This window comes from Diadema antillarum, unplaced genomic scaffold (genome assembly GCF_040938485.1).
Source record: "Diadema antillarum isolate AM-2024a unplaced genomic scaffold, OU_Dant_1.0 seq00000316_RagTag, whole genome shotgun sequence".
Lineage (NCBI taxonomy): Eukaryota > Metazoa > Echinodermata > Echinoidea > Diadematoida > Diadematidae > Diadema > Diadema antillarum.
Window position 1 is genome coordinate 454380 of NW_027271336.1, and position 129722 is coordinate 584101.

Sequence of the window (129722 nt, forward strand, 5' to 3'; positions counted from 1 at the left end):
ATAGTACAAAATAATACCTTTGCATATTGGTCACTACATATATAAAGGTACATTTTTGAATTTATGGTGAAAAGAAGCAGAAATTTCCTTATTACTCTCTTCGTTGTTCTTGACCTTTAATCGCAAATATCTCCATTTGGCAAATTAATATGGACTTATTTATTCGGTTTTTGCGAAAAAACTCTTCTTGTTTTCACACATCCCTGTGTATGTACCTTTATGTACTGCTCATGTTTCATAAGAAGGGACAGCGAATAGTAATTACCATCATAAAGACATTATCTTCCATTGAGAGTGACGAGTCACAATGCAACGCCACATGAATCAATTGTCTTCGTATCTGTGAGGCAGCTCCAGTTTAGCACATACTTCAAATATTTCTTAGTGGCGGCATCAAACAACACAGTTGTTACTCCATCTCTTGAACCTCCTTGGTTCCACCGAGATGTCATGTTTCACCACAATGACTGTCCTGTCCAGTCCAGCAACAGTTTTTGGTTCCCTTGAAATAAATATTAAAGCACGCTAAATAAGCCAAACATGAATGCTACACTCAGGGTCGGTGGAGCGTTTTTTAAAGTGTGTGTGTGGGGGGGGGGGGGCACCTCCGGGTTTCATGAGCTAACAAGAAAAAAAAAAAGGTCTTCATCGCAACTTCTTATCTGGTGCCACTTCCGGGTTTCTTCAGTTGACAAGCAAAAAAAAAAAAAAAAAAACTCCAGCGCAAAATCTGCGCTCACTCTTCAAGGTCTCTATAATCTTTCTAGTGCCACTTACTCTCTAAAAAATTTCGAGTGAATAATTCACTCCTCGGAAGGAGTGAATAAAATTTCACTCAATTAAGAGTGACTTTCACTCGTTGTCGAGTGAATTTCACTCTTGTAACGAGTGAAATTTGTGTGAAACCCATTCGCCGAGTGAATTCCGAGTGAAAATTAAGCCGAGTGAATTCAGAGTGAATACATAATTAAACGCATTTGGCTAGGCCAATAGAAATTGAGAATTCCCCTGTCATGTGTTTACTCTAAGCCAATCACCAGCCGCAATTTCCCCTGGCTTGGGCGCGAGCAGGTTTACCTGAACAGCGACGCGTCGCCTGTGCGTGGACTGTGTGCAATTGCGTGCTGTGTGCTAGCTGTGCGTGTATTATGCATAGGATCACAAATTTACGTGCGTGTAAGTGCAATCGTGAGAATCTGAGCCTGGATGTCGTGATGGACGTGAGAAAATGTCTGTCTTCAAATTGAGTGAGGCGGAGATGTTATTCACATTTTTGGAGGTAAGCAAACCATAGATCGATCTAATTATAACTTGTTGAGTTTTTTTTTTTTTTTTTCAGCATTACGGGCTAGTCTAACGTTATACCTCTCCGTAAACGACCATAAGTAAGTTACCTTTAGGGTTCTATACGAATAACCCCAAGCCGCCCGTAGCACAGTTAGCTATATGGGGCTGGTCATACCATAGAACACCTTACGAACAGCTAGAATCCGGGGCCGTACCTCAACTGGTACACACTAGGTGTTGGGATCTAATAATACGTTGAGTCTTTAGACTAGAGTTTAATTGTACACGTTGGGATCTAGGGCTTGAACTATTCAACAACAAAAAAAGAGTGATGATTGAAACGTTGGTCGTTAGCCATTGAATTGACATTCGTAAGCATAATATCATCACATAACTAAACACAGCCCAGTCGCTGTACGTAGGTACGTCTTAATGTACAGCGACTGGGCTGTATCACACAGAGATTACTGTGGTCGAGTGTAGAGATCGAACTTTAACTGTTACTAAGCTGTGCTATAATTAAAGCAATAGATTAGAAGCGCCTAGCGCCAGACACGTACTCTACATTGCTATTGTTGAGTTGACAGCCGAATCACTGACACGACCTGGTCTGTGTTGCCAGATGAGATGGTGATCTCGATCACTACGGTAATAAAGAATGGTGAAATTTGGTGATTTATGATTATTGTTCATTATATACACTGTATGTAGTAAAAAGGACTTTTATTTGCCGCTACATTCGAGCATCCAAACAGCTGGGAGAATACCACGTACACTAGCTCCCACGTCATGTGTCGTGATCATCTACTACTGTACTAGGTAAGAAGTATGATGCGTGTACTGTTCGTGTTAAGTGTTGGTCCACTGTGACATCACACATCATGGAGATCGATCCCCCTTGTAGCAGACGATGACTGGTACTATTTTCAACATTGTTTTTTTTATGAAAGTTACAGGTGACCTTAGGTACCGGTATTGAAATTTGGCAGAGATCATCTTTGGGTCTTTAATTCTAACATTAAATATGGTGATGTAGCTAAAAAAGTAATTAGGCCTACTACCTTTTGTATTGGTGCTCACTTAGTATTTGTGTGGACAAAACAACTGCATAATTATTGTCTTGTGGAAATGAGTTCTAAATCCATTTCTGAACCTTGTGTTTTCATACTTTCCTCCAGATAAAGACGTAGACATGACAGGTCTTTGGGAGTGATGGTGATTTAAAGGAACTCGGTGTAGGGGTCATCATTTGGAGAACAAAGACAGATATTGATAGCTGTACAGTCTCTGTCACACGAAGAGGGTGCAGATCACCAGATTGCAAAGTACCAGATGTGGTCAACGACTAGCCATTGAATTCAGGGTTGACGAATGCTGGAAACACCGGGCCAACATCAGCGAAGGAGCCTCTGAGATATGGACTTCCATTGCATTAACCCTGCTGTAAGCTATTCTGTTGTTTTCCACTATGATTAATGAAGGGAGACTAGTTTGAAATTGATTTATATTTATTTTACATTCTGGAGTCTTAGTAATTACATAAGAGGCTACATTTAGAGACTGAATGCTTGGTTGGTTTTATTTTGTTTGAAGAAATGATTTTCAAGATAACTTCATGGAGCAGTTTTGGAGCTGTCCGTCCCTCTGAAAATGAATGTCTTGACAGGTTAGTACTTGTATTTAAGAAAAATGTGTACCGTGTACTTGCCGTATCGACAGAAGTGAAAACCATGTTATAGTCAGTCTTGAGTTGTGTAAGTAGAGCTGTTGCTTATGTCAAATATGTATGTTAAATGATTTTGCTCTTCAAGTTTATAATGTAAACTGGAGGAACCTACTATCCTCATGCCATTTGTATTATTCATAAAACCATTAAATTTTACTTATTTGCCCAGGAATTCAACACACACATCACTTCAAGGGGGAAGAGATACTTCAAAAGCTGAGGGAAGGAGTTCTGACTGTTCCGAGGAGACATCTGCACACCCAGATCAATGCAGCATATTTGTTGTTGAAAATGGAAGCAGAAAACTGTACAGCGTAAGTTCAATTATTTAAAATATTATCATTATTCGTATATTATATTATCATAATTATTGAAAATTGGTCTGGAATACCAGTTTCCCATTGTCATGTCTTGTACTACATTTCCATCCAATATATAACCATGTAATTTGCCTGTTCATTTTTTTTTTTTTTTTGGTCTTCTTAAGTATAGAGAAAAGCAGACTAAAATTTGCCCCCCCCCCCCCAAAAAAAAAAAAAAAAAAAGAAAGAAAGAAAGAAAGAAAGAAAGTAGAAGGGACCGGTAAGTATAACATTGTTAATGAAGTGATGGTTATAGATTTAAAAACAAAGACTGGTATACTTGTATGAGACATGTAAACAGAGTGTACGTACAAGAATCCACGCTGACTTATTTTCTTGGTAGCCCAATCAGGCCACATGTATATTGATTTGATAATAGTCCTAATACTTATGATTTAATCATCACAATGATTAATAACAAAGTGGGAGTTGATGTGCCATGAAGTTCAATGGATAATCACATCTTGTATAAATTTTTCTACTAACTGTGCACATTCACACTTAACCTATCTGCATGAAATTTTCATATGTATTAACTGATATCTGGCTCAAGTAGCAATAAATGTACTTGAAACAGTGGTACTGAATAGCAATAGAAATTAATGCCAAGAAAAAAAAAACATAAAAATAGTTCAGCCCCTTAAAAGATTAAAATGAGGGCCAAATTTTTGATGTTATATATTTGCGTCCTAGAATATGATTAACATTCTTCTTGCTTTCTTTTTAAATTCAGATACCAAGTAGTGAGCAAAGGATGTTGTAGCCAAGGCTGTTGCGATGCAGTACCCCACTTTGTGAGACACCACACAAGGTGCAAAAGGACATGTAAGTTTATACTCGTAAGGTTATGTGATCTACAACTTTTTTTAGCCCTCTTTAGCAGAAAGCTTAAGTGACATACCTTGTAACATGATATCTTATTCATCTAGCTTGCAAAAACTTCAACATTTTCAACTTTTCTCAAGAGCTACTGGACAGAATTAAGCAACCAAACGAGGAGTTGATCATCCTTGTTTAGTTAGGGGGCAAGGACCCAAAGTTTTTCAGGTTATGGGCATGACCCCCCCCCCCCCAAAAAAAAAAAAAAATGGCCTTTACAGGGAAATTGCATCTATTTCTTAATTAACTCATTGTGCAAATATACAGGCAATGTGGGGACTTTTTATAATCTTTGATGTACCTTCTCATAGATGTCTAATAAAGTTGTGTGCAGATTGGCCTGATTCCATGACTTAGGTTCGATAAACGTTAACTTCAACGTAACGTAATGTAACTTTAAGTTCCAACATGCCAGTTGCGCCGTTCATTTATAATAAACCTATTCTCGTTTTCTTCCATAAGAATGCCACTACATGTATTTCTACTGCTATCAGATCTTCATCAGTTATAGTCAACTTTGTGCCAAAGTCAAATTTGTTGAGACTCAAGAAAAAGCTTTGACTTACAATGCATTCTTATATTTCAGGAGTATACCTGTATGGCAAGGATCATGGATTCATTGAGTATCGTTTGAAGACCTTGAGGAGCTATGACACCACTCATCACCTCAGGCAGAGAGAGAGAGAGTAGTTGCAGCTCCCACCAAGCCCCTGACCGAGCACCATTCCATCGTTAGATTAGAAGCCCAATGAGAAGAGACAGCTACCATCGGTGTATAGGTCTAAATACCCTTGTTTTTTCCTCTTTTGAGATACAGTATATGCTCCTCTGACGTTGGAACTTGCATTCTTGTTGAAGAGTCAGCCTCATCAGGCTCAGCGGTAGTTTAGCATGAAGCTGTTACCAGGATGTAGTGCAGCACTTCAACATTAAAAGTAGAACAGGGCTCGCCGATGAAAAGAGTTTGTTGCATAGAATGTGTGATTGTTAATGCTTTGAATTGTTGATTGTTGTATATACTAGTGACTGAAAATAGTTTTGACTTATATAGTCAAGAAAAAATCTCCTCTTCATGGCCACATGTTAATCAATACATTCATCTGTAAGGTGTTCCAAGCATATGAAAGAATGTTTGGCCACACACAGCTTGGCATTCCGCATGATACGAATCTGGCTGCGCTCATGATTAAGCACCCCCTTCTCTCCAGGCAATTCTGACTTGCTTTAATAAAACCTTTTTATGGTCTAATATTCAAGAGAGAAAACTGTTGACAGACACTTGTATGTATTTTTTTTCTTTCCCTCATTTTGTTTTGTTTTTGTTTTGTTTTGGTTTGTTTTTTTTTTGGGGGGGGGGGAATGCTACAAATAGCAGCTAAATAGTAGAATCTTCCAATGGTCATCCATGCTCTTGGGATGAAGATCATGTCTCCATGTTGTGATTAAGTTACCACATACATTTGTCACCCCTTTGATTAACAGTGATGCAGTACAATATGCATGTGCTCAAGTTTATTGCATCCATCTTCTTTGGAGTAGAGGGAAAAATCTTTAAAAAAAAATAAAACAAGATTGATGGGAATCATTGATCCCTAGGGTTACGGGACCCAGAGTTATTGTGTACATTTTCACCTTTATGTAATTGATGTACTGTACTTTGAAAAACTTGTGGGTAGAAGCTCAATTGGTTCAACGTCTTTTTCCATGAAACATCTGCAGCCCATCATTGATAAATCCACGGCATTAGAGTAGATGGAGCCAAATAGATTAGTTCACTATTGTGCCAAGTCAAACTTATGGATAATTCTTCCCTTGACCTCATAACAAATTATTAAGATAACCTGCAACTGACAATCATATTTTGTTATAGAGTGTTAGCAGTGATGTCACAATTGCCCACCATAAGGCTGCGTTCACATAGAAGTATACTATTTGGGTATTCGGGGCTCGTTTTCGAGGGCACGCGAATAGCTTGAATCGAACGATAGGATTTCCTAACACCGGTTCACATAAGAGGGCACTATTTGAATGTACCGAGTAGCATAGAATAGTGTAGCAAAGTGGGAATCGAGCTTGTTCGATTTTCCTGCAGCGTATACCGTCTCACGTTTATGAAATAATGACAATTTTGATCTGGATTTGCCCTTTAGCAAAAATAAGCATGTAGACTGACATTCTGATGCAGTTTAGAAATTGTTAATAAGATTTGCTGGGATGTAGGAGGAAGAAATCCTCACTGCATGGGATGGCAAGTTGACGGTGAGGGTGATGGTGTACTGGGTGCCCGAATAGCGAATACCGTATACCGTATACTTCTATGTGAACGCAGCCTAATGAAGTCAATTGCCTAAACTGACTAGAAATCAAGACTGCATACAAAAGCTGCAGCAATGTTTACTTCAGGGAAACCTAAGGCAAAAGAACACCTTTGTTAGAGAGGCATGCATGAATGAATATTGATCGCCTTTGCTATGGAAGCCACCATTATGGTGGCCAACATGACGTCACATGAAATCACTCTATAAGAAATTCAGTTTGCATGCATTAGTTGTTGCTACATGTGGCAAAACTCGGAAGGATTACAAGTGTTCAATATTGTACAATGATGCCTTATTTAGGTGAAGAAGATCAATGATATGATACATGTGTCAACTGTATTGATTGCAATTCCTTTTCCATAAATAGTAGGCCCGGTTGAGGGGGGGGGGGGGGGGCTACGAGCCCTCCTCCCCTTTGACATTCCATGCCAAATTTCATGAAGGCATGATTATTTTGGGGGGTTATTGATTGTAATCAATAACATAAATATTTTCATGCTGGACGTGTCGCTGACAAATTTCATTGAAAAGGCAATGAAAAACAAAAAGTAATAAACAAAGAAATACATGAGTAAATAGAAAAAAATAGATACTTCAGAATTTTTTGATGGCACAGTTTTTTTCTCTTTCATTTGCTATGGACGCTAGAAAGAATATTTACACAAAAAACAAAAAATGTGCCTTTTTGGAACTTTAGTTATGGCAAATGGTCTGATTTCATGCTCAAATTAGCATAATTTAGCCAAGTGACTTTTGTTGTCGTTGAAAATCAGCATTACCGTTTTATAGATTATGTCACAGGCAATTTGTGTGTGGATTTTGTAATGATCGCACGGTTGATGGCCGAGGTCTGGGGGGTTTCAGGGAGGCCCCCCTCTGGCTCTATCATCTACATAAATACCCCACCTAAAGCCTACTTAAAGTCAAGACCATGCTTCTCTGATCGAGTATGTTTAGGTATTTGTGCAATGTACTTGTAGAGCATCACTGTGTTACATGACAGAGGATCCAAACTTGATTAACCATGCAGTATTGAAAATTTCTATATTTTTGTCAATTTTTCAAAGCAATCACAATTCCTGGTACATGTGTAATTGTTTTTGTATTATGATATAGATAATGGTGACTATACTTTGCAAGTCTTTTGTAGCTTATCATTGAACATGCAATAATTATATTCAATTGTAGTCGAAAATTAAACATGTTCAGGAAGGGTACTTGTAAAATTTTTCACTTTTGCACAAACTTTATGAATTTGGCATACTGTATTTTCGGGGAAATGTGTGATGCTAATATTTGAAGAGTTTGTTCGCAAAAACCGATATGTCCATTCTTGAAGATTTTGAAGTACGTTCTCTGTCATAAAGTACAAAATAATACCTTTTGAATTATATATTGGTCACTACATATAAAGGTACATTTTTGAAGTTATGATCAAAAGAAGCAAACATTTTCTTATTATTCTTTGTATTTTTCTTGACCTTTAATCGCAAATATCTCCATTTGGCACATATGGACTTATCAGTTTTTGCAAACAAACTCTTCATTTGTAGAGCTTTGGGAATGACAGCTAGAATAGCATATTTACAAGGACCTTGTGATGATTATGGTGACAGTTGTTCTTAAATGATAAAAATATGTATAATTATTATTGGCCACATAATTCATGGAAAACCAGATACTCAGCACATGAAGACTGTTTGTAATGGTGTACTGCTCTGTAGTTGAAGTTTAGATATTTAAACAGGTATATTCCTTCTTTTTTTTTCATTTCAGGTGATCCAGTGGACATCACACATTTATTTAATATAGAGAATCAGCTCATAAAAAAAAAAAAACATATCATGCGTAGCATTTAGTACATTATCTTCTTATATCCCCCTCAATGCTACTTAAAGAAAGAATAAATTAATAAGAAAGAATGAAACAACAGCCAATTGGATTACTAGCTTATATTTATTCAGTTTCATGTATTGATCCAGCTCGGGTAGGAATGACTTTCAAAACTGGAACACAAAGTTGGCAATGCACTGGGCTACCAGTGGTGGATCGTTGGCTTCAAAATACATGCATTAATATTAACAAATATCTATATTATGAACGTTGCTTGCTGTTTTTGTTTGTATTAGTTTGATTGGTATTCATTATTCCAGAAATGGCTCCAGACCACCTAGATTATTCCCAAATTCATCACCATTGTCACTTTTTCTTCCAGGGTTGAATAACTATTGCACTGAGTGCTGTGATAGAGATGTGTGCTCATGTAGAGTGTAATTCCGTTTGGGATTGAAAAAAGATCGAAAAAGGATTGAAAAAAGATTGAAAAAGGAGTGAAAAACCTCCGGAGTTAAAGAAGAGTGAAATAAATAGGAGTGAATTGAGAGTGAGAAAGGAGTGAAAAACGACTGACAAAAGAGTGAAATACGTCAGGAGTGAATTTAGAGTGAGAAAGGAGTGAACATCCCACCAAAAACATTTCCGTCTTTTTTCACTCTCTTTTGGAGTGAAGTTTCTGTTCACTCGAAATTCACTCCACTTCTAGTGATCCTTGACGTCACTACCAAGGGGAGTGAAAATCGAGTGAAAATTCACTCTTTCTTTTTTAGAGAGTACGCACTTCCGGGGTAAAAGAAAGTGGGGGCCCAAAGTGGTGACACCTTATATGTATTCCTTTGTATGAAGCAAAAAAAAAAAAAGTGGAGGGCCCGACCCCCCCCCCCCCCCCCCCCCCCCGTTTCGCCGGCCATGACACTGTCCTATTAACACTCATAACCCTAACCCCTAATCCTTATCATCGCGCCAAACTAAACATAAAACCATAACAAAACCCTAACCCTTACCTCCAAGTCCCTGGAGAAAATAACACCAGAGCAACTGTGGCAATAGTGTAGACAAAATTAATCTTTCACCATTATTGTTGACTGGTGGAGCATTGCTGTACAGTTTTAGTTTTTGCTCTTGTTGTGTATGGCTTTCTCTTTTACCCTACCCCCCTTATTAAGTTTTGGAAGAGGAGCGCTAGAGAAGTCAAAGGACAATTCAACTAATGTTCAAGTTTAAAATCAGAGTAACGAAATCATTAGGGGCTCCCTGAAAAACTCCGTCATCAAAAGGAAGTCTTGAATAAATGCAAGATTTTACAAAAAAAAGGTGACATTGACTACAGGTCGTTGATCCGAAGGTTCGTAATATTACGAAAACGATATAAGGTTCGTAATTCCGAAGGTTAATCCGAATTTATGATAAATTTCGCTAATCCATATGGTCATCAATGGGAAAACGAAATTAAGATTATGTTCGTCATTACGGAGGTTTGTTGGAATGCCCATTTTTGTCATTTTCGGATTAACGATCGCTTGGAATAAAAAACATTACATATAAAATCTCAGACGGTCTAGGAAAGACTTTCATTTCTCCGGCCCAGAAATTTTAAAACGAAGAAAATCAATGACTGTTAATTGACTTTATTTCAATCTCTTCGAGAAAAACACGATCATAATTTCTTTTGTTTCATTTTCTAAATTAAATGGCTTATAAGACAATTAAAATGCCCTTATAGGCTTATTGATATTAGCAAATAGGCATTGTTGAATCTGTATGACTGGAGTTTATTTGGAAAATTACCGAGAGAACAATTTCGTGACTCATCCGAGTCATACTCCCTTCAGCAGCTCTGTCTGGTCTCATATATAATATATATATATATATATATATATATATATATATATATATATATATATAGATATATATATATGAAGAGTTTGTTCGTAAAAACCGGTAAGTCCAAATTTGCCAAATGGAGATATTTGTGATTAAAGGTCAAGAAAAATAGATAGAATAATAATAAAATGTTTGCTTCTTTTGACCGTAACTTCAAAAATGTACCTTTATATGCATTACCCAATATATCATTTAAAAGGTATTATTTTGTTCTTTATGACAGAGACAGTACTACAAAATCTTCAAAAATGGACTTATCGGTTTTTGCGAACAAACTCTTCATTATATATATATATATATATATAGCCATATATATTATCATTATTATCATGCACATTTAATGTATTTATATATACATAAAGTGGTAATGCATTTTTTTTTTGCCAGTAAAGAATAAGTTAAATGCATCACCAGTTTATTTCTCCATTTCTTCGTGGAGCCAATATGTGAATTCTCAACGCGAAGAAATAAACTGGTGATGCATTTAACATTGGCAAAAAAAAAATGCATTACCAGTTTATGTATATAACATATAATACAAATACAATATAGATTTCAAAGATTTACGTGCTATCATCATACTACCTGGACGAATCAAAACCTACTCAGATTTGTTCAAAAGATTAATTTCGTACTATCCTTTTAAAATATGGGAAGTAATAATACTAATAATCATGGTTTTCATTACCGGATTTGTATTATCGTCCTTATCTCTTTTAATCTGTCTCTGTCAGGAAATCTCTTCTGTCTTTCAGCCTCTCTTTCTGCTCTTTCCCACACTCTCTTTCATTTAACAATGTTTTCATTTTTTTAAATCTTCTTTAAAAAAATCTATTCATTCTAATATATTTCTCTTTCAATCTTTCTAAGGTTTCTAACCATACCACCTTTCTTCTAGTTTACTATAATCTGTTTACTGTCAATGTATTATTATCTTATGCCTATATATACACATACACATTATCATATACGGTATCATTATGTGTATATGTATGTATATATATATATATATATATATATATATATGTGTGTGTGTGTGTGTGTGTGTGTGTGTACTTTTATCATTATCATTACAATGAACTATCTCGGCTATGATTAGTTTCGTTATCAATTTGTCGTACTATTAGATATAAAAAGAAATTTTCACGTTTATGAATAGATATCATGTAAGAGAGGAATAAGCCCTGCTTATTTTTTGGATTGATCGAAATTGGACCAACATTATAACGACCTGGTGATGAGCTACTGTCTGATTGCCGACTCTTAAGGACATAATCAATACGGTCTTTCAATAAGGTGGAATAAATCGCGAAAATGATATAATAATGTAAAACTGTGTCAAATTAGAATCATCAGTCAGATTGAGTTTCCAGTAAACTAAGCTAAGGTAACAGTACAACATATGGATAACTGAAGTATATTTTCGTAACTGATTGCGACCCGAGAGTGATGAAACAAAATTACGGCCCCAACAAGCATCAACAATGATTGAAAGTGTACACTACTTTTATCATTCATACAGATTATCCAATTTATTTCGATTGACGTATCATGCAGCTGCTTTACTCCCGTAATTTTACAAAACGTAAATCACCTGGCCTCTGAATTGAATTAATCAAATCCAAGCATGAGATTTGATGCAAATACACTTTCTGAATAACAATATGTGATGAATTAAATGACAGGTTGCATCAATGTTCCTTGCAACATAATCAAGACTGTCAGGAGATCACAAAATTAATGTAAATAGATTTACCCTAATTGAGTATAGAATTGTTGTCACGAAGTTTGCCTTTACAATAATCTACTATTCTTCTTTCTTTTTTTTTCTTTCTGTAGGAATTTTCGTTTGTTGCTGCTGTTGTGCTCATTATTTATTGCACTTCATCCTTCCATCCCAGGGAAATCTGACGTTATTACACCAGATAGATCCACTTTCCTCGCTCTGACAACCCGATATCTATATATATTTGAATTTGATGAAATCTTTGAAGGCTTCCGTCGCGAGAATTGGGACAAACCCCATGAAGCCCCACTACCCTATTAAGGTTTTTTCCGGGAATTTGAAACTAACCCCGAATTGAAAAAGAAAAGAAAGAGTGAGATATTCTATTTTGAAAAATAAACACGAGTTACTATCGCACTAGCAATCAGCGACCATAGCATGGTAAGGAAATAATGAAAATTAATTACAACATCCTGTTTTTGAATTAGATGAACAGAGTAATCTAGAATAGGATAACCATACAGCATAATACTAATTGGTCATCATTATGCACATATGCGTACAGATCACAACTGTCAATTTGACAGTAGATGTGCCAAATGCACCAATATTTCTAAATATCACAATAAGATTCAACGTTTCCTTTATACATAATATACATATGTATAACAAATATATGCATAAATATGCGTGAATTATGTACATAAAATATTCTGAATGAAATCAAGAAACAGGTTGGGATACAGGCTGAGTTGTGTTTCTGTCTGTCATCGGCGATTCTGACAGGTCTAACTGTTCGGATTGCACCAACACACTTCCATCCGAAGGGGGCGCTGCTAAGTTTCGTGAGTCATGTTGGGATCTGTTCTGCAGAGACACAGTTTCTCCCGGAAGAACGGAATCCTCTTGTCTACTCTGCGACAGACGAGAATTGCTTGCAGCTTGCGGAGGTCTTCCAACAGCAGCTACAGACCCTTCAGCTTGCTGTGATCGTACTGACTGCCTGCTTTGCCCCGTTTGTAGGACGGATGCTGTACCGAGTGCTGTACGAGCTACAGACCCTTCAGCTTGCTGTGATCGCACCGACTGCCTGCTTTGGCCCGTTTGCAGGACGGATGCTGTGCCGAGTGCTGTACGAGCTACAGGACCTTCAGCCGGTTGCGATTGTGCAGACTGTTCTCCTTGGCTCTTTGGCAGGATAGAAGCTGTGCCTTGTGCTGTACCAGCTAGAGAACTTTCGGCTGGCTGTGATTGTGCAGACTGCCTGCTTTGGCTCTTTCGCTGGATAGATGCTTCGCCGAGTGCTGTACCAGCTGCAGATCCTTCAGGTGGCTGTGATCGTGTCGACTGTCTGCTCTGGCTCGTTTTCAGGATAGATTCAGTCTCCCCTTTCATCGCGGAGGCCGTACCAGCAGGATTGACAGACTGCTTGGATGGAGCGCGTGACATTTCTCTGGCCACGCTGGCTGACTTCTCGCCCGGTGCAACGCTGGACTGGTTGATCGGGCTTTGAGCCGCGGGTTCATTACCTTGCCGAGAAAGTCCACTCTTCTTTGCTCTCGACGATGCACCACTGCCTGCTACTTGCCTGAGCTGTTCTGCTGAGGGCTCTTTACTTTTCGAAAAGGTTGTCTCAGTCCTTGATGCCGAAGCCCTCTGCATAGCATCTTCGGGTTTATCAAGTGTGCTCTGGGATTGAGGTTGTGTCGGTGACGCAAACGCTTGTCGAGACGCAGAACGTTGCCTCGAGATGTGGCTTGTTTCCTGCGCTTCCGATAAATGCGATGTTTGTGGTCCATTCAACGACTGTCTGTTAACGTTTTGGTTCTCCGGAGCAGATTTGCTCCTGAAGGCGTCAATGTCTTTTGTAGACAAATCCGCTATCATACTGGGAGGAACGCTTTTACTTCCTGCGTTCTTTGCTTCCCTATCTGGCTGCTCAGGGGGAGATCCTTTCCCAGCATCCTGAGATGGAGGTACATTCTGTTTCTGCGCGCTGCTGGCTCCCTCTCGTCCATCCGTCCATGTAGGAGTCCTGGAGTCATTGAGTGATGACATACCCAAAGTTTGATTCTCCGGAGCAGATTTGCTTCTGGCTGCGTCGTTATCTGTAGCTGGGGAATCCGATATTTTTCCGGGAGGAACACTTTTACTTCCGGCATTCTTCATATTGTCCGAAGGTCGTTCGCCGCTAGATTGCTCATTTTGGGTACTGCTCGCTCCTTCTCTATCACCAATGCGAGACGGAGTCGTGGATCCCCGGGATGACAGTGATAATGATAGTGGCCTATCAGCATTCTGGTTCCCTGGAGCAGTTTTTCTCCTGGAAACATCTTTGTCCAAAGCTGATATGGTCGACAAACTGCGAGGAGGAACGCTTTTGCTCCCTACATTTGTAGAATCATCTGCACTGTGTTTGCGCTGAGATTTTCTCTTGACAAACTGCATGCCTGGTGCAGTTTTGCTCCTAGTCGTACTTTGAGTTTTAGCCGGCTCCGTCGAACGTCGCCCGAGGGGAACACTTTTGCTTCCTTGCTTGATACCTTGGGCAGATTCGGTTGCTTTTTCACGAGAAGGGTTGCTGCCGCTTCCCGCTTTCTGTGCATCTCCACTAACAATATCTCCGGATTTCCTGGAATGGGAAGTGGGTACAGCTTCTGTCGCTGCCTTTCCATCTCCATTACCCGATTCAGGACTCTCTTCAGAGGGATCGAAGTCATCAATGGGACCACCTTCCCTGATCAGCTGACGCAAGAGTTTGTTAAAGGGTTCATGGCGAGTCATCTCGAAGGGATCGGGGTCTCTCCTCTTGGTCCCTTGGAAAACCAATTCCATCAGGGCACCCATGCTTGATGCCTGCATCTTCCTCAGTCGCTTCTGCTCCCGTATCCAAGTTTTCCTTGCCTTCAGCTCAAGTTCAACATGGTCTTTACCCTTCCGGACCTTCCTCTTTCTCGCCATATAATATTCGTCATCAATTTCGATATCACTCAATACGGGTTCTTCATCAGGTGGTTGTGGGTTTTCTGGTCTAGGATCAAGGACTGGAATCTTTTTACCTCCTGGTTCTGGATTTTCCGGCCTCTCGTCAGTATCACATGCTTCGTCAAAGTCCTTGCTATAGAAGAATTTTCCTTCCGAGTCTCTCTCGTCTTCATCTTCTTCCGAAGGTGTCGACGATTTTTGTAACCGGCGAGATCCAGCCCTTGATGCACCGGCGGGCTTCTCCTCCTCTGTTTCCTTTGTGGCTTTTTCTACTTCCTCTCCTTCAGCAGCATCTTCTGCTGCTACTTCATCAGCTTTGAGATTCTCACTTCCTTTATCTTCAGTCTTGGCTTCTGTATCACCCGGAGTTTTTGGTGCCTTCTCGTCAGCCTCTGTTTTATTATGGGAGTCAACATCTTTCGTTTCGTCTGTATCTGGTTTCTTTGTGGGGGTCTCCGGGGTTCCGGCTTCTGAAACACTCTCTTTCTTTTCATCTGTTTCCTTTGGCTCATCAACATTTTCTGGATCTGCTGCATCTACAATGTCTCCTTCAGATTTAGCAGGTTCAGATTCATCCCCCGGCTGCGATGGCGTTTGAGCAGGAGGTGTAACATCTGATACCAGGACCTGCGTTTGGTCATCATCTACATCCTCCTGAGTATCCTGTGACGGTTCCTCCGTCTTCGTTGCATCGGCCTCTGCTTGAGCTTTCTTCTTTTCTGCCGCCGTGTTCTTCGCCTTTAACATTCTGGCCACAAACCCCCCAACTTTCGCAAATTTTTTGCTCTTCGGTGGTGCCTTGGTCTGTTCGGAGGCTGCAGCGTCATCATCCTGTTTATCAGTTTTCTCATCTTCCTTCTTTGCGGCTGCCTCCGTCGGTGTATCTAAAGGCTCCTTTGCTAGAGGAGTTTGTATTTGTTTACCCGGTGTTGGGGGCTTACCATACTGAGAAGTTCGGCTCCATGCTTGGCGAGAGTTTCGCGCACTCTCCTGTTCTTCTTGAATTGCTTCCATCGACGGCTCCTTTGCAAGCGCGCCAACTCGCCTCGAACCTCTGCCTAGTGATGGCTTCTGCGGTGGTTCTCTTGGTGGCGGTGGTGGACCTCTTCCTCTGCCTCTTCCTCTGCCTCGGCCACCACGCCCTCTGCCACGTCCTCTTCCTCGACCGGGGCCACCTCGACCGCGACCACGCCCCCGTCCTCTGTCAGCGAAGTTTGGGGGAGGACGTCTCCCTCCTGCTCCGTCTTCTTTCACACCATCCTCCTCACCTTCCTCCTCGTCAATTCTTTCCATCTCTGCACGCCGCTGTCTCTCTCGCTCCGCCCTCTCCTCCTCTTCCCTCCTCTTCTTCTCCTCCTCCTCCCGCTTCTTCGCCGCCTCTTCTTCCTCTTTCCTCCTGGCCTCTTCTCTTAGCTTGCCCTCTTTTTTCTTCTTCTTTTTCTGTGACGTAAAGAGTTCCCACTTCCGGAGCGATTCCTCGCGTCTCCGACGCTCCTCCGCCATCTCCTCATCCTCGTCATCTTCTGGTTGTTCTCCACCATCTTTCTTCTTCTTTTTCTTTGCCTTATTGACAGTGTATGTGAAATTCACAAGCTGCACTTTGCTGCTCATTTTTAAGTCACAGCATTCAAGGTTCACAAGTATGCAGTACTCTTTCGCTTTCCGTCAGTTGATACCTGGAAGGGATGAAACAAAACGATAAAGCATAATCGTCAACCAATGAAGTTGCATACATGTTCATAAGCAGCAAGCAGTCAGGGTGCGAAACAAGACACACAATCATTACTATAAAGGGCGTTCATGACAGAGAGGTTGAAAGAGTTAATCTAAATGAAGCAGCCAAATATAACCACGTACTGCGGGATACCGACTATAGCTTGCAGACAAAGGCTGAACATCTCAAGTATTCAAATGGATTATGAAGAATACGTTTCGTATAGTTATGAAAGCTCGATACTACCTGAGTCAGAAACTCCAAAGTGCAGCTGCATTACCACTTCATTTTGCTATACCTTTATGATGTATACATTCATGTCTACAAACGCAAGATATTGATAATGTGCATGATTTTGACATGCTTCAATTTGTCGGGATACTGTGCTATTTCTAACGACACCGTGACTTCATTTTACTACTCCGATAGTTATAATTATGAATATCGGCATATAAGAGAGAAATTTTAAAGTGATTTTGAGGGTGAAAAAGCAAAGCCCTTCAAATAATGGGAAATTGATTTCATACAATGCTGTGATTCATAATATATTAGTATTGTCGCTTTTGGATAACGTTTGTCGAATAAAAAAAATTAAAAAATACAACAAACAAAACAAAATGCCGAAACACAAATAAAGCCATCCTCTACTAGATTTAGAAACCTCCATAAACTTTGTATACCGGTAGGTGCTGCCTACTAGTCCTGTAGTTCAGGGGAACGGGTTAAGTAGCGGTAAAATGTGTCAATCAAATATCGAATGCAACAAAGAAGAAAATACGGCAGAAGAAAATAAGGTGTCAGAGATTAGGAAATACAACTGTATTCACAGAATCAGTAGCAACAAAAGTGCTATAATAAAAGGAGACTAATATCGTGGACCGATTAAAGAAAGTATATAGTCAGAATACCTCCAACAGTAGTTAAGTTGCTGAAGTTAGGAATAACTCGATGTTCACTTGAATTGAGGCGTTTGGGACTACGTACATGCACATTACGCATGTTGTCATAAGGTCTTTTTTTTCTGTTTTGTCTTTGGGGGTTTCATGAGGGTGGGGAGGGCATAGTTAATAACGTCATAGTGGTCGATAGCCGAATGGAAATTGCCAAAAAATTGATATTAGAGAAATTGCACATGACTTGCATCTGTTTGCATTTTCGTTGCATTACCTAGCATTTAAATTTCAGCAATCATCAATTGCATTTGCCAACGATCTGTTGACGATGGATAATATTATAGAGAGCTAAAATGTGAATATCTCCAGCGGTTCTAGGACATTAACCTCAGACACTTCCCCTGACTCTAACCCTAATCAAATTCTTGAGCCTATTCCTATAACCCCTAACCAAGATTTTAACCCTGAACCTAACTCTAACCCTAATCTTTACTTTAATCATATCACTATCCGGTATTTTGCCATTGTATTCCTATAGGCACAAGCTTAGGGGTGGAGGGGGGGGGAGGGGGAGTAATTATCCTGATAAGTCTTCAGCATTAATCTGTTGCCAAGTATAGCTTTACATGTCTGGTTGTACACTGTTGTATGCTTTTCTTAGGTTTACCTGTCTATCTATGACTCTAGGTATGTGTCTATGATATCAATATCTCTATTTTCATGACATGTCTGTCTGTTCTATTATGCCTGCCAGGGGTGGATTTGCAAGATTGCTGTCATAGGCAGCTGTGTTAGATTAACCATCGAACTGTGTCTATTTTTCAATTATTATGTCTATCTATCTAACCATCTTTGATTTTTTTTCTCTGCTTGCAAGGAAGGATGAGAATGATTTTTTCACGTGAAGATTGCAGATTACAGGTTGCTTTTGAATTTGTCATCGTAATGTCTTTTTATCTGTCCTATCTATCACGGAGGGAATATGATCATCGTTTCCAGATTGACATAACAGACTGCTATATTAATTGCTAGATTTGTCTAAGTATATTACATTCGTTATCTATTTATGATAACATAAATCTACAAACTAATGTACCGATCTATCTATTCATTCATGTTTGCAAGGAGAAACGCAGATATCGTTTCACAAATTGATGTAATACTGACAAAGCAACCAATTTTCCTCTGTCATTAGTCATTGTTATTATAGGCAGGTATGTGGATGCAATGTCAATTGTATAATGAGCTGGCGGTCCTGGAACGGATAAAACCTACAACTACATGCAATGTCAAAAGATTGTGAGACTTTATGGTCTTTTAATTTTATCGAATAGCCTGAAATCTATAACTACTAATACATTTACGCTGTACTGTGAGGCTTATAGTACTTTAATTTTGCAATTCATATCATATAGGGCCTATCAATGCGCATTACATACCTGTACTAATGAGTTAAAGTGCAGTTGTCAGAACATCAATCCATAGCAATAGGCCCGGAGAGAATTCACTCTAATAATTCTTGTATTATCATCACAACTCACAGATTACTTTTCACCCTTTCATTTATGAACTTTGAACATAGAAAATCAACTTACTTGAGTGAACATGCATCTTAAATATACCAGACGTCAAAATTTTCTATGTGGCTTGAAATTTGCAATTAGTGAATTCTTATCAAGTCATCATGCTCTACGCTCCCTCCCAAAAGAATGTCGTCGTATTAATTGAGTCATAGTAGTCATACTATGACTAATAGTCTATACTATTGTAGTAATACAGTTTTGATAAAAGTAATGAGACGAGAAACGAGTGCATAGTAATGATATAGTGTTATGAATATGATTCATACTTACTGCGCTCGATTGTAAATGGTCATGTTAGTACGAGAAGATGCAGGAATAACAAAGAGCAGACAACGGCAGATTAGCAGTTTACTATGTCATTATGGTATATTTTGTTTTGTCCCACACTGAAGTTTTAATCTTTTAATGACTCGTTCAAGAACAAATACATTAATGCGGACTAGTGAGATGTGTGGGGTTGTATTATAGGCCCTATCATTTGACTCACCAATCAATTATACGCGCCACCTTATCACAGCCAGATCTTTCATTACATTTTCCCAATTTCAATAACGCTAACTACAATTACAAGGACGGCATTAAGATAAATAACCTTTATTGTACTAGTCCAGCATCTAAATCCATGTGCAGAGCAACTTACCCTTTGAAATATTTGTATTTCCTCTTCAAATGACACTCGACAATCCCTGGACCGGCGCGATGGTCACATCTACAAGTCTACGTCCTTCGGATGACAAAATTGCCAATAAAGTTAAAGCTGCTCTTGTACGGCATGTTCCCTGTTGGGTGTTACACCACCTCGGTACATGCTTGTAGCACACATCGCAAGTCTACCTCTAATCGATATCGAGCCTTTGTTATCGGTTGCTAAAAAGCGATTGTGGTCAATATCGATTGGATGTTCGTGGGTAGTGTAACACTGGGGCGACTTCTTAAGTCATGTAAGTTGTTCGCTTTAAAGTGTGTGAACGTGGGAAGACTGGAATGACATTTTAGTTATGACGTTTGGAAGTTATATTGAGTGCTAGATAGGTAAAGACGAAATGAGGATTTTGGAATAATCCATGGTGAATGTTAAGGATAGAAATAAGATGAATCCGCTATGATATAAAGAAGAGAATTCTCATGAGGCAGCTCACGTGGGCAACGGTAATGGGAACACGTCTCAGCACACAATCTTAAAAAGATGTTTCTGTATTGAGATGTGCCTGGCGTTGGAGGACAACAAAATGAATATGGTATTCTGAAAGCTATTAGATAGTTGAAATGAAAATCCAGAAAAGTGTCCCCACAAAACTTCACAGATTTGAAATAGATAAAATGGTGTGTAACCATCTCGTAACTCTTAATGTTGAGATGCTATCAACATGATAAAGGAAATAAAAAGATTCTTCATTTTTTGTCCAAAATCATTAATTCTCGATGGTGAAGCTCGAGAAAGAAAACTTTATAGGCTGGATAAGCTACAAACGGTTACATTTTTTTCTTTTTATAATTGCTTTAATTCAGTAAAATCTAAAATAGAATTTTGATTCAGTCTGACGTAATTTTAATTTACATGTTGTGATTGAGTGCCGACTGGTACAGATTAAGTTGATTCTCAACGGTCTTCTCTGTGACACTTTTCTCCAGTTCTGTCAGTTTGTTCACCCCATTTTTTCAAAGCCAATTGACGCGTACATAATAGGTGCAGTTTTCCTGTAAGGACTCCAACGTCAAAGTGTGATGCAAAATGATTACATTTTGCACCTCACGTTTTTGTTTAGTCACAGATTGATTTTACCGCCTGGGAACAAACGTGAGGAACATTATTTTGCTGTGACAGCTCTTCGTTTTGTTTTGTTTTTGTCTTCAATGAAGTATTCTTAAAGCCTTATACATTATTATGCATGGCTCTGAACTTCAAAATGACATAGATAACGCACAGCTGCAACTTGTATGAAACCAAAGAAATGGTTTTAAAAGCTCGACTTGCAGAAGTTGTCAATAGGACAGCTAGGAGAAAATGCGGAGTGTATTGCATGGTTTATCAAAAATGGAGCTTGCTATTTACCCCTAGGAAGATAACATCGGCATTGAAGAAGCTTTCAGGAAAGACATACACTAATTTTAGATACCGTAATCAATATTTTTTTTATCCCCATCCCCTTGTTCTGCCTTCTATCAGATGTGAGTTAGTGTACAATGCTTCATATTATTCTTCAAGAAGGCAAATGAAATGGAAAAGGAATAAACAAAGCAAACAGCACATACAACAATACGTACAAATGGGTCGATTTACACCAAGGAGAAAGCTATGACTGTAAACAAAATCTGTTCAATCAATGCAACACATAAAATCAAGATTGCATAAGCGCCGTTACAGCGATCAAAGAGTTCAATTCTAGTTTCAGTTTGAGGTTATTTCTGTATTTTTCCATGAAATACTATGCTTAACAAAATACACACATTCGAACAAAAGGTTGGAAAATGAAAAAGTAATATAATGGAAAATCACAAAAACTTTCAAAATCTTTGAACAAATACAATAAAACCAAAAAATTAAACTATAAGATTAGGTCCTATTTAAGAGCAACAGAGAAAAACAAAATGTGGTAATCTGTCATATTCAAGCAGGTGCTTGGTAATCGATGGCTAATTAAGTTTTCAGAATACTACCTACTATGTTGCTTTTTTTTTCTGTTTTCTCTGTATGGGAACTCGTTTGTCTGTAAATCTATTTACATTATTTGTCTGTCTGAGGGGAGACGTCGCACTCGTTTCGGGTCTGTCCGGAGATTGGGAAGTAGGACTACGCCCTCTGTTGGAATAATCGCTACAATCGTAATTGAAAGACACAAAAGTGGACTGTTGTTCGTACCATTGATTTTCATGCTCCCCATCAACGCATTTAAGCGAATATATTCAGCTTGCGCCTTGCAATATCACATTATATACTACTTCTTCTTGTTCATGTGTAGTCATATAGCAAACTTAAGGCAATTAATTGTTATCGCGATGTGGCAGGACAGTCTGCACTGATACATTGCACAATGCAAACAAAGTCCCATGTTTACAAATGTAGAAAATTGGGAGGACATCTCTTTCGCACAAAATAATGCAGCGAGCAGTCAACTCGCCAATGTATCATCCTGTCTTTATCTTGCTTTTTTTTTTTTGGGGGGGGGGGTCGCATTTAACTTCTTCATTTCCCTCACCATGCACCCTTGCATCATAAACTGGTCTTTTTTTTTCTTTTTCTTTTTTTTTTTGCTGCTGGGAACAAGAAATGATTGGTGTCACAAAGTTGTAATAGCTTCGTATACTCTTTACCATTGAAAGGATGGCCTTCTTTGATTATTCTCAATTTCAAAGAGGCATTTTTTTTCTTTTCTTTTCTTTTTTTGCCGCTCACACTTCTTTTCTCAGACATCGTGATAGGATTATTCGTGTAACTTTTTCTGACACAAATAAAATACATAACATTATAACTGCAATGTCTTAAGCTCATTTACCGTTAATATTACCGTGAATGGTATTTTGCCCAAATAAAGCATATAGTAATATACAGTACATATACACTCAGCAAAAAAAAAAGAAAGTAAACACTTTTTCGAGTTCATATTTTTCATAGAAGATTTTGATGAAAATCAATGTATCATATACCATATTAAAGGTAATTTAATTGCCTATCAAGCTAGTAGGGTAATACAAAAGGAAATGGGTCATGGGTGAACACATTCGCTTTTGTCCTCCAAAGCACAAAAGTAAAAATTGCAAGAATTGAACTGTTACCTTTCATTTGCAAATGCCCTTCACGATAACAATGACAACAAAAGACCAGTTTAACACAATGAGAGACATGAATAAAATAGCAAAAATAAGGTTTTGTTCTCTTTATCTCTTTCTCCAACAAAAACAAAGTGGGAAAGTAAAGGGGGAAAATAAGAACTTTCTGTCAACTCAAACTTCAAATGACATAGGGAGTAATATGCATAAACATGGTTAAATGAACAGATTTTCTTTTATTTCATTTTTTTAAAGAATTCATGACACAAATTCAAGAACTAATCATTATTGATAATTTTCTAATTTGAAAAAAGAAACAATTAAAATTTCTGCCATTTTTGTTAATTATTGCTTCTTTTCTTATTTCATTTGAATTTAGTTGACAGAAGATTTTTCATTTTCCTCCATTGTTTTTAGCCTTCATTGATCTTTTGGGCTATAAAGATATCCTAGAGATCATAAGTTTATTTTTGCAAGTTAATTCATGTTGCTTTTTGTATGAATTTTTTTGTTTGTTCTCATTGTTATATGGAAGAGCGCCTACGCATGAATGACAACTTACTCAGTTTTGCAATTTTTACTTTTGTGCCCTGGAAGAGAAAAACAAAGGTGTTCACGCATGCGTAAAGTTTTCCTTTTTGTTGACCTACCGGGTTGATAGCCAATTAAAATATCTTTAATATGGTGTATAATACATTAACTTTTAGCCAAATATTATATGAGAAATATAATCTCGAAAAAGTGTTTACTTTCTTTTTTTGCTGAGTGTATTAATAATAATGTATATACACGCATACACAAAAAGAGTTATAGATCGCAAAATTAGTAAAGCACCATTTTTGTAAACACTTTAAAGGGCTCCTATAGTTTTGGTTGAGACCTAACTTCAGGTTTTTAACATTTTTGGGTGAGATAATGAGAAACATCTTAAGAAATATGAAAGAGCATGTAATTCAAAGAGGAATTCAACGTTTATTTGATAAAAATTGGTTATGAAATGGCTGAGATACCCAAAACAAAGCAATACTAATAAAATGTGGGACCCACATTTTATTACGATCGCTTTGTTTTACTTTGTTTTTGGATGTCTCAGTCATTCCAAAACTGATTTTTATCAAATAAACTTTTAATTCCTCTTAGAATGGCGTACTCTGTAATATTTCATAAGTGGTTTCTTGGTATCTCGCAAAAAGTTTAAAGCCAAATCCTCAGCTCCACCAATACTGTACCATCCCTTTAAAGTTAGTCCATCATCGGATAGAACAAAATAAAACTTTTCCAGTGATATCTCGATTGTTACATAACAAAAATATGTTCGAAGTCATGATTAAGATAAAGCATATTTTCTTATCATTTTCTTTGTTTCAAATCAGCATAAATGGAGTTAACTATGATCATTTTGCCGTCAAACTTTTCATATACACGGTGTAATATCATAATCGGAAATCATGTGTGTGTGTGTGTGTGTGCGTAAGTGTGAATGTTATGTGTGCATGCTCATAGATTCGTAAATCATCACCGAAAATATTATGTTGTACAGATATTATCAATTTTCACGTCATTATTGAAGTAGAAACGCACAGAGATGGGGACAGAGAGAGAGAGACAGACAGACAGACAGACAAACAGACAGACAGATAGACAGAGAGAGAGAGAGAGAGAGAGAGAGAGAGAGAGAGGAGAAAAAATAACACCATAAAACAGAGGCTTTATATTTTCGATGCAGTTTACGATGAGTATACACTGAGGGTACAAAGTCGAAGTGGCTGTAGTTTCGATTTACTTGTCTTGTACGTACGCACCAGGAAAATATAAAAACACAACCGCCTCAAGGTAATATAAAATGAAACGTCCCCACTCCTGCTACGGCAGCTCTGTGTAACCATTCCGCTGTAAATAATAGACACTTCAATCATAGTGGTTACATTAATGACCAACGTACCATGCATACCGTCATTCGATGACTGTGTAGAATTGCGAAGAAGGAAGGAAGTTTGGGTTAATAAGATTGGCCGTCAATTATCTTTCACACCTTCGATCTGTGCCTCACTTTTGTGACGGAATATCCCCATGACAGGTGAGTATTAAAGAGTATATTATATTATTATAGCAACATCTTCTTTTTCTCTCATTCCGTTTCATTGGTTAGGACACGGTGGAAAGAGAAAGAGAGAGGGAAAAGTCAGGGTCATCTCATTCTCGGTTGTACTACACGACTCTCGAGTGATGAGCTAGACAGGTACATGTAAACTCCGTGACCGCATTGTTTCTATAAATCATTTTGTCTGCGGATCCTAACTTCTGAGAAGTTCGTAAAGAGGGCATGCGTAACTTCAAAGGCAACGATATATGACAATCTTCTCACTACCTTTTCAAGTACTAGTATTATTTTAATTGATACGCTAAAACTTGGTTGTTATTTTATCTCAGATTGGTCATTGGTTTCCCTTTATATGAGTCAAGCCTGTCTGTGTATACTAATGTGCACAAGTTCACTTGGAAATACAATGCTCCTTCGTAAGCTGTTTTTGTTGGTTTTCTCCCTTTGTTTTGACTTTGAAGGCACTGTATACTCTAATTATGAGTTTTCTTTGTCTTTCTTTTACATAATATAATTTTTTTTTATACATAATCATGTTTTATGTGTCTGTGGGTTTATAAAATCAGGAATTTCGATTTGTGTTCACGTATTTCGTCGTTAGTATCCTATAGAAATCATTTAAACGTAATAAGACTAAGTTTAACATACTACTCTACTGAAATCAATATGATTATATATTGCGGAGGAGTTAACCCCATCCCCATCAATTGGATTGTGACGCGCACATTCGATAAAGGATATCACACAATGACGTGGCTATCATAGCGTAAGACTTTTCATCCTCTGATGCCATCAGTAAACATATGACGCCACGTCAGAATAGCGTCTGATCCACATGATAAAGTTTTACATTTTATATATTTTTTTTATCGGTTCTTTTCCAATCCCCCACAAATTTTAATTGGCCTCGGCGATTGTTGTTTTGTATTCCACCGGCCTGACTCAGTACGCTGTCCTTTTTGCTTTGAGAAAATATCCTGTAATGCAACCGTGTCCAGTCTATAATGTTTTGACTTAACTCGCTGGTGGTGCTACCAACAATTCTGCCTCAGATGGTATCGTCTGCGATATTTCAGTGGCGCGCGCGGGAAAAAAGAATAATAATCTGCAGGAAACACTGCTTGTACTGCACGAGTACAATCGGCAGTTATCACATTCGTTCTTTCATTTCACTCTTCTTGTTTTTTCCGTTAACGAATTCGGGGATTCCCCACTTCGCTCCACTTTCTGGAGATACGTACAACAGTGATAATATAATACGTAAACTTTCAAGTGTCATTTGTCATGATTTAAATGGGGGATTTTTAAGAACCGATAAGACAAAAAGGGAGATAAAGACATTGCAATATCTCCGGTATGAGTTAAGTGTGCGCGAGTACAATTAGGCAGCGGAAGAAACATGAGAGGAGTTTAGATTCTAAACCTGTCCCCGGATGTGACTCTTGAATTCCGTCGATTATTCGGGGAAATCCAAGATTTTACTCTACACTTTACAGGATTTAGGGAGATTAGAGATCATGTGTTGCAGCACACACTAGATCAGACTCGACATTCATACAACTCTGTGTGGTCTTTGGTTTTTTAGTTGATATTCTGCGCATTTACTTTTTTGTAGGAGTCAAATGTGAACAAATTCAACACACAAGCCATGCGGTTATGTTTCCAGCCACAACAAAAATGACACACATCTAAAGTAAACTAAAACACTCTGTCTTTGCACTGGTCGCATAACCTTGTTTTATCCTCTACCGTGTCTACAATATATAATTTTGACACAAGAACGTCTATCATTGTTTTCCCCCTTGTATTATTGTCAGAAACACTTTGTTCTCGCATGCAGGGACATCTTATTGAAGCTGTGAAGGTTGCCTTTTTAGTTCGACAATCTTCTTCTCTGCTCATTCCGGTTCTTTACATAGCTTCTTAACATAAATCTCTCTGTTCGAAAGTTCACTTGTGTTGATAGGTTGTATATAATTTGTTTCTTTTCTGCCTATGCATAACGCCAGTTTATGTGTTTATTTTTACTATAGTACCCTAGTTTAGTGCTTCTCTTGTAGGGTTCCCACCATCATAAATTACTCCATCTGATCGGGTTTATGATGATCTGTATGATGCTCCTAAGTTTCTATTAATAAATGTGTCTTTGAATCCTTTCATGTTATATTATACACGATTATTAGTAGACCTGTAAGGGAACTGTACTGTATTGAATTTGTAGACACAAAGCACATAAGGCTTGGCTTGACCAAAGTTTATACTTCAGTTTTGTTTTCAGCAAAAAATAACGACGAAATAGATCTTGTTGGAGAATTGGTGACTATGTATTTACTTTGAACTACATCCAGGATCAACCGAAAGCACAGATTTCTGCCAAAGCACATCGGAAGACATGAAGGAAGAGAAGTTATTACCAAAGTATTCTGAGCGGGGATATATATGAGGCCTACATCATAATTAACATTGAATTCTCTCGAGCCAAGTTGGCAGAGCACTGTGGGCGTGAGTGATTGATAGGACGGCGTGACATTAAAATGACTCCTGGCAAGAATAGAGACAGAAAGAGAAATAGAGAGCAAGAGAACACGCAGAGAGACAGACAGATATATACAACGTAAGAGAGAGAGTTATATATAGATGGATATATATATATATATATATATATATATATATATATATATATACATATATATATATATATATATATATATATATATATATATATTCATATATTATTCTCTTCTCCTTATTCTTCTCTTTGTGACCCATAACCACACTGTAACGCCACTCCTACCCCGTGTAGCAGACGATCTAAAAAACCGGGACAGCTGGAATATGTCGGGGAAAAACAAGTTGCTATAGTGTTAAAATATTCAGAATTAACTGTAACATTCTATCATTTTTTTTTTTTTTAGTTGGAAGCTAAATATTTTCTGTTTTTTTTTTTTTTTTTTTTTTTTTTTTTTTTTTTAATATCGACTGTCATTACGAAGCTTATTGCTGTGGTGTTTTGAACGTAATATTATGAGTTTGAATATACCCATTCTCCCAAACCTGACGGCTCGGTGTCTTGTTGTTTCTGCCTGTCTGTTTGTTTGTTTGTTTGTTTGTCTGTTTGTTTGTTTGTTTGTTTGTTTGTCTGTTTGTTTGTTTGTTTGTTTGTTTGTTTGTGTTGCATGAGGTGGGACGAAGTGTAAGTTAATTGAAGAGTTTCTAGTCTGATAGTGAAAGATAGATACATTATTGACGTTTCACATTTTGAATTGTGTCGGCCTGTACAATCAGAAAAAAAAAAAATGCTTGCGCCTTGTCTGAGAATATGAGTTGCTGACGATAGTCATTGAAAATGCATAGTACAATTGTAGTAACATTCTTTGTTATCTATGTGTTCACATTACAGTGGCTCGTGAACGGAGTTGGAGGTCAAATCTTACGCACCGGTAACCATCCATTATCCCGGAAGAGGAGTACGCGCGGAAGTCGTAGGGCTGTACATCTACCGCGAACAACAACAGTATCGGATGAACCAGGCCGGGCTGCGCGTTCTAATCAAGAGCGACATTGGTTGTCATGCAAAACAACTTCACTGTTCCAATCGTCTGAACGAGTTTTCCTTGGCATCCATGTACTCCTCGTGTTGGTTGACACCAAACGATCTGCTTTCGTCATTCACATCCACTTGGAATGTCTTGCATCTCCATCAAGTGTAACAGTGATAAACCTATCAGGAGCTTGACGCATCGTTCGTCGTCCCAGAGTTGAGTCGCAGTGACGACACCGGTAGTGTTGCCGGCGACCAAGCTCCAAGAGCCAAGCAGTAAATCGGTTGTGTCAGCGACATCATTGACGACGAAGGTGCAAGTGGAAACATTATCCCTTCCCTCCTCCCTCCTATTATACCCCCGCCTCTCTCCCAACATTCGCCATGGATAAGCCACAGTCGCAATTCAACATGCTTGCACGCAAAGTGCTGATAGCCGCCGAATCCGGGGAAGCCCAGAAGTTCAAGGGTCTCTTCACGGGTCGCCAGCCCGACGAAATACAGGAGGCACTGACGGACCTCTCGCAGGAGCGCTTCAACGACGTACTGGGAAACGTGAGTGGAAGATTCAGGGCTACGTATGCCCTTCTTGGTATGCCTAGATCGCTTTTGTTTGATCTTCTATTTGTTTATATTTTCCCCCTGTTTGTTTGGCTGTTTTTGTTTGTTTCATCTATTTATATCAAATAATGATGAGTTTATAGACACTGCAATTGAAATGATTTTATAGCTATTGTTGTTGACGCAAATTGTAGTTATGCTGATATGAGATAGATGAGCTAATAATGCTACTGTTCACTCATCCTTACTCAGCAATAGGCGATCGCCACATTAATATAATTATGTTTCTCCCATGCATCCGGGGTTTCCACGAAAAGACGTTATTGTTATAAATCCTGAACATAAAATGTTAAATAACCACCAAAACGTTTCACCCGTCATTATATAACAGCCGAATGAATTGATGACGGCTTACATTTTCTCTCTCTCTCTCTCTCTCTCTCTCTCTCCCTCTATGTTTGTTTTATATTGTATATTTTATGGTCCTCCAGTGTGTTTTGTTATTCCTTGATAAGTGTGTAGTTAACCCTTTTGTGTGCCACATTATTTACCTGTCAATAGGTTCGTATGTGAATTTTGTGCACATTTGACTCATTGGCAAAGAGAGAGTTAAAATACAAAGGCGGGGGGGGGGATGAAAGGAGCTAAGTGGGTGTTGACCTCAAGTGGATTAGGACTGCAAAGATGTGCCTCTGTGGATCATTCGTTTAAGCAAGGAGGTATACTTCTTAAAAGTATAATTTGGGCGTCGCAACTGTCACAGTTGTTTCGAAATTTTAATAGCAGTTCTGTGTATTAAGCTTTACCTGCGTGAACGGCGACTTTCGACCATATTACACATTTTTGATCCGAAGGTCAGGCGGAAGTGACGCTTATTGGCTTGGTTTGATAGGATGGAGTCGACTATTCATTGTCTGCCCACATCCTTGCAAAGTGTAGTAGAGGTCACCAGCTCTATTCATCGACTGTTCCCAAAAAAAGAGGAAGAAACACATCATCCAGATAATGATACAGTGAATATGGGCTATTGCGATATATGTGTGACGAAACACATACAGAGTCAAATAGAGTTCCCTTTGTGGTTGCTTTGCTATTTCGCACGCCCTTGCGACGGATGAATAACACAAAGGGTGGGTATATCGTGTTGTTTTCGGGAAGGAAGAAGGTACATCCCCTTGTGTGTGCATTCAGGGTTTCAGTTGGTGCGAGTGTGCATCAGTGCACCGATATTCTGTGTGTAAAATAATGGATGTTAGCATTCATAATATGTTAATATACTATGTGCATGACCTGAATGTCCCCGTGTATATGCTATGCAGAGCCCTGATATGTTACTACCGTTCACAAACATATCTCCGTCTACTTATTCGCATCTTACCCCCTTTTTTCGTTTCCTTCTTTTCCTATCGTTTGGGGTTTTTTTTGTGTGTGTGTCTTTGTCCCTTTTTCATTTTGATTTGACGTTCCCTTCTACTTCCGCTTCTTCGTCTCCCTCTTCTCAGCCATCTCCCTCGATCTATACCCCTCATTTTCTTTCTCTTTTCCTCTCTCTCTTCTACCTTGCATTTACTTTCCTTACTTCCGCTTCCAATTCTTCGCTTACTCTATAACAACTTCCCAACACCTCTTTCCTCAAACTTTGAAACTTTGAAACTTTCATTTTCACTCCTTTCAACGGAATGTACAGAAATACGTAAATTTCTCCGCCTTCACTATTTTCATTTTCGTTTTTCTACTTCCCCGTTTCAATAGAGATCCCAAATCTTGGAAACACGCAAACCCCCTCCCCCCCCCCACACACACACACGCAATTACACTGCATTCTAAGGCAACACTTACACACACACACACACACACACACACACACACACACACAGAGATGAGAGAGAGAGAGAGAGAGAGAGAGAGAGAGAGAGAGAGAGACCCTAGTTGATTTATACGTGAACTGTGTCACATACATTACATTAATGGTCTAGAAGCAATAAGTTGAATGCACAGATGTTACGTTTCTTGACACTTAATTACGCGGTATAATTTCCTGTAAACATTAGGCCTACTTTCTTCTTCTTCTTCTTCTTCTTCCTCTTCTTCTTTTTCCTACTCGAATAACAACAGTGGATAAAGTGTTAATGGATCGTTTCGACGAGACCAGAAATAAAAGTGCCCCAATCAATTATGTATAGCTGAGTTATGGGTTGTCAATAAACGCTCTTTATAGTGTTTATGAGCACTCACGCGCGTGCGTGCGAAAAAACAATACCACGGTAGATGATAGGCCTACTTCTCGTTCCGTGAAGCATGTAATGGAAGTCAGTGCATATCATGCCATAGTACGGAACGGCGTCTGCGTGCAAGATGAAGAAGAAAGCCATTTGACGCCATAAAGGACCAAAATATAATAGAGACAATGCCCATTATCCGACAGAGTGCGATATATACCTTTAAACATGGTACAGTGCTCGTTGGAGTGCAGAGCAAACAATCTAAGCTTGCCTAGTACCTCCTTGGTATAGCGGATTGATATCAATAGCAACACTGGTATTCGGCCAAAGGTCTTTGCGAACTCTCGCAACACTTGATATTTATGCGGATGTTGAGACTCATCCGTTAGACACACGCTCTGGCAGCAAAGATTACATGATTAAAGTATCTAGTCGCACCTTCGTAAAGGTGTCACAATAGAGTGAGACTAGTCAAAGCACGCCGTTTGCGTTTTGTATTACAGGATACACGTGTACAGCGGATTTGGGAGAGGAATGCTTGTTTTCAATCAAAAGGAAAAATACTTAGCAGCTTCACAGGAAAAAAAAAAAGAGAGACGACGTGAATACTTGCTTATATGGGCGGACAGAAACAGGGTAATAGTAGGAATAGTTGCATGTATGTGCTGGCATGCGAAGACGAAAAAACTCGTGGCACCAAAACACAAAATTTAGAGGTTATGAATATATTGCATTGAATTCAATTTAGATTTCAGTTTAATCTCAATCTTCATTTTCCATTTGGAAATTCTTTTCTGTTCTAATCTTACATATAAATGCATACAACATTAAAAAAAAACAACCAACAAATTCAATTCAATTCATTTCAATTCATTTTATTTCCATACTTCTCATTTATGGACATTATAACAGAAATCAAACAAGTTCTTTCACCTTGTAAACAATGTGCAAAACACAACAATATACATGGTGATAACACAGTAATTATATGTAATAACTGGTCAAATTCGAAATCGAGATGGGGTTGATCAAAGAAAAGTATGGCGGGACCTACATGAAAGCAAGCTTGTTTGGCTGTAAGCCCCGAGTAATCAGTGTTTGTGAAAAAGAAACGGAGAACGGATAGTAGATAAGACCAGATGATGTAAGGGTGCCAAATAACAAAAAAAAAATACTAAAATGTGAACCATTACTGTGACCGAGCTATCATTGGTTTCAGGAGTACAACATGATTTGCATAATCATAAAGGCTACTTTGGTATATACACTATAAACTGTACACACTATAAACATAAAAAATTACGGGACATGCTAAACATAGTTTTCTTCACTTATCTGGTCAAAATAGTGATAATGATACATATTGCTTAGATATTGTGACTATTTAGTTTACTTCAAATTATTTTTGCCGTTTGGTGTAACCTCATACTGAAGACGAAAAATATATCATCAACACTAAGGAAACCGTTAAAGTAATGTTGCCATCATAAAATGATAATTAAGGCAATGACAATAGATGAATGTTTCCTTGTTAGCACAGACCTGATATAATGGATGATCATGAAATTGTAAAGGGATGGTGTAGTATTGGTTGAAGTGATCATTCAGCTTTTAATTTTTTGCGAGATACTTAGAAACCACTTCATGAAAATGCTCGGAGGCATACAATTCTAAGAGATATTCAAACTTGATTTGATGAGAATCGGTTTTGAAATATCCGAGATATCCAAAATAAGTAAAACAAAGTGATCCTAATGAAAGATGGTTCCAACCTTTTATTAGGATTGCTTTGATTTGGATCACCGTGTATCTCTGCTATTTCAAAACCAATTTTCATCAAATAAACCTTGAATTCCTCGTAGAATTATGCATTTCATGAAGTGGTTTCTAAGTATCTAAAAAAAAAAAGTCATATAAAAAAATGTTGGAAACTTGATGCCCCATTTCAACAAAAACTGAATCACCCCTTTAATGTCATTCTCATCACTCGCATCATCGCTATCACTTACGTCGCTCCATTTCCGTTCTGACACTTCTTTCTTTCTTTCTTTCTTTCTTTCTTTCTTTCTTTTTTTGTATAGGTGTGGTTTACCCCATTCATAGCTGGAGCTTGGCATGGGCACCAGGAAGTCTTAGACACATTGATAGCTGACTACAAGGTATATGCTCTTCTTCCGCTGTCATTATTGTTATGCTTAAAGGACAAGTCCACATTCATATCAACATGCCGATTGAGTGAACGCAGCAATATTATAGTAAAACACATGCTGCACAGTGAAACTTTGGGAGAAATCGGACAATCCATTCAAAAGTTATGAATCTTTGAAGTTTCTGCTCCGTCACTGCTGGATGAGATGACTACTACAGCTTGTGATGTCACGTGTACAACAATACAACGAAAAATTAATATAAAGAAAATTCAACATATTTTCACTTTTCTCGCATAATGAAAGAATGCTTAACTCGTCTCTTTCAGAAGGCAAGGGGAATTATATTGTGGAGGTATTATGATATTATATTTGTGAAAGTGGACTTGTCCTTTAACTATAATCTTTTAAAGTAATGTATGTAGGCCTACAACTTCTTTTAAGTGTCAATGATGCATGGCATACAAGTTGCAGCACTGTGTATCTACTGCGCCAAACAGGCAATGTGATTAAAATCGCATGATGTACATGTATACCGAAGTTATTGTCGGATTCATCGTAATTATCAGAATCATAATGTTGTTAATATGGTATGATTATCGTTACGCTATCTATAACCTATGCCTTTATTTTGCGATCACTTTAATTTTTATTTGCATCATTGTCTAATTTTTTGAATGGCTACATTTTGACCACTTCACCCAAAGTGTTTAGTCTAGTTTATTTAGATGTATAGTCACTTCTCAATTGCTATTGATCATTTTAATCTTTTGTTTATTAGGCCTACATTACTGGGGACTCGTTCATCCGTTTAGTATAGGACTTTAATAGTTATCTGCACGTGAGAGTAACCTTCGCTTTCTCTGCTTTTTCCTCTTTCCGATGAAGGTTGACGTTAATCAAATTGGATACATCACTCATGATGGCCGGAAGATGAAGGTCACCGCACTCTGTGCCGCCGTCCGTCAGAGGAACTACGATATTGTGCAACATCTCCTCGATAAAGGCGCCGACATCAACCTCTGCTGCCCTCTGGCGGTAGCCTGCCATTGCAGCGATGTAAAAGGAGCTCGTCTGCTCATCAAGAACAAGGCGGACGTTAATGCGCGCAACGACGAAGGTATCACGTGCCTCATGACGGCGTGTGAGCGGTACTATCTCTACGTGGTGAGCATCCTCGTCAACAACGGAGCCGATACGCGCCTGGAAGACATGGACGGGAACACCGCCCTCCATCGGCTGGCGCTGAAGAAACGCATGTACGTGCTCAAGAACGGACCCCTTCCCCAGATCATCGAAAAGCTGGTCATGTCCGGCGCGCAAATGTCGACAAACCAGGCGGGACAGACGCCACTGGACGCGGCGTGCGCGTCGGGGAATGTGGAAGTCGCACGTACGATTATGTGTCTACCGGAAGTGCGACCTGAGGAACAATTGACGGCGCAGGTCAAGTTGAACCAAAAGCTTGAAAGTGACATGAAGCAAAGAACATCGTGGATAGAGAAGTTCAAAACTCCCCGCGAGTTAAGAAAGATGAAATGGACGAAATCGAAAAAGAGCGCCGCGGAGAAAACTGAAGCAAGTAATGTCGAGTTGAACAAAAAGCTTGAAAGTGATATGAAAAATGGTGAGCACAAGACATCGTGGGGAGAAGAGTTCAAGAATCCCAGCGAGTTTTCAAAGATGACACCGAAATCGATGAAATCGAAAAAGAGTGCCGCGGAGAAAACTGAAGCAAGTAATGCCGATGACAACACAGAACTACAGAGCGAGGTGACGGTAAATGAATCGTGATCAGAAAACCAAATCAAACGACAGGACTTCTTCTTTCTTTTCGCGCCTGCATGCAGGACGCGGGTTGCCCTTTAATGCATAGAGGCAGCGAAGAGATTGTTAACGGCAGATTAACTTAGTTGTTACCATTAGCAACCGGACTAAATGTAATGTATTCTTCGAGTAAAAAGTTAACATTGTTTTTTTCTTTCTTGACCTTCTTTTTTTTTCATCATTATTTTATAATGTTTCATTTTTTTCTTTTTGTCAGGTCATGTCCGGCGCGCAAATGTCGACAAACCAGGCGGGACAGACGCCACCGGACGCGGCGTGCGCGTCGGGGAATGTGGAAGTCGGGAGCACGTTTATGTGTCTACCGGAAGTACGACCTGAGGAACAACCGATGACGCAGGGCGAGTTGAACGAAAAGTTTGAAAGTGATATGAAAAATGGTGAGCACAAGACATCGTGGGGAGAAGAGTTCAAGAATCCCAGCGAGTTGTCAAAGATGACACCGAAATCGATGAAATCGAAAAAGAGTGCCGCGGAGAAAACTGAAGCAAGTAATACCAATGATAACACAGATCTACAGAGCGATGTGATGGAAAATGAATCGTGATCAAAAAACCAAATCAGAAGACTGCCTTCGTGCAGGATGCGAAGAGGCAGATATAGGAGATTGTTAACAGCAGATTAACTTTGTTGTTCCCATTAGCAACTGGACTGAGTGTACTGTCGACGATGTTCAAAGTACAAAGTACAAGTAAACATTATTTTGTTCTTTCTTGATCTTCTTTTTTTTTATCATGCTTTCATTTTTTTTCTTTTTGTCAGATACCAACGTTAGAATAATATATTATTATAATGGTCCTCAGCAGCTGTGTTTATATTGCTTTTCTGTGTACTTCTAGACGAGGACATAAACCGAAAGTGTGAATAGTCTTACAACTCAAATTGTATTTTCTCATTAGATTTACATAGGAACTTTATTATACAAACGTAGCTATAGCCAGCATACATACAAAATAACATTCATGCACGTGGCGGACTGGTCTGGCAATCTTTATAGAGGGCGTTGTAGCTATTTGATTGTCACTGAAACTTCTTTACTTCAAAATTTGTGCGACGTACGTTGAATACTCTACGGATTTCCTTTATACTGTGTTTGACTGTTCAACATTGATAAAATGTGATTATCAGATTCTTTGGTATGGTATGACTTTACTTCTCATTATTATCCTGCTCTTTTTAACTTCCAGTGGCCTTTGAAATTAAAACCAAACAAATCAATGAAAATATCAACTAAACGTCTAATCAAATCACAATTATGGAAACAAATTATGAAATGACATAAAAAAAAAATATGTGCCTTTTACCACTGAGATGTATACATGACATTACACAATATATCTTTTGAATCTGGTCTCAACCATGCAATCTCTGCTCATATTTTGTACATTTTGTATTTTTGTATCACACTTGTGTATATATTGTTTGTGCATGTGTGCGTGTGAGTGTGGGTGTGTGGGTGTGTGTGTGTGTGTGTGTGTGTGCATGCATGTGAATGTATATGTGTGTTAATCCAAAGTGTAATTTCAGCATTGTGTCTCTTTCTATGACAAACTGTCATATATAATATGTGTGTAATATCATGCATGACTATCATTGTCATTAATCTTACGTGTTATCACACATGTATTTACATAGACTATGATCACAATAACGAGTAAAGAAGTCTGCTGATATTCTGGTACATGAATTGCATTGTGCTTATTCATTTCTTACAAATTCAGTCTGTGTACACCTTTATAATGTTGCTTTGTCTGTGCATATATATATATATATATATATATATATATATATATATATATATATATACCTGTATAAAATTATCATATCATTTTGAATGATAGCCATCAATTTGGCCCATTTTTACTTGAGGCTACTTGCTATGACAGAGAAACATGTATAACCACAGTGTTATGGAACAATGAAAGTGCAGGATCGCTGTTCATATTGTTAGATTTTTTTTCCTCACTATGACTGCAACAGTAAGCAATCGAAAAGGTAAATGTAAATAAACTCACAAAAATTCAACTTGCGCATGTTTTAAACCAAATTAATTTTCTGGCTATAGTATGACATCAATACCATTATACTTAAAGGTGAGACAGGCTTCATTTGATTTTACGTTTTACCTTATCTAATTAAATTTCGCCCCCCCCCCCCTTCCAGCATTACCATAAATACAAATGTATGTCTCCAATTAACCAATGGTACATTGTAAAAGCTTCACTAAGTGTTAAGACAGGGAGCAATAATTGCCTATAAGGGTAGATCATAACAAATGTATTTTATAAATCACAATGGCCCTGTTCGTCTTTCCATGACAATGGCTATAACTTATACTGGAAAATGAAACCATTTTGCTTTACTAAACAGAACCTGATCTGTCATGCATAAAATGTCATAAGGCAACTTTACAATTTGTACAGAAGGACAATGAAATCTCATCAAAACGAAAAAAAAAAAGTTATCTCTGTATTTTTATATATATTATACAATGTATTTTCTAAGGATACAGCTATACAGCTGTACAATAATACTGCAGTGGTGTACAAGTATGTGTTACAGTGGATTCCCATTATAACATACACGTTTATAACAAACTTTCAGATAAGACAAAGTAAAATTCAGGGCCCAAAATTATCAATTAGATTATCTACATACATTGTGTGAGTTTGGATATAACAACATTTCGATATAAAGAAATAAAAAACTGCCAGTCCAGGGACTTTATTATAACAGGAGTTGCCCGTATATGTTTCATGCAGGTGTGTGTGTGTGCGTGTGCGTGTGTGTGCGTGTGCCTGTATGTGTGTGTGTGTGAGTGTGTGTGTGTGTGAGTGTGTGTGCGTGTGAGTGTGTGTGTGTGTGGGTGTGTGTGTGTGTGTGTGAGTGTGTGTGGGTGCATGCGACTCATAGTTGTTGTGCATCTGTGTGTATAGAAAAGTGTAAAAAAAAGTGCATAGACATTTCTACACAAAGACTATTGAGAAAGAAAGTGATCCTTTTTGACAAAAGTAGATATCATATCTGAGTTTATTTCTATAATCTTCCTCTTCACAACACAAACTACACATTATCTTTTAACATCTGCTATCACAAATACCTCTCATAACCTAACACAGCTGTATGTCAAAGTCGCCATGAAATTTCGGTAAAACCAAAAACAAATCGATAAAAAGAATAAGAAATGAAATAAACCTGAGTCCGCATGTAGCAATCTGGATCCGTGAGAGTCTGTCATGGCGATCATGGGCAGATTAATAAATGCTATCCTACACAATAGATGAAGGCAGACAGGTTAACACATTCAATTCAGAAATGATCTGTTCCATGTTACAGCCCTATGGGTAGTCCATCATCTCAGAGGCAAGGAGTTAAAGCAAGGACTGTCAAGAACTTGGGGGGGGGGGGCATTCAATCTACCACCTGAATGCAAGGCATGAAAGTGATGCAACATGTATTTGGCATCAGCTAAGCACCACACCGTACTCATATCCTACTCAACAGGATACATGTATTCACAGTTAGGGGAACCCCTGGTTCAAGATCAACTGCTTTTGATGACAAGAGAGCTTTAGGTCTTTTAGAGATCTTTCTTTATAATATACAATTTGAAGTCATGTGCCTAAAATAGCAAATATTACAAGATATTGCAAGAGAAGAGCTCATACAGCTTAACATGCATAACTCTTCTCTTTTGTCAGGGAAAATTTACAATTTACAGGTAAAATACTTTGTGTAACAGACTTCACTCAAATATAAAATTGGGCAAAGAAGTTTCTCCTATTTAAAATCAACAATAACAATACAAATGAAATTAAAAATGTTGACACTCTTACTTTCTGCTATGATTGCTCTTGCGTTAAAAAAAAAAATGATGCAAAAATTCATCTGTTTAACTTCATGATTTGTGCTGAGGTCTGAAAAGAGGTGTGTAATATCACATTTCTTGATGGAGTACAGATGGCACACAAGGACCACTGGGTGCTAAGGTGCCAAGTCACCAGCTGCTCCCCCAAACAACCCATTGTGTCTCATTGCCTCCTTGGTCTACACCACGACTGAAACATCATGAAGTGCTCCCTCCTAGATAGCGGAACATGACCTCTTAACTGCTCAGTGTCAGGACGTGCTTTCATGACGAGATATGACGGCTCCATGCTATCACAAGCACAATGCTTGAACTCAGTAAATAACAAGAGGCCAGACTTCAGATTCCCTTTCCAAGAAATCAACTGCACTGTTTTGCAAAGTGAGCATCTTACATGAACAGGCACAGTGCACTTGCGACCCAACAATGAATTCTATAGATTTTTTTATTAAAACTCAGATGACTTTTTGGAAACAGGGCCCAAAGTCAATTGAAATTGCGATCCCCCTCATGGCTTAAACTGAAATATCACTCCTTTAGCCTAGAGGACTTCTACTGCACTTGAAATTGGGACATACATATTGTTTGGCAGTTGTTGAGACATTATCAGCAAACTAAAATCAATTTTTAAATTTCCCATAAAACATCACGAGGATTTGTTCTACCTGATGTGGAAAGACAAACTACTCTGTATAACCTTACCCTTTGTAACAATTCATATCACATCTCTTTTAATACATACATATTATACACATGAACAAGTTAATAATTTCTAAGCATATACAGTGTATGATATACTTTGTAGACTTTTATGTTCTTTAAGACCTTGATATACAATGTAACAGAAAGTTGGTCATTACTTAGATGGTGTCAAAAATGTTTCAATGCATTTCACGGTCCATGGTTAGTTTTGTATGATACCATCATCTCTGCCTAAGTTGAGGACACACAAATCACTTTTTTTTTTCTTTCCCCAAGTCATGGCAAATTCTCGTACCTAAAAATGCAAAAATTCATCATTACATCATGCATTTCTAAAAAAATATGCTAAAAACCAAAACAAAACACTCACATTTCCAATCCCACAGGTTTCCACTCTATAATGCAGAGATGACTGCACTTCTAATTTTGACAGTAATCTAACGGCCTGCAAACTACAGATAATAACTTCATTGACCCCTGTTTTCTTTTGCCCCTTCCACTACATGTGTTACACATCCGGTGGCTCTGAAGTTTATGAGCTCATAAGGATTACATACTGTAAAACAAGGGATGTTCGCGTGCATTTTAATTTCGCGAATTTCGCGAGAGCCAAGATTCGCAAAATTAAAATGCATGCAAACGTTCATGTCTGCACTCTATGCATTGAATGTTAGAGGCAACTCGCAAAAAAAGTTTCATGCCGCAAAAAGGCCGTCGGCTCCAATTTGCGAAAATATCATGTTTCACAGTACACCATGATTTGCATTTCTACAGAACACATGGTCCAAGCCTAAAAGAATATTAAGTACATTATTGCAGTCAGGAGGACTTTATTTGGGGGCATACAATTCTACAGCAACAATTAGAGAGACTTCATACACATTCTTTTCTTTCTTACATGTGACACTTTCCTCAACTGCCGAGAAAACTGAGACCTTGAAAGAAAGAAAAAATAAAAATGGGAGAAAAGCACATATTTCTACAAGACGAATTGTATGTAATTACAAGCTATCATCATGTCTATACATTTCAAATACAGAGTATCATATAATATCTGACTATTGTATAGTATGCTGTGTATCATATTCAGCAGAATTCCTGCATGTTGGTTTTGGCAGTTTTGAGGAAAAAAGAGCCTGATTTTGTGTGAATATCTAGTCTAGTACAAACGTGATGAACTACTTTAAGTACACAAATAAGCATTACCATATTTATCATATTTCTGTTTCTTTTAAACTACAATCTGCTGTTTAAACTTGTAAGCAGGCTAGGTACAAAATCAAATTAAGGACACTTTCTCAGACATTATTAAGATTGTCTTGAACAAGAAAAAGTCCTCCTTCTCCAAATAATCTCTGCAATGTTTGCATATACAAGTCTGAGGAGAATAATCAGAATCAGAATAAAGAAAAAGAAAAAAAAAAGACTTGGGTCAAATTGTAGATATAACTGGTTGTGGGATCATTGGAGATGTATGGTAGTATTCATTTCAGGTTCCAGTCGTTATCTTTCAGTATTTGAAGTGTCTCCTCCACTGCCTATGAAATTTGAGACAAAACAGCTGAATGTTGCGTCATTAGAGGGATTAGAAGAGATAGAAACCTTGGGGCAAAGTTTTCATCCACACTTACTTAATTACCATATTACTCTAAAACATGACTCAAAGTTTTCACACCTACGCTGGCATCAGCATTTCTACTTTTGTGGTTGACAGATCAAATCTTGATGGTTTATGCAGTCCCAAAATGAACAGGAACCTGCGCAATCAAACCTTGACAATGGGACACAATACAACTTTCTGGTCTGCCGATGATCATTCACAGATGAATCTAGAGAAAGGATAAGCAACTCATGAAAACTGGTTGGGGGAGGCCGCATGCCCCCTCGGAAAAATATGACACAATAGTTCTTATATGGAATGGTGACTGATTTGGTAAAGGCTAGAACATTTAGAAAGATGGCATGAAACACCTTGAAATTTGACAGTTACAGGTACTATTGGCCAGTTAATCTGCATCTCCCAGAATCAAAAAATGAGAAAGTCTTCATTACAGAAAACTTGTCATATAGCGCTCATAATAGTCCGGTTGGGTAATTTATTCAAAGTCCACGCATGCTTTATTTGCAGAAACTATCCTTAACAACCACAAAGCTTGCCAGAGGCTTGTCCTACCTAGCAATGACTCAGTGAATTGAACTTGATAGGAGGGAGCAGGTGAATGAAATGCTTTGTTACTCAACTGCAGGAAAAGATATATCCACAAATTGCAATACCTTACAGAAATGGTCTGTTGTGCATACTGTTGCTTGCGCGAGAGAGAAAGAAATAAAGCGAGAGAGATTCAGCTCAGTTCAGAGCAACATGTCAAATGCCAACTGCCTTGCACTACTTCTACATAAGCAGGGCTTTGGGGCAATGTGGTGCAGTCAATGCTGAAATGCCCCCTTTACATCATCTACATCAACTACACAAATACTCATACGATATATCTATTACCTACAAAAGCTATAATACCATAATGGCTACTCCAGAGTCATCTTACACAACCCTATTAAAGTGTGCACTGTCATAAATAACTCAATGACGTATGATGTACGTCATTTCGATGTGAAGATTCATGAGTATATTACATGTAAATGGCAAAACAAAAGAATGAGGGAGAAGCAAAAGAAGAAGAAAAGCAAATGCCCTATCCGCAATGCTTTGTTTTCGGCTGGTTTCCCACACAAAAGATGTCAAATCTCCTGGCAGTGCAAAACGTTTTGTGGGACTGGGGATCTTTGTTAATACTAGAGTGATGTTAAAAGGGCATGTAAGAATACAGAGCACACAAATACATTAATAATATTTCTTTCAACGTAAGTAGAACACTACTTGTGATGATACGCTGATGTTTGATTTTATCACTCGAGCTCCGTTTCCCCCCATGTTGTGCCCACAATCTCAGAGGGTCTATCTGTTGGCATCTATCGCTGTACAGAAAGTGATCGGCATTGGGATTCGTTGCGGGCGAGGGAGGGGGGTGGAGTTTACACGTGGGGCAAGTTTTGAACTGCAGTTAATCACGTGGCAGTTGAATATACCTGTGAGACAAGAAAAAACAAAATAAAACAAAAAACAAAGCATGAAAAGGAGGAAATAAAAACACACTTGCAAACTGTAATGTCAGGAATACATTAGATTTCGACAAAAAGCCCTACAATTAGAGAATTAACAGACTTTTCCAGAACATTGAATTCAAACATTACCTTCTGCAAGAAAAATATTGCTACAATGAAATAAAAAAAAGATATTTAGCAAAACACAATGGCTTGAAAATTATGCTGTGACTATAAAGACATCTATGCATAATTCTAACAATAATGCTCATAAACTGTTCCAGAACTGTTTGTTCAGACACTAACAATGGGGAAAATAAACAACAAATGGCAGATGTTGACACTCCTAGATTTTTAATTTTTTCTCTCTTTTTTTTGGAACAACCTTTGAAGATCTTTTCCAACCCAAAGCTCTACATGGCTCAAATTCCACGTAATATCAGACGCATACAGTGTGAGAAGGCAGGATCATGGAGCCTAGATTTCTCAAACTAGGAACGTTGGTAACTCTTACTGTGCTTGTCCATCAATTGGTATGCATGTTGGAATGCTTCCTTAATAGCCGTTTGGTTCTGATGTATGGAAAGCAATTTGTCAATGAATAGAAATTACATAATCGCCCTATGTTGGAATGCTTCCTTAATAGCCGTTTGGTTCTGATGTATGGAAAGCAATTTGTCAATGAACAAAAATTACATAATCGCCCTAAACTCTATCTTGTCACCAAAGCCGTTCCGTCGCACTGAGGCACACTGCTGGGCCCAAGTGGGCTTGCTTTAACTTTACAACCAGGGACCAGTTGCATGAAAGTTGGGATCAAACCTACATCAGAAAATCAAACACTAGTCTCTGAATACTCAATTCTGATTGGTTTATGCCTGACTTACATTTGATTCACTAACTTATAAAGGTTCGATTGCCTCCTTTTGTGCAACCGCGCCCATGTCGAGTTTGGACGAAATGCCGATGAAAAAGCTTGGCTAGGTTAACCCGCTGATTTTGCTACAAGATGCATTTCCCATAGACACTTGCCCGAGTATACTAGGGACTCATCCTCAATGGGTTAAGCTATTAGTGTCTGAACACATAAAGAGTGAAGAAGTGCAATTACAGCCAACCTTGCCTAAGTTGAATCTATTTGGACTGAAGAAATAGCTTCAACTTAAAGAAAATTCGGCTTATGAGGAATTAAAATCAAAAGAATGTGAAGAGAAGAGGACTTGAGAAGACCTTTGACTTTGGTGATTATTCAACTTAAGCAAGGTTGACTGTATACAGGTTTGGAAGGCAATCGCACTTTGCAGTAGTAAAGGTACAAAATGTAACCACTCCTTGTCACTTACGAGATGAAAGTCTTGTAGTGAACAATGGCTCCATCGGCTCATTCCGGTGACATCTGACGCCGGCGGGCGGCCCGCTGCCGGTCGAACCGCGTCTCCATCTCCTCCAGCACTTTCGGGGTGTAGCGGACGACGAGCTTGACGCGGTCCAGCGCCGACTTGAGGAGCTCCACGGCTTTCTCGTGCTGCTCACCCTCCACTGACTGTCGTGGGGAGGGGGAAGGGTGTGAGGAAATTACAACAACAAAAGGTAAAACATTAATTTCTATACGCCTACAGAAAATGGGGAATTTTTTGGCTCTAAAATGGAGACATACGAATAAAAAATGTGTAAAAATATGCACTGATAACAAAATTTCAGTTGGGTATAAATAAAAAAAAAATTGAAACATTAGCCAAAAAGGTTTGCCAATAGTACTGTAATGTCAGAACATATATCCAATCGCAGTATCACTACATGTATGTCATCTTTTAGAATCAATTGCAAATTAGGCCATAGCCATATCCATTACTCTTCTACAGTGTATACATGCATAAGTAGATAGCATGCAGTTGTCGGGAAATACTGCTAGAGCAAGATTGATCATTACATTAAATTCTACCTACCCACTACTGAACAAGGAAGGCACTGAGAAATCAACCATTTTCCTTTTTTTCTGATCTTTTTCTTTTGGATACATGACAAATCAGGAAAGGGGGGGGGGAGGGAAGGGGAATAACGCACAGAGGATGAGGGGGTGTGATGGTACATCATTCATTCTCACCACTCCGTTCACAGACAGCAGCTGATCTCCCCGCTTCAGTCCCCCGTGTCTGTGGGCCACGCCGCCGGGAATGATTCGCGAGATGTAGATGGGCGAGTTCTGCTCCCTGCCCCCCATCACGTTGAAGCCCAGACCCTCGTCTGTCTTTGGCAGCTCCACTACCCTGGGGTGGGCGTGGCCCTCACTGGCAGCAAAGGCAGCTACTGTGGCCTGCAAAGGATCAACAGATTTTTGTACATTTCTTATTCAACTGGAAAAAAAAAAAAACTCACAAAAAAAACACACACAAAAAAAGAGAAGGAATGACGCATAGCATACTTATGGTACTATTTGTTCAAGTTTGCTATTTTGTTGACTCTAAACAGGGCTGATTGTAATGAAAGACTTTAAAATAAACACATTATTGTTCCGAAGCTGAAAACCTGGATATTGGTTTGGAGAAACATATCGAGAAATAGAGAGAGGGATATCAATAATAGAGAACAAAAACAAAGCAAAGACAACAAAACAAAACAAAACAAAGACAAAAAAAAAGGTTCCCTCATTTTCACAATATAGTTTTTGCTCATACATGCTGTAACACATTTATAGCACAGCTCAATACAATATATTCATAAACCATTCTGGTTTCTAATGATTTAAAAACAACAAACAACAACAACTTGCATTCTCTCTTTCTGACACCAGATAAGAAAGTGCTTGTACAAATTGCCTGACACACATGTATAATGTACATAATCATATTAACAAGGTGTCCTTGTCACTTGTAACAGCTGTAATGTTCACTCTCTCAGTTTAAAGTTTTATGTTAATATGACTGCTCACTCAATTCTTATGGCTGTCTACTGTACACTAGTAGCAAACACCTCATGGCAAAACAGTTTCATGAAGCACTGTACTACATTACAAAAAAAAAAAAAAAACACTGTTTAGTTACATACTATGTCTGATTTGTATTTTAAAGTGCTGTAGTAACAGTTTCATTTTAATTACCCATGAAGTACCGGGTAGTAAAAACATAAAAATGAAACACATCCAAATACAGGTCGATCAAGCCATCTCTCCTGGATTTTCTAAAATGCTATCTTCAAGAGACGGTGATACCATTGGATTGTGATACGTAAATTTGCTATCAATATTATCTTCAATGCTAAAAGTGGAAAGGAATTGACTGAAAAAGCCACAAATTACCACCTGGGAAAAAATGTGCATAAAAGTTGCACAAGTAATGCTCTCAAACTTTTGAATCGGAAACAGGGTTCTATACAGTGTAGAAGTATATAGTACTTGTATGTCATTGAGCATCACTGTATTCTACTGGTATCATTCAGTATCTATTACAGCAAAAAACTTTTAAGGCACAAGAGAAAGCTGTTCTTGCACAAATTAATATCAGCATAAGACAGTAAAGATTTTGAATATTATTTTCTATGTAGAGAGCCAGCTTTATTGATAAGAAATGTTTTGTTTTTTATTATTATTTTTTTAAAGAATATGATTCCTTTCACAACCATACCATTAAGCCCCCTCAAACACACCCAAGACTGGTAATAGACGGGTGTATTTATTCACTTGCAAGCGTTGCAATTCAGATGCAGGTTTTGTACAGTCCTTGTTCTGCTCACAATCACACAGCCATCAGTACTGCATTGTGTTGCATAGAGAGCATCACACATATTATTTCATGCCCCTGGATGCCTTTGTTATGCAGACAGTCAATTAAAGAGAGGAAATTTGGTGGATTTGCAATTTTACTGCAATGCCACAAGCAACCTACAACAACCTCAATTACGCAGTGCATTGTGGGAAGAAGGCAATTACAGTTAAAAACAGAAACGAGGAAAATGAAAACGAGGATGAAAAGGAAGAAGAGACTGATTAAAAAGATGAAGAAATAAGAGATGCAGGCACAGCAAACCAAACCACACACACACACACACACACACACACACACACACAAATGATTGTAATTATAGTGATTTCCCACAAAGGGTGAACGACTGTAACAATTTAAGGCTTTGAGGTATTACAGTTTGAGGTTTCACGAGGGTTTCCATGCTTGATCAGTGAATGACACAGTGCAGAATTTATTGTTGGCATGATGCCCCACCCCCATTTAGTCATTTAGCTCAAAGCAATGTGCACAAAGAGGATTCTCATGTGGGTGGGGACTACAATGTGTATCTGTAGAACATGCTTGCAATGTAGGCGTACAAGTGTTTTGTAACTTATCCCTCTGCAATTATTGAGCAAGAAGCTCTTGTTTTGCTGCTGTCAGGCAGGATCGATCTACACTGTTACTTTGCTGAATGTTTTGAACACATGCTTTTAACTTCTTTCTTTGTTTCAAATTTCATAAATTGTAAACACACCTGAATCTGGAGCTGCCCTAAGATAACGCACAACTGGATGTTGTGAAGTACACTGTATGTCAAAGTATGAAATGAATATGTTTTACTGTACATACTTCTAACCATGATTTGACAATCCTAATGTATATCAATACAATGTACTGAGTACTGAATCTTCAAAAGGTTTAGTACAACTGTAACTACATTATTTGCGTGACCACTCAACTTGACGGAGGAAAGTAAACCCTCCATGTCTGTAACTGATTATGATCACATGGCACACTTCATTACAGTCTGGTGGTCCAAAAAATTTGTGTAGGATGGGAGTATTGTGTAAATCTTCCCGTTTACAATGTATGTTCTGGTAGGTCCACAATTCGAACAAAATGACTCCAAACAGTATTCAAAGAGAAGACATATGTGTAATAAACCCATATCCTCAGGTAAAATGCCAACATACAATTCGAAGCCATGTAATACATGTAAATTGCAGCATACTATTACAATACTGATGACATTATTTGCATGTAACCAGTCATAATAGAGGCAATTTTAAGTATATCTATCCCCACCTGCCCATAACTCTAAGAGGTGTTGATAACAATGCAAATTACACATGTAGATGTACATTGTTTGTAATACAACTTCCAAAGTTCCTTATACATTGTGGTATGCAGTTACTGACGCTGTCTCCCTCCCACAATAAAAACAAACCAAAAAAGTTTGAGAAGCACTCTGAGCGCGCAGACCTCCGCCAAGCAGCTAATTTCCACCAATGATCTTGTTCTTCCATCGAGACCAGTGATTTCCACCCTTACGTAAGCATGCTAAAAATCACTCGAATTCCCAATATAGAAGCCTTTTGTTACGTCATAAACCCTCAGCTGCATGGCGCGCCTCACAGTAGAGCACACACTTTAGTGCACGTATGAAAACCTCAACTATGCGCAGCTTGAACTCCCAAGTTTATTGACCCTACCTGCCAAAATATCGCAAATCCTCCATAAAATCCATAAAAATGTCTGGATCACTACCAAACTTTAATCATCTGTTCCTTGCGTCATTCTCAACCTTTCCTGCAAGTTTCATCTAAATCCATTCACAACTTTTTGAGTTACTTTACACACGGACAAACAAACAAATGGTAAAAGAAAACATGACCTCCTCCCTTGATGGAGGTAAATATGAACATACAAGCAAACATAAAAGCAACAAAATTAGCAAAAAGTAAACAAAACAACTCACTTTGGCTGTTGCATTGGCTCTGACTTCTGGGTCACCCTGAATGTCTACCGTCTCGTGCACATGCTCGTAGACTTCTCGGACCGCGTTGAAGAAATCGCTCTCGAGGATGGCCTGCAGTGCAATCAGCTTCTGGGTCGGGAGCCCAGGCTCTACAGGAGGGCAAAACATTCACGAATGAAACATCATATATGGATGTGAACTTCCTTCTTCACGATGCAATACTACCAATGCGACTCACTCGTGTATGCATCATAGTTGGATGTTTGCATGTGTAGTTGTACTGATAAGTATTGGCAGTTCTCTGTTTCACATACGCATCACTTTTTACGTCCTTGATGCAAATCCCACCAGTGTGTAAGAGAGAACAAAAGAAGAAGGTCAAGTGAAAAAAGAAAGTAGTAGATTTAAATAATTGTGATCCTCGTCCTGGTTCTCATCTTTTTTGATTTGCCGCATCGACTCTTTCAATATTTACTACCGGTACTTCGGGGCATGACAGGGCTCTGCGATGCCAGTGTTTGTGCACTGGCAATATCAAGATTGATGACAGAGGTCTAGCAGGACAGACAAGGAATGAGATGCTGATATTGTTCTTCTCGATTTGTCACTCAATAGTCAAAGGCCAAGTCGGTTTTAATTTGTCCAGCCACTGTTTAATAGCCAAGAACACACAATGTAATCTAGGATGGCTACTGTAACTTTCTTAATCTTCATACTTACGTTGCTGAAGATTCTGTAGAAGTTGGATGGCACGGTTAACATCTGAAACAAAATTAACAAAATTATGAAAGTCAGATATGAATATGGAACTGTTAATAGCTTTTAAAATCTGCACCAAGGTTCAACTTCCTGCACCAAAATTCAACTAGCGCAAAAGCGTTTAAAGGCAGAGGGAAGTTATGACGCCAAGCGATACTCAAACATGATCATTCAAATGACATAGAGTCTAACAATATTCTTACATGTTTCAGCTTGTAAGTGCCGTCATTACACTTCAATTTGAGCAGTCAAAAATGAATTTACTGCCATAAATATTGCTGGATGCACTCAAAAATACCATTTCACATTTGACTATTACCAAGACTTGCTTGTCGATTGCTCACACTTAGCATCATCGGCATGCAAGCATTTGCCTGGTATACATCATCTTAATACATGTGCACTCTCTGAACAGACTGAAGATGAAGTTAGCGAGCCACTGCCGCAGCATTGCCAGGGCATGTTGGCATTTAACAGCCAATACAGGACAATGGCGGCTGCTGTTTTGCTCTAGGCGGGCGGTTGTGGTAATTAGAGTACATCTACCAATAGGTGAAACCGGTGAACAAAATGATATGAAAATGATGATGAACTGTATAATATAACAGGTTTGTTTGTTTGTTTGTTCATTTTCCAACTGAGAAGATGGCTGGATAGCCCATATTCAGCTACACTATAGTAATTAAAGCTGGTCTTCCATGAGGTCCAGTTGGATACGATATGAAACTGATGATGAACTGTGTGAACAAATTTGTTTGTTTATTCATTTTCCATATGAGAAGATGGCTGGATAGCTATAGCCCATATTCGGCAATTGTGCACTTTACGGCCCTATATTATCGGTGCGAGATTTTACCCTAATCGAGCAGTGCATGCGAATTCGAGTACTGTACCTATCAGGCACCGCATGTTCGACAGCGAGTCTTCCGGCGGCACTAGCACTGTACTAGTACTGTGTATGCATGTGTACATATTATGTATGAGATTTCTCGATGGGACACAGTTTGTGTGTGAATGTGTCAACGTGTGTGTACCTGTGTGTGTGTGTACCACCGAACTGTGGTGTGTGTGTGATGAAAGCACTTACGGTACGCCACATGGTTGCTCTATAAACGCCTTTCACTGCGAGGCACGGCGTGATCGAGCGCGAGCAGAGACCCCGCAGACAAACAGAAGGTGCTGTGCATTGGCACACAACGGAACGCAACAGTAAACTTCTGTGCTACAATCATTATTTTATATAAATGAATTCTGCGTTTAAATATCTTAAACAGGAGATCACTAATTAACCTATTTCAGAGGACATATGTCCACTCGCGGCCTTGGCGAAATTATTCTGTGAAATTACAATGAAAAAACCCAAAATCTTATCCCGATTTGTCAGTCTGTTAGTGTTTATTTCGTCCAAGCCTCCAATACCGTTCCCCGAGCCCAACCAGACGCCGTGCGAAGTGTGTATAGCTACCGATTTACGGGCAGCCATTACATGGACACACACACACACACACTCACACACACGCAAGCCTCGCCAGCGTGGTTGGTTCGCAGAAGCGCCAGAAGCGCAGTGAGTGAGACGGGCTTTTAGTGACCTTATCACTTGTCAAACGGCGTTCCATACAGCAAGAAAAGCTCGCCAGCTGCTCAGTGCGTGGTGGTTCACGGGATATCACCTTGGCATACGGCGAATAAGGTACCGATAATATAGGGTCGTAAAGTGCACAATTGCACCCTGCTCTTTGCGATGAATGAAAGTGCTCACAGAAGGACTGCAGTGGAGTGCAGAACAAGAGCAACTCTTGAGTCTATACACCATCTCCCGATTCTGATCTAAAGGCTGAATCTGTGGAATTCAGAGCCTAACAAATGTTAGAGCCTACCACATTAACCTGCTCAGAGTTTGGGCGGCGATCATGGCTTATTACTAGTATTAGATAGGACATAGGCCAAATGGCATAGCCAGCTACCACCTGTACCTGCAGCTGTACGCGGCCGCGGCCCGCCCACTAGAGTATCAATCCATACGCACGAGATCTACACTGCACTGATATATGGGCTGCAGCATCTAGCCTCTAAATTTACAGACAACACACAGTTTGTCAATGAGTCACAGTGACAGTGGAATCTCAGACTAAGGCAGTATTAAGTAAACATGCCAAAAAATCGACCATAGTTCGCCTGGAATGACGATAGAAAACATATCATACAATTCTACCAGATGCAAAATACAACAGTGATGAAATTCCGGTCAAATTCTGATCACACGCAATAGAAATAAAGAATTTATCTTACCCCGTTCCAGCGTAAGCTCTCCGGTAGCAGCCATTTTCACCTCGGTATTATGACGTCATGATGTCTTGCGATTAGTCTTGATTTCAAGCATAGGTTATTATCTATGATCTCTAATTCGCAAAATTATTGAGAGTCCTTTATGATTTACACTGAATATATGCCAAAAGATTTCTTGAGACAAGGGGATGTGTGCCTGTTAACTTGTTAAGACGGTGATCGGCAAGCTTTGCTGCCGGGATTTGTCACAGAATGGTAGGCCCTGAAGCTGCTGCTGCAGATTAGCGAAAACCACAATGTGGTTATTATTCCCTCGAAAAAAAAAAAAATCATCACATTGACACAGGTGAGGCCTACGTTTACAATTTCCACATAAGAACAGCGATTGGCAGACGTTGTTTGCAAATGTATAATTTGTCGTCGTTACGAAATGCGTACTTTGATACGGACAAACAAACTCTTCTTGCAGAATGGTAAATTTGAAGTTAGGTCGGAGTTACGCTTTAAACCTAAAATTACACTAATTATCCCTGTGGAACGCTTGTTCATGTACTTTTAGTAACCGTATAGCCTACATAGACAAGTGATGCCCAGGCCGACACAGTCAAATATAATCTATGTGATTTTACGATATTGATCATGACCTTCAGAAAACCATTTTGGTGTTCCCGTCTCAAACACTCACAAAAAAAAAAAACAACGAAAGAAAATGAAAAACAAACAAAAATGAAAATTAAATGGCAGTAAAAATATAATTATGAGGCTTATGCATCACTTATAACAAACCAGAAGAAGGTATATAGTTACATTCCAAGCAGGGGGTTCAAGAGCTGTCTAATGAGTTTCAACTGGCTTTATTATCATTATTGGTTGGAATTCGTTCATCCGATCAAATTACAACTTTAATATGCAAGGTTCGTTAATCAGAAAACATAAGGTTCGTCATTCCGACGGTTCGTTAGTCGTCGTAGATCTGTAGAATGTTTTGCAATATTTTGCTTACAATTCACCAGATCAAAGGAAATTTCACCTACCAGGTATATATTAATAATGATCAACGATGATAAAACAAAAGTGGCAGTCCCGTCATAACGTTCCGAAATAATACTACGTGCAAATGTGCAAATTAGAGCTGTACTGTATAAGAATGTGGTGAAAGTGTTAAAAACTGTTCACTTTCTCTTGCCACTAGTGATGGCGACGCAAGTAGGAAATTACCATCATAAAGAAATTTCTTCCCTATAAGAGAGAGAAAGTGTGTGTGTGTGTGTGTGTGTGTGTGTGTGTGTGTATGTGTGTGTATGTGTGTGTGTGTGTGTCTGTCTGTGTCTGTGTCTGTTTGTGTGTTTGTGTGTGTGTGTGTGTGTGTGTGTGTGTGTGTGTGTGTGTCTGTGTCTGTGTTTAATGAATTATTTAGGATAGATAAAGATCAATCTTGGTTGGGGGGGGGGGGGGCTGGTGGTTGGATTTTATTATAAAATGATGTCATTCTAGAATTATATAATATTCCTGCTTCTTGTTTAGTATAGGCCAAGCTCTTAAGTGGAGTGTGAGTAACTTATGACCCAATTGCAGGGGCGGATCCAGGAATTCCGTAAAGAGGGGGCGTGTTTACAAAAAATAAAGGGGGGGGAGGCGCACGCACCCTTCCCCCCTCCCCCCCATTTTTTTCTTTTTATTTCTTTTGTTTCAACAAAAAATAAAGGGGGGCGTGCGCCGGTTGCTGTCCTCCCTGGATCCGCCCCTGAATTGTGTATTTAAGGGATTATGTTTGGCATGTTTTTCTCGTGAAGAAATTGTGGGATTGATTGATAATTGAGTTATTCATGTTGACGAGAGATTATTTGCAGTATATAAATTGAAGATGGATTGTTTTTGTTTTGAATTGTATTAGTATTTTTATTTTGTTCATTTTATTTCCCAGATTGGATCAATACATTAATGATTTGAATGAAATCGATAAAAATAATTATCAAGGAAAAACAACAAGTGTGTGTGAGGGGGGGGGGGAGGGATGGGGCATTATGCAATGAGATATGAATCAATCTTTGTCTTCATATTTATTTTATGACGCAAATCCAATTTGGCACACTCTTCAAAATATTGAGTGGTGATATGACATCAAAATTTGGGTTAGTACATTCTAACAAGGTAATAAGACTGTTGTGACTCCGTCTCTTGAACCGCGATCCAGATTCCAACACAAAGTGATATGTAAAGTAAAAAAAAAAAAAATGAGTGCTGTAAAAGATGTAGGAAAGGGCAACGACTTTGAAATACCACCCAAATAAGGGGGGGGGGGGAGTGATTCGAGTCAATGACTGTTTATAAACACTGATATAAAGGACAGGTGGGCCTGTCCTCGTATTGGGCACCGCCAGTCGAAATAATCTCGTGATGTTAGTGTCTTATGCTTTGTTTTGTTTTTTGTTTTTCTTCAGTTCACATCAGGGTTAACGTTAGATCATTTAGTGTGCATGTAGACTTTCTCTTTCCTTCTTTTTTCTCGCTTTCTCTTACGGTTAATGGGCATGTGATATACAAAACGATTAAAAAAATGAATACCAAAGGAATCTATATGAGTGAATAAAAAGTGCATTAAAGTAGGTGCCCATTGTATAAATTAACTAGAAAAGCACTCGGAGAGTGCACACCCCCCGCCAAGCCGCAGCGGCTCATTTCCACCAATGAGAATCTTACATTCATTTTTATCATCTGCATCATTCTTTACCATCAAAACATACCCTCACAGTAGGATTTCTTGTCTGCCGACCAGCCGTCACTGCCTCCGCCGTCATATTGTACAATGGCTCTGAACGTCGCAAAAGCAAGCGCGCCATCTAACGTTCATGATGGACACTACCAACACTAAAGAATTAATTTTTTATTCTTAAAAAAGAAGAAGAAAAAGATGAATAAATAAGATAAGGTAATACATGTAAAATCCTAGATGGCGATCGGGATCTCTACCAAAATTCAATCATCTTTTCCTTATGTCATAATCACTTGCCCTGAAAATTCAGTCCAAATAACTCTTTTCATAACTTTTTGAGTTATTTTGCCAACAGGCGGTGTAACAAACACACAATCATTCGCGAGCAAAAACATATGACCCCCTTGGTGGAGGTACATAAATGCAAGAATTTAGGCATGGATGAATTCACTGGATAAGCGCAAATGCGTACTTGTCGTATTTGTTCATTCAATCATTCATTGGTGTGTATGCGTGTGTGCATGTGTGTGTGTGTGTGTGTGTGTGTGTGTGTGCTCATTCCTTGAAATGAATGATACATAGCAATGTACCTTCCCCAAGAGTGACCTTAATTTGGATGTTTCCATTTTAACTATGATAGAGAAAAGACATTGCGTGGAAACATGCAGGGCTAAGTCTCTTACCTAGGGCCGCGTTACGTAACCGGTTGGTCGCGATGTCGGCCAAAAATAAAATAAAGGAAGATAAATATATCAAACAATATCTGTTGTAACAGGACCTCAAATAAACTTGTAGGAGCCAGAAGGGCTTTTTACACTTGTAAATTTTTGCTTAGTCCCGGACCAACGGTGGGGCTAAGGGGGGCCTTAGCCCCACCGTTGGTACGGGACTATCCTTAGCCCACTTTCTGTTTACACTCGTTTTTGCCAAAGTGGGCTAGCCCCACCGATAGTACGGTACTATCTGGCCCTGCAAAATAGCAGGGGTTAGCACCGCAATTGCGGTGCCAAGCAAGTGAGTGTAAACAGAACGAAAAAATAATCCCGGGCTAAGCGACGGAGACGAAGTCCGACCCTCACTGACCAATCAGAAACGAGGTAATCAAGTGCTGCCGGTGCGTGCGTGTACGTATACAGTACACAGCGTATACTATATGAATATTCATGTGGTTTGGAAAGTCCGGGGCTAAGAAATACGAGTGTAAAAAGGTCAGTTTTCTCCTTAGCCCCGGACAAGAGATAGTACGGGACTAATTGGCGAGTGTAAAAAGCTGAAAAAATTGGTACGGGACTAACGATAGTCCTGGGTCAGAGAAAGTCCGGGGTTAAGAGACACAAGTGTAAAAAGCCCTAGAGTGAGCCTCGGGTTGAAAAATGTTGAGAAGCACAGGTTCAGGTGGGGTAGATGCAGTCTTACCTTTTTTGTTAATCATAATTACAGCGGTGATTGACAGATGATGTCAATGGTTTTTTCCTGCGGGTGTATCATACATAGTAATTTTAATCAGAATGTCTCTCCCTTACTCTCTCTTGCACACACACACACACACACACGCACACACACAATCACATCTAAAGGCACACACACATACAAATTTACCTACTTTTCACAGATATAATTATTCTCTTCATATGGGGCTGTTTTCAACAATGATGGAAGCCATCATGAGACTCCTATCATCTTAAGAAAAACAAATCATTCATTAGTGCTGCTTAAAGGGGATGGCTAGTCACTGATCAGTGGGAATCAGTGGGAATGCTGGGGGATGATTATTCCAATCCTTGTGGGATTCATTTAGGAGTACATTATATATCTATTGTTGTGTGAAAATTGTTTGTTTCAGAATGATCTCATATTCAAGTAATTTGCAGTTTAATGTTTCCAGGTTAGCATGCCTCTACAGTGACGGGGCATTAAACTGCACATTACTTGAATATGAGACCATTCTGAATCAAATAATTTTCACACAACAATAGATATATAATGTACTCTTAATGAATCCCACTAGATTTGGAACAATCATCCCCCAGCATTCCCACTGATCAGTTACTAGCCATCCCCTTAATAATCAACACACAAACAAACAAGCACACACACACATACACACCCACAAACTTTAATCCACGTACAAATACAGGTTCAATGCAATTGTAGGTCCCAAGCAAGACATTGACATCTGTGTTCTTTTTTTCTTCTTTTTCTTTCTTTTCTGTTTATTGTCAAGACTCAAACACAGATTACATACATTTTCAGTTTCAGATTGGCTGTGTTTAACATGAACAACAATTTACTGTTTTCAGATAACTAACACTATTTGGTATGGCGCCCTCTCTCTCTCATTTTCTCTCATTCTCACTCTCTCTCAAATTATCATGTCCTTGATCATAAACATATCTTTATGTTATACTCTAATTTAGGATTTTTTTTTTTTACATAGTGTAATTTCCAATATAAACTCTTTCAGTACATTCAAAACATCCAGCACCATTAAAAAAAACAATCCATTCGATTCAGAAATTTCACAATAAATAAAACACTATTTGTCCACTACTATGATACATAAATCGAAAATGAATAAATATCAGCCACAAATTTCGGCTGAGGGCGTGTGACATATCACAGATAATGTAGAACATGGCATGGTTGAAATACAACGCACAAGTTACAGGAGAGAAGTTCAAAAGAAGATAAGAAAAAAATGATATCACGATAGTAAAGCACTCGTTACATTGAGCACACAACCTTCGACAGTGGAACAACACGAAAAACATTACATCTATGGTTTTCATACAGAGTAAGTTGAAAAGCGGTTGAAGATTTCACACTGGGAAATGATGATCTTTTAGTGTGTCATTCTTGGCAGAAATGAGATTCATTACCAGAAAGAAGCCTTACATACCAGTTGCTGAATTGGTAATACACCTTTTACGTCTAGTGGCGCTGAACCGTAAACTAACGATGTTGATGATAAAGGAATAATGTAATGATAACATGACAATGGTAACATAAATAGTAATATCAAAACTTAATAACAATAAAGAGCTATTGCGATAATAATGATAACAATTAAATGCATGCACATTTATTCTGGTGTGTCCCTCTATGTCAAACACAACCAATTATGATACCACTGTGAGGCAGACCACTAAAACTGAAACAAAAAATAAATCAATCAATAACTGCCGGTCAATGTCACACAATCACAGTTGAGATTGAATAAGTAGACAGAGACCAGTACAAGCAGAACAGATTTGATATGAAGAATAAAGTTAGGATAAAAGGTACAAAAACTTCAAAGCAGAGAGTGATTTGCTAAACCCTAAAGAAATCAAGGGTTCCCAGCTCAACCCTCCCCCCTTCAGTATCTTACGTCCATTTTCACTTCTTACATTCTAAGAGGATAGACTTCAGGAAGGGGCTGCATAAAATGAAACACATCTATAGCAAGAAGAAGAAAATCAACAATTAAGAAAAAACAGATAAATAAAGATAACAATACAAAGACATATTTCTTCTTTAAAAAAAAGAAAGAGAAAAAGGACTAAACGCAGACCTACTGACTTGACTGTTTGTAAAAGCTACCTCATTCAAGCCACAAATCTGGAAGAATTCTATGGATTTCATGCACACATAGTAGAACTCTAAACTGATGCATTACACATGAGACTACTGATCAATATACATGTACACATATTGCCGAGAGTTGTTCACAATCAAGTAAGAATTACACATTTATAAATCTTTTTTTTCCCTTTCATTTACATTCGCATTTTGGTCTCTAAATACTGTGGCAAGGCAATCATACCCGGTATCACACAACAAAATTATGACACGATAATGTGTTGAATATACACTCTGGCAGCTACGCTAATCAAACTTGGTGACATGTGACATCAGAAATGAACATATAATGTAAATATCTAACTCATGTCTTCAATGCATTTGCTATGTGTTTAAACAGAAATACCTGCAGTACAATTATAACTAAAACATGCAAATACAAGAACTAAAAAAGAAGAAGGCATAATTGATTCTTAAAATGTGTCATTCTGACACTGAGAATACTAACACGACACATATGACACCAAAGAACACATTACGCAATGTACGATGAGGGTACACTGTATCGATTCTCTCCGACAGCAAGGATTTCATCATAGAATGTACAAAACAATACATCTGTTGTTCACCTGCCAACTGCTGTCTGAAAATCTGTGGCCCTGTTTGCAAACACGGTGCTGTGAAAAATGTTCTTGGCAGACATTTTGGGGACACAAGTTATCGACAGAAAAAAAATGCAAGCCACAAATACGCAGAAGAATGACATGCAACTAGTTTATACACATAACATCAGGTGTGGCTGCACCCTGACACACTGGAGTGTTAAAATTCAGACCATTTACATCCTACAACCTTTGACCTTCTCTGATCTGCCTGACTCAGACGTCTCCTCGTGGCAAGCCATGTTCTGTCCATGCGTAACCCCTGACCTCTGATACTACATTTGGACAACCCAGCCTCATGGACATGTACAATGTATATCTGGTTAATCCTCTGTATGTCACACTAATTACCTGTCCATACATTTGTTTGTAAAATTTGTGCACATTTGATCAATTGGCATGGAAAGGGTGAATTATTCTGTTTGCACTTCATCATATGTGTCTGGGAGTCTGAACATATTTTCCTAATTGCCCCCTGAGTTATAAATGTCCCACGAATACATTACTTTTGCATTCAACCTTGACACTTTCACCATTACCTCAGCTGCATCAATGCTTGTACAGTATATTATCAAATTATAGCTCTGACTTCACTTATGCTTGTACCAAATGTCAATATTGGGCATGTCATCACAAATAGCTAAATTTAGAGTTTGATACCAAATACTAATAACCAGCAAGATCAATGTCATAATCATACTATTGAATAGCTCTGTGTATAGCAAAGTCATTAATGTTCCTAACATTTATTTAGTTAATTCTTGACCCTGTGGTGAACATTGCAATATGTGAATATTTCAAAATATGACTTCACCCTTTACTAATGTTTGAGTGGGTTAAGTCACTGACATATGTATCTCTTCACTACAGCACGTAAACCATATGCGAGAAAGTTCAATCCTATGATTCTTGAAAAGTATTGTTAAAAATGTAGAATTTGTCAATATTTTTTTTTCTTTTTTTAACTTTAACATCATGACTAGATGTTCTTTGAGATTATCTGTGTACAGTCAAATGTGGGAGAGAAGAGACAATAAAGGTGGAATGTGGACAAACAGACAGAGACAACGGACAACGTGCACGTCAGGAACAGAACAGCAAATGCCTTGACCACACTTCTAAGTTATACTTGGCTCATGCTCTTAGTATGCGAGCCTCACAAAAATGTTCAACATGTGCACAAGACTCATCGTTCATCATGAGACGACGTACATGTACATTTAGTCTTCCCAGCGACACCACACAGATCTAGATTTCTGCTACGTTTGTATATTGCTCACAGTACCCTGATGTAGGAGAGTAAATGCCACCAGAAACAAACAAACAAACCATACGTTTCAGCAAACAGTAAAGCATCAACTGTTCGTCATCGGAAGAGTGTCTGAACTGCAGTCTACAGAGTTACGACCATCAAACATACACAGCATTAAAATTGGTATTAGTGTACATGAGTTGTGTTTCATAAAACGGATAATAAAAGCACTCTCATTCAACAGACCGACTAAAAAAAAAGAACCCAGCTCAGACAAATACGAATCACAGATTAGATAGCTAACAATTTCTGCATTCGCATTTCCTTTTCTGGACCTTTTTACAACACTTTTTGACACATGAGAAAAGGAATAAGTTTTGACTGGTTGTAAATATCAATATTTAGAGCTAGAAAGCGTACAGATACATTACCTGATGAAAATGTCATCACATCTCAATGACACTTATGCATATTTCCAGTATGAGCTCACCTTCATCACAGACAGTATCTCACCCTTTAAGAAATTACTTGATCATGTCATTTCCCCCCCCCCCCCCTCCCCTCCCCCTCCAGGTACTGACTTTACCATTCCTACAACTTTCATTTTGGCTTTTAAAAAATGTATAAAAAACACAAAAACATGCTGAAACGCTTCTATAAGTACTGCCTGAGATCATCTAGGGACACTAAAAATTATGTCACAGAAACAAAATATCTACGGGACATAGGTGTAGCGGCTCATAATACGAAACACCCCAAACCACACGGACACAATAATGTTACTTTACTGTGTGACTCATGCATCTGAGACATGATGCAATCTCGACGAAAAATTTGGCCAGTAAATAACAACTCATCTGAGAAACGCATTTACACTGATAAAAATATACTCCTTCTTGTTCGAAATGCTCTCGCATTCATATATAAATATATACACTATAGGAAGAATGACACTGAGTAGCTCTTCGAGACAAAAGTGTTCCAGACGAGGGCGAGTTTGGCTGTACCACCTGCAGCTAGGGGCTGGTCACACCCTTGTAGCCTGTAAATATAGTGAGTATATTCTCGATTTTCGGACTTGGCAACTCACAGAATCAGCTCCCCCTGCTAATTTTGAGCATGAATAAGTCTCAAATGTTTAATGCTTAAACTCTGTAGTAAAGCGATCTTGTTTCAAGAAAAATTTCCTGCTTCGGATCGTAGGTGGAGGCAATACCTTTTCTCTACAGTGCAGTGAGATGGCTGACTTGGGTGACTCATTTCTCATGGTGCAAAAAATCCAAACGCCCTAAAGGCTTTATAGCAGCAAAGGAATGTCTAAAGCTGACGGATGCATGCATGACATTACGGCAACTGTTGTGAAACATCTTTCATTTTTGTGAAGATGTTGATCATCGCGGTGAGTTCTATGACAGCAGGAAACAAGTTCATCTTTTGTCTCGAGAGGAAATCATAGTAAGGTGTACGACATTGTACACCATACTACGATTTCTCTGCGAGACAAAAGGTTAACTTGTTTCCTATCTTTCATTTTGTCTATTTGTACCTTCCACATGGTTTTGTTTGGGAACACAAAAACCCAGTCACGAGCAAACACTCTTCTGTGTAGACAATGGATGTCACCCAATCTGAAATAGCCCCTTAACTCTTTGTGCGCTCCGAGTGCGAATCGGAACACAAACCCCATAGCATTGTACACACCTTCCAAAGCATAGGTCATGGAAAGGGTTAAACCATGATATTCAATGAACTGGAAACAAACCCAGTAATGGTCATGTGTCATCAGACTGACCGATACATAAATTGACCATTGCAGTGGTCCGCATGGCACTGACATTACATAGATACATGCAGAACCCACAAAACTGGGTTATCGATGCATTTGGTCAATTAATGCCCTCTCCAACCCAAACAGAGTATGACCAAAACATCAGATAAATCATCATACACACTGCAAAAATCACAAATATCATGCATGCATGAAGAGATATACACATGAGTCCATTTCAACAATTTAAAAACCTGTTGCTTCACAACAGGTACATTGTACAATGTATATGAAGCTCTCTGGCATTTTCATGCTTTCCATGTAATAAATCAAACTCATGGGTAGCTTTATTGGCAAAAATGCCATCAGTTTATAAAATCATATTGTACTTCTACCCAAAATATCATTTGGCAAGAACCATCGGAATCTGCAATGTCAGCTGACGACACAAAAAGAATGTTTGAGTGGTAAGTTCTTCAGAATGGAAGGCAGGTAGTTGCAATTATCGCAGGCTCATTGAGCCCAACGCAAAAGGAGCATTTCAACCGTGTGTGTCTCTTAATTTTCTTTCCCCACAATATTTCAGATTGATGCTCAAAATTGTCATTGCAGACCACAGTCAGAGGTATCTTTAGCTTGGCCATAATAACAAGAGAAGCTCTTGGAATAGAAAACTTGGCTGCCCAGTGATCACATCCGTATTAGATGTTAACATTTGCTCTAGGCAGACTAGTGCAAGCCATTGCATTAGTCCAACAATTCAGATCTAAACTTCTTTTTTTCTTTTGTCTCTCTACATAATGTGGTTTGCATTCCCATGCAAACAGAGACTGTTATTACCGTCAGCAAACAATCTACACATACATAATGTACCTCTCGACACGATAGAGGCAAACAGGACAATGACATCAGAACAATTTGTTTACACCACCAACCCTGGGTTTGTTGAGCAACACGTACATGTACATACCTCTTTGCACTGTACGCAGTTGAAATAGGAGTAAACTGTATGGTTGGTAGTTACCAGAGACTCTTCATGTGTCCAGGTATTATAATAGCCTATACTGCCAAGTATTGTCATTAATTCATCCAAAACTCGACCAAGTTCTACAGTTTTAACTCTTAACGTGCCATGGTCGCCGAACGGCGACCTTAGTCCTGACGTGCCATGGTCGCCGATCGGCGACTAAGAAGAGCGAGAAAAGCATTGATCATTTAAGTTATTGTGGTACCGTAATGTGTTACACCAAGAAACTGCCAATGATATGTACTGGTAGCTGATTAGTATAACCATCGTTTCCACTGAAAATATGACCATGTTTACAATGGAAATTTTTGAGTAAATACATGATTTTTCAGCTAGATGTACTTTTTTCGCGTCGGGAAAATCCGCAGTGAGCGCACCCTCCGCGAGATGTGTATGGACCAAAAGTCTCATTGGTAAACCACACGTGTGTATGCTATTGAATCAGCATGTATTGTCTATGCGGTTCCACTCGCATTGTTCCACTTGGATGCTGTCCTGCGGGAAGCTGCTTTGATTTTGTCCCTGAAAGAGGGTCAGCTTTCGTTCATCGGTCAAGTCTTTCATCCTTTTGTTTTGGTAAACGTCACTAATCGTCCCCCACGCTAGCATAGGAATTACGCGCGGACAAAGGCTAGCCGATTTCAATAGAATACGCCCGCCCCCGGTCCGCTTAGACAAAAGGAGGATTAGTAGGTTCTTCCTTCTCACGTGGACAAAAGACACTCTTCCAGGGCCAGGGACATTACTTCAGTTGCAAATACAGGATCTGGGACTAAAGAAGTCACATTTGGGAATGAATTACTGAGGCAGAAAGAGAAATTGCTAAGACAAAATAAACTGCTAGTATCTTTGGAATCATACAATTCTAGAAGGCAATTTTGTTATCATTTGAAAGAGGAGATGTTGCTCTAAAACTTTCTCACAGAGTCAAGGGAGCGTTCTATTGAAGAAAAACCGCGACTGACTCTTTTTTTCCATACTACACAAAAATTTCTAATAATTTTTTTGATGTATCAATTATTTCTGCAATATTTCAGGTTCAGATAGAAATTATGGCAAACTGACTACATGACATGAAAGAACAAACATTTTTTGATATATGTTGTGTAGAACTCACTTCAAAACAGTCAATAGTTTCAGAGATATGGCGGTTTTAAATTTCATTGTCGGTCCAATTTCGAAACGTTCTGGCTTTAGGTAAAAACCTCTGGCACGTTAGGGGTTTTGGGCCTGGCACATTAAGAGTTAATAACAAACCCATTCAGGTGTAGCAATGTGCCTCAGTCCAACAGGAAGGCCATGGTGAACCAAAGGGATTAGGGGGATTAGCCAATCTCTTTTCAGTGATGATAGAAGTTTCCAGACATAGGTACCAGCTGGTAAAGACAGCACTTCATAGTGCATGCTAATAGGTATATAAAAACAGAGCCATCACTGAGGGGCCAACCATGGGTATAGAAATCAACTGCACTTTGTAAATCAAGAAATCAGGATTTAGTACAAGAGGAGTGGCTGTGATTGCTACAATAATCAGCTATTGATGACAGAAGTCCATGTCTTGCATGCTCACTATGTTTTGTTTTGATTTGATTTTTGTCTTATCATCTTTTACTTGGGCTACAAGTTCAGCTGTGTGGTGAACTTGTCTTGGACAATTGGTTATTTCAGAGGATGGGGACATCCCACAATACCTCACCACTCTTCATGTTACCATATACTATTCAGCAGGTTTTCTTGGAGTAAAAAACTCTCCAAAAACCTGATCAATACACAAACAATGTCTGTCACACAGCATGCTTCATGCTTCACAGACTCATACAGTTATGAATACATCACTTTCTGATATAAATTTTTTTTTGCTCAATCAAGCAGGGATTTGAGTTTGGCTGGGGGGAAAAATTTTCACCGCCTCACTGCTCTACTCTGCCACTCTAGGCAGAGACAAGATGGTACAAATACAACATTTTATGAAAAACATTGAAAGAAATGAATTAAAAAAAAACATAGTGAATAAAACAAAGAAAAAATGGTGACACCTCCTTCAGACTTTGAAGAAGTACGCCGTCAGGAGTTGGCTGAAGATGAGCGCCGCGGCGAGGAGGAGCCATTCGAACTTGGAGAGGCCCGCGGAGGCGCTCGCCCGACCCTGCTGCTGGGCGATGAACGCCAGCCGGCTGTTGATGGTCTTCAGCTCCTGCTGGACTCTCTCCGAACCCTCCCGGATCGGGCCCACGATGTCCTCCACGCGGGCCCTGGGCACGGGCACCGTCTCTACTCTGCTGCTGGACTTCTGGCTGGAGTCATCTGTACAAAAAATTAAAAAAATTAAAAAAATAAAAATCACAGAATTGATTTAAAGTCGACTCTTTCAAACCCTCAGGTGAGACTAAAGCGCGTGGAAGTTCTCTGATGGTGATTCTTTGGAGAGTGAGGAAGCGTTCTAGCAATGGTAGTGTACCATCAAATGTAATGGTCACCGAACTAATGACCAGTTTATCGTAAAAGGCAGGACAACAAAGGCAAGACAACAAAGTGCACGACTGATGAAATTTAAAGAACTTTCCTTCATACACGTATCTTGGTATAACAATTTTAGACACACTTAAAAACAAAGCAAAAAATGACACACGTAGAATGTTGTTCTACTAACGAAAACTACAAAGGATATACGACAGAAAGGTGTGACATATGCGCATGGTGGCATTAAGTGAAAGAAAATACACTACATATTAACCCCTTGAGACGGAGTAATTTTGCTACAAAATGCATTTCCCATAGACACTTGCCCGAGTATACTTGGAACTCATCCTCAACGGGTTAAAGACTTATTTGTTAATATTCACACTATAAAACAGAGCATTAGATCCCAATCTTTGGTACATTCTTCTTTCTCTTTTCATAAAACGTCCAGAGAAGTCAACAAACAGAGAGGGAGAGGGGGGACCCACCTTCATTTTCCGAGAGGTCAGAGTTCTCCCCCGATGTCACGTCGCTGTCCCCGCTGGCGGGGTCGGGGGATCCGCTCCCTATCCGTGACCGCCCCTGGGTCTTCTTGTTGTGGGCGTGCTTCAGGGAGGCATTGCGCTGCAACGAGGATCATTTTTGCAGGAAGGTTGATAAGGAATTGAGGAGGGGGCAATTTGGCATGATAAAGAAAAGCTTCTTTCAGATGATGATCATTAACGACTGCCACACGTAAACTGCGAACAGTGAAGCCTATACAGTTTTCAGACATATCGTTGGTGGGGTGACAAAACCTCGTATCTCAAAATGTCAAATGTTCAGGAGAGCTAAAAAACATGGCTGCCATAACATGTAAGTCAATGGAAACAGCCAACTTTTATTTATCATTTGTGACCTTAGTTTTGCAGATGGGCATATAAGGATTGGGAATTACATAGTAATGGTTCCTAGCTTCAATATAATGAAGAAAACTCATTTTCACCAAATATCGAGATACGAGGTTTTGTCACCCCACCAACGATATGTTTCAAGGTATGAAAAACAAAACAAGAAAGCAGCCTAGGGTATTTGGATGCCAGTGAAAAACTACAAAATTTGATTATTGCTCATCACATGTGAGTTGCATACAACAGTCTCTTCTTCTTCATAGTTTATATACGGTCAGTTTCACAGTAAAGGGTGTAACTTTGATGTGGCAAGGGTCAAAAATTAAAGTTGTGTTTCCATTTTTATCTTTGCCTCTATTTTATATAGGAATGTCTATATTTTCAATATTTTGTCATTCCAGAGCTTAATTCTTTGGCTAAATATGAAAAATGAAGTGACTATTATGGAATTTTAGATAAATTTAGGTAAAAACAACAAGAATGTTTTGGTCACCCACAGCAACCAAATGAAGATAAATGGTGGATGTAATGCAACTTTTCATTTGCTGTGAACATGTATTTGAAATATCAAAACACTTTTCCCCCAACAGATATTCGCTCTTGCAATTATTTGGATGTGAACTTCAAATTCCAAGGTAAAAATGGTACCTGACAAACTATTTTTAAGTTAAAAGAATGTTCTAGAAGCAAGAGCCACTCTAAACATAGCCCTAAATTATCTCTTGGTAACAAACATTTATCAACCAAAATCCCAAAGAAATTCGATTATTTTTGATAAAGTTGAAATTTTCAGACTTGTGAGTTTCGGAGGCTTCAGTTAACAAACTAGTGTGTTTCGGAGGCTTCAAAACTGCTAACACAAAGTTCTAGTCTTGTATTCACTTAAAATAATAAAACTACAGTAAGCAACTATCACTACATGCTAGAATAACGACAGGGCATCAATAAAATGTGAATAACAGTATACAGATGTACATTTTATGGCAGTGCATATTAATGTTTACCCTTCATACTTATTATTACAAGGAAATTGGCTTCCACAAAAGTGAATAACAAACTGTGTACACTTTGAGCAATGCTAAGTTCAAATTTATGACATTACATGAGGCAATATGATTCTAAAGGGAACTGCAACAGTAGCAATAAAAGTACACTGATTAGGAACATCTTCTTTTTTTTTGCGGCTTAAAGTTAGCAGCAATGCATGTTTCGGAGGCTTCATCATAACTGTTAACATGCAAAAATTGTCCATTTTAAGGTGATATGAAGTACATTAATGCAGCTGATTGTTTCCAAATACACAACTAACAATGTTGTAACATGTAAAATAGTATTTATTTGTATGCAGACAAAAGACTTTCCAACTATATGTTAAGAGACAAAGAAAAATATTTTTAAATCTTTATGCTTAGTTGTATACATACACTGTATTTGCATACATATGCATGACTTTAGCAATGCAGAACATGATTAGGCTACACACGTACAGTTGTATGTATTTGTCAAACTTTTCATCATAATGCAGTAAGAATTACTTTCAATGAGTTAGAACTGTAGCTATAGACTTAATGCAAAGATTATGCTTGCTTGCTTTATAAGTGCAGTTTGTGGGATGTATATTGACATAAACCACCCATCATAATTGTTTTTATGTGAAGTCAATTTCAACTGTTGATGAGAAAGGGATAGAAAATAGACTATGTGATGGCATGACGGTTAGATTACAACATAGCATTGTAAAATATAGAAAGGGGAAAAAAGGCTTAAAATGTTCTTTTGCATATGGACCATGCCTGATATCCCCTACTATACAGTGTAGCTATCAAATGCAGTGATCATGGTCATAGAACAGCAATCTTAAACACCGATCAGCCATTCCATGTAAGGGTCATCATCAAAATGGAGTTGGAATAATCAATATATTGGTGATATTATCATGGAGCTCAATAGAAATTGAAATGGTCAAGATCCCATTCATCTTTTTGAATCGCCTGTTGAAAAGATAAATGTACATACCCTACCCATGACTGTGTATGAATTTGAATTAAAAAAAAAAAATGTTGACCAAATGTATAGTTCCCTATGTATGATAGTTAGATTTTTACTTTCTTTTTATGTGGTATACAAGTCACCCCTGTTTCATATAATTTAATTTTTAATTTATTAATTCTTCAAAGGCTTCTTTTTTATAGTTATTTTATAAAATTCCAATTTGTGTGACTCCTGTGACAGCTAGGAGGCCTGTTTTTGAAGGTACATATTGAGAAATTGCTAACAGAACTTTTACTGTTTCTAAAAATGACAACCTATTTAGCAAAAAATCAAAGAGCAGCAAATGTGTTTAAATATCTAAGTTTGTTAGAAACCTACAAGTTTGTTTTAAATAGTACATAAACCCACAGACTACAGTTTTAACCCTTTGAATTTCAAAATAGTTAGGGGCTTGTAACTTTTTCCAGAAAAGCCAGGACTAAACAGATTATAAAGATTTCAATCATTTCAATATTGTTCTTCATGAACATAACTTCTCCAGTCACCCACCCATGTAAACTACACTGTACATGTACATGTACCCCATGACAACAGGCTATTTATAAGTAGAGGTCTATATGTCATTTATAAACAATCCTATCCCAACCATTACTGTCCATTTACTGCACTGAGAACTACATCCGCAAACATGTCATAGAGTCTCACATGTGTATGAAAAGAGATGTTTTGTAAACAAGTTACATTTTGTTTAATCAAAAATAGTCAAGTGGTCCATGCCAGCACATGGAAAATAGGGTATAGTATCAAGATTGGGTTGCACCTAGCATGCATTAGATCTGACATACAGACTGACATGAAAACCTGTCTGAATGAAGTAATCAAATGTCAAAATTCCAAAACGGTACCCTGTGATCCAAGTCACACCACAGAAATGATAATCTGCAAGACGTTAGCTATCTTCAAATCCACTCACAAATTTATTGATTAATTACTTTCCTCCAAATAAGTATTGAAAATGAAAGCTAAAGAACTTGTTAAGAAATGGAAAGCTGAAAAAGTCAAGATTTTAGAGTGGCAAAAACAAATGCCATGTGAGTAACAATGGAATGGATTTGTCAATGGGTTATAAATGGACATGTAAAAGATTGTGTTTCGAAACTATTACACTCAGATGATAGTGAGTCGAAAGTGTAAAAAATCGAAAAAATATTTTCCACCATTTGCTCTTGATCATGCATAAAAGATACAACCTTAAATTCAAAAGTAATATATTTCTTAGTTAAGTGTATGCTTCCCTCTTGAATAACCATCTATTAAAGTCCTTGAATCTTCAGGACAGGAATAGTGTTCAGTTCTTTTTAAAAAAAAGTGTATTTAACACTAAATAATCAAGTAATTGTTTGGTCTTCATCATCAAAGTGTAACCAGTCAAAAGAGTGATACAAATATGGTCACAACACTTCAACTTCTCTCAAGAGTAAAAATGAGTTATCCAACTTAAGAACATCGATGTATCCACAACTGCTTGCTTTGTTGCACTACTGTTGCATGATGTGGGCATGCACGCAAGCTGGAAGTCACTTTCAATACTCACAATATCTAGCCTGTTCCATTGTTTCAAAAGGAAACCTACAAAATAAATGCTTTTCATACATTTAAACAACTATCTACACCTTGCTTGAGGAATCATTACGTCTCATTCAGTCCAAACAGTTATTTGATAGACTTAGAATTACACAATTGTAATCAAAACATTCCATTTACATGCTGTTAACATAAAATGAAGCCTCCGAAACATCTGGAAAATTAATTTGGTATGCCTTATGTTTTTATGAAAATCATGTATGTTATGTAGAAAGTGATGGATAAATTGTGTCTTTTTTGGTTGATATACACTGTTTAAACATATTTGTGGGGCAACATCCTCATCTGCTCATATTTTATTGCTGAATGAAAAGGTGAGTTATGTGTGACACGTCTGCACTGTTTAAGAAAAATAGGTAAATTGTATAGTATATCTATATTGGTGAGTAAACAAAGCAGCCAGAAAACTGAATGTGATTAAATATCTTTAGATATGTCATAAGCAATCATTGGGTGGGTGAACAATAAATCTAATTTGATTTTGTCCAGAGAAAATCACAAAAATGCAGTGTTAACATCTGTTTGAAGCCTCCGAAACCACTTTTTCTCTATAAAGTGTATTAGCTCAAAAAATTATTGCAGTATCATAATGTTTTTATCATTTTTGTTGTCTGCCCATGTCTGTTGATGATTTCATGGCATAATTTGGGGCAGACACTCAAAGAATTTATCAGAAATGTCAAATTAGATGTTTTTGCTGTTTCGGAGGCTTCAATGCGTCTCGGAGGCTTCACATGTTAACGGAAAATTTGTATTGTCTCCTATTTTCAGAGAGTTTGGCGGATCTTAACTATTTTTGGTCTATTAGGTTAGGGCCCCATATCCTACATTTTGACATATAGATTAGGTCGCTTCTCTTATCTATATTCATATTATTTGACTAAACACTTTGTTTCGGAGGCTTCAAAACTGCTAACGGAAATTTCACTTGATGGAATCAAATTATCACCAAATTTCAAATAGCCCTAGGATCAAGTAAACTTTGATGTAAGTCTAAAGTTTAACTGTACCTTACTATTTTCAGCATAAAAGAAAGTAACCAAAACACACCCACTGATCATTACTGTCCATCAAAGTTTGTAAACAATTGTTAACGGAAAATGAAGCCTCCGAAACCTCAAATTTGAAGTCATAGTATTCTAAAATAAAGGGCCAGATGCAAACCAAACTAATTTGGTCATTTCAATTGACCATACAACTATGCTTTTAACATAAAAAATTAGATCTCTGCAGTTGCTGTAGAAAATTATTAACATTTCAAAAATGTTATATAAATTTCAATGCAACAAAATAGTCATTTTTAGGGTACATATGTGACTGTCAAAACAAAACGCATCAATACCTGGACCTGATTATGCTACCCAAGGTGGCTACTTATAAGGTGACTCACATAGGAAAAAATCTTTGAGATCTGTAAATCTATGTGTTCAGGGTAGGCCGAAAGGCTAAAAATTGAAAGTTACACCCTTTACCGTGAAACTGACCATACATCATACTATTGATGAGAGACAGTGATAGGCTAATATGACTGAACAACAATAACAAAGATCTACAAGAACTACATTTAGGAAATGTAAGGACTGAAAACATAAGATATCTAATTATAGACTTTCACGTTGATGAATGTCTTGATTGCAACTGTAATTATATTGGACAATCACATGAAATTATCCTTCATGAGTTTAACCATGGAAAATTACAGATGGTAGAATTGACATGGAAACTGAAGAATAAAAGATAAAGTCCCTGTGAGTTACAGAAGTGTGGCTAACCTTTAACCTTTGTTCCGTGGGCCCATTTCTCCTGTTTGGAAGGCTGACTATGCTGGTGGTGCGGACTATCTGCGTCCGGTGCCGCGTTCTCGTCTGGATGATACCCTCCAGCTCAAACTGCTCTATGTCATTCAGAGGGTCCCACGGCCTTGTGCTGCATTGGTGTGAGGAGAAGAAAAATAAATATTAACATTGTCTTAAATGATATCACTCAATTACCACTATGCGACATAAGACAATACATCAAAATCCAAAATCAACTTTCCTATAGCACACTTGAATGAATAAAAATCATCAATAAAGATAACCAAAATTTACAATCCATGACATGATACATTTCTGAAACAAAAAGTCGCATACTCTGATTTTGTGAGAGGACTCAAAGTAGGTGAAATGCGTGAACTCAGTCATTCTTCAGTTTTTAATATTTTATGAAAGAACAATTTTTCTTCTACGTAATTCTGAAGTTTGGGTTTATTAGACGAATGGGAAATTTTGTTTTTAGCAGTTTTTTTTTTTCTATACAGAATATTTTCAAACACTGTGATTAGGTACATGAGGCCCCTTTTCAAAAAAATCCCTTTAATATGCACTGTTTACTTTAAAAACTGATAACTTTTGAAAGGATACTGCTAGTGCTAGTTGGTATCAGTCATGAATAGAATGTGTTTAATGAGTGTGGAAAACTTCAGCTTAATCTGATAATCCCTTCAGTGTGGTTATCCCAGTGGTTATCACAGAGCTTTACATCCTGTTTATTGTCCCATTCATTGCACAGAGCAGAGGCTAGTGAGATTAAACTTGAACAGATCCTAAAGTGGAAAGCCCCTTTTTTCAGTAAAACACTTTTCTAGAGTGTGTGCTTTCTTTCCATTATTTGAACAGACAGGTTAGGAAGGCCCAGTTGCATTGAGCTATACGTCATTTTAAAGCTTAGAGTTTGCTCTTTCACAATCTGCCCTTAACCCGTTGAAGACAAGTCCCAAGTATATTCAGACAGGTGTCTATAGAAAATGCTGTTGTAGAAAAACCAGCCCATCCTCAACAGGTTAACTAAAAATCCATGGTTGGCAACTTTTTGCTAGTATTGTGATGCAGGGTCACATATACATGTATAGATTAGTAAAGTGACTTTGAGGCATTTGATATAAACTCTGCAAATTGAAATAAACATCACCATGTGTGATCAAAGTATACCTCACATGTAAAAGAAGTTTTTACTCCAGCTCATGAAAAATAGCCATGTACAAAACAAAAAAATGGTCATAACAAAAAAGCAATATTAAAAGCAAACAAATGCAATTTTCAGGACTCAGTGGGGTCAAGGATCACCATGATAGTGTATAAGTTGTAACAGTTATTTTCGTGTACAGATATTTTCGTGAATGAAGAGGCTACAGACATTTCGTGAGATGTTGTTTTTGTGAATTGACACCGATGCGACATGTATGATATATGCACTATTCCCCTGCTAGCGCATGTAGATATTTTCGCGAGCCGTTCAATTCGCTATCCAACAGTGATATGCGAAATTCATGAAAATCAAACCCTTTGATAACTTGCATTTGTTGGTTGACTCTAACCTTCACTTTGTTGCCTCCTCTTGGTACACCTTAGTAGGGCTTGCTGCCTGCTCAGCCCCCCCCCCCCCCCCAATGCTGTTGCTATTTCACTATTTTCCATTCTTTATCCCTCTGTTGTTCCTTATCTTGTTTGATGTTGCCTCCCTATTCATCCTTATCCTTCAATGGTTGCCCCCTTGGTCCTCAGGATCATTACTGACCCTCCTCTGCCTTTTGTCTGTCCGCCCTCCTGCTCTAATCCCCATCCCTTTACCTGTTGGGCTCCTTGCCCATGACCTCCTACCCTCCCCTTTTGTTTTCTTTGTTCTGTGTCCCTAGCCCTCCCCTGACTGTTCTTGTCGTGTGAAGTCCTTATGTGATTGCTTTCCCTGCTTGTTTATCATTTTGCCTCTGATGAAGATTCTACTAGGATTGAAAGCTCAGGCCCCTTTTGACTCCATTTAGAATACTCCATTGGTTCACCACTATTGGAAAAGCAGTTTTCAGCAGCTTTTTTTGCTACACTTAAAACCACACCCTCGCGAAATTAGCAGCCTATACAGTATGTCTAAAAAAAAATTACAATCAAATTTTCGCATTGATAACATCAAATATGATTAAACTGTCTAAATGCTACTTCGGGATCTTAAAAATAACATCTTAGCTTTACTTTGCAGAAAACCCCATTCAATTTGGTTAAGCGGTCACAGAGAAATGTGGAATGTTGTAAAGCATGTTGTGAGTCTGATTCTTCCAAGTTTAGCACTTCGATGCTATTGTGTGTGAATATAATAGACAGAACTTGGAGGGAAGAGATTCTTGACATGCTCTACAAAACTCCTCATTTCTCTTTGAACACTGAAGCAAATCGAATGGGGTTTTCTGTAAGATGTGGGAAATGAGTTATAGTTTCATACTCTGAAATTGCATTTGGATAGATTCACTCTTTTTAAAGATATCATTGCGGAGGGTCCCGTTGTAAGTTTTTTTGGGGGGACATACGGTACGGTATGACGGACTCACTCCGTGTGCTTGTAGATCCAGTCACCCGTGATGTCGTCCCTCTCAAAGAGGCGTGGCATCCACTCTACCATCTTAGCCTTGCGCTCCTTGTGCCCCTTTCGCTGCTCCTCCTCTAGGATGTACTTCTCCTTCGTGGCCTCGTGCACGTCGCCGTGGTTCAGCGCCTCGGTGACGCGGGACCAGAGTCTGCGCACAGGGATAGGAATTTCATGGGATACCATACATAACGGCATGCAAACGATCAAACACCATCTCTCTGCATAGGGCATGTGAAATAACAAATTAGAATTAAAACAAAAAAAAATATTTGTCATTTATTTTCTCACATAGTTTTCTGCAAATTTGGACTTGCAGGACAATTTCTGGAGTGGTTAAATTTACCAACGAGAACCAAAGTGACAAAAATGAGGAAAACTTTAATTTCGATTTTCCCTCTTGCAAATACTACACATTGCATTTCTGTAAGTGGAGGCAAAACTTTTGAAAGTTGATTCCACACATTAATTCAGACAACTTGTGAAATTAATGGAAGACAAACAAAAACTAAGAGATAATGATAAAATATACAGAACATAATTGAAACATGTCTGGTGTGATGTTATGTGATGTCTTTTAATGTGTCAAAACAAGAAAAAACTAACACACAAACAAACAGACAGACACAGAGACAGAAAGAGAAAAAAACAGGTACACACATAACACGCACACACAGTTAAAATAACCATGGTTAAACACTGAATTTTTGATAAACATCTTGTCAGTGACACAAAGAGAGAAGGAAAGAGCAGAAGAGAGAGGCAAGTAGGAAGAGAGAACAGAAAAGTAAAGCACATTAACACATACATACACACAAACAAACTTAAAAAGTAACAATAACCAAAGGTAACACAATCAATTTCGGATGAACACATGGTACCAAGAATTTTGCCAAACAAGGCAGGTTCCACTAACCTCTCAGACTCAAACTCCCCCTGTTCTTCCAGGACAGCTGTGGATCTCCTTAATCGATTCCTCTTGACTTCGGGGGTGACGGCCCAAAATTGCTCCATGTGCTGGAGGAGAGGGGAGTTCAAAGTGCATCGTTACCCTCCAATATTTCAGGTGAATGTTTCTCAATCCTTAGGTACAATGGTCATAATGCCACATACATGTACATTGTACTGTATATGCCACGTACAACTTGTATTTTGAAGGGATTTTTTCTCACAAATTTTGCGAGTCGGATGCTATTTGCGAATACAACAACATGCCATAATATCAAATCTGATCCTGACATTCATGCGATGTGCACACCAACATTTATCTGTTCATTACTGTCGTGGTACTTCATGATTGCAACTTTAACCACTCACAAAATTATTGGGAAAAAAGAAACAAACCAAAAACAAAACAACAAACACCCCCTTAAAATAAGAAAACACTGACACCTTATAAATACTCTGAAACCGGTTGAGGACGAGCTGAATTTGCTATAACATATGTGACCCTGCACCTCAAAACAAACAAAAAGTCGCCAGACATGAATTTTTGGTTAAGACCATATTCTGAAAGAGCAGACTTTAAGCTTTAAAACGATATATAACTCAACTCAAATGGACTCTCCTAACCTATCTAAATATGGGAAAGAAAGCACAAACTCAGGAAAAGTGTGAACTGAGAAAAGAGGCTCTGAAGTACAGTGCCTATTCAAGAGCTTAATCTTTACCAAACCGTGCTGGCTTTGTGATGAATGGGACACAAAACAGGAAGTAAACCACCAGAGTAACAACAATGAAGGGATAATAACATTAAACTGAAATTAAGCATGCCTCATTAACACATTCTGTCCATAATTAATGCCAACTTTCAAAGCAGTAGCACTATCCTTTCAAAAGTTATTAGAGTTGAAAGTGAAGAGTGTGGACAAAGTTTTTCAGAAATGAAAAAGGGATTCTAAAGACACACCTAATCACACTATTCTACCAAAAATGTTCGAGATAAACTGCTAAAAAAAACACACTTTCCTGTCCGTTTTATGATTCCAAATTTTAACATAATGTAAAAGAAGACCCGCTCTTTCAGAAAATATGAAAAAGTCAGGTTTGGCTAGTTTGACCCATTTCACTTATTTTCAGTCCTCACGCAAAATCAGTGTGTGCGACTCTATGTTCGTTTTGAGGTGCACGGTCACATATTATGTTTCCCATTAACACCAGCCTGAGTATACTTGGGAATAGTCTCCAATGGGTTAAGAACCTATTTCATTGCATGCAGAGTAAGTTCTGATGGATGGAAAGCCAGGAATGAGTGCACCACACAGTGCTCAAAAGCTAAAAACTGGTATCAAAGTGATATGCCATTACAAGGATCCCAAACTTTAACCCATTGAGGATGGACTGATTTTGCTACAACACATATTTCCCATAGACACTTGCCCGATTCTACTCGGGACTCGTCCTCAATGGGTTAATAGAGCTTATCATTTGATATACCACCTAGTGATTATTGTGCTCATGATGAATAACACTAGTATACCTATTAAGGCACTTCTGCAACCAAAAGATATGATATGAATGTTGTATGCACAGACTGTTTTATTAGCATGAGTCTTGTTGGTTTTATGCATCAACCACATCCTCTATCTTTAGAGTACTTCCCTTGCAAAACAAGGCATGGTTAGCCCTTAAAGGGTGTGTACAGTTCTGGTCGAGGTGAAGATTTAGCTTTTAATGTTTTGCAAGATGTTCAGAAACCACTCTATGAGATGTCAAGGAGCATGCAGTTCTAAAGGGTATCAAAAGTTTATTCGATGAAAATCGGTTTTGAAATGGCTGAGATATCCAAAAACAAAGTGAAACAAAGAGATACTAATAAAGTTGGGGCATGTCGCCTTTTATTATTAGCACTTTTTTGGATATCTCAGCCATTTGAAAACCAATTTTCATCAAATAAACGTTGAATCCTTCTTAAAATTACATGCTCTTTCATATTTCATAAGAGGCTTTTCATTATCTCACTTAGGAATGTTCAAAACATGAAACCCTACCTCAACCAGTACTGTACAGTCCCTTTAACAGTATGGTTTTGTTTGACTTTGTATTAAATCAAAAATAGTTTCTTTCATGCGCGCCACATTTACATGCTGAACTCAGTCGACTTATATTTTGCTCAAATTCTCAACCGCACACAAACTAATCAATAAAGTGCAATTCGCCATCATAAATTGAAAGTGTCATAGTCATAGAATTATCGTAAGATGTAACAATTATATATCATAATTATTTTCTTTATGTATCACTGCAGAGACACTTCCATAAAAAGTTGTATGGCTTTGAAAAACAGAGTGTTTTCCGAAAACACTCAGCGTATTGCAGTCTCAGAATATTGTGGTACTTTGTGGGTTTATGCTGTAGCGCACATAGAGTTGAGGCTTTAAATGATGAAATACCACAACTGTCAGCTCTTTAGGCAAAACTTTTCCCAGCAAACAGACATAATCTGATTTAGTCCCTTACCTCTGTCTTCTTGTCCTTGATGAACACTTCTTCATCCTGCATAAGAAATACATTACGCAAACAAAAAGCTCATGAAACATAGCAAATCACCGATTACTGTATCTATTTTAATATTTACTATTAAAAGCAAGGCTGCCAACACTTATCAAGGCAAAGAGGAAAAAAACAAAAACAAAAGAAAACCTGTACCTTTATTATGAAAGAATGGAAAGATTGCATTCATTCAGTATGGTAAATAAAAAAATTAGGACATATTTATGAGTCAAATACGCATCTTTTCTTATATTTGTTGAAAAAAGAGAGATATTCGGTAGGAGCTCTGAGAAAAGTGATGCTATCTATTTCCATTCTTGCTTTATTCCAACAATTCAAACTAGTAAAAGTAGGAGCGTAACATTTTATCTTTGAATGTAGAATTAGACTTGAAGTCAGTTTGAAACGCGGTCTTGGTATAAACGCAAGCACTACTAATGATGATGATGATGATGGTGTTGGTGGTGGTTGTAACACTAATAATCTCTATGAAGACTGTAAGTGCAATACCCAGACAAGGTGTAAGATTTCATCTTACTGATCGCACAGGGGAGCTTTGCACATAAACTGATACCACAAAATGTAAAGATGCAGGTATTACAATAATATGGTAGTACGAATGCAATGGGGAAGACCGACAACGACAACAATATAATGAAATAAATTAAAAAAACAACAACAACTCACCCATTTGCCGCTAAGCGTGGCGAGGGTCTCCTTGCCGAACTTGATCTTGCCCTGGATTTGATTGGATGAGTCACTTCCCCCGAGGAATGGCTGCGAGACGGAATCAGATTACAGTAGATATAATGATGATGAGAACAACACTTACAACTGTATAAGCGCATAATCATAACTTGGCTGGAATTTCACTCTCAAAGGGGAAAACGCCACTTGAAATTCAAGCCGACTTACAATAATAAATGCACAAAGTGAAATCAAACCAGCGGGAGGGTAACAGTTTCTGTAAGATTGGTCAAAGCATAGATGAATCTTTCGAAGTTTGACAAGTACCATCAAAGTAATGTTGGTTATATATTGTTTGTGCAAACTGAATGAGGTGAGAATACCACTATCTCGCAGGTCCCTTACTACATGTACCTAATACACAATACACATATATTCTGATTATTTTGTCCTTTTATTTTCAACAATATTCAAAAAGGAAGTAATTATGCTATTTTTGGGCAGAGGTGCCAGTTGAAGGTACCTTTCTGCATTCATTTCAAAATAAACAATAATGTCTTATCTCCATAATACAATAATCAGGTGATAAACAAACAAATTGTACAGTGTACATGTACATTGATATTTGATACAAAACCTTGGTTGATATTAAAGTGACTACAACTGCTTTTTTTGAGACAGAACAGGTGACTATCATATGTGACTGTGCATCAGAAAATCAACAAAAAGTCGCACCCCTTGATTTTACGTGAGGACTCAATAAAGGTGAAACAGGTCAACCACGTTGATCTTGAGTTTTTCATATTTTCTGAAAGAGCTATTTTTCTTCTACAGTGTATATTGTTCCTAAGTTTGGGATCATAAAATAAATGGGAAAGTGTGTTTTCAGCAGTTTTTCTAAAATCTTTTTTTTTTGTTTGTTTTTTTTTGTTTAGAGTAGTGTGATCAAGTACGTCTTAGAGGCCCCTTTTCATTTCTTGAAAATCCTATGCAAGCTCTTCACTTTCAACTCTAATAACTTTTGAAAGGATAATGCTACTGCTTTGAAAGTTGGCATTAATCATGGACAGAATGTGTTCATAGAGTATGCTCAACGTCAGCTTAATCTGATAATCCCTTCATTGTTGTTGCTCCGGTGGGTTACATCCTGTTTTTTGTCCCATTCACGGCACGCTAGCACAGTTTGGTGTGATTAAAAGCTCTTGCATAGACGCTGCACTTCAGAGCTTCTTTTCTCAGTTCACACTTTTCCAGAGTGTGGCTTTCTTTCCAATAAATTAATAGATGGGTTTAGAGTCCATTTGAATTGAGCTATACATCAATTTAAAGCTTAGAGTCTGCTCTTTCAGAATCTGCACTTAGCTAAAAATCCATGTCTGGCGATTTTTTGTTGATGCAGGGTCACATATATGCCATTGCTTGGAGCAAAAGTGGCCCCCAAAATACATGTGTATGAGTGTGGAGGATTACAGAAATAAGTGTCATCATAATGATGTAATAACCAATGACTTTCCTGGGGAAGGGAAGGGTTTGAAGTTGCTGAATTATTGAGCAGAACCATGATTTTTTACATCCCTTTATTTTTCTTTTCAATGCATAAAATAATGGGAGAGTTCCAAGGTAATAATTTGATCAGCTACAAGTGTAATATGATTTGTTAAACACTGTACATGATTGTATGTGTCTGCAAAACATGTATACTTCAGAATTCCCAAATTACTTAATTTTGTGCATAATTTCAGTGGAGCGTTTCCAACTGAATCACAAAGAATAATGTACTAAGTAAGATAGTATGTACAACTTGCATATCTTCCTGACTGTTACACACACAATGCATTCTGAACTGGGTTGATCTGATCCGCAATAATCGATGGCATGTTGCTATGGTTACCTTGAGCTTGAAGTCAATCTCGGTCTTGTAGCCCGTCTTCTCACATTCCAGCGTCACTTTCCCCCCGTACTCCATGGTCAGTGTCCCGTACAGAATACCTGGCATGTACACAGCGGAGGAATATGGGTCATTCTCATGAACAAACTAACAAACAAACAAAACGCATTCAATTCTCATTTTCCCTCTCCCTCTCTCTTTCTGTCTCTCTCTTCTCTTGAAGCAATGCATGCACGGCATGGAGATTTACACTGTATATTTCGCAGTGATTCTATTTCACAAATTTGTATGCCGACTGTTTTCATGAAATTAACAACTCATGAAATTAGTGATACTTCTTTCTTATTCTGTCAGTATAGGAAGTCAAGTGTAAACACCACATGTATACAAATATTTTCTATTGCGACTGAAAAGTTTCAAACTTAACCTATTGAGGACGGTTTGATTTTGCTACCACAAGCATTTCTCATAGACACCTGCCTAAGTATACTCGCGACTCATCCTCATTGGGTTAAAAGAAAAAAAAATCACAGACTTTGACACTTTGACTGGGCGTAGTAATGATATCAAATTTTCAAGTTTTGAAAAGAGTGAACTTTCAGCAAAATCCCCTCTTTTAAAGTTCTCGGTTGCTAATGTTTGCAATACTTTTTGTTAAATGGGGCAACAGGTTACATACATATCAAGTCTAAACTCCATACCATCGATCCTCACCTTTGCAGTTTGCGTAGGGCATCGTGATGAGGTAATCCTCGCCCCGCCCCAAGAGGGTCAGCTTGCCCACCCCGTCCATGACAGCGCAGACTGAGTTCCCATAGAATTTGCTCTTGGCAAGAATGCTGCCGCTGATGCAGAAGCCCTCCTTCCGGTTGGTGATGTAGAAGGCCGTCACCGGCGGATGATGGGATACCTGTTGCCATGGAAATGAGAGAGAACACATCCACTCAAAACAATGATGGTGAGATATTTTCATGTGATGAAAGAGGAGCTAACTTACGATATATTTTCTGACAGGTAGCATATGTGCATCAAAAGAGATGTTGCCTTTGAAAAAAAATCATGTTTGACATAAAACAATCTATGCCGAAGATTTATCCCTTGGTAAAATCTAGAACTAGGGCATATAAATCACTTTGATATTGATGTACTGAAAACAAAAAAGTAAGAGTAGAACAAGGTAACTGGAAGAAACAGAAACAACTACACTGTACCTGCAACAAAAAAACAGGACCACCACAAAACACAATCACATGAACACCCACATCCGCGCACACACACACACAATGCCACGCAAAGCTTTATACCTTCATTTTCAAGCACTGTCTCTGATATATTTGTTCTGTTCGAACTTTTGCCTGCCACTGTGTGCTGGATGGCACATAAGCATTCCTTAACTTCTAAAAATTGTAAATATAGATCTACAATGTAGTTCATCAACTGTCACACCAAACTTTGACTACCAACAGGCAACAGGACTGTTCTCTATGATTGTGATGTCAGAATGTTCTCACTGTAATGCATTGCATGCATTTATACTTCATGAGAACACGTTACCATCATGGAAATGATCATCACATGCTTCCACATGGCTTTGCTTTTAAACAGTGGTCTTTTCCTCACCTGCTCAGCAATGTAGAATGTTCTCGTTTTGGTCTTTGGATGCTCCCACATACAGCGGAATGTCTCGCCGATGATAGGATTGTATGGCTTTTTCAGGCCCTGAAACAATACAAGCAATGGAAAATGCAAAATATGTCAAAATGCACAGTTTTGATGGATCCCACAACCACTTGTCCAGGAACATTTTGAGTATGCACCTGGGCTAGAACAACACAAGAAACTTGTGTGTATAGAAAACAATAATTAGTTTGGATATACATTGGGCTTTCTGAAAGAAAAACAATGAAGATGGCTCAAATATTGAAAGAAAACATACACAAGAGATGTACACCAAACTGAAAGTGAAACAGCTTCTAGCAAAATATTAGGTTCGTACAGTTTTCATGGTTACAAAATCTATGTTTTATTTGTACCCAAGATTTGCTTATTTTTCAAACTATTTCCTTTTTTTTTTTCTTATCCACCTGCCAATGGTACAAATACTGATGATGGAAGAATAAACTCACTGCTTATAGGAGTAAAACGAGTAATGTACTAAGATCTATGGCTAGTTCTTATTTCTCAATGGTAAGGGGTTGATAGAGCAGTACTCTGATCGTGTCTCATATGTGTACAGAATTACATCAGAATTCATTTCTTCTAATCAAATCACTGTCAAAATGTTACATTCTCAAGAAAATGTGAGCATTTTGCTGAGAGGGCTTTGATGTCCCAAAACACATGCCCACAGCTCCATTTCTATTTTTGTCAACTGCTGTAGTTTCCTACATTCTGAAGAAAATGTGAGCATTTTACAAAGAGGGCTCTGACCTTTTGGAACACACCAAGTGCTCGATTTCCAATTTCGTTGACCACTCTAATTTGCTATAACACTAGATTAGAAAGGCAACTGGCATTTGCCCAAGAAATGCAGAAGGGATATCAAAGATTTTCGTACCTTTGGCTTTTTGTAGAACCCTGAGAGATACCATCGGACGACCTCCTTCATTCGTGAGAATGGGTCTTCCTCCTGTACGGCTCTGTAACATAGATTGGGATGGAGACGTGCTTATTAGTTACAGACAGATGGCTCTTTTCCCCGCAGCATTAAAATTTACCACGGTGATCTCTCCACTTGCTGGGTTGAGGTAATATTAATTTGCTAGCTGCTGCTTCACATATAGTATACCATTTGCAGATGAAACAGAGTGCTTTAAAATAGTTCTAAAATGTGAATTAGGGATAGAAACAACCAATGTAACAAATTTGAATCAATATAATTAATGTTAAGTATTGTTAAATATACAAAATGTGAACAATAGTTATGATAAAAATGTTTCTAGACTAAACCGTCTGCAGTAACGGTTTATTGAGAAAAACAGTGATATCTCCTTATATTCTAGGCTTTATTGCAAAATTTTTACATGGTAGGATGTTTTGTGATACAACTGATCTACGCATGTGCATTTTTTAAATCACTGCTCCCAATGGTAAACTGTGCTTTTAAGCATGCAAGTTAATAAAAGGGGAAAGGACAAACTGGGGGCTGAAGATAGTCCTGATATGGGGCTATAAAGCCAAATCCAGTATAAAGAAAAGCTTAGGGCTATTGACAGGAAACCTTTTCATTCTGCAAACTTCCCTTTCATTTTATACTCTTGTCTACAAGACAAGGTGGAGCTAGGTTGCACAGTTGCACTGTAGGCTGCACTGGCTACTGCAATCCAAAATGCAAACACAATGCATACATTTTTCTCTTCTGTCTTTAATTTTTTGACAGTCTTAATTTGTTTCTTCATATCGAACAATGGAAAACTGTTTTTGTTGTCAATATTTGACCGTATCAAGAATGATTGCAATACAACACAGTGGCTCATATCCGAGATGCACTGATTGACTATTAAATGGAAATGGTTCTTCTGCGTGCATTACGTAACCACACTCTACAAGACAATAAACAGATGTATGTATCTGAGCTGATGTTCAGAGTTGTCAAAATAAGACACACACAAAAAAATAATAATCAAGATGCCTGATTCAGTCATTTGTTTGTTTGTTTGTTTGTTTTTTGTTTTTTTAAACTGAACATCAGCATCCAGATTATCTCTTGGTGTGCCCAGTGAGTTTCTAGTCAGTGGCAAACCTCTAGTACATGGTTCATTTTAGAGATTTATAATTTTATAAATAACAGTATGGATGACTGTATCAGGAATAATAAACAGGACACAAGCTTGATTGGGACGCTGGGTGGTGACATAAACAATAGAATCTGCCATGCCAGATAAGGAGGCATGGACAATTGGCTATTCAAAGATTGTTAAAAAATATGAATGTGGCACTCTGCCATAAGAAATGCTAATCAACATGAGTATAGCAAAAATTAAAAGTAGTACAATAGCCTTTCACATCCTAGGATAATTTTCCTTAAAAAAAGCCTAAAATTATATACCATCTGGTCATCCTCAAATTGGCAACTCTGAGCTTACTGCATGCCAATATCCTATAGACAGTGCCCACAGAGGAAAAAAAAAAAAAAAAAAAAAAAAACAACAACAACAACAACAAAAACAAATAAACCAGAAGTTACAATGTAACTGGAACTTGTTGAATTAATTTATAAGTACACAAAGCTATGGCATATTCGAAAAAGAAATTCTCAATTTGAGAGGGAAGCAGGAATGTTGATTTTCAGAAAGGAGTTACCAATTTGAGAACCAGTCAAAGATTTAGCACTAAGGAGGCTTTTTGAAAATTCTGCAACAATAATGTACAATAATGTATAGACGGCAAACAGCTAAATTAAGGAAAAATATTTTTTTTTTTTTTCACTCTACCTCATAAAATGGCAACATGGAAGATTGGAAAAAAAAATCTAATAAAATCATACAGCACCAAACCACAGAATTGTGTTTTGGGGGAATCTAGGGGTCAAAGGTGAAATGATGTAGAACAGATAGAGCAGATAGAGGACTCACTTTGAGATGATGTCGGCATGGAAGTAGAAGTCTGAGAGCTTGTCCAGGAAGGAGCGCGGCTCCAGGACAAACGTGGGCAGGACCACGCGGGACAGGTCCATCCCGGGCCGGACCTGCTTCATGAGGGTCCAGATCAGGCTCTTGTTCTCCTCGCCGAGGGTCTCTGTCTGGGAGATGTCCTAAGGGCGTGATTTGAACAAATGGAATATCAAATAATGTCCCCCATTTTTGGATAAGGAAGCTTCAAAATAACAAATTTGGAATCTTCTTCTTCTTCAAGCATATGGCATCAATGTGTCTGGTTGATAACATTTCCTGACTATTACAAGTCACCTGGGGTGAACCATGAGGGGTGGGCATTATTCGAAATGATGAACCTTATTTCATTTAAAGGACAAGTTCACCTTCATAGACATGTGGGTTGAGTGAATGCAGCAATATTACACACATCAGTGAGAGTTTGAGCAAAATCGGACAATCCGTTAAAAAGTTATGAATTTTTGAACTTTCTGGTCAGTCACGGCTGGATGAAAAGACTACTATAGCTTGTGATGTCACATGAGTACAACGATATAAAGAAAGAATAAAGAAAATTCAACATATTTCCATTTTTCTTGCATAACAAAAGAACACTCGACTTCTCTCTTTCAGAAGGCAGGGGGAATAATATTACCTTCAATATACGTCAGTAGCAAGTCGAAAAAATGTGCACTTTATTCAGAAAGTAAAGTTTTGTGAAATTCTCTTTTTATTTTCCTTATATAGTTGTACGCATGTGACATCATACACTGTAGTGGTCTTCTCTTCCAGCAGTGACTGCGCAGATACTTAAAATATTCGTAACTTTTGAACGGATTGTCCAATTTTCCTCAAACTTTCACTGATGTGTTCTACTAATATTGCTGCATTCTCTCAATCCTTATGTATATGAAGGTGGACTTGTCCTTTAAGGATTACCAAACATTCGGAATGAGGACCTGTACTTCATTTTTGGATCCACGAACATTGTGAATAACAGCCTTACTTAAACTTTGGATTAATGAACCTTCGGAATTACGAATTCTATTTCATTCTCAGATTAACAAACTTTCGGAATTATGAATCTTATTGATGACCTGTGCTTCATTGTTGGATTCACGAACATTGTGAATAACAACGACCTTATTTCAATTTTGGATTAATGAACCTTCGGATTTACGAATCCTATTCCATTCTTAGATTAACAAACTTTCAGAATTACGAATCTTATTTCCTTTCTGGATTAACGAACCTTCGGAATTACAAATTTTATTTCGTTTTCAGATTAACAACCCTTAAGAATAATCAATATCACCCTCAAAAATCAACCCTTCATTTGCACCGGGCAAGAGTCTCTGGGTGAGTCACTGTCTGCCTAGAGCCATTTTTCAATGGTCTTGAGCTACGGAAAAACAGATTTGAAATTGGCCAAGTTATTTCAAGTCCAGTGTGTGTAATCTAAATTACCTCTGGGGACTGCATCAGAGGCAGTCATTGATCTCTTTATACACAATGTCAATGAAGATCTGACGCTGTTGTATTACCCCGTTGAGGACAGACTGATTTTGCTACAATGCACATTTCCCATAGATTCTTGCCCGAGTATTCTCGGGACTCGTCTTCAACAGCTTCAATGGGTTAAGAGTACACAACCTTTTTCCATTACTCTACAGTGTTTCAGGCACATAACACTGTAGGACCTACATGTACATACAAATTGTATGTATACATATGCAGAAAAAGAAACAACAACAACAACAAACAGGCAAGCATGCAAAGCGACTTGACAATAAACACCAAACGAGACAAGACCACCACCAGACTTACCACACACAGCTCCTCGGTGATGTTGGGGACGTACGTGGTCTCCTGTACCTCCTGCTGGCTGGTCTCCAGGGGAGCCAGCTCCTCGACCTCCGACCCCTCGCTCTCGCTCTTACTGTCGTTGTCCTTCTCCCTCTCGCCGTCTGCGTCCGGCTCATCCAGACCTGGCAGAAAACAATTCGAATTTGATTCATCCAAACCTGTCCTCAGAAATTCTCTGGCTTCCCTTAACCCCTTAAAGGACAAGTTCACCCAAATATATATGTGGATTGAGTGAAAGCAGCAATATTAGTAGAACGCATCAGCAAAAGTCAGGAAAAAATCGATAAAAAAAAAGAAAAGATTAAATCAAACATGAAAATGTCTTGAAAATTGTTAATATTTTTTTACATCATTGTCTTGAAGTGATGTCATAAACTGTTATAGTCTTCTCATCCAATGATAGCAGCACTCATACTTTTCATTTTACTTTTGCCAGTCCTGGCTCCACACAAAATTTGTGAAAGTTTCATGCATGTGAAAGATTCCGGAGCTAGAGTATCATGATTGCCACCAACCTTCGTGCTTGAAGTGCTTGTTCTCGATCTCGTTGTCGTTCATCTTCCTCTCCGTGGCGAGGGCGGGGTCGTCCCGCATTGACCGCATCAGCAGGCTGGAGCACCGGAGGGCCAGCTCCAGGGCGTCCATCCAGCACTTGCCATCCGCCTCCGAGGGCGCCCTGAATATCAGGTAGCTGCTGGGCAGCGGCTGGGTGATCGATCCCATGGTCTCCCCCTTGGGACCCTGATTCACGTTGAGTCAAATGAACCAAATATATCATTGGTAAATTGAATGCCATCATACTTTGTATATTAAAGTATCCTACGCAGAAGTTGGAGATGTCTGTTTCCACCCAAACAGCGCTACAAATGGACTTCAAGTTGTTCTTAATCGCTTTCTATTATAGGAAAACATCAACAGCACAACAGGACCTACAAATACAGAAAAAAAGAAACAACAACAAACTAGAAATGTCGCTAAGGCGACTGCTATGCCTCCGCCATAATGCATGATTCTCCTAATAGGTCTATAGTACATGTGGACAATGTATAATTACATTTTCACAATATTGGCAAAATATTGAAATTACATGTTTGTCACAAATGTGTTGAATGTTCATCTTCCTTTACCTAGGTTTAATTAGATGAAAAGGAGAGCATGTATTTGGGGATTCAAGGACTTTAACTTGACTTTGACCCATTCATAAGTGTATGAATACTGTAATTTTCAAGGTATGGAGAAAAAGTGTAATTTCTGTATTGAAAAGTACACTGTTACCATTTTCTTTTGGCCTTTGACCCTAAAATTCATAGGATAATCACTGTCAGGCAGAACATGCATAAATATGTAGTAAGTTTCAAGATAACTTGAGCAACTTCTGAGATATGGAGAAAAAAGTTAGTTCAGCACTTTCCCTTGATCTTTGACCTTTTGACCTTTGAGGCAAACCCCCTCCCCCCCCCCAAAAAAAAAAAAAAGAGAGAAAAAGAATATTTCCAGATAATCTAGGTTATACATGCATACACCAAGTGTAAAAAAAAAAAAAAAAAATTGCTGGCATTACATAAATACATGTATGAGGGAAATAGTAAAAATTTGAAGTGTTGCACTTGACCTTTGACCCCTGACCTTTGACCTATGAACCCTACATTCTCTAGATAATAACTGCCAGTCAGTACGTGTATATATACTATGTTCCATGAAGATACCTTGAACAATTTCCAAGGTACGGAGAAAAAAGCGAAGTTTTAATATTCTAACTTGACCTTTTGACCTTTGACCTTTGACCTCATGACCCAAAACTTTCACCAGAGAATCTTAATTGGGTAATACATGTATACACTAAGTTTCAAGAAAATATCTTCAGGTATTGCATAGATATGGAGGAAATAGTGAAATTTTACGTATTTGACCTTGACCTTTTGACCTTTGACCTTGACCATGTGCACCCAAAAGTTGATAGGCACAACTTCATCCCCTTATACACATACATGCCAAGTTTCATTAGGATACCTTAAAAGGTTTTGATAGTTACCCTGTCCACAAAATTTATTACGGACGGACGGAAGGACGGACGGACGGACGGACGGACAACCCGAAAATATAATGCCTCCGGCACCACTTCGTGGCGGAGGCATAAAAACACAATGCAACTAAACAGGAAGACAAAGCACAAACAAGGAATGACAAGAAAATATACAAAAACATCCAGAGAGAGGCAAATTCACCTGGAGCTGTGAATCCTTTTAGGATTCACAGCACCTACTCAAAGAAGAAAAAAAAATATTTAAACCTATAATGCACCTTAACAGAAAAACAATGCAAAAACATAGAGTTAACAGAGAAAATCCAGAGCCTGGTTCTCTTAACAGGTTTGCAATAATAATAATTGTAGCCTGCCAGATCTCCTGTTCATACAACAGCATCCTTGAAACAATCAATCAGTTGGGAGTATTCAGAGACTATAGTTGCCATGGTAACTGCAATCAACAGTGCTGTAGCTTTCGTGCAGTAAATGCCGACATTTTTTCACGAAACCGCGACGCTAAAACTGCTGACTCACCCTGGTCGCCCAAATTGACTGGTCAAGGGGGTGATAGATCTTGAAGCAGAACCCGTCCTTCTTCGACGGCCGCTCGATCAGCTCGCAGTTGTTGAGGAGGATCGTCCCCACCCACTGGCCGTGCTGCAGAATGGGAGAAATGGAACGAGACACAGGGACGAATAAGTCTATGATTAATAAATGGAGAAGAGGATTTGTGAATGAGAAACCATGTTGCGTTTAAACCCTGTAAAAGTTGTACACATTCTCAGCAGCCACACACTTCAGCTACAACTTGCCAAGCAGCTCAGAATGTGAAGTCGCTTACAAAAAAAACAAAAACAAACCAAAAAATTGTCCATACTGTACATTGTGATACAACAGGGATTATGAGGATTAATGAGATAATCTAATCCCTACCTTTCAACTATCATTATTGAGCTTTCATACATCTATAGTAGCATACATAATTTCTTGCTGTGCCTTGACCATGGTACCATGTAGAGTTGGCACATTGAAATACACACTTTAATCTTACTACTACTCTTTAATCGTTCATATTATCATCATTAATATCAACATCATTGTCATCATTTATCAATCTTCTACTTTTGTTATAATCTATCATAGCCGCCATTAATCATTATCACTGAAAATGACGGCTAGTTGCACGGTATCTAACCTGATCAGTGGGACAAAATTAGAGTATTAAAACAAGGGAAGAAACAAAAACAGCCCGGCAAAGTCAAAGTGCTGACTGGATGAAAAGGCTCAGTGTGGGTCAAGAAATAAGAGGCAAGATCAGACTTACCTTCGGACTCTTGTAGATGACTAAAAGACCCGGTTTGAGCACACACCAGAGTTTGGTCCATCCCTTTAAACTCCCTCGCACCTGAGGAGGGGAGAGTAGAAAATGAGAAGAGAAAGAAAGAGAAAATAAAGCATCAAAATTGATAATTGAAAGGCAGCAGTGAAGAAGAGTTACTAAGATCAGGGTGGTCCATGTGGGATTTTCATATGCTGCAGCGAGATGTTAATATCTTTATGTCCTCGGATCTCAAAGACTGGCTACATTCTATTCAAGAATAGCAGAGTAGCAAGTATCGGGATCAAGTTAATGATATATCATACATGAGATATGAGAAAGGAAGGAGAAATAGGTCCATAGCTTTGAAATCATTATTCCTCTTACTGTTCCTCCTTTTCTGACAAGCACAAGAGTTGAAAAATTGGTCTCCGCCTGGAATTGAACCCAGGTCTTTGGCATGGAACGCCAACGCCTTAAACCGCTCGGCCACAGAGATGTCATAGCGGTTAAGGCAGACCCAAGCACGAATACCCGACGGACCAACCCTTCAACCCTTCAATATAATTATCATATATTTATTTCATTTAACCTTTTGGTCCATATACATGTAGGTAATAATGAGAATAGGAATGTTTTCTGCTGTTGTCATCCATCAAAAGGAAGTTAGAAACTAGATTCACATTCCACTTTTATGTGTAAATATTTTTATACAATAATTAAAGATTTTACCTTGTATATATTGCTATGTTAACGTTTATCAATCATTTCATATCTACATCTCAGAGTCTCCAGTGTGTACATGTAATTCAGTTTAATTTTAACTCATTGTGAAGTATAAACAGCAATTCAGCCTATTAGCTGCTATGTTTCTACTTTATACCATATGTTTGTTTTTCTTATCAATAAACCACCTCAATTCAATAAAAACAAAAGTGCCACACCAAATATTTTTGACACACTGATGATATCATAGGAAACCTGCTAATGGGTCACTTGTGTCCATAGAGCTATTTTTAATGTCATCCCGACAATGAAAGGACTCTTGTCCCCGGATCACGACTCATTCACTCACAGTCAATTGTTTGAAACTAAATAGGGCTAAGATAGCATCGGAGAGCATCTACGAGTTGTTGTAGAACCCTTGAGCTTCCAGGGCAATGCTCAAGGGACCCTGAGACCCAGCTACAATGGGCTATTGAGATTTTTTTAGTGATGACACAAACTCATACACTTCACGAAAGTATATTGATGTACAATGCATAAATGTTTCCCGTATGCCACATACACACTGGCTGCCATTTTCTGTATGAAAAATAATATACTAACAAAATTACACATACAAACATACTGATGCAGCATAAAATCATATTTTAAAGACAAAAGTGATATTTTGGTTAAAAATTGGATTCCTAAACATAGTAAACATAGAATGCATACTAAATCAAGCTTCAAAAAGGAAATAAATATTGACATTTGAAAAACAGTCAATAAACAAATCTTCTTATTCATGGAAAAAAAAAAATCCTTCCTATCATATGTAACACATACGAATGGCAGGTCATGAAAAACTTCTTTTTGTTGTTGTTGTAAATAAGACACTTAGAATATAGCGAAAAAATAGAATGCATGCTTTAATATTAAAGAAATGTTGACATCTGAAAAATACATTTTCTTCTCATTCACGAAACAGCAACGACCCATCCTTACTAACTATATTGGAAAATGCATAAGAGTGGTAGCTCTGCTAAAATTTCAAAGTTGTGGACCATCCTAGATGTAAATGATTCGATGGTGGCAGTAGCTCTGTGCGCACAGTCTGTCAAATAACCACATGTGGGACTAAGGACAACTACGCTATATGGAGTTCGGCCCTCAAACTGTTTTTTTGGCTTCAGCATGACTGCTGCATTAAATCTTCATGTGCCACGTTTGCACGCCTTACTCGGTCGATGGCGTGCCAACTTTGCATATTCTGCTCAAACGCACAAAGCCCCCCAAACCGATCTATAAATCGCAAAATGTATCAGCACAATGAAAGCGTTTCTCGCGATTGCATTCCTCACATATTCAGCTTCCATTTCATGTGGTGATTGACTAGCAATCGGTGTTTGAAGTGCATGCCACTGTTTTGTGTGCAAAAGTAATGTTTTACAGTATTGTAGCAACTGGTCATTTGAAAGAAAAACAATCATAGATTTGACATGTATAGAATTTACACTATTTAAAGCAAAGCTTGGTATTTTCTCTACAACTTTGCTCAATACATGTCCAGCGCAACAGAACTCTACGAAAGTTACATAGATTTGACATAGCACATAAAGAAATCAACATCACTGCATCACGACAGAGGTCATGCACTTTGAATAGGGGAGACAGCTCTTGACTGACGAGATGGGTTTACGCACGACACTCTACATTTAGCCATGGATTGATGTCTCTGCAAGGTTGTATAATTTTCCCTGTGTCTCTCACATTGTGAACAAGTCAATCATTCCTGTGCGTGAACGGAGATGATTGATGCGCCAAACCAGTCAAATTACACGGAGGTATTCGTCCCTACAAAAAAGAATGGTGTCGCAACCGTCCGACTCTTTGTGACGCACTTGTCGGAACCTCGTTTTATTTTCCACCTGCTCCCGATCAGTTACAACATTTACAGTAACACCTCTGCCTCTCGCTCATCTTCGATGCCAATTATCAGGTTTGGGTTCATTAGCCTCTCTCACACGCATCCAAAGAGCATCGACCCCGATACCAAGTCGTAGAGCTCCAGTTGGCATTAAAAATGAAGCAGCTCATCGCTACGAAATGAAAATGTCGCCATGTCTTCTCTGGCAGGGTAGTATCCTACAAACCTCATCTCTACAAATCTATCATTAAACAAGACAAAGACAACAACATACATATTTTTAATGAAAGTACTCATTCATTCAACTTGTTACTGACAAAAAGATAATAGCATTTTCTGTGCTTTCTCAAAGAGGTTCCAATGTATACAGTGTACATGTATTTAAAGTCAAGTGCTCTTTCATTTAATATGCTAGAGAAAGTGAAAATATGCTGAATTTTCTCTGTATTTTCTTTATATCCTTGTCCATGCAAAATGTTGTAGTCTTCTTTAATATCCAGCAATGGCAGCACTGGCACTTTAACCCATTTAGGACAGACCAATTTTGCTACAATATGCATTCCCATAGACACCTGCCTGAGTATACTCGGGACTTGTCCTTAACGAGTTAAGAATTCATTACTTTTGTCTGATTTTCCTCAAACTTCACTGATGTTTCGACTAAGGCCAAGTAAAAAAAGAAAGTAGTTTCTCGTCCGGGTTTTTTGAGCAAGGCGATGAGGGAGGTCCTTACTATTTGATATCTTACTATTAATTTTTTTCAAGGATCGTCAAAATGAAAGTAATATGTGTTTCTCGTCCGGTAATTCTGAGAAAGGTAACGAGAGAGGGCTTTAGAATCTTCTATATTCAATTTATGAAATGAAATATCACTCTGGTAGCTGTGTTATGAGACCAGGTCCCAAGTGTACGTTTTGCCTGCACTCTGTGCATTTTCAAACAAATAGATTATTATGTGCCATACTTGAAATGAAACTTCATGCATGCAGAAATACATTTGGTATTTCTTTCCACTACAGGGAAAATGACCATCTTAATACTGGTATTTAGTGTTGTAATGGCTTTTCTGATACCAGTGTACTTGCAATTCTGATGTATTGTGCTATTAATTGAAACAGGTATAAAACATGTCTTTCAACAAATGTACGACTGAAATAAATTCCATGATATTCAAAACACTGCTTTTTTATTGGTGTTTGTGACTTTTTGTGTCCACACAGCTGGTATGTATACAAATTTGTATCTGCCGTTCTTCACAGTACAATTGTAGCACATTCAACTGGAAACTGGCTTGTACAATTGCAGATGTTTAATGATACTGATATGGCATTCTAGCATTAAACGTTTAAAGATGTTTCTTCATGTTCTAAAAAGACATTTGATAATCACTCATTATTTGGATGATGAATGATTGTATAACAGTACACACTACAGATGATACCACTCACGACTGTGTCCGTGAATTTACATCGTGAAGAAAAGTATCCCGCAGAAATACAAGACAAACCAGAATCCGTGGAAAAGTTATTTATTTTGTACATACACCCATTTAATAATTCTACATTTGCTGGAAAAGCGCATTCATTTTCTCTTCAAAATATATGTATCGCCGTGACAGACCAGGGGATGGGGACCCTGGACAGCTACAAAACACGCACACTTTGCCGATATACGGCGCGGCACGGCCACTGCACTGGCACCAGGGAGGTGTGGACCTCCCTGCTGGCACCGTACCTTCCGACACTGCACACACATGCACATAGTCACAATGACATGAAAATGTATACAAACTCGATACCGTACAATCCTCACAAGCATTTGTACAGTACAATTCATCCGCTTAAAATATCAGAAACGGGGAAAAATACGAACAACGCGCGAAATATGCGTGGAATATCAGCGATTGTTCGCAAAAATGTTGCCGCTATCGCGTTCACGACGTACCGAGTGCGCTGTACATCACAGCCCAGTAGGCCGGCCCGCCGCGCCGCCCAACCAACTATTCACAGTGCAGTTCGACTGCTTTGTGGGTCATTCCTTCTTGCCGATCGGCCGAGCTCGCATTGTGAAATGCATGCGTTATTACATACGCACTACACACACAAGCTACAGCTGTACTACAGTCTACAGCTAAGTAGAGGACGCAAGGCGCAAAAATTAGAAATGAGACGTCACGATTGGTAGGTGAATTGTCGATCTTTTTTTTTTTTTGGCGGCCGAAAAAATAGTAAATATCAAAAAAGTTGATGCGGCAACTGAAAATCGATGCGGGCGGGGAGCGGGCTGGGACGAGAATTATGAATTTCTTGGTATTTTCAGCGCCATTTTGAAAATAGTAAATAGTAAAAAAATCGATGCGGCGGCCAAAATCGATGCGCGCGAGGACGAGAAACTGGTTTCTTTTTTTACTTGGCCTAATTTCTACTAAATATTTGGGTTTAATATTCATCTACAGCCGTAATATCATAAAAAAGCATACGAGATGACAGCTGTGCACACTCTTTGACACATTCCTCTCCCTGAAACAGCAGTCCCCCCCCCCCCCCCCATGCACTCTTCTCTAATGTGGTCTATCCTGGAATGTCGCTCCTGATGAAACATGGAGCGTCTACACGTCCTATTAAAGGCGCATAGTCCTGGTGGGTGCAGGGGTGCTGTTGATTATACTGCATGCCGATCACGTTAGCGTTGATAAGAAGATTGCCGAAGTTGCGCTGTCATTAAGAGTAAAGCGCGTAGGTGCTGCTAGGTGATGTTGCCTTCGTTGTCTTCTCTGCTCATCGCACAGTCTGTAGTAATGCCAAGGTGCGTGCATATGTGCTTCTTAGTACGACATCACAAAAGAAGTTTGCTAAAGCTGTCATCCCCCTCAGCCGAATCATGAGTTGTACTGTGATCGGACCACTGACTATACAGTGGATTGGACTTCTTCGGACTCGGGGAAACGGGTCAAAGCGTAAGCGGTAAAGAGGAGTCAATAGCGTAGGTCTCTATAGGAAACTTGCGCTGTGCGCCCGTGTACGCATTTGACTAAACCACCGGGACCATGTGCCTTTAAACCATACCACGCTGCCAACCCCTGTCTTCTGCCTCGAGTGATTCACAGTGCTAATTATTCTCCTGATTTCGTCTCCAGCAGCACATGACAGGTACTGTGCAGTGCTCTCGTTTCTAAAGCTATGGAGCTCTCTAAACCAGTGAGGCATGGCCACTGCTGCAAGAAGTAACAATGTCAATGGACATTTTAGGTATCTATTGTCTGCACAATATATTTCACGAAGTTTTTAAAGGACAAGTTTACCTTCATATACATGTGGATTGAGTGAAGACAACAATACTAGTAGAACACATCAGTGAAAGTTTGGGGAAAATCAGACAATCCGTTCAAAAGTTATGAATTTGTAAAATATCTGGGCAAACACTGCGGGAGGAGAAGACTACTACAGTGTATGATGTCACATGCGTACAACGATATAAGGAAAATAAAAAGAGAATTTCACAAAACTTGACTTTTTGAATAAAGTGCACATTTCTTCGACTTGTTACTGACTTACATGTTAGGGGTAATATTATTCCCCCTGACTTCTGAAAGAGAGAAGTCGAGTGTTCTTTTATTATGTGAGAAAAGTGAGAATATCTTGAATTTTCTTTATACTTTCTTTATATAGTTGTACTCATATGACATCACAAGCTATAGTTGTCTTCTCATCCAGCCGTGACTGAGCAGAAACTTCAAAAATTCATAACTTTTGAACGGATCGTCCGATTTTCCTCAAACTCTCATTAATGTGTTCTACTAATATTGCTGCATTCACTCAACCTAAATATCTATTGATCAAGGTGAACTTGTCCTTTATATCATGAAATGTGAGAGTCGTGCACTATTCACATATTTATCTACTCTAAAACTGACCCTGATCCTGACATGAATTCAACATACATGCATACATCATTGTCCGTTCATTACTGTACAACATGCTCCCAATTGAACCACTCGTGAAATTGTCGGGATGTTGCAATTTGCCAAAAATTAGACTCGCTAGATATATATTTAGAGTATGCACTGGCCAGTAACTCTTATCCACTACAGCGTAAACCCCCTGTGTGTCACATTATATTGAGACCATAATGCATGAACGCTTTAGGGAAAACATTCCATTTTGCCACAGCCATATAAAGCTTTTAGTTTTACAGAGGTGTTCACGATAGAATTACAGAACAGTTAAGTTGTAGAGAAATTTTGAAAGCTTGACTGTGATGTAAATATTTTGACAAAACTGTAGCTAATGAAGCTTTCAATGTACTGTGGCATGTTGCAATTTATCGATCGCTTTGTGCATGAATGCACGCTTGAGAAAAATATGGGATGTTGGAAAGCCGTCGATTGAGTCGGGAGTGCAAACGGGGCATACAGAGAGTTATGTCAAAATATGCCAGTGGTTGTGTCTTGTCATTGCACTATATTTTGTCCTGTAACACTCATGTCTGACAAAAATCCTTTCCTCAAAATTCCCAGCATGTCCTAAGAACCAAGGACATTTTTTCTTGATGACTAAAAGAAACCTGGTTAGATTTGAAGTTTCACTTTTTGCTCTACTACTACAAATCACTTGCTGATTACTGCAAAAAAAAATTATGAATTGTGCAACGTTAGGGCCATTTTACATCAATTGCTCATTTCTGTTTTTCTTTCTCTCACATTCCAGCCCTCTGCTGGAAGTTACTAGATTATAAACATTCTACAAAAACCTCTAATCACTATTTCAGGAACCACGCTTTTGTTTGATTGCTTGTTTTGTTTTCTCCTGCCTTTAATTTTTTTTCCCCTAAACCTTGCCAGCCTTTCATAATATTCGATCCTGCCAAATATGTAACCAGCTTTGTGGTAAAAATGTTGGTTTTGAGGTCACAGCGTGGTATGACTCAATTCAACCTTGGCGAACAGGAAGCCTGATGGAATGGGTCCTTCCTATGAAATGGTGAGCAAACCCCGCAGATGTTTCTTTTCATTTTCTCTCCATTTATTTACTTTTTTTCTTTTTTTTGGCGGGCATTGCTGCCATTGTTAATGTAAAACGAGGAATGCTCGCATGCATTTTAATTTTGCGGATTTCGCGAGAGCCAAGATTCGTGACATTAAAATGCATGTGAAAGTTCTTGTCTACACTATATGCATTGAATGTTAGAGGCAACTCGCGAAAATTTCATGCCACAAAAAAGGCCGTTGGCTCCAATTCATGAAAATTTCATGCCGCGAAAACATTGTGTTTTACAGTATATTTGGGCCTACTATGAACATCATTAACGTCTGTGCAAAAGGTAGGGCAATTCACACAACTTGTTATTCACACTAATATTTTGCAGAGGGCATGTCTCAAGTTTATTCTACAAATATAGCAAACATAATACTCACCCACAGGGTATTGGTACACTTTAAAAATCAGAAATATCATGACCTGGAGTGACATCTTTTTAAACTTTGCAGGATGTTTTGGACAGCGACATTTTGCAAAGAGACTAATTAATCTCACAGGGTATTATATTCTGGAAGAATATTGTATGTATTAAACACTTTGTATGCACATAATTTGTATCATCAAGTCATATTATCAAGTTCTACTTTCGAGAACTCAACACAGGTGCACATAACAAAGCACATTGAATAGTTCTTCATCATAAGGAGGACAAAGAAAAATGTACAACAAAACCAAATAAAAGCACAAGGGCTTTATCAGTTTCAATACAAAAACACTTATGGTTCGAGTGACTGAATGGGTTCTGATAAGGCTTAAGCACATTTTCCTTCCTCATATTAAGTGGAAACTACACTGTAGGCAATAGCCAGACAACAAAGACAATGACATAGAAAAAAAATGTAAACTGTAGAAAAAAAACCCACATGAAAAACACAAAGGTGACTATCACTGTTTCTAAGCTTGAGGCCTAGGGCAGTGTTTCATTCCTTTTGACGACATGAAATACATGTATCTTAAAGTTTGTTGGTCCAATAAATATATAGATACAAAGCCAATCCACCATGATTGTTTTTGGTTTTTGTCGTTCAAATCTTTTTAGTTTTTTATTAATATCTTTATTTGTTGGTTCTTGAATGATGCACACTCAATGACAACAATAATCAATGTGCATATTGATATATTGATAGGGTCCTCTTCTCTCTCTCCTTCTCTCTCTCTCTCTCTCCCTCTCTTTCTCTCTAATGTTTTCCCCTTTTCACTAAATAGGGAATAATGTACCACAGCTTCCTACGTAAACTAAGAATAGACATGATTAGGTGGGAAAAAATAATGGTTAATGTACGCTGCATCTGTTGTCATGGCTGAATGTGATTTGCGCATGCACATGTTAATGTCACTCTCCCTCTTATATTAGCACAGTTTTTTTTTTTCTCCCCTTTTCATCGTTATCTTTTATTTCTATTTCTTGTTCAACAAGAACGGGAGCTATGATGAAGAGTAGGAGCAGGAAATTGTCTTGTCAAGCCCAGACGGGGCTGTGCAGACGGTTTGGTTTGCTGCTGTTTTGCCGGCAAAGAATGTCTCATCTAATGGGTTAGTCAACATCAAATGCTATCATCTCTACTGTACACTCACTGCTGGTTAAATGAGAGAGAGAGAGAGACAGAGAGAGAGAGAGAGAGAGAGAGAGAGAGAGATAGAGAGAGAGAGAGCAACGAGATTAAGAAAAAAAAAATCTCAAACTCACTATCAAATATAACGCAATCAACATCATGAGATAAAAGACAGTCCTGATATGGCAAACAGAATATCTAGGGGCCTCTGTACACCAATGGCTTTGAATATTCTGTGCATTTATGGAAAGTAAAAACACAATCGCACCATCTGCTATAAAAAGTACACAAGTCCGCACAAACAGCACCCAGTATACCATGCAACTAAATGTGCCACCTTGAATATCAGTGTATTAGAATACAGTGCACATACAAACCAGGATTTAAATGGAGGTATTTGTTGTGCTAATGTGCAAAAATGAGTTCATTTGATCAGTGGCTAGACAATTTCATCCTCATGCCCACCCCACTTTACCCCATAAAAAGAGAACATAAATGAATAAATACATAATTTCCCACTTAATCTACAAATTGTATAAATTTATGCAGTGTATGTCATTTTCCTACAAAATATATAGACATTTGAAAATAATTCTTACATCTACATCTAGTATCTATCTACCTACCTACCCAGTTACCTATCTTTCAATCTATCCATTTTTATTTGAAAATAATTTTTATATTCCCCTTAGAGCTAACTCCCTCCCTTGCTCCAACAAATGAGTAAAACTTTGTGATAAATGACATGCAAAGAATATGAATCGTTAGGAATAGATACAATCCTAGGTCTCTCTTGGGCACAGCCATTATGACTACATAGGATATTTTCTATGGAGAGAGATGGGGAGAGAGAGAGGAGGAGAGAGAGTCTAAGGCATAAACACTTTGTTTTTCATTTGATCTTCACAAGCGGGGGTGAAGAATGAGGCAAAGTATCGCCGTGGAAACCGGAATGGTGAGATCAGCATCAGTTAGTTGGAGGGACAGCGATCTACAACAGGCGTTTTCTATTTGCAGTGTTAGCATTAGCAACCCTACTCTGTATGAAGTTCTAAATGGGCAAGAGGAATGAGGGGGTGGGGGAAAATGGGGAGGGGGTGGGGGAAGATGGGGAGGCAGAGGGGGAAGGGGGAAGGGAAAGATGGGGGGGGGGGGGGGGGTAGCAGTTGACTATAACAGAGTGGGCATTTGAGTATGTATCATTATTAAACGATGCTATTTTGATTAAGCTTAGTATGCGCCACACGCACTCAAAAACAACCATAGACAGAAGTAGGCCGGTGCATCTTAGCACTTGATACACAAATCAACCCAACCTGCCAGACGGAATAACAGAAAAAAACAACAACAACATGCAATTTGGCAAACAAACGAATAGGAGGCGCCTGATGAAGTCAATCAATATAAAATGGACGAAGCAGATTCTGCACATGTCATCTCTACTTCAATATAAGTTCAATTCTAATAATATCCAGTGGGTGGATTTTTTCTCCCAGCAGATAAACAAGTCTATGAGCAGTTTTATGTGATTTTAGTAGGTTTCCATTTTTCTTTCTTTCTTTTTTTTTGGCCCTCATCAAAACACTGAGAGCATCATGAACGTGTAGACCCAAAAAGATTTCTTGGATTTCATGAGATTAACAAGTGAAATGCTACAAATAATCAGCTTCTGAATGTTTTTCCTCACTCATGCACAATTTGGTTTGCTGTAAATCAGCCCCCATCCCCCACCTCTACCCCAAAAAGGATAAAAGGAATTACTTAAAGATTTAAAAGGTTGTATATACAAGATGTATATGGGTGAGAATTTTGAACGATGTACAATTGCCAATTTTCGCACCTTATGACATTCTTTCCCTTGGAACACGCCAGGATGATTTAAGAAACCAGATTTTTTCATGTCATCTCAAAAATTGGTAAATTTCCTTTCAGGAAATATATGGTTTTGTTGACTTTTGTCTGATATTTTTCATTTGACAAGGACTTAAAGCGTAAAAATACGGTAAAAACGCTATTTTCACAATAATTTTTGTTTTTCAAACTAATGATGTGCATTTTTAAGCGTACGTGGCATCTAATATCTGACCATGTTCTGGATCTGACAATTCATGGGTATGAACCACAGAATTATAAGAACTTTATGAGCACGTATAAAATCACAGAGAACAATTGAAATATCAAAGTCCTAAACAGACGAACGTCCGTGGTGCTTTTATTTCTATCGCTGCTGCAAATTCTTCTTTGTTGTCCCAACTGTAATGTATATGAAAATTTGGTGTTCCACCTAATGAACATATCCTCCAAAAATTGTACGTCTGCTGGCTGTACATGGGACGTAATATTCTTTTATGCAAAATTATACTCAGTTTTCGTCACGGACGTGCTTCCGTTATTTTCTAATAAAGATCGTATCCCATTAAACGCTATTGGTGATATTGTTCTGAGTCGTAATCAACTAAGATCTAGCCACACGATAATATGTTTGTTTTGAGTTTCTGTCCATCCTTTGTCAAATAGGAACCGAAATTATATTTTTAGACGAACCTCCGAGAAAAGAAGAACGTCCGTGATGATTAAAACGTTTTCGAGTGGGACACCATCTTGCTTTGATGACGAAGGTGCATTTTACCTTTGGCTCTCTAGCCGAGGAGCTGTATGTTATTTTTGGAGCGGACTGAGGCTTGTCCGCAGTTTTTGGACCATGCAATTCACCGAAAACCAAGCAAATAATTAATATTTTCTCTGAAAATTCACTTCCTGGTCCCCCTCTGAGCAATATATATGTTGTAAGGATGTCAAATTTCTTATAATTTGCATTGACCATACCTTTTCAAATTTTTGAAAGAGTTAGGAAGGCTAGGTACTCTCTGCCGATTAGTTATCCGTCCGGGAACATGACCCTATCAGTAGAACGAACGTCCGTGACAATTCCAGCGAACGTCCGTGACGTATGCAATCCCCTCGATAGGGATAACTTGTCCCGAAAGTGTCCTGTATTCTTTAAAACTTTTAGCTCCAATAGCCACAAATAAAGTTTTACAAAGTAAACAATGAGTTTAGGGCAGTAGTTTCAGAAGTTTTAAGGCGTTATGTGATCATGATGAAGAAACAGTTGAAAATTTACTCACAATTTTACGCTTGTTTTCCCTCTAATTGTACAAAAACAGCTAAACACTGAAAACAAAGTTATAAGAAAATGGAATTTTGCGTAATCTGTAATTTCTGTGCATTTAAATTTCTTTCTAATGAGGATCTGGAGACAATTTGTACTGTTACAGGTTCTGAAAGTTTCGCTCACGGACGTTCTGTCCGAGAAAGGAAATTGCTGATAATTACAAATATATCACTGCACATAAAGTTAATGTTAGTTGAAAATATTACCAAATCACCGAGCCGCTCATACCCGAAAGTGAATAATGTTCAGCACTCAATTTACTTGTAATAACAAAAGGAAAACGTTTTGGTCACGGATGTTCGTTGGTAGAATAAGTCAATGGATTACATAGTAGGAGAAAGAGGATCAGTGCCACTTTTTAGTGACAGGTGTGCCAAGTGTTTATCTTTTGAGTATGGTAGCTGCCGTCTCAAACAGAACACATCCAGTTTTGGCCCCCATAACGGACGTTCGCTGTAATTGTCATGATATTAAATGCCTTAATTCATTCTTATTTTTCTCTTCATGACGATTTTTCTCTCATTCCCTCAATAGCCTGGACATGCTGCGACCAAACAGAAAACAGAAACAAAACAAAACAAACCAAAACAAATCCGAAAAGTGCTACGTAATCACATGCAGGATAATGACGGAAGAAGTCTGTAATGGGCATGTGTTGAATAAAAAATGGAAAAGTTTCAAAAGGACGTGGAAGCAGTTGAATAAAAATGACTGAGAAACAGAGAAGTAATCGAGCTCCAACACACAGAGAAAAGAATTGCCAGTGCACTCCCGATGTACCAAATTCCTCTGGAGAAGTTTTTGTTTGTTTGTTTATGTTTTTTTATTCATCGAAATGCCGTCACAAGCGAACAAAAATAACGCAGTATACAATTATTGTCTGATGAAAACACACAAATCCTCCGCTTATCATCACATGGTGTTGATTTATACTCATCAATGAAAAGCAATGTTCATTTGTAATTCTTTCCAAGATTTTTTTTTTCATTTTACATTTAAGAATAAGAGAGATCGTCAATTTGTTTGTGCTTTTGTGCTTACTTTGAAAAGACATGTTAAAAAAAGTAATGATTAAGAATAGGTTTAAGGTTGCACTTTGATACGTTCGCTCTTCCTAAGATTCGTTACTCCGATGTCCAAAGGTTTCTTATTCCGAAAATGAAAAAAAAAAGTTTGTAGTTAATTAAGGAGGCTTGTTATTAAAAAAACTTCTCATTCCGAAAGTTTGTTAGTCCGAAAAATAAATATTAAAGATCATTATTTTAGGTCCGTTCTTCTAAAAGTGGAAAGGGCCTGATATTCGTTTAGGTGAAAACGACTATTATGAGGTTTTGAAATTTGGAGGATTTTAGTTGTTAACTTGTTTCTCCACATTTGGATAAGCGAACATGATTTTTCATGTTCCAATTAATAAACCTACGGAGATTCCTATCATTTACCGAATAAAAAAGCTTCATAATTATACGAACTCTAGCAATTTTCGTATTGACAAACTGTATGAATAACGAGCCTCCGAAATGACGCGCTACAAAATGTTTGTTATAACAAACCATATTGTATAATATCGAAGTCACAAACATCCATCCAAATAATATGGACTTATTGTGTCTTGTTATGACGAAACTTCGCAGTATCGAACCTATTATCATTTCTGACTAATATGATAATACAAATTCTCCTCGGTAACTGTGTGTAACATAAGAAGCAAACATAGAGGGATTTCTTCCCAACGTATTCCTTTGCCCTCCCCAGCTAAACTTCGTATTTCTATAACGGAGCACATTTCTGTTGTCTTTCTATGTTAATTCTTTGTCATAATTTTAGCTGTGACCATGTTCGTTATGAGCAATTTTTGCATTGTAGACTTTAGATAACAAATTTAGGACCTGAATCTTTACTTCACTTTACTTTACATCTCTGAGATTACACGTACGTTTGTACGTTCATTTACGAGAGATGGAAAAATTGTTTTCTTTGATTCCTCAGTATGAGAAGATAAACAAGCTTATATGATTGAGAATTGGTAATATCTGTTCAGGATTTTGCACAGCAGTTTGTACTCGACATGAAATTGCTTTTTGTTGTGAGTAGAATGCGTTTCCAACTCAAGAGAGCTGCATCTTGTTTGTTCCGAACGTCCGTAAGCTACATGCGAACCTCCGTAATGAAAACTATGCTATGTTCGTTGGGTTATAGAGACTGCCTAGATCAGGCACATCTTAAAAAGGTATGTTATTGTTTGGGAGTGGGGATTGAAGTATGGGATAGTGAAATGAGAGGTCAAAATATTGAGTTTCTGTAAAATGCGCGTAAAGTGGAGAAAGTGTTTAGCGGAAGAGCAATATTTCAACAGAAACGACGAATTTAGTTAAATCATCAGTTGTCTACCATTATGTACAGGTTAAGAGTACAAGCTTAATATTCGGCAAGCCCGTACACATGTCCCTTAAGATATTTTGTTAGGATTTTGAACTGAATCAGATCTTTGCAAACTATGTTAAATGGTATTCAAGTGTATGTGCTGTACTATTCCTCACGGACGTTCGCTGCTCTGGACATGGTAAACTTCCGCGGTGAATAAAAACTTGTTCCTCTGGGAAAATCCTAGTATAATTGGGTTCATATTAAAGCTTGAGTTATACTCTTTCAGGTAAGATGAATAATTTGGAGAATTTCCTACTTTTTAAATTTTGCCTTGTTTTGGCTCAATTGTACATCGTTCAAAATTCTGACCCATATACCTTTTTTTATTTATTTCTTGTGTGTAAATATACATGGTGGACCTTCACAGGGGTCGTTCACCACGAATGTTTTGCTAACTCATGACAATTTATGACTCTTTAGCCATTGATAAATCAATATGTTTAGTGTCATTTTTTTTTTCAAAGTCTATGCACTTGAGAGAACATATGAATATGTGATGACTTTTTGTGGGAAAATCAATTGTAATATATATATGTGTTTCATCTTTCTTTTGAAGTGAGGGTCTCAGTTTGGAATCCGAAAGTGTGTTTTGTTTTTCTAAAGTTGTTGAGATGTGAAAATAATGGATGCAAAATGGTGTATTATGTCCCTTTTCAAGGAGGGGAAGCAGCTAGCCCACAGTCTTGCATTGTTTCTTTTCCCACTTGAATTAAGATGTGGGGATATTGCGTTGAACTCACCCTCACTAAGAATCTATTGTGTAAAAAGAAATTTCACTCTAAAAGACAAACACAAAAAAAATCAAATAAAACTAACCAAGCAAATCAAGTTATTAAAAAACCTCAGACAAAAAAAAAAAAAGAGAGCAAAAGAATATAAACAGAACTTGTAAATTTCACACACACACTCTCACAGATCAGAGATGTCTGCAAAAATTACAAGAAATGGCATTGATTGTCTGAACTATCAGTAACTTTTCTGTAAACATTATTAACTCAGGTAAAAATTTCATCCCCAAAATGTGGCCTAGTGCGAGCATGTTTTCAAGCCCAGAATGAGAGTGGGTGGGGCAGTGAGTGGGCGGGGCAGTAAGTGGGCGGGGCAGTGAGTTGTACCTTCATGTAGTCCGCCATGACGATGATTGAGGGATCCTTGAGGGCCGACAGCAGCTCCTTGGTGACTCGCTTCTTCTCCCTCCGGTAGTTTTTCTTTTGCGCCTGACGTGGAGAGAATGACAAGAGAATGGGATTGCGAGAATTAAAACAAGTGTACAGCACGTTCAAACATGACCTCAATAGCTTCAGTATGTAATCTGTCCTAATGTGAGTCTCACCACGTTTAAGTGATAAAACAAGCTTGCTAATTTAGTGTTTGATAGGTTAAGCATCTCCTGTCTAATTCTAAATGTCTAAAAATGTTTCAAAATAAAATAAATTATATGGTAGTTTATTTTGCTTGTGTTTATGAAGCTTGTTACTCTAGGGATTTTGCTTTGAAATCAGCCTACCTTTAATAAAATTTCCTTTAAAATGTGGTTCTCTGACGACCATCTCTTTACATTTTTTGTTGAACTTATTTCATTTCTTTTTTTTGGGGGGGGGGGGTGGTGGGGACAAAGTTTGAGAAATAATACAGTATATCACTGGAGACTTTTCCGTCTGAAAATTTCATCATGTCATACCCAGGATTTCTATTTCCCATTTGCATTTATTGCTAACATTACAACACAGCAGCAAGTATTATCAAAGCATTTCACTAAGTACTGCTTCCACTACTACCCCATTATTTTTCCCTCCACTATCAATGAGACTGCTACTTCTGTTACCCTTTCTCCTCCTCCTACTACTACTACTTCTACTGACACCACAATGACGACGACGATTATGACGATGACTGCTACTACTACTACTACTCCTCCTCCTCCTACTACTACTACTACTACTACTACTACTACTACTACTACTACTACTACTACTACTACTACTACTACTACTCCTACTACTACTATTACTACTACTACTACCACTGCTACTACTACTACTACTACTAATACCACTACTTCTACTTCTACTACTACTACTACTACTACTACTACTACTACTACTACTTCTACTACTACAGCTCCCACTGAGAGGAGAAATCATCACTTTCAAAGATATCTCCTCCTCGAGCTAACAGTTGATAGGTGAAAGTGTCTGGGCCTGCCAACCAGCTACACTCACCTTAAGTGACTCTCTCTTGGAGAGTTTGGTTGGCGTCGTGGACCCATGGCTGCTGTACTCCGTGGAACTGTTCAGTTTTCCCTCCGACTGCAGAAACGAAACCAGGGAGACAGCAAAGAAGGGGAGAACGTGTTAAAGCCAGAATGAAGATACAGTTTATACGTACAAAAAGGAAGTGTTGTTCCATCCCACTTTTACTCTCATTATGAAAGCAGCATCACAAATGAAAGAGGCAATCGCATCTCGTCCTATGGCTATAGCATCATTTGGTCTGTAGATGCAATCACACAACAGTGTTATACGTGAGGACATCATGGTAGACGACCCTCTCGTGCCATGCCATGATGTAGTGATACAGTGTAATCATAACAATGATTAAAATGATGACGATGATGGTGATAATAGTTGTAATAGTACAATAACAATAAGAAGAAAAAAATGAGGAGGAACAAATGAAGAAGAATCATTGCTCGTCACATAACACCCTTCTACTACTGTATGTCATTGCGCCAAAAACCACATCATACTTTATACAACACCTTAGAATGATGTCGCATTGTGATTGGCCAAGAACATGTCACATGACATTCAATAGAAAATACCTATCAAACTCATTGAGAGTGACAGCCATGCAATAGGCCCCTGGCATGGGCCTATTGCACGGCTCGAAGGTACTACTGTATAGCACGGCTTCGCGGGGGGCTACTAATGCATGCCCGCTCACACTAGCAAAGCGCCAGCAAACTACGTGCTGGATGGCCGGCTGCGCTGCCGGTAAATCTCACAGGCCAGCCAGGCGTGGCGGAGTACTGCAACGTTAACGTGTACGCACAGGCTCTACTTTACCTAGCTAGTTGCATGTATTGCGGCCTTACCTACGGCTGTGTTTTTACTTTTGACTCTGATCTGCTACGTGGACCACAGTGATCCCAAAATCAAGACTTCATTTCAAGTTGAGAAACCGTAATTTGATTATTTTTCTGTGTTTTTATACAAAATCATTTTCGGAAATAGACAAAGTCTAGACCTACTGCTAGATCTACCGGCCGACATCTCAGATCGGCCTAATAGTCAGGCCTAACTCAATCTAACGTTATAGTGTAGAATGGGTATAGACCCTGCAGAGTTTGTGATTCCTGTGACTGTGTGGTCGAATCATGACGAGTGTTTGAAAGCAATACACTGGGTGGTTTGCAATTCTCGGCCTAATTGTTACATTCATTTTTGGGCCTTCCTGAGTTGGCGGTCACGAATTTAGTACTGTGATTGTGGACAAGGTGTTGTATAAAACGAATAATTTATGATTTTGTTCGTGCATTGGGGCACGTAATATCGCACTCGGCACGAGATTCGCCACTGGTCTATTCAACGCGGCGCTACGCACCTTGTTGAATAGACCAGTGGCTTATCTCGCGCCTCGTGCGATATTCGTGTCCTAATGCACTCACAACTCACAAATTATTTGTATAATATCCTGTTCCCCAGACTCAAACCTGCACACTAAGTGCACTCACTGGGAAACTAATCAGCTAAATGTATGCTGCTACTGTAGGGTATACACATGCTGACTTGAAATCGCATGAAAAGACATCACATCAAAAGCTTCCCATGAGGTACCAATTCTACACGCCTAGGTAAGGAGGAGCATCACGCGGGAAGTTGTCCTGCCGGAGGACACAAGCGTCAACGAGGGTTTTGAACCCTGAGCCTGCAAGCTGAAGTGAGGTGTGCCATCTACTGGATCATGGCAACTCCCAAACGTCACAAATTTCATAACACATTGGGACAAATGGGGAACATCACTGTGAACGGCATGATCATATAATGTACCATTATCTAACACTTGGACGTAAAGCTATTCATTGTATAATGAGCTCTGTGACTCAAGGTTGATACAGGCTTTTCAATGAAAACATGTATACACTCAGAGAAACCTTGCAGTGAGAATGAATATTTGCACCTCAGTTGTCATCCACACAGATTGTTTGAAATGTAAAGCTTTGATGTAAGTTCTTCCATCCTCTGCATAATATCGAGCAAAACGAAGAACAGAGCACTACCTGGAGGGAATATCAACCATCAATTGTTCTGAAAATAACCATCAACAGCCGGGTATGGCAATATCTATACAATCCCACTGGAAAGCCATGGGAAACAAGCTCAGCTAAAGAAACAAACTTTGAAGAAAAACCTCGAATACACACAGAAAAAAAACCCTAACAAATATGCCAGCTAAAAACAAACAAACACAAAGCCAAGCCTTTGTTACAAATCAACCAAGGTTGGTGCGCGGTCAAAAAGTACAAGGGAACTAAGAGAACACAGACCTGAAAAGAAATAACACATAATAATGAAATTAAAGCGACACATTTGTGGAAGGGGGATAAAAAAACCAGAAGGTAACCAGAGGGACATAGTTTCCACGGAAACACACATATGGTTGGTTTGGTGGGATCGCATCAGTGGATGTTGGCAAGATAACTGAATAACTCCTCCGGGATGGAGCCTTCTCTTGAGCAGCTGTGGCCACATCACCACGGATACACAGGCGGGCGGAGCACAGAGAGATGCATTTCAATTTAATTGTCTCCCCGCTCACTTGCAAGAGGCAGAAACCGTGCACAGCCCTAATCACATTAAAGTCAGATAACTAAAGACTAAAGGGAGAAAAAAAAGAATAAAAGCACGGACGAAAAAAGAAATGCATAAATAAATTAAACAGAATAACAAATGGCTGTATCTAGACACACCCTTGTTGGCATTAGCATTGGGATGTGGCAGTTGGAGGGGCACTATGTCTTTCAGTCCACAGTTCATTGGATCTCTATTATACAACCACTTTACACAGCTTTTTGCCATGGCAACAGAGACTCGCTTTTTGTTAGATGAACGGTGGATGGCTTGCGTCCCTTTCAAACAAACATTCTAGAAGCTTTTACAGGTAGCCATCTCTCCTAGGAGACTAGAAACGTCAACATCCCTATCCTACCTTCATGCGACTGACTTTGAATTCTGCGCACTGGAAGTACAATGTTTACTATGAAACCAACAGAACTTCAAGGACAGAGAGAGAGAGAGGGGGGGGGGGTGAAGAGAGAGAGAGAGAGAAAGAAAAAAGTGGAGGAAACAAATGGAATAGAGAAAGATTGAGGGAGACAGAAAGGGAAGCCCGGAAACAGGGAGGAAGATGATGAGGAGAAAGAAAGAGAATGTATTCAAGAGGAAACAGAGGAAGAGAGGCAAAAAGGGAGAAAACGAAAGAGAAAGACTGAAGGATCAAGGAGAGGAGGAAAGAAAAAGAAAAGGAGGAACAGAGGGAAGGAAAAAAAATGTCAGAGGGAGAGTGAGAGAGGGAGGGGGAGGGGGAGGGGGGAGGGGGAGAGAGGTGTCTATATCAAAAGACAGTCGCCATGGAGACAAATGCTGGAAGCCTCTGAAGGTGAAACGATAATCAATTTTAGTGACGCTATTACAGTCCTTCCAGACTAGTAATCCCTGCCAAGATGGCATTCTGGTGATGATATTCCACCAACTACAATGTACAACGTGCACGGCCTCACGATCATTACACATTCACGGCTAACCGCAAGATGACCTGTGATGAAATCGATAGCTAACATTGTAAATATCACACCAGATTGTGGTATAATATAGATCACCGTATCACATCCAAACTCATTTGGAGGTTAACATCTTTTGATGACCACCAATATTAACAGCTCTTTTTTTTTAATTCTTTCTATACTGACTATACATTAAACCAAGGATTTCAGTGACACTTGATTGGACCAAAAAACAATGTTTTGTTCAGAGAGAGACACCTTTCAATGATATACGCCATCCTAAATATATTATGGACATTTCAAATTCAACAACAGTATGCACATTTGTCAGGAAATTCCTCCAACTCCTACACTTTGACTCTGTTCATGGCACTGACACATTAATTTAGGAAAGCACAACTTAGTGTATCAAGGACAAAATCCTGTTTCCACTCAGTTGGGGAAGAGCAATTAGATATCACTATAGCATTTGTAGGAATTGGTTGTGTGCATCTTATTTTGAATTTAGTGTATTGGAAGTATGCAATTAAATCCTTACTTTCTCTCTCTATCTTTCTGTCAAAACGAACATACTGTATGGGTAAATTCTAAAGATATGTTGTAAGTAGATAGATAAATATAGATAGATAGCTAGCTAGCTAGCTAGATAGATAGATAGATAGATAGATATACTTGTAGATAGATAGATGGATATACAGAGTGGATAAAAACACAGACACAAAGACCTCTATTCATACGGTAAGAAATAAATATAATTATGATATGTTTGGAATCTTCCTAGGTTTGCACTCTCTATTGTGTGAATGAAAAACAACAGCACCAAAAAAAAAAAATGGATGTGCTACTCATTAAGAAATCAGAATGCAACAAACATCATTTGCTGTGGATGGGCCACATGAGAACAGTCTTCCACCCACTAATGGTACTGCGGCCTTAAAAAGAAAAAGAAAAAAGGAGGTTAATTGCTCTCTGCCCCTACTAAACCACATCATATCTGTGTGTCTGACAAGCAGATCAGACCGTTCCGTACAATGATTAACTTGAGGGGCAGTTACGCCGTCTTGAGAGGTAATCAGCTCAGGATCGCTCCGCGACTCCCAAGCTTCTAAGGAAATGGACAACCAATCCTGACATTCATCAGTTCAGGAAGAAGAGAGAAAGAGAGAGAGAGAGGGGGGGAGGGAGAGAGAGAGAGAGAAAGGAGCAAAATACTGAGCAATTCGTGCAATATCACTCATCTTTATCATGAAGTCTATCAATGTATCACTGAGGAATAATAACACAGAAACTAGTTTTCTTTTTTGCTCCTTTTTTTGTTTTTGCTCATCCCTCCAATACTTTCACTCTCATGCTATCATATCACTATATCATGTTAGACAGGCTATTGAATGGATTTATTATGCAGCAGAGCAACAACTACCTAAAACATTCTTTTCAAAAATGTGATTTTCATTGTCACAGCATAATCAATATATGTCTCCTTTCATTTAACCCTAAAATGCAATGTTCTAATAGTCCAGTTTGTCAATACATACATTTATATTCTATGCAGTCATACCTAAAAAAAAAAAGAACAACATTTGAATAGAACACGACCCAAACTGTCCCCCAACAACCACAATGCGTGTTCTAGGCTTGCCTAGCAGAGCAACAACTATTGCCTGCATACTGATTTCCATCCATTCAAATAATATCAAGGTGAATTGACTACATAACCAATGTCTGCCTACTCATAGATCTCTAACTATTTACAGCTGCTTAGAATAGACAGGATGATTGAAAAGCAACTACTCGTGTTTGCACACTGATAAAACCAAAAGCTCACAGCTACACCAGCTATGTCATAAAAAGAAGTGAAGTGCATGCTTTACTCAATTCTATCAAAGTGGAAATACATTGTTGAATTGTAAACTAGCTGGCTGTTCGTTATATAAAATATTTCAATACATTTGCCTTCATGTGCCAGCATTTTGCTAAAATACTGTGATTGTCCACGTCACCAGCCAAATGCAAACAAGCCCCAAGAGCCAGGTTAATCGTTCCCCGTGGACCGCTTGCTACATGATGAATGTTAATGATTGTGGAGTCATGAAGTCCCTCAATGACATATACGTGGGGAAACGCTGACTCTAAAGATAGACTGCTCATACAATGTGTCGGCCTACATGATTGGACTGCCATGCCATGCTTTGTTTGCATTGGCTTGAGCCATTTGTGAAACAATGAAATTCCATAACTTTCCTGCTCTACAGCTGATTTATTATTCTGTTCATCTCATTTTACTCTGTAATTTAAGCCAACTTGAAAACATGGTGATTGCACTTCAAACAGATTAACTTTCTTCTATAACAGCTGGGTACTCATAAAATCTGACAATTATAGCCTTTAAAAAAACAGAAATAAAAGAATAGAATCTTTCAATCTGGTCCCTTGTCATACCAGAACTGCTTCCTTACACAACACTGAATACCAGAGTGGATACATAATAATATGCACATGGTACAGCCAAACCACAACCTTAATTGAGACAGTGTTTGGCATGTAAACATTAAAGGACAAGTTCACCTTCACAGACATGTGGGTTGAGTGAATGCAGCAATATTAGTAGAACACAACAATGACAGTTTGAGGAAAATCGGACAATCCGTTCAAAAGTTATGAATTTTTGAAGTTTCTGCTAAGTCACGGCTGGATGAGAAGACTACTGTAGCTTGTGATGTCATATGAGTACAACCATATAAAGAAAGTATAAAGAAAATTCAAGATATTCTCACTTTTCTCATATAATAAAAGAACACTTGACTTCTGTCTTTCAGACGTCAGGGGGAATAATATTACCCCTAACATAAGTCAGTAACAAGTCGAAGAAATGTGCACTTTATTCAAAAAGTCAAGTTTTGTGAAATTCTCTTTTTATTTTCCTTATATTGTTGTACGCATGTGACATCACACACTGTAGTAGTCTTCTCCTCCAGCAGTGATTGCACAGATACTTAAAAAATTCACAACTTTTGAACGGATTGTCAGATTTTCCCCAAACTTTCACTGATGTGTTCTACTAATATTGTTGCCTTCACTCAATCCATACGTATATGAAGGTGAACTTGTCCTTTAAGCTACCTAGTTTTATGGGTAAGTGAAAAACGTAAAGGTCTACATCAGCCTTTTGCCATGGAATTGTCACCCAACTGGCAATGATATGCAGACACACAGATTTACATCGTAATACTGTAAAACGAGGAATGTTCGTGGGCATTTTAATTTCGCAAATTTCGCGAGAGCCAAGATTCGCAAAATTAAAATGCATGCGAAAGTTCTTGTCTACACTATATGCATTGAATGCCAGTGGCAATTCGCGAAAATTTCATGCCGCAAAAAGGACCGTCGGCTCAAATTCGTGAAAATTTCATGCCGCAAAAAGGACCGTCGGCTCAAATTCGTGAAAATTTCATGCCGTAAATATATCATGTTTTACAGTTGTCTGTGTGGCTTCATAGGCAGGTAATCTCTACATGTGCCCCTGTTCCTACTTCAAATCCACACAAGGATTCAAGTGAAAAAGCACTACTGGAGTTTACATAGGACTACCATAGTAAATGTGTGAACAAATTTAAAAAAAAAAATCCCAGTAAAATGTACATTTTCTTCCTTTTTCTTTTTCTTTTTTTTTTTACTACTAAAATGGCTTTTCCAAGGAGGTTGTCATTAAAAACAGGGCACAAAGATACAGGAAAGTAGTTACCCTCTCGAGCCACAGAGTGTTGACACACGGGTGTCCTTTGCTGACTGGGAAAGTACATGTAACTTTATTAACATTTCACCCTTCGCATGCGAAACTAGACAAGCACTCTGAAAGCACAGACCTCTGCCAAGCAGCTAATTTCCACCCATACACATGCTGACAATCGCCCAATTTCTCAATATAGAAATCTTTTTTATACGTGATCAGCTCCCAGCTGCGCGGCACCTTGCCCGAGCAGAACACGCGCTTTAGTGCACATATTATATGCAAACCTCAAATACGCTCAGCTTGAACTCCAAAGTTCATTGACCCTACTTGCCAAAAGATTAAAAATCCTTCAAAAATTCATAAAAATTCCTGGATTGCTACCAAAATTTAATCACTGTTCCTTGTATCATTACCAACTTTTCCTGCAAGTTTCATCCAAATTCGTTTACAAATTTTTGAGTTATTTTGCACACAGACAAACAAACATAATCTATAAAAACAAAACCTCTTTGGTGGGGGTAATATAATGTAATTCATTATTCCCCCCATAGGGATTATGACCGCTATATCCACTTCCAGTATTAAGTAATAGGTTATGATAATATAACCTCCCTGGGGGAAGTAATAACGTAATTCATGATTCCCCCATATAGGGATAATGCTCGTTAAATCTGCTTCCAGTAAGTAATAGGTTAATGTGTCTCTTATGAATTTTCAGCCAATACTCTCATGCGAGTCCTCTTATGCTGGGCTCAGCGTGGCTGGACTCACTGGGAAAAAAAGATACCGGTATTTAAATCGAACGCAGCAATGAAGAAAAGAATTCTCCAAATGCTAAACTTGTAAGTCATATTACTTGAATTCTGGGGAATCCCTTTGTTACTGTAAAAACAAGGAATGCTTGCATGCATCTTAATTTTGTGAATTTTGCGAGAGCCGAGTTTCATGAAATTAAAATGCACGCTAAAGATCTTGTCTACACCATATGCATTGAATGTGAGAAGCAACTCGCAAAATTATCATGCTGTGAATATTCCAGGCCATCGGCTCCCATTCACGAAAATTTCATGCCGCGAAAATATTGTGTTTTACAGTACATCGTAGTGATGTGTACAGACTACAATCTGCAATGATCAATCCAGGGATGTGTACGTTGTGGATGTTGGGACTGAGGTTGGTTGATTGCAGAGGAAGAGAGAACGTGGAACACCCCGAGCACCAGTACGACACGAACACGGCATACCATTGGAGGCACGTAAACACGAACTTCGCACTGAGGGTTGACGGAACCTGTCAACCACGGTTCGGAAGTTTGTGGTCTGATCACTCACAGCGGACAGGGAAGCTGTCATAGCACATATCACATGCGTGCAATAAACAGGGAAGTGATTGATGAATTTTAAAGGCATAATTTACCATTTGCAGATGAAACAAAAACCCAGCATTAGTGCTTTGAAATAGTTCTACAATGTGAGTTAGGGATAGAAACAACCACTGTAAAAATTTGAATCGGTAAAATCGATGTTAAGTAATATTGTTAAATATATACAAAATGTGAGCAATAGTTATGATAAAAAATGTTTCTAGACTTAACCGTCTACAGTTACGGTTTATTGAGAAAAATACAGATATCTCCTTATATTTTAGGCTTTATCGCGAAAATTTTACATGATAGGATGTTTTGTGATACAACACACCAACACATACATGTATGCATTAAATGTCATATCATGAAAATTTTTTAAAATCACACTGTTCTCAGAGGTAAACAGGGCCTTAAAGTTATACCTTTAGATTTCATTTTATCTTTTTGATTTTCACATCAGCCACACAAAGATTGCTATCAGTTTCGAGTGACAGTTTTGGAGTCCATCGAAACCTTCAACGAGTCATGCATTATATGAAATCGATAAACATGATCCGATGTAGGATGTACACAAATGTGCACACATGGAAACACACATTAGAAGAGAAACATTGAGAGTAGAATGCCTCAAGGAAAAGTGGCACAAACATGAAAAAAAAAATATCCTCATTAGTTGTGCTAAATAGCACATGACATTTAAATGAACTCTATATTGTTAGTAAATTATACTGTGAGTATATGTCGCTGGTCCTTTTTTAATATCAAATCAATTTCTAATTCACTTTATACTATATGCAGTATGCATATAACATTCTTTCATGGTGCATACAAAATATAGTAAGTGGGTTTTATGTGTTTCTACAATGTACATCAGGTTTCTACACCCTAACAATATTGCTTTGAACTCTTTTCCCCTCTTCATAGACGGAAGCATACAACCCAGGAAGCAAGTCATCTGACATGGACCGAATAAAAACAAATTTATACCTCTGCCACAGTGCAACACTCTATTCATTTGTGCGTGACAAGCATTGTTCAAATGAAATATGATCACGGAGAAGAACTTACATGGGAAGCCCTGTCAAAAAAGGCTAACCATTCATACGTCATCGATGCGTCGCTTTTACGCCAGAGCGCGGACTTGGAGCTCAAACTCAACAAGTTGACATTCATTCTGTGAAAGACTATTTTGTATACTCTATTCAAAATATAATATCCTTTACCACTTGGGGGCATTTTATTAATCAGTGATTTACAAAAGTAATATTCTTATTACAAATGAAAAAAGAAAGTTGTCTTTATTTCTAGACAACCTCGATTTGTTGGCTTGTGGGCATTAGACATTGCTAGTTTGGTTTTATCATTGGCAGGCACATGATGTCAATGAAGCTTTTACCATACATGTACAATGTATCTGTGCTTGGAGTGTTGTTGAACACAGAGAATCTCACAGTGTTGTATAAAATGTCCAAGTCCCTGGCAGAGAACCAGTACAGTGGCAATTATGAACGTAAACTTTGTGACCCTGTAAATCTCAGTTGTAACTTGTTGAGGCGCCTTGCAAGATTGTCACACAAGTTTCACGTGATTGGGTTTGCTAATCTTTGGGCCGATTGTCAATGGTTTAGCTGCCATTTGTTTGTTTGTTTGTTTGTTTGTTTTTGATGTGGGGGTGGGGGGAGCATTATACCAATGCAAATGAATAGCATGTGACATTCAGCTGAAATCATGTACTGTAAAACACGATATATTCGTGGCATGAAAATTTCGGGAATTGGAGCCGACGGCCTTTCTCGCGGCAAGAAATTTTTGCAAATTGCCACTGGCATCCAATACATATTGTGTAGGCAAGAACTTCCGCGTGCAATTTAATTTCGCAAAAGATGGCGCTCGCAAAATTCGCGAAATTACAATGTACGCAAACATTCCTCGTTTTACAGTATCTCGTCAAACACTGGGTTTTACCCCTTCCTGAGCTTTGTGTGCCTATTGGTACATCTGCTGAAGTGCTTTCTGCACTGAATGGTGCAGATGTCTAACAACTAATGGCTAATGAATAGAGACTGGGCCTAATCCCTTTAAAGGACAAGTTCACCTTCATAGACATGTGGGTTTTGTGCATGCAGCAATATTAGTAGAACACATCAGTGAGAGTTTGAGGATAATCCGACGATCCGTTCAAGTGTTATGAATTTTTGAAGCTACTGCTCAGTCACGACTGGATGAGAAGACTACAACTTGTGATGTCACATATGTACGACTTAAAGAAAGTATAAAGAAAATTCAACTTATATTTACTTTTCTCACGTAGCAAAAGAACACTCGACTTCTCTCTTTCAGAAGGCAAGGGGAATACTATTACCCTTAACATACGTCAGTAACAAGTCGAAGAAATGTGCACTTTATTCAAAGAGTAAAGTTTTGTGAAATTCTCTTTTTATTTTCCTTATATCGTTCCTTATATTTCCCTATAATACGTATGTGACATCATACACTGTGGTAGTCTTCCCATCTAGCAGTGACTGTGCAGATACTTAAAAAAATCATAACTCTTGAACGGATTGTCTGATTTTCCCCAAACTTTCACTGATGTGTTCAACTAATATTGTTGCCTTCGCTCAATCCACATGTATGTCAATGAAGGTGGACTTGTTTCCTTTAAAGGGATTGTACAGTTTTGGTTGAGACCTAACTTCAGGTCTTTAACATCTCTCCGTTAGGTAATGAGAAACATCTTATGAAATATGGAAAAGCATGTAATTCCAAGAGGGATTCAATGTTTATTTGATGAAAATTGGTTTTTGAAATGGCTGTGATATCCAAAACATAGAAATCATATTAAAAGGTGAGACTCACCATTTATTAGGATCGTTTTGTTTTAATTAGGTGATCCGAGTATCCTCTCGGATCACCTATTGTATCTGTACGGATTCTTTCTTCTTCTTCTTTCTTTATTTCTCCCCAAAAGTTGTGCAGAGGTTAGCTCAGAAAGTACTCTGCCTATCAAGTTCAAACTTATACCATGTATGTATCGTGTCCCAAAGACGGCAATCGAACTAAAATCAAAGTGATCAGTCGACCGTGACGTCACTATGACGTCATTATATGAAAACACATTCTCAATCATATCTCATTAATGGAATGAAGTTTTTCAATGAAATTTACGTCACATATATTTAGGTGATCCGAGTATCCTTCGGATCACCTTCTGTATCTGTACGGATTCTTTCTTCTTCTTTGTTTCTTTATTTCTCCGCAAAAGTTGTGCAGAGGTTAGCTCAGAAAGTCCGCTGCCTATCAATTTCAAAATTATACCATGTATGCATCATGTCCCAAAGACGACAAATCTAATGTATCATTGTGATCAGTCGACCGTGACGTCACTATGACGTCATTATATGAAAACACATTCTCAATAATATCTCATTAATGGAATGAAACTTTCCAATGAAATTTACGTCACACATATTTCATATTATGCGCATTCTACTCATGTTCTCAAAATTCATATTTTCTCTTAAAACGTGCGCGTACGCGCGCGTTGAAATATTTGTATGCTCAAATCGAGCTTAAATTTTTTTTGCACACGTTTCAGACCATTTGGAGCATTTTTTGAAAAATTGAAAAAATCGGACGGACGCGTACGCGCGCGCGCATATACGCACGCACAGCTCATGTGCAATTGAAATTTCCAGTTTTTTCACTTTGATCGGATGTCTGAAATGTTAAGGAATATTTATACCAATTTTCAAATCAATGCGACTCAATATGACGTCATACGGGCCCGTCAAAGTTGAAATTCCGCGCGCGCGTCAATGGCGATATACAGTGCAACTATGCCAAAAAACTGCTAATTTTAAATTCGATTTCACTCGTCAGGATGGACGGTGACCCCCCATTTTCTTTACATATTTTAAAACCTGATGAGTTGTACATGTCATTTCATGGGGTGGCAATGCTGACAAAATGATTAAAAGATAGCAAATTTCTTAATAAAGTAAAAAAAGTAAATTTTCAAAATGACGTCATCAAATTTCAAGTTCATTCGAGCGTATCTCACTAGTCCTTTGTCAATTTTCACCCAGATTTCATTATGTTGTAGCTTATCTAATGTTCTTTCAAACATAAGATTACAAAATTTTGATCGCATGACAGTATCACCTCGTAAAAATGGATTGAAAGTAACCTTGTCAAATTTGACCAGTTTACGTGTTATCTCTATGGGAGAGCAGTTTTTCTGGAAATGAAAATTGACATGACTATCTTTATCGAGCACTAGCTCACTTACCCTTCGATAAATTTCTCCCAGATTTTGATATGTTGTAGCTGAGACTTTACACTACCGTAAGTGTGCCCTTTGTTTTTTCATACGATGTCGGGTTCACGTCAAAAATTTTGGTTGAAATTCAGGCTTATCTTCGATGTATTGAGATATTTCTTTCTTTCTGCAACTTTCTTTGCAATAACTCAAGAAAAACACGCCCTATCACTTCTATATTTTGCACATGTTTAGTTCATGTCACGTACATTATTTCATAAAATAACAACTACTTGATCGGACACCATCTTGGGTATGTAAATTAGGGTCAAAGGTCATAAGTGTTTCATCCTGTATCTTAGTGAATACATGTTCTATCTTTCCCAAATTTTGCAAACGCAAAGACCATGTTACAAGGATCATTTCACAAAATAACCACTTTTTACTCAGATGCCATCTTGTCTGTGCAAATTGAGGTCAAAGGTCATATGTACTTCTTTTTGTATCTTCGTTATGACGTGTTATCTCTATGGGAGGGAATTTTTTTTAATGTGAAAATTGACATGATTGTCTTTATCGAGCACTAGCTCACTTACCCTTCGGTGAATTTCTCCCAGATTTTAATATGTTGTAGCTGAGACTTTGCGCTATCGTTAATTTGATTTTGTTTTTTCATACGATGTCGGGATCACGATAAAAAACTTGGTTGAAATTAAAGCTTATCTTCTATGTATTGAGATATTTCTTTCTTTCTGCAACTTTCTTTGCAATATCAAGAAAAACACGCCCTATCACCCCCATATTCTGCACATGTTTAGTTCATGTCACGTACATTTATTTCATAAAATAACAACTTCTTGATCGGACAACATCTTGGGTATGTAAATTAGGGTCAAAGGTCATAAATGTTTTATCTTGTATCTTGGCGAATACCTGTCCTATCTTTCCCATATTTTGCACACGTATAGACGATGTCGCAAAAATCATTTCACAAAATAACCACTTTTTCCTCAGATGCCATCTTGGGAGTGTAAAGGTGGGTCAAAGGTCATATGTATTTGTTGTTGTATCTTCGTTATCTAGTGTATACGGAATTTGGTACCAAAGATGGCAGATATGACTCCCTTTTCTAAACGAGAATTCAAACATCACACAGCCAACGTTTTTAACAACAGACGAAACCTGTATGGTCATGCCTATTGCGATCAGGCCTCGAATCATTGAAAAAAAATCGGATCACCTTAATTTGTCAGTAATGACAAATTACAATCTCTAGTTCAAGTTATGCGCATTCTACTCATATTCTCAAAATTCACATTTTCTCTTGGTACGTGCGCGTACGCGCGCGTTGAAATATTTGTATGCTCAAATCGAGCTCAAATTTTTTTTGCGCACGTTTCAGACCATTTGGAGCATTTTTTGAAAAATTGAAAAAATCGGACGGACGCGTACGCGCGCGCGCATATACGCACGCACAGCTCATATGCAATAGAAATTTTCAGTTTTTTCACACGGATCAGATGTCCACAATGTCAAGGAATATTTCTATCAAGTTTCCAGTCGATCCGACTCAATATGACGTCATACGGGCCCGTCAAATTCAAAATTCCGCGCGTGCGTCAATGGGGATACACTGTGCAACTATGCCAAAAAACCGCCAATTTTAAATCGGATTTTACTCGTCAGGATGGACGGTGACCCCCCATTTTCTTGACATATTCTAAAAGCTGATGAGTTGTACATGTCATTTCATGGGTTGGCGATACTGAAAAAATGATTAAAAGATATCAAATTTCTTAATAAAGTAAACAAAGTAAATTTTCCAAATGACGTCATCAAATTTCAAATTCACTCGAGCGTATCTCACTTAAATTTCGCCAATTTTCACCCAGATTTCAGTATGTTGTAGCTTATGAAATGTTCTTTCATCAATATAATAACAACATTTTGATTGGATAACGTCATCACCTCGTAAAAATGGATTGAAAGTATCCTTGTAAAATTTGACCAGTTTACGTGTTATCTCTATGGGAGAGCATTTTTTCTGGCAGTGAAAATTGACATGACTCTCTTTTTCGAGCACTAGCTCACTTATGCTTCGGTGAATTTCTCCCAGATTTTAGTATGTTGTAGCTGAGACTTTGGGCTATCGTAAATGTGACCTCCATTTTTTCATACAACGTTGGTATCACATCGAAAAACTTGGTTGAAAAATTGCATGTGGCTTCGATGCAGCGTCATTTTGCTTAATACACAGGGCCTATGGAGCATGAAATAGGTCATTGCATAGCGCATCCGACTCGTAATCCTAAGGTCCCTGGTTCGATGCTCACCCCTGCCAGTTTTTTTTTTATTTTTTTAAACACTTTTTTTCTTCTTTTTCTTTAGTTAGTCTGAATCTCCTTTCCTAACTTTATCTTTTTCTGATTTTTTCATGCTTCTCCTTCAAATTTCTATAAAAATAACATAATTTTTTCTTTATTTTTCTTTCTTTCTACTACTTTCTGTGCAATAGATGAACAATAACAATGGCTATTAATCCCATATTTTGCACATGTTTTGTTCATGTCACGTATATTATTTCATAAAATAACAATTACTTGATCGCACACCATCTTGGGTATGTAAATTAGGGTCAAAGATCATAAATGTTCCATCCTGTATCTTGGTGAATACATGTCCTATCTCTCCCATATTTTGCACACGCAAAGACCATGTTACAAGAATCATTTCACAAAATAACGACTTTTTGCTCAGATGCCATCATGTCTGTGCAAAGTGGGGTCAAAGGTCATATATTCTTCTTTCTGTATCTTCATTATGACGTGTTATCTCTATGGGAGTGCAGTTTTTCTGCAAATGAAATTTGACATGACTATCTTTTTCGAGCACTAGCTCACTTATGCTTCGGTGAATTGCTCCCAGATCTTAATATGTTGTAGCTGAGACTTTGGGCTATCGTATTTTACCCTTCGTTTTTTCATACGATGTCGGGATCACGTTAAAAAACTTGGTTGAAATTAAAGCTTATCTTCAATGTATTGAGATATGTCTTTCTTTCTGCAACTTTCTTTGCAATAACTCAAGAAAAACAGCGTCTATCACCCTCAAAGTTTGCACATGTTTAGTTCATGTCACGTACATTATTTCATAAAATAACAACTTCTTAGTCAGACACCATCTTGAGTATGTAAATTAGGGTCAAAGGTCATAAATGTTTCATTCTGTATCTTAGTGAATACATGTCCTATCTCTTCCATATTTTGCACACGCAAAGACCATGTTACAAGAATCATTTTACGAAATAACCACTTTTTGCTTAGATGCCATCCTGGCTGTGCAAAGTGGGGTCAATGGTCAAATATACTTCATTCTGTATCTTCGTTACAGTGTATACGGAATTTGGTGCCAAAGATGGCAGGTCTGACTCGCTTTTGTAAATGAGATTCCAAATATCACACGGCGAATGTCCCTAAACACACATGAAACCTGTATGGTCATGCCTAAATTATGTATTTGTTGCTGAATCTTCGTTATCTAGTGTATACAGAATTTGGTACCAAAGATGACAGATATGACTCCCTTTTTTAAATGAGAATCCAAACATCACACGGCCAATGTCTCTAAACACAGATGAAACCTGTATGGTCATGCCTATTGCGATCAGACCTCGAATCATTGATTAAAAAAAAATCGGATCACCTTAATTTGTCAGTAATGACAAATTACAATCTCTAGTTTGTTTTTGGGTGTCTCAGCCATTCCGAAACTGATTTTCATTTAAATAAACTTTGAATTTCCCCTAATAACATGATATGCTCTGTATCATTTCATAAGTGATTTCTTGGTATCTTGCAAAAAGTTCAAAGCCCAATCCTCATCTCCACCAATACTATACTATCCCTTTAATCTCTTGAACATTCATCCAAATCAGCATACATCTGTATAGTAATAGAATGAATCACTACTAAATTGACCACTATGAATAGCATGCTACCGCAAATCATGTCATATCAAGGTATAGAGTCCTTGTCACACTGTACTCATATTTATTATCACTTGACAGAACTAATGACTTGTGGTTTGTGGCTTTATACCCTCATTAGTTATGTTCACATGACGCTCCTAAACTTGAAGTTTAGCTTGAAGTTTTGAACTTGTTGATCAACTCATAGTTTAGTGTCAATGTAAACACAGCTGAAATGTAGCTATCTTTGTTAATAATTAAGGACTTCTCAGTGATTAGAACTACACAATTTCTCAGGGTCAACACTCTATCCACGGGGTGGGGGGGGGGGGGGGGTTCCCACTTAAATAGTTTAGAATCATGTGGACACGATAGTCAGGGAACCCAAAGTTAGAGCCTAAAGCTACAACACACTTAAAGAAAAAAATCCACCCCAAAATAAATACAATTCAAAAGAAAGAGAAAAATATTCCCTACAGAATGATACAAAAATGACAAAAATTGGATAAGAAATAAGGAAGATATGGTATTTTGAAATTTCACATTTTTTGAAAACGCTATTTGTCTAGTCCTTATGAACATTCAAATTAGCGAGTTGATGATGTCATTCCCTCACAATTTTTCATGTATGAAATTCAGAAAATTGTTATTTTTAGCTTGTAAGGTAAAAGCATGTTCCCACACCATGATATATCACAATTAGCATAATTTGTTATTTTTTATTTTGGATGGTTTTAAGACAAGTTCTATACCTGTACAGCTGAAATATGAAATTTTTGTCATTTCTGTATATATGAAATGAATAAGAAATTGTTAGAGCATGACATTGTCAACTTGCTGATTTGAATATTCAAAAGGTCTGGTCAAGAAATGTTTTCCGAAAAAATGTGAAACTTCAAAATGTCATGTATCTTCCTTACTTTTTATCCGATTTTTGTCATTTCTGTATCATTCTGTAGGGAATATTTTTCTCTTGCTTTTGAAGTTTATTCATTTTTGGGGTGGACTTCCTCTTTAAGTACCATGTTAAGAATGACCTCCCTGTGAACCCTATTCTCCTTAGCTTCCTGGTCAACCTCCAGTACATATGCTAAACTTTCTTTAAAGGTTTGCACTTCATTCCCCTTAAAGAACAAACAAACTGACAAATCACAAACAAACCAACAACAACTCAAATGGAGGAAACAAAACAACATAAAGAAAGTGAACAACATAAAAAGCAATATAAAACAAGACATAACTCCTGAGAGTGGACAAAGTAAACGCTTCTCGATATACAACCATCAACTTGAAGATCTGACAGAAACACTAGATTGTCCATCTACTCGAACCACACCCTTCAGTTCAGTACACATTGAAGGCAGTCGAGATATTATTCACGTTTCACTTTCAGTTAAATATAACAGGCCTAAAAGGCTAGCTCTTACGGCAGATAACTATAGGAGGAATTAATAGCCTACAATCATAAAAGTATGGGTGTGAATAGGGGCACAAGAAGAAAAATAGTGGCTATTAAAGCACTAAAGCAAAACCAAATTTTGTTGAGCCACTCCCTGCAGTATTATACTGCTTGTCACTCTTGCATCATACTACATGACACACGTACGCACATTTGCGTGGGGACTGTACTACGCCTCATTTTTTCTCTCTCTCTCTTCTGGAAATTACATGCACAGTTACTTTTTAAGCATGCATTGCCAAATGCTTCAGATTTTTCCTTTCAGTAATTCGTTGAGGCAAGACATTTCTTTCGAAAGAAAAGCTCTCTAATACTCACAAAAGGAAGTAGGTCTTAATACGGACTTGGTCACAATAGCAATACCTCTTTTGTACGGTAAAATGTCAGTACTGTTCTGCCGAGATATCTACTTGGTCTGAATGGCGAGTGGTATTTTTGAGTTTGACCTTTTTGCTTGCGACAGTATTTATCCATGCTTCATTTCTACCATACCTACAGCTGCGCATGTCCTCTAATAAGATACATTTTATCAGTTTTATTATTATTATTATTATTTCTTCTTTTTTTTTGGGGGGGGGGGAGCTTGATCAAGTCTATGCAATTCAAGATTTGCTCAATGTGGAGTGACGTAATCCCCTTCGCTTTGTTCACTGGTATTGCTTTTGTTGTTTTGGATGATGGTTGACAACAAGGGGGAAAAAAAAAGAAGAAACACAAATCACTTCATATAAGCTGATTAACAGATGGTGGATGACAAAAGCGGCAAAGCAAAAACGATTCCTTTTTTTAATCTAGAAAAAAAAAATGAGTATGAATGTATATACATCCTCTCTTTGTGAATTTGACTGAAAGACAAAAACAATAGGGGAGCATCATCGAAGAAACGGCACCGGAGGAGTACTTTTCACAAACCAGATTGAATAATCACTAAATGATTAAAAGACATTTCTTCTTTCACACCCTCTCTCAAAAATCGTTGTTGGACAGAAATCACATGTACATTTACATATATCAATCAAATGATGTCACTCTCTATTTCTAAAATATTCACTAAATGTCATCAGTTCCTGCCGGGATTCTGATGACTTAATACGAATAACAGCTTTCATGTGAAAGAGTTTAACCGGTTGAGGACGAGTCCCGAGTACTGTAAAATGAGAATGTTCGCGTGCATTTCAATTTCGCGAATTTCGCGAGTGCCAAGATTCGCGATATTAAAATGCAAGCAAAAGTTCTTGTCTACACTATATGCATTGAATGCCAGCGGCAGTTCCAAAAATTTCATGCCGCAAAAAAGGCCGTCGGCTCCAATTTACGAAAAATTCATGCCGCGAATATATCATGTTTTACAGTATACTCGGCCAAGTGTCTCTGGGAAATATGTCTTGTAGCAAAATCAGTCCGTCCTCAAGGGGTTAAAAAATATGGTTGCTGAATTGCAGGCCAAAATGACTTTATAGCAGTTCGTAGGAATGACCAATGGCAAAGTTGTGAAGCAAAGATATCATATAAACACACTTTACCCTCATCTCATTTGCATATATTCATTTATGTGGCTGCACCTGACATCACGTTGTAAGAAAAAAAAGTACAGAAAAAAAAAGCGAGGAACATTAGAATGTCATGTCTCACTGGTTTAACAGCAGCCAGAATATAATGAGACATTCGCCACTGTCACTGATCCGACTCTAGCCATTAAAGGTGAACTTGAAAGGGGGGGGGGGAGGGGGTGGGGTGCTCCCTGTAAAAGGGCAGCTGCAGGCACACTGGTCATTCCGACTCGAGTCTGCACCACTATCCTATCATATTCTTTTCTCTCTCCGTCTGTCAAAGCTATCAACCAGGCGAGATCTCATTTATCAGAGGGATTTTCATAACCTTCCTTCCACTCATCCGCTCATCTGCACCGGGGCCAGCTCCTACGAGCATCAATCATAAGAAACCCATATCAAGACTGCCATGATACGCTTTACGACTTTCTCATGACGAGTCATCAGATTGAAATAAAGAGCAAAAGAAAAAAGAAAGAAAGAAAACAAAACAAAACAAAAAAACAAAACAAAACAAAACAGAAGAGGGGGTGGTTGATGAAACGAGTATGATATGAACCGGGTGGGGTTCCCCTGATAAATCCCCTCTTTGTTAAGAATTTCTGCCCCTACAGTTATGAAGAAATATTTAATAGCGGGCTCAGCTGATGTCACATCATATCTATCTTGATAATATTGGCAAGAACTATAAGAATTATTTGGCAATTAAACGTCATGGCTAGAATGGTGGGCATGTAAAAATAATATAAACACAAATTTTGATGGGGGAAAACTACCTATCCTTCTGCCTTAGGAACTCAATTATGCTTCAAATGACTTTTATACTCTTTTATTTATTATGACAAAATAGAATAAAGCAACCATACGAACAAGATGATGATGATGATGATGATGATTACAGATAATGCTTTAAACTTTTGGATATTTTGAATTGATATAACATCAGTGTTTAATGGTGAGTAATAGGAGCACAATGCTGAATCACTGTAAGAGTCAGATACCAATTTAAAACTAACAGCGGTATAACCACATTAAAAATGATGTGGATGATGACGATTATAGAATGAAGAGCAAACGTTATTAAATTCATTGAATAATTGCATCAGTACCAATGAAAGCAATAAAAATGATTCAAAAATGATTGTGACAGCACTTGATAACAACTACAAAATAATAAATCACTACAGCAACAGCAAAAACAGCCAATTTTGAATGATTTTTGTGATGAGAGGGAAAGCTGTGTGATTCTCTACTGGCCTGATACAAATAGATTCCCTGTATTCAATGAAAAAATGCTAGAAACTGTCTGAAGATCAGAAAAGCTGCAGAACGCCTGAATTCACTTTGTGATTTAAAAAAAGAAGGATTGTTTGAATAGGTTATGCTCGGTCCAATTCTTCTAGCCTTGATATTTTTCTTCCCTTTTTTTTTCTTTTTTACTTTCAGCCTTTTCTTTCTCTCTTTGCAGAAAGAGTCAAATCAGCATATAGCTGTACACTGAATAACAAGTTCAGGAACGGCACAATCGCAAGCGTGACTAAATCTGAACTAAGCAACTCCTATTTTGACCGACAAAAGCTTTTACAAAATATGAAAAAAAGTATAGTCTCCTTCCTCAGACCCCTCCAACGTGCATAACTAAACTACTTGCGGTACAGTTGTGACCTACCAAGACCCCACTGGCACTGGCCACAGGGCAGCCTCAATTGTTCTCAATTGCATCCGGGAATTTATGAATTTACATCAACGATTTCTGACTGGTACAAAATGAAAAAAAAAAAAATCACATATTTCATTGTATTTTTGCATTCTCCATGTTGATCTGATCTCCGAACCTCTGGCTTCCTTACAAACAGCCAAGCACATGTAGTAGTACACTCATGTGAATAGAAAATTACTGAATTTTTTTATTTTTATTTTTTATTTTTTTTAATTTTTTAAGTTTTAAATACTGGAAAAAGAAACTTGGATGTCAGAATTGATTTACATGTATGTACTTCTCACAATATTCATTTGAAATTTGTTTTTATACATTGTATACATAGAAACAAGAGCATGGGGCATTACTTCACTGATATAGCTTTCACATTGGTGTCAACTTCGAAACATGCTTTAAATAGCAAATCAACTAACAGCAGGGCGCTATGCAACTTTTTTTCTTTCACTTGCCTGGTCAGGCAAGCAGATTTTCAAATTGTTGCACAACTCTTGCTCGAACATGAATTTTAGTTGCCCAAATAGAAAGCCCAAAAATATCAAAAGAAAATGATATCTAGAGAATCAGTTGTAAGTCAAGAGATTGATAAAAGACAATCATTTGAATTTAACAGCACACTTTGATTCACACACACACATTGGAGTAACAAAAACTTGGTTCGATCAAGTGTTGGCGCTCATTGCACTGTACTGGGGATTCTTTATGTAGAAAAGTGTTGGAAAGTTGATGAAATGAGATTGACATGCTTTGTATCACTGTCTACACAGTCATCATCATTGGGCTTTTGCATGGTTGTATGGTTGTGTTCATGGGCTTGAAGGGGGGAAAGTGAAAAAAAGTGTCTTCAATAGGCAAATGATGCACAGTTCGAAGTGTGTACAAGTAAGTCAGAATTGTGTGCATAAGGTAACTATGGAATGCTTAATCCACGAGGGGACATTTGAGCTTTTCCATATCACTGATAATGCCAGTGTACGTGTATCATAATAAACAAACATCAAAGTCTTTTGTAAGGATCCATTTGGTACTGATAATCATGATAACTGAT

General features: G+C 38.2%; 3 protein-coding genes across 3 annotated transcripts; 1 reads left to right on the forward strand and 2 right to left on the reverse strand.

The window, feature by feature from the left end:
• Positions 1 to 28677: 28677 nt before the first annotated feature.
• LOC139730491 (uncharacterized) lies at positions 28678 to 35925 on the forward strand. The gene is made up of 4 exons (XM_071641332.1): positions 28678 to 29158; positions 33468 to 33545; positions 34422 to 35312; positions 35578 to 35925. Exons 1-4 carry the CDS (start codon positions 28988 to 28990, stop codon positions 35923 to 35925), a joined length of 1488 nt encoding a protein of 495 aa, XP_071497433.1. The 5' UTR covers positions 28678 to 28987.
• A 5540-nt stretch (positions 35926 to 41465) lies between these two features.
• Positions 41466 to 51837, reverse strand: LOC139730486 (protein lin-7 homolog C-like). Its single transcript, XM_071641327.1, has 6 exons — positions 51796 to 51837; positions 49468 to 49509; positions 48748 to 48896; positions 45152 to 45361; positions 44391 to 44590; positions 41466 to 43032 (listed from the first exon to the last, which is right to left on the reverse strand). The coding sequence occupies exons 1-5, from the start codon at positions 51827 to 51829 to the stop codon at positions 44429 to 44431; spliced, it is 597 nt and encodes a 198-aa protein (XP_071497428.1). The 5' UTR covers positions 51830 to 51837; the 3' UTR covers positions 41466 to 43032; positions 44391 to 44428.
• Positions 51838 to 64288: 12451 nt separating this feature from the next.
• On the reverse strand, positions 64289 to 107181 carry LOC139730493 (oxysterol-binding protein-related protein 8-like; the record flags this gene model as incomplete). The annotated part of the gene is made up of 18 exons (XM_071641333.1): positions 64289 to 65079; positions 65724 to 65859; positions 71534 to 71687; positions 74119 to 74304; positions 75070 to 75170; positions 77613 to 77648; positions 78333 to 78422; positions 80224 to 80321; positions 80935 to 81130; positions 81841 to 81939; positions 82778 to 82859; positions 84795 to 84973; positions 86640 to 86800; positions 87194 to 87419; positions 89239 to 89361; positions 90029 to 90109; positions 105958 to 106059; positions 107065 to 107181. Coding segments are annotated over 18 exons (2430 nt in total), but the record flags the coding sequence as incomplete, so codon positions are not given.
• Between the last annotated feature and the right edge of the window lie 22541 nt (positions 107182 to 129722).

What these genes read in the sequence shown, in the direction of transcription:
- LOC139730491 (XM_071641332.1), top strand. Translation starts at nt 28,988, where the DNA reads ATGGATAAGCCACAGTCGCAATTCAACATGCTTGCACGCAAAGTGCTG. An exon ending in CATTGATAGCTGACTACAAG is followed by an intron (nt 33,546 to 34,421) that starts GTATATGCTCTT and finishes TTTCCGATGAAG; the next exon opens with GTTGACGTTAATCAAATTGG. An exon ending in AACTACAGAGCGAGGTGACG is followed by an intron (nt 35,313 to 35,577) that starts GTAAATGAATCG and finishes TCTTTTTGTCAG; the next exon opens with GTCATGTCCGGCGCGCAAAT.
- LOC139730486 (XM_071641327.1), bottom strand. Translation starts at nt 51,829, where the DNA reads ATGGCTGCTACCGGAGAGCTTACGCTGGAACGGG. An exon ending in AGAGCTTACGCTGGAACGGG is followed by an intron (nt 49,510 to 51,795) that starts GTAAGATAAATT and finishes ATTTTGTTTCAG; the next exon opens with ATGTTAACCGTGCCATCCAA. An exon ending in TGCTGTCTGTGAACGGAGTG is followed by an intron (nt 44,591 to 45,151) that starts GTGAGAATGAAT and finishes TCCCCACGACAG; the next exon opens with TCAGTGGAGGGTGAGCAGCA.